General features: G+C 34.6%; 1 protein-coding gene across 1 annotated transcript; it reads right to left on the bottom strand.

The window, feature by feature from the left end:
- Positions 1-15,696: 15,696 nt before the first annotated feature.
- LOC143250961 (thyrotropin-releasing hormone receptor-like) lies at positions 15,697-115,051 on the bottom strand. Its single transcript, XM_076502198.1, has 5 exons — positions 114,821-115,051; positions 110,725-110,963; positions 31,838-33,229; positions 19,805-21,640; positions 15,697-15,817 (listed from the first exon to the last, which is right to left on the bottom strand). Exons 3-4 carry the CDS (start codon positions 32,681-32,683, stop codon positions 21,287-21,289), a joined length of 1,200 nt encoding a protein of 399 aa, XP_076358313.1. The 5' UTR covers positions 32,684-33,229; positions 110,725-110,963; positions 114,821-115,051; the 3' UTR covers positions 15,697-15,817; positions 19,805-21,286.
- Between the last annotated feature and the right edge of the window lie 6,845 nt (positions 115,052-121,896).

Genomic DNA, 121,896 nt, shown 5'->3' with positions numbered 1-121,896 from the left:
CATATCATTGTTAATTAGGTAATAAGTAAAAGAATAAATATAAAAACAAAAGACGAATTAGATTCGATTGAGAGAATAAATTGTTGTGTCACTCCTCACTGCTTAATTTATCTGACTTATTATCATAATACGATTTTTTTTATTGTTAAGAAATGCTAATAGATGAGAACTTAATTGTTATACAGAAATATTTCTGACTATAAATCCCAATTTAGGTAATGATATACTTCTGTCAGTAAGCGTTACTATAGGGTAAACTTTATATTAATTAGGTGTTGCCCCCTCCTTTGGTGGCACATAGTATGTCTGTGGACGTACAACGCTAAAACCCAGGCTTCGATACCTATGGTGAGAAGAGAACCGATAGCTCATTATGTAGTTTAGTGTTTAACTTCAAACAAACAAAGATTAGTTGTCATTATTTTAGGTTTAACTGATAAAAAGTAACAAGTAATTGCTTGTTAAACTTAACGACGCCTCTACTTACATTTGATTAAAGCAAAGCAGATTTATTAGACAATACCCCTCATAAAGTAACATATAAATTGTTTGGTCCGTCATGGCCAGGTGGTTAAGGCACTCGATTCGTAATCCGAGGATTGCGAGTTCGAATTCCCGTCACAGCAAACATGCTCCCCCTTTCAGGGGCGTTATTATATGACGGTCAATCCCACTATTCGTTGGCAAAGAGTAACCCAATAGTTCGTGGTTGGTGTTGATGACAAACAGCCTTCCCTCTAGTCTTACACTGCTAAATTAGGGATGACTAGAGGAGACAACCGTCGTGTAGCTTTGCACGAAATTCAAACCCAACATTTACTTTGATAAACTACTAGTGTGTCTTCCCACAATAAACTATTTGACTATTCCGCCCCGTTTATTTGTGTTTTCAACGGTGACTATGTAACCAACGTGTAATCTTTTGAGATAAATATAGATTACTTTATAATTGGCACCCTTGAAAAATATTACCATAACTTTTATCTCAGTCGTGAGGACCATACAATAACCTCTACTCTATCCACGTAAACCAATTAGATTATCACGTTGTATGAAATTTATGGAAAATTATGAGCTAATGAGTTAAAGTGTTCATTGGTGATATTCGGTTATTTCTGCCTCTTCAACACAGCGAAGTTTCCTTTTCATATTGAATTTCGCATCTCCTGCAACTACGGCATGTTCAGTGCCGCAGTGTTATCCCTGAAGACAGTGGTTAATTACACCAAACGTTTTTGGCAAACCTGAAGGAAGTAAACAAATCTTGTTTAACCAGGCGTTATCTGAGCTATAATTAACTTAATGTATTCCCTCTTCTATAAAACAGAAAAGCTGCATAAACAGTAATATTGTATTCTTGATCAAGAAGCAGAGCAGCAAGCTAGTCTTCTTGAACCAAAAGCGGGTCAGCAAGCTAGTCTTCTTGAACCAAAAGTGGGTCAGCAAAATAGTCTTCTTGAACCAAAAGCGGGTCAGCAAAATAGTCTTCTTGAATCAAAAGAGGGTCAGCAAGCTAATCTTCTTGAACCAGAAGCGGGTCAGCAAGCTAATCTTTTTGAACCAGAAGTGGGTCAGCAAGCTAGTCTTTTTGAACCAGAAGTGGGTCAGCAAGCTAGTCTTTTTGAACCAAAAGCGAGTCAGTAAGCTAGTCTTCTTGAACTAGAAGCGGATCGTGCGACCAAGAACACCAACAAGAGAATACACTTGAGTAATTTATATTAACTTACGATCAGATCAAAATTAAAAATCAACACAGTAGTATATATAGTTAATTAAATATTCTGTTCTTACTTTCTTACTATGAAGAAGGTCTGGCATGGCCAAGTGCGTTAAGGCGTGCGACTCGTAATCTGAGGGTCGCGGGTTCGCATCCCCGTCGCGCCAAACATGCTCGCCCTCCCAGCCGTGGGGGCGTTATAATGTGACGGTCAATCCCACTATTCGTTGGTAAAAGAGTAGCCCAAGAGTTGGCGGTGGGTGGTGATGACTAGCTGCCTTCCCTCTAGTCTTACACTGCTAAATTAGGGACGGCTAGCTTAGATAGCCCTCGAGTAGCTTTGTGCGAAATTCCAAAAACAAACAAACAAAACATACTTACTATGAAGATTAAAACGCATTGTCTTATCACCTCCTTTGGTAACTGTCAACGCAGAAATACAAAGAGTAAACTAAGTTTTTATGCAACATTTGATCGCCTACGGACTTGCAACGCTAAGATTCCCATGGAGGACACAGCAGACGGCCCTACGTGGTTTTGCTCTAAAACAAACAAACAATATGTGATGTAAGTAGCTCATTATTCGCTCCTTCCACTTATATAAAAGTTGGAGCTTTATTAGCGTATTTGTACAGCAAAGTTTGCACAAATAATGTCGCCGATGATTCAGCGATCAGCTTAAGAACTTATCCGATATAAGGGGTTCGATCAGTGTGCGAAAGTCTTCCAGCGGTACAGTCGCACGTTTGCGGAATTACAACGCTAAAAACCTGGTTTCGATACCAGTTGTGGGCAAAGCACATATAGCCCACTGTGTTGCTTTGGGCTTAATTACAAACAAGCAATAAACAAACAAATAAACCTCGTGTGAAAGTAACATGGCTAGCTAATTGTTCAGTTTTAAGACGTTTCATTCGCGGGTTCGAATCTCAGTCACATCAAACATGCTCTCCCTTTCAGCCGTTGGGGAGTGTGACAGTCAATCCCACTATTCGTTGGTAAAAAGAGTTGGCGGTGGTGGTGATGACGAACTGCCTTCCCTCTAATTAGGGACGGCTAGCGCAGATAGTCCTCGTGTAGCTTTGCACGAAATTAAAAAAAAAAACAAAAAACATCTTGAAATCATTAAAACGAATGTGCTCAATGTATCATATATAAACGGTCTGACTAAATTTCTCTACCCATTTCTAGTCATGGGGTTTGAAAAAAAATTAAACTTATCTTTAAAGATGTTATCAATAGATTGGAAACTACAGACCACTAAGTTCTGAATTTTAATTGTTAAGAGTAAGTTCATCAAATGATTTCCCACAAAAAATAATAAATTTCCTGCCTGCTCTTATATTGATTAGAATCAGCAGGGATCGATTTTGAATCAGCAACTGTAAGCCTTTAAACGTTTTTATTTTGTTTAATTTGCTTGTAAGTTGAATTTCTTTTCATACTCCAAGATATTATAAGACCAACGTGGTTTGTTTTATGCTTATAATGTAATAAAAGTGCAAATTTAAAATAGAAAGACAGATATGAGCGTAATGCAAATTAGAGTCAAAATATGTAAACTACCGGAATATCACATTCCTGAACACAACCAGACTAATGTAACTTTTCCAATAATTTAAAAAAAACTAAAGAATAACTTTCAAGTTGTGGTGTAACAGAAAGAAGACTAGACTTAGAAATGATGGAAATCTTTCTTATTTGGCATGACCAGATCGTTAAGGAGCTCGACTCATAAACTGAGGGTCGCAGGTTCGAATCACCGTCGCACCAAACATGCTCGCCCTTTCAGCCGTTATAATGTGAGGGTCAATCCCATTATTCGTTGGTAAAAGGGTAGCCCAAGAGTTAGCGGTGGGTGGCGATGACTAATTGCCTTCCCTCTAGCCTTACACTGCTAAATTAGGGCCGGCTAGCGCAGATAGCCCTCGTGTAGCTTTGCACGAAATTCAAAAAAAAAAAACACTCTTTCTTTGTTTTCCTCACTTCGCTGGAAATCCGGTTTGGTAACATGAGAAAAAACAAAACCTATCAGAGTTTGCTGTATCCATTCGTTATTCCTTATAACATATATTTAAAATGCGAGTTTTAATTATTTTGCTATACATACATATATCTATTACATTTAATATTTTAGGTACTTGTATACAAAAGCGATTATATTAAGGTTCGATTCCTGTTTACACTCTTATGTTCAGTCAATTTCAAAACTCAGCGATTCTCATAAGAACAAGTTTTTTCTTACCGTAGCGTTAATTCGTATTGTCCTATCACTGTATTTTTAGCCCAGGACCACATGCTGGTATCTGCGTTTCATGGGCAAATGCGTCTTCGATCACGCCAAAAAAAAAAACCAACAGCAGAATTAGCTCTAACATAGTTTAACACTAATTCTCGTTGACACTTAAGGACATTGTGCTTGACCCAAAAAAGTGCTGACGGTGTGGTTTTAACATCGCAGGAAAACTAGTCCTTCTTTTTATCGCTCTGCTCTAGGGAACATTGGAGTCCATCATTTGTCATTAGCTGTCTTAACTATTTTTATCGCGTGACAAAGAGAAACGAACACGATTTTAATTAGACTAAAGATATATCTGAACGGGAGTTATGACAGGATATGATTTTTCCTAACTTGGCTTACATTACTTTTGGCATATTTTCTTTTTATTCTGCCCCCCTCCCCCTCCCCGTGGCTCAGCGGTATGTATGCGGACTTCCAACGCTAAAACCCGGGTTTCGATACCCGTGGTGGGCAGAGAGATAGCCCACTGTGTAGCTTTGTCCTGAATTCAAAAGAACAACATCTTTTGATTCTTTCTAATTTTAAAGTTCATTCTAAAGTTTTAAAATAAACTGTTTTCAGTAACATTGGATTGTTACAAATGTACTTTAACTCCAGAAAGTATATTAGTACTGTTCTAATATAAGAAAGGTTTTCTTTCTCACTTTCTCATATGCACCGTCGGTGGACTCAGCAGATAGCCCAGTGTGGCTTTTCTATAAGAAAACACACATTGTCTCTTACATGCAACTTTTGCATATTATTCTTTCGTAGAATAACGTATTCGTATTTTTATACATACACGAAACCACACACTTTATCAAAAACGTTTTTGTCTGCTGTTTTACAATTAAGCATGGCTAATATAAACTAAAGAGAACTACTATGAAATAAGCAATATGTGTTCCATCACTTGCTTGAATATTATATTCACCATTTCTTAGCATCAGGAGTCTTTCGAGGAAACTTTCCGTCACCTTAAACACTTTTACTACGATATTAATAAATAATTAAAATCAACGTTTCATATTTACACAGTTTTAAAAACTTGTGTAATTCTCTAAGTACAAAATGCTTGTTTTAATTAGTTATTAAATTGTTTGTATATTTTCTGAATTTTGCGCCAAACTGCACGAGCGCTATCCGTCCCTAATTTAGTAGTGTAAGACTAGAGGGAAAGAAATTAGCCATCACCACTCACCACCAACTCAGGAGCTACTCTTTTGCCAACGAATAGTTACATTGATTGTAACATTATAACGCCCACACGGCTGAAAGGGCGAGCATGTTTGATGGAAGACGGATTCGAACGTACAATCCTTAGATAGCGAGTCAAGCGCTCTAACCACCTGGCTATGCTGGCACCCACATAAAAAGGATGTCTTACCTTTCGCAACAGGAATAGAGACACACAAAACTCATATTTCTTCAGTAATGAATAATCTAATCCTATTCCTCATACATCTCCGGATTCTCGAAAACACCAGAATATTTTTGTTTATTTTACCTCTCAATGAAAGATGTAATTTGACTCTGTTTGGAATGCGGAGTACTTATATAGGAACTACACCCTAGCAATTTAAAATTCACGCCCTTCGTTAAAATAAGTGATTTTACGTCCACGACAGAATTATGAAACATCAAAAAATAATATTTGAAATAAGACACACTCCACATAAATAAACACATATGTAGTTTTATAGATTGGTAGCGTTACTGACCATTAAAATGTTATGATCATAAAATGTTATAGCTTTAATAAAACTGCCACCCCGCGTTAGTACAGCGGTATGTCTCCGGCTTTATAACGCTAAAATCAGGCGTTCGATTCCCCTCGGTGGCTGAGCAGATAGCCCTTTGTAGCTTTGCTACACGAAAAACACACGCTTTAATAAAACTACCGTAACAAAAGTGATTTCACTTAACAGTGTTTGTTTTAAATATTATATACATGACTTTCATTAATGTTTATAACTCGTACATTTACATACGTAGCAGAAGTGTAAGCTGTTAATGTGATCTAAGTTTACATTTTTAAGGATGTGAATTCTCACCTTGTTAACAAATCGTTGTCACACCCCAACTACACCTCCGTATGTTTGTTTTATGAAGAACGAAACTCACTTAAGTGCGTTGTCTACTGATATTTTTTTCTTATACTTGCAATTTATCTATCCTTCTGTCTGTCCTCTTATTTAACCAATTTCATGTAACTCTCGCTTTAACTCAATGTGACTTGATTCTTATCATATTTTAGGTAATTTGATTGTTTTTGTAAATATGCTTATTTGACAGTTTATCCAAATAAGTGTGTACGAAGCATATGCTTCTAGCTTTCTTTGTTTTGACGTTAAGGACAAAGCTACGCGTATTCTAAAGTTGTAACTACACAGATATACCATTGTGCTATTTGTGTGCATACCTCTAATATCGCTGAAAGAGAGTGGGGTAGAGTTTTAGCAACTAAAAATCCTATATTGACATTTTCTCCTGAGTTAAAGTATGATAAATCAACCTATCTTTCTTACACGATGAAGCAAAACGACCAGTTCCTATTGTCACGGTAACGAGCAGTGTAACAAATAAAGGTAGCTGCGTATCGTATGCAATACTCGAGTACTGTAGTACTATGCCCTGTGAGTCACATGTGATGCACAGGACAGGGATAGATCTGAGAATTTTAGGCTTCCGTTTAAGATACTTGCTTATCATGATCTTCCTAAGCTTTAGTGTTAAAACCCTAATTACAAGTGCTGCTTGAAATAGAACCCTGTTTGACAATGAAACAAAAAAATAAGTGCTTGTCTGATGCTTGAGAGTCACTTTTGAATTTGAGATATCGTCCCGAAGTTCAACTTTCCACCATCAGTGTTCTAAGATCTACTTCGATGTTTCAAACGAGCGAGAAACCAAAAGTTATTCTCAGAAAAATTTCTATACTTGGCAAAATAATCTACCATTAGTAATTAAACTAAAGCATTTAGCAGCTCATCAGATTTGTTTTGAATTTCGCGCAAAACTACACGAGGGCTATCTGCGCTAGCCGTCCCTAATTTTGCAGTGTAAGACTAGAGGGAAGGCAGCTAGTCTTCACCACCCACCGCCAACTCTTGGGCTACTCTTTTACCAAGGAATAGTGGGACTGACTGTCACATTATAACGCTTCCATAGCTGAAAGAGCGAGCATGTTTGGTGCGACCGGGATTTCAACCCGCGACCCTCGGATTACGAGTCGAACGTCTTAACACCCTTGGCTATGCCGGGCCTAGCTTATTAGGAGCAGAATAATTTAAACAATGTAAATAAATGATCTTTTTAAAAATAATTTCTGTAAAGAAGGCTAAAATTTTATTTGAACAAGTTAATCTTTATGAACCATGGCTTGTATTCTAAACATTCCTACATAAATACAAAAATGAATTACTCGTATATTTGGTAAAATAATTGACCAAAATGTAGTGTGATTTAAAAAAAAATCGTACGTTATTCAAAAAAGATATAACAAAACAAAACAAAACAAGTTTATGATTGAATCATACCACTATTTTCTTCTATTGCTAGGATTTTATACATAAATAAATATATAAATATTATTAACATTGATAGTAATGAATTTCTGGTTTATGTGTTTAAATCTCTGTACATATCACTTATGAACAGGCTGCTCTGCTAAGTTCAAAGATGTTCTCTTTTTTAACACTTTGAGCAAAAAGTCATTTTTGTGAAGAAATTGTATTTCACATGGAATTTTGTATAAATTGACCGCAAAGTATGAAAACACCTCTGATGGTTTTGCACTAAAAGCTGAGTTTTGAAAGCTATTAATACTCAAGATACACAGAGCACAAACGTCATATTGGGTAGGTTTGCGCTTATCAACAGATCAAAAAACCTAGGGTACGTTTAAAAAAAAAACAACTTTATCAGGTCAGTAGCCTATAATATATTTACTTTCGAGGGATTAGGAGATTATAGGCATAAATGTATATGAATAACCATTTGTTATTTTTATCGAAAAAACTTTTAAAAAAATGACATAAAGCATAGCAAATGTTCTTTCAGCATATATTTTTGGTGTTACCAGAAGTGCATTAAGCACACCAAATCAAAGAGGATGCTCGTGACGTCAACACTGTATAATGTTATTACAAAGAACTTATATAAGGAAGTGTAGGACATCAAGAATGACACTTAAAAGCACTTCAAAAATACAAATGATGATTGAAACACTTCTGTAACTGTTTTACCTTTAGCGCCAGGCTTTTAACACATATTGCAACGAATGCGTTTATAGAAACCAATAGGCCTGGCATGGCCAGGTGAATTAAGGCGTTCGACTCGTAATTCGATGGTCGCGGGCTCGAATCGCGGTTGCACCAAACATGCTCTCCCTTTCAGCCGTGGGAGCGTTATAATGTTACGGTCAATCCCACTATTCGTTGGTAAAAGAGTAGCCCAAGAGTTGGTGGTGGGTGGTGATGACCAGCTGCCTTCCCTCTTGTCTAACACTGCTAAATTAGGGACGGCTAGCGCAGATAGCCCTCGAGTACCTTTTGGGCGAAATTCAAAACAAACAAACAAACATATCACAACTACTCAGAACCCGGAACAAGTTCTTGAAAATTATTTTTAAGCTATCTTATAATTTAGTATCACTCACCATAGTCTTATGGAAGTCATCTTAAAACGTAAAGAAGTTAATAACCAAGCACCTTACTGTTCCCAAATAATATCTTAATTGGATAAGTATTGATATTTGTAAATTCCAAGTGTCTTGTTTGAATTCTATGAAAGTTTATTTTCCGGGTACGTTTTTATAATGTATTTATTTCCGGGTACATTTTTATAATGTATTTATTTCCGGGTACGTTATTATAATGTAATCAATTAAATCACTTGAGACATGGCAAACGTTTCATAAACTCTATTCACCTAAATTTAACGATTCCTACTGCACATTACTAAGTTGTTTTTTTGCATTTGATATTTTGGAACTTGTTAACAACAGAAACAATTGTAAAAATGCTATGTAATAGACGTTACGAATTAGTTTGTTTTGAATTTCGCGCAAAGCTATTCGAGGGCTATCTGCGCCAGCCATCTCTAATTTAGCAGTGTAAGACTAGAGGGAAAGCAGCTAGTCATCACTACTCACCGCCAACTCTTGGGCTACTCCTTTACTAACGTATAGTGGGATTGAGCGTCACATTATAACCCCCCCCCCCACGGTTGAAAGGGCGAGCATATTTGGTGTGATGGAGATTCGAACCCGCGACCCTCAGATTAGGAGTCGAGTGCCTTATTCACCTGGCCATGATAGGCCAAATTCAAAGAGACTCACCGATGTCCTACAAGGGAACTTTTTTTTCCCAAATGAATTGACAGTAACTGTATACCAAAAATACTTACGGGCACGAACAAATACACAAACTGCTTTTTGTATCGTATCCTCCGATGTTATGTACAAACATAAGTTCTTATAGATACTGGAAACAACTTCGTTCCATCTTGTGGATTTTCAGACAAGAAAAGTCAGCTCTAGCAAGCTGTCTTATTGCAGCTTAAAATGTATTATTACCAGGCATGTTTTTCATAAGAAAATGTATATGCATTAGAATTATAAAATATTTTCTTAAATTACTTTCCACAAAAAAAAAAGAGTTGTTAATAACATATTTTGTCTTGTTAATTTTTGCTGCAATTTGTAATGTCCAAGTCTCAGCTTGATTACCTTTCTTCCTGAATAATTTCTAGCAACAGAATTTGTGCAACGTGAGGAAGATATAAGCTTGTTTGTACATTTGTAATAAATTTCCTTTCCTTACCCATTCAAGCCGTTTGTTTGTTTGTTTTGAATTTAGCACAAAGCTACTCGAGGGCTAACTGCGCTAGCCGTCCCTAATTTCGCAGTGTAAGACTAGAGGGAAGGCAGCTAGTCATCACCACTCACCGCCAACTCTTACCAACGAATAGTAGGATTGACCGTCACATTATAATGCCTGCACGGCCTCAAACTTCAACAAAAAATACTTTTCTGTTAAATGTAATCTATACCCATGGTCTTGGTTTGGCATGGCCGGGTAGTTAATGCACTAGACTCGTAATCTGAGGGTTGCGGGTTCAAATCCCGGTCGCACCAAACATGCTTGCCCTTTCAGTCGTGGGGGCGTTATACTGTGACGGTCAATCTCACTATTCATTGGTGAAAGAGTAGCCCAAGAACTGTCGGTGAGTGGTAACGACTAGCTGTCTTCCCTCTAGTCTTACACTGCTAAATTAGGAACAACTAGTGCAGATAGCCCTCGTGTAGCTTTGCGCGAAATTCAAAACAAAACAAACCAAATCTACAGTCTTAACTGAATACAAGCCCGCTTGTTCGATTCATTTCAAGCTGGGACTTCAAACTTTCCACTTGCATTTACGAGTAATCCAAACGTCTATGTAACATTTCTTTATATTATACGTCCCCGTAGTAACGAGACAAAATTTTGTGTCCACACTGGTGTAAATAAGCAGTTTTGTCTTTTATTTTATTGTAAGTCGTGATAAAGTACTACTGTTGAATCAGTAAAACATTCGTTTCCATTAAAACTAAAATATGGTGTAAAACTACTAGAAATTAATTATTTGGCATTGAAACAGAGATGTGGTGTAAAACTAACTGAAATTAATAATCTAGTATTAAAGAGACGTGCTGTAAAACTAACCGAAATTAATAATCTGGTATTAAAGAGATGTGTATGTTTGTTTGTTTTGGAATTTCGCACAAAGCTACTCGAGGGCTATCTGTGCTAGCCGTCCCTAATTTAGCAGTGTAAGACTAGAGGGAAGGCAGCTAGTCGTCACCACCCACCGCCAACTCTTGGGCTACTCTTTTACCAACGAATAGTGGGATTGACCGTCACATTATAACGCCCCCACGGCTGGGAGGGCGAGCATGTTTGGCGCGACTCGGGCGCGAACCCGCGACCCTCAGATTACGACGCGCTAGGCCATGCTGGGCATAAGAGATGTGCTGTAAAACTAACCGAAATTAATTATCTGGTATTAAAGAGTTGTGCTGTAAAACTAGCTGACATTAAGTGAATTTAATTATTTAGTATTAAAATGAAGGTTTGTGCCGCTCAATTAAACGTGGTACACAGATTGTAATCCAGCCCTTCGTGAAGTATGGATAAAACTATGCGGATCTACCGCTGAACAACATCGCTAACTGATGCATCTGACAAAAGCTCTTATTCGCTGTAATTCAGCAATTGTTTAACCCTATAATCTTCCTATATTCGTATAAATGGATTGATCTCCTGGTGATGACAAAATGCACGATTTCAATGGGTCAGCTGTTAATAAGACGTAAACAATGACACATACCCAAACGACAGTCATGGAAACTAAAGTGGTAAAATTTGGTTAAACCGTTATATGTTTTTCATCTAATTAACATTTATTGACGATGTAACTGTTCTACTTAGACCTTAATATCTTAATATTTGTTAATTGTTCTTTAGGCTTACTTTACGAATGTTTTAGTTTTTATGTTTCTTTTGATGATCTATTACTGATCTTACCACTTGCACTCTAACTTATTCATTAGATAAGTTTGTTTTGAATTTCGCGCAAAGCGGCACGAGAGCTATCTGCGCTAGCAGTCCGTAATTTAGCAGTGTAAGAGTAAAGGAAAAGCAGCTATTCATCACCGCCCACCGCTAACTCTTGAGCTACTCTTTTACCAACTAATAGTGGGATTGACCGTCACATTATAACTACCCCACCGCTGAAAGGGCATGTTTGATACGACGGGAACACGAACCCGCGACCCTCAGATTACGAGTTGAACGCCTCAACCCACCTGGCCATGCCGGGCCTACAGTTTCCTCATAAAATGATTTACTGTAGCTAGTATTTAATGTTTCGAAGAGAGTATAATTATAAGATGAAATCTCAGTAATTATAAAGAAACTAAACCAAATTCAATTATACCATGTTTCTGGTAAGTTAAAAAAAATTCCATTCCACTAATAGTATCAAATATCTAACCTTCAGAAATGTGTTCGTTTTTTAAGAATTACGCAAAAATCTCAGTTGATTTATGAACATTCACAAAAGGCTTACATTGGAATGGAATAAGTTTACATCTACATGTTTTACGATTAAGTTTTACAGTTATTAACCTGAGAGATTACTGTTACATCAATTTCTTTAACATTTGTTTCAGTCCGTTCCTAGAATTAATTGTATGTGTCCATATCTATACACCAGGCTGCTTATATTTTCGGTGATTTTCTTTGGTTACAGGACCCTCAAAAACACTTGAGCCACACCCAAGAAATGTAAGCAGAAATAACATCAGTTTTGCAGTTAACTCCATTAAATAGTTTTAGGTGCCCCTTTGTATTTTATATAAAAAATGTGGATTGCAAGCAATTTGTCTAGTAGTTCCTTGTTACGACAAGTTAAAAATAGGAAATTGGAGGAATATGCAGACCTCAGCTGTAGTGAAAAGTTTGAGAACACGTTTTAGTTTGAAGGTTAATAACTGTTTAGAAAACGATTCCTGAACCAATCTTTGAATAATTACAGCATTTTTATAATCAAATTAGTTGATTTTCGTTTATATAAACAGCATTTGACTAATCCTTAAAAAAATAAGCATATATACACACGTATATATTAGGGTAATTCAAGGCCTGGCATGGCCAAGCGCGTCAGGCGTGCGACTCGTAATCCGAGGGTCGCGGGTTCGCGCCCGCGTCGCGCTAAATATGCTCGCCCTCCCAGCCGTGGGGGCGTTATAATGTGACGGTCAATCCCACTATTCGTTGGTAAAAGAATAGCCCAAGAGTTGGCGGTGGGTGGTGATGACTAGCTGCCTTCCCTCTAGTCTTACACTGCTAAATTAGGGACGGCTAGCACAGATAGCCCTCGAGTAGCTTTGTGCGAAATTCCAAAACAAACAAACAAACAAAGGGTAATTCAAAAATTCAAAGTCTCGATTTTTCAGAGACGTACCCCCATTATTCTATTCTTCTTAATAAAAAAGTACTTTGAGTAAAATGTATTTAGGTCACACTTAAAGGTGGTTACCATAGAAACGTCTATTCATAAGACAGCAATTACGGATGCTCGAGCCAAAGTGTCAGCTTTTATCGAGTGAGGGCGTCCTTATCGAGTGAGGGCGTACTTCTGTCACTCTAATGTCGAGGTAGGTTGTGTTTCTTGCATTTCCAAGGTTATGGTTGTAATCCTTTCACACAACATGCTGACATTGCAAATGTAACAGCTACTCTGATACGATTGTACAAAACTTTATGTGAGACAATGTTTGTTTAGAGTTAGGTTTATTATTTGTAATATCAATTGTTACATAGTTTCGTTCAGCCTTATAAAGCCATCGTAAAATGTTTTTTGTGCGAAGCATCAATGAGGCCAGTTTTATAAATTCAAGCAACGTTTTGAGTTTTAACTTTAATTATTTCAGTAATGATGACAGTAGGATATTTTCCAAGAAAATAAAGATATGTTTGGCAAGTAAGTCAACCTTCAGACACTCTCACTTAAAAGTAAATGCATAAGTTTTCATACAACAGCATCTAACACTGACTAGCAAAATTGAAGATGAAAAAAAAAATTGATGTGGTTAACATGACGACACCTCATTCTACAGATGCTTGAATCTGTTGTATTTGATTCGCTATCAATTACACAACGTCCTGATATCCCGTTTTTAAGCGAATTCGAAGTAGATAGTCATGCCTTGTTCACAAACACTGCCATAAGGTAATAAGTGATGAATTTGCTGTGCGTAAAGTTGTTGACATTAAATATGGGGCCCGGCATGGCCAAGCGCGTTAAGGCGTGTGCTTCGTAATCCGAGGGTCGCGGGTTCGCGCCCGAGTCGTGCCAAACATGCTCGCCCTCTCAGCCGTGGGGGGCGTTATAATGTGACTGTCAATCCTACTATTCGTTGGTAAAAGAGAAGCCCAAGAGTTGGCGGTGGGTGGTGATGACTAGCTGCCTTCCCTCTAGTCTTACACTGCTAAATTAGAGACAGCTAGCACAGATAGCCCTCGAGCAGCTTTGTGCGAAATTCAAAAACAAAAACAAAACAAACAAGACATTAAATATGACATAATAGCGTTTGAATTTAATCAGTTAAAGAGTTTTGACCTAAAGACGATTAATAAGAACTGTTACAGCCTGCAGTTGTATTGGATGGAGGAATACCTTTAAAGGAATAACTATCCTTCAGCGCTCCAGCAGGTCTTCATCTTACCAGATGGATGGTCGAAGTCGTTTATTCCTTGTTGGATGTTCAGGAAGTAATTTAAACTAGCCATCATAGAGGAGAAATAATTGAAACATATTTGATTTTTTGTTCTTCGATAAAATGCAAGAAACTGACGCAGTCTCCATTACTCGGTAAGATCTTAAACTATTGAAAAACTTTGAGGAGTGTAAAAAATAGAAAGAGAAGATATCATCTCTTGCGATGAAAAAAATTTTGATCATCTGTGGCATTTATCAGAGGAGTTCATTGCACGTTCATTTATTGATGACAATATGTCCCTTTTGCCACAAATTTTAAGATGGTTGAAACGGTAGGGAAGCGAGAAAATAAGTATCCAGTGAAACGTACAAAGCTGGACTCTTCAGTGCCGATTAAGAGGAAAGATTTGGATGACTTTTATACCTATAACACATGCAAGTTTTTTTTTTTAATTACTGAGTTATCTACACTATTTCTTGAAAAAATATGTGAAAGAGTGGCCTAAAAGATACACATATAGTTCTGTTAAGTATTAAATGTGCTGCTTAGTGTATGAAGGTCGTAAATGACACTGTTGAACGAACAGTAACATTAATAGAAGATTATAACAAAATTCTGACAAATGATGACAAACAAAACAGTATCATCTGCTGGCACTCAAGCAAGTCCAAGAAAAATACCCGGATGGGTAGAAAGCTACACTAGCGAAATGATTAGTCTAAACCTTTTGTAGGATACACCTATCTACAATTTGTAAGAATTTTAAAAATAATGTTTGTTTTCAATTATTATTTCTTATTTGTCTTGGCCCAGCATAAAAGCGTGTTAAAACGTTCGACTCGTAAACCGAGGGTCGCGGGTTCGAATCCCGGTCGCACCAAACATGCTCTTCCTTTCAGCCGTGAGGGCGTTATAATGTGACAGTCAATCCCACTATTCGTTCGTAAAAGAGTAACCCAAGAGTTGGCGGTGGGTGATGATGACTAGCTGCCTTCCCTCTAGTCTTACACTACTAAATTAGGGACGGCTAGCACAGATAGCCCTCGAGTAGCTTTGCGCGAAAATTCAAAACAAACAAGCAAACAAACTTATTTGTGTTTTTGTAACATTAACAATCTAAACTGTCAAAGCTGTTATAGCAGCACAGGAACGAAAACGTAACAGCTGGTAACAACCTATAAAGTTTATTTTATTTCTTAAAAAATATTTTTTGTATCAAGATAAACAAATTTCTGAGGTTCCCCCAGTAAAAATTCATTTTGTTAAGAAATGACGCGATTCATCTTAATATATATATATGTATTTACATTACAGTACTTTTAATATTTTGTTTCAAAGCCTTCAAAGTTAAAAAGGTATATAATGAGTAATTTCATAGAAAAAAAATAGAAAAAAGAAAATTAGACTCCAAAACATAATCAACTCTAAATAGCTCGTTTATTGTTTAAAATTACCTTACACAGAATTTCTTTCCATATCATTACTTCAACGATTCTCCTCTTTACTGCCCCCTGGTGGTGTCCTTAGAGAAGTATACACACAGAGATTCAGCCTAGAGAAAGAATGGCTAATTAGAGCCAATACAGCTTTTTTCCAGTTCATTATAATGCAGAAAATGTATTTTATTATGTTGTTAGAATGCTTCTAAATTGGTTGATATCCACCGGCTAATTTATGAAGCTCTTAATGAAGGAAAATAAATTAAGAAAAAAAAAAGTTCAATATATATAGTTAAATATATATAAGATACGTTAGACAAATGTTCACTATTTCATTGTAAACACAAATTATCTCAAATAATTAAGATTGTACGACTCCATCTTGTTAGCCAAATGTCAAGCTGTCTTGCTTCCTGTTTGCACTGCAACGTGTGAACAAGTGCACGAAAAAATAGTACCCTTATGTCACTAATGATGTGTAGTCTTGAGCTATCTATATGAAAAAGCCAACAGATAGTAAAAATAGTTTAATAACTCGAAAGATGTTATGCCATAGTTAGTCGTGATGCACAGCGTAATGCGTTTAGACTCACTCCAATATAAACCGAATTTCGATAGCCGTGGTGGGCAGAGCAAAATAGTTTATTGCGTAGCTTTGTGCTGAATTCCAATCAACCAATATCCATTGTAATTACAGTGCTAAATTCCTGTGCAAATAGGGAAATGCCTAGAAAATTATATATACATATACGGAAGAGTTGGTACGGTGCTACCCTCACTGCTTTAAATACAATCTAAAATTTTAAATAACAATAACACTAAAGTCCTTTGTTCTTGAAAGATAATTAGTTTCTGCATGTAACATGATTCTATCGAGATTCCCATCCCTCTCTATAATTAGAAAAGTGATTCACGCATATAAATAAAGTATATCAACTTTGCAAAAAAGCAGTAATAAAACTACGATTGCTGATCTACATGTAACGTGTTCGCGACTTTGGGTTTAATGGTTTAAAAAATACATTAAAAGCCACTACAAAACACTCGGGTTAACTTCCTCACCGAGAGAATTTTAATTTCCACAGAGTTACATATGCATTCTCATATCGTAAGATGCTAAACTGTTCGCTATAATTCTTTAACTTCTAGGCAACTGTTTCTAATGCACTTATGAAATAATATTAGCATTAATGGAAATATATCGGTAGTAAATCAAACTTTTAGTGAGGGTCAAGTGTGTTAAGACACTCGACTCGTAATCCGAGGATCGCGGGTTCGAATCCCCGTCGCACCAAACATGCTCGCCCTTTCAGCCGTGGGGGCGTTATAATGTTACGGTCAATCCCACTATTCGTTGGTAAAAGAGCCTTACACTGCTAAATTAGAGACGGCTAGCGCAGATAGCCCTCGAGTACCTTTAATATTTATTACTAAAAGTTAGTTTTGGTTTTTGAATTTCACGCAATTTGTATTGAGAAGATCACAATACACAAACTAAACTCTAAGAGTATACTTTAAATCCATTTTAAACCATGACTGTTTGTATGTCATTAGCTAAATTTACTGGTTGAACAGAATCTTTGTAAATTCCGTTACAATAATGACGCAATCTAATCAAGCGAGACCTTCTGGTGCGATCACTGACAGAATGCACTGTCCACACTGTAGCTGAAATGTTAGATTCTTGTAAGCTTTGCTTTTCGAGGACCTCCCTTCGTCGTTTTGTATAATACGGATGTCACTTGCAATAAGCAGGTCTATTTACCCCAATGTACTGTTTTGTTAAGAGTTATTTTAGCTGTAAATTAAAGGAAGATAAATTACACGACTTTGTTCTAAACGTTAGCTTGACTGCAGCTAATCCCCGTTCCCGAGTAGTGAAGTATACAATAATCACTGCCTGACGACTGATTAATCATCTCTCGATTACCTAACCAAATAGTTACATCCATGGCATCGAAGAAAGAAACGTTCCTCAGCGTGTTTCAGAACCAGACGAATCGTTGCTACTTACGGTTGTTAGATAAGAACGTCTATAACATAACTACTACTTGTAGCCATCGGTGCGTGGTGAAATTTCATAATTACATATTTGGGGAATACAAAAGCAACTGTGCGTTTCACAAATATTTCGTTCGGTACCATCGTTTCTCTAGTATCTGATGGTGCATTTACTATGTTAACATTTTTATTATAAAGAATAACAAACGAGGGGAAATTAGAAGTATAATAAGCATTCACAGATAATGTTAAAATTTGATCAAAAATGTTTACTACAGACAAATACTAAATCCAATTTAGGCCTGGCATGGCGAGGTGGGTTAAGGCGTGCGACTTGTAATCCAAAGGTCGCGGGTTCGCGTCCCCGTCGCACCAAACATGCTCGCCCTTTCAGCTATGGAAGCGTTATAATGTTACAGTCAGTCCCACTATTCGTTGGTAAAAGAGTAGCCCAAGAGTTGGCGGTGGGTGGTGATGACTAGCTGCCTTCCCTCTAGTCTTACACTGCTAAATTAGGGACGGTTAGCGCAGATAGCCCTCGAGTAGCTTTGCGCGAAATTCTAAAAACAAAATCCAGTTTAAAAGCTTTTCTGCACCCTCCCAATAATTGCAAACGTCCCCCAAACGAGTTAAAATGCATTTCTTATTCCTTCAATCAGTTAAAAAGATTTTTCAAAGTCCGATGATATTTAAATACAAACGCTTTCCTTCGAACAGTTAAAATGTTTTTTCTAATCCTCCAAGCAACTAAAAAGTGGTTTTTAAGTTTCACTTATGCTTCCTCTCTCAAGTAAATGCGCTCCCTCACTTTGAGGCCGTGACGCGTTGTAAGGGTAACAGTCAAATCCCACTATTCTATCTGACAACAGAAGACCAAGAGTTAGCGGCGGATGGTATTGATTGCGTTTCCTCTAATCTATCACTTAAAAATTAGGGATGGATAGCGCAGATATCTTTCACATAAATTTACATGAAATCCAACGAAACAAGTAAACAAAAGTTCCCTTCCTCCAAAGAGGGGTAAAGACACATGTGAGTCTTTCATTATACGATACCCTTCCATAAACTTATGTTGAAACCAAGTTCTAATCTGTTGAATACCACAAAATATTCCACACACTTTACGATGAGCGAGCGTTGTAAGAACGATAACCAATCGCTTAGCGTTCTTTCTTCCTTCGGATTAGTAGTTCAGAATCAGGTATAGCGAAAAGTAGTCTTAGTAGCTTTGCCATAAATACCAGTACATAAATAGAAAATATGAATACCTTATAAAGTCCCAAAAAATCAATATTTTTAAGTTCTACGGTCAGTGAAAAAATTGTTTTTTTGAGTCGAATAACAGCTAACAGGCGGTTTAAAAGTTCCCCAGACCATTAAGAATGGACTTCTCTAAGTCCCCAAATATGAAAGCAAAACGTTTATAAGACTCCACATAGTTGTAAGACTATTTCTAAGTTCTCTAAACGTTAAATTGCATTGATATAATGATACTGGGAGCAAAAACTTTGAATCTGCAGTTTTTGTTCCGTTTTAAATTGTCAGTCAAATCTATAAGTTCCATGACATGAAAAGTATTTTTACACTTTCCCAGTTAGACTCATGAGCAACATCAGTTCAATTCGTTCGGAGAGTTCTTAAGATGCGATTAAAAATAATTGAGTTGCTAAGAGAATGATACTTTATCAGATTATAGCAAAGATACGGTTTGCACAGTGTAAAACAATAAACTACTTGTACAGTGTGAAGATTATCTTAAGATATATTATCTACTTCCTGTTAATCATCTAAAAACTTTTAGTCGCTCAGCAGGAAGTCAGTTGGTTTAAAATGCTAAAATACGGGTTTCGATACCTGCGGTAAGCCAAACAATGACAGCTTTACGCTTTACATCAAAAAAATAGTCAATTTAAATATTTTTTTTAATGTTTTCATAGTTTTCTTTACACGTTATAACAAATATAATGATACATCTATAACGGTCTAGACCAGCTCTAACGACAAAGTTACGAACTACTACACAGTACATGCGTTTGGCGCCCATTAAAATCTGAACCATATCTTACAAATAAAGTTAAAAATTTCAACACGGTACATACCCACTAGTGTCCCTTTCTGAACCTATGGAACGGAAGTTACCACAGAATCAATGCTGTTTATCCATGTCAACTTATTCAGTAGCAGTGTCCCTTTCTGAACCTATGGAACGGAAGTTACCACAGAATCAATGCTGTTTATCCATGTCAACTTATTCAGTAGCAGTGTCCCTTTCTAAACGTATGAAACGAGGGTTAGCAGTGACTCCATACTGTTCATCCACGGATTAGGCTTAAGCTTTAGTTTTTCACAGACTTGTAGAATATAATAACATTATACACAAATAATTACAATATCAATACTTTTAATATTTATGAACAATAAACGACAAACACGGCAAATATTAACTGCTTAAGCGTCAAACCTATATCTTCTACACTTCTGTATTCAGGTTTTTACATCAGTGGTACAAATAGTAAATGATTAATTATACTCTTATTATACTAAAACGGCATTTCGCGCACTTGTAAAACAACCACAAGACGGAAGCTTAAATTTAACTTTACCGACAAGTCTAGAAACAGTTATAATGTTCCAGATATAAGAAATCGTTTCCAGTTTCAAAGTATCATGGGGTTATGCTTTAAAAAGCAAGTTTTATAGGAAAAAATATATAGCTTGCAAAATCCAGTAACATAAAAGAGATCACGACAATGAAAGCCATATCTGTACGTATTCAAAGCTGATATTTCTTTCTCATTTATAGGATATGATTTTGGTCTCTCTTTTGTCCAACTATCCTCTCCATCTTTAGTAATCAAGACCCCCGCCAGGTTTTTCTTCTTACTTTACTATAAAGATCAGAATAGTTTTAAAATCCAAACTTCTTTCCACTTCGAGATTCAGAATACTATTAACTTTCAATCACTCAATGTTCAGTTTGTCTCGTTAGTTGGTTGTAATTCCATATTATCAATTTTACCATCACGATGCTTGTTAACCGTGATGTAATTCCCAGGATGACATTGAGAAGGTATTATGGCGTCTTTGTTGCTTATGTTTTAAAGAAAATTAGTGATGGTTCGCGCTTATCTTGTGTCTTCCGATGAGTAGTCTGATGATTCAACGCTTTTTTAGAGCTACTGGAACCTCAAGAATGTTAAGTTAGTTGGTGATTTTGTAAGGTTAACGGTCGAGAATACTATATTTATTGGTTCAGTGATCGACTTCTTTTGGTTTCCTGGAGTAGATATCTTCTTCCTATTTAACGTAATAAGTTGTTGCTTTTTTCGCTTTTCTAATTTATCTTGTGTTCATTTAAGTCAGTGTTTATTTCTGTGACTCGTATCGTAATGTCCATGTTGTTAGAGTAAAGTGGAATGAGTGATAATGTTTTAACCTGTATCTTTGTTTAACGAGACAGTGTTGATTCAAATAGGTTAAGATATATATGTTTCTGATTTGTATTTTAGTGTCCTTATTGTTACTGACACACGTGGAAGTTGATGTTTCATCTTGAATCTCAAAAAGAAGCAGGAGTTGATTTATGCTTGTTGTAATTTCTCTATCCTACAGGAAGCTGGCCTTGTTGTTGCAGTTGTTAGGGTACTCGGAAGATATCTGGTAGATCCGGGTACGCTTCCGTATGGCCCACGGCGACACTGTTGTTGCTTACGGCAAGACAAGGTCCTTCTGAAAGCACGCCGAAACTTGACCGACATGGCGTTGTACAGGATCGGGTTGATGGCACTGTTGATGAAAATCATTGTCTTACAGAACATCAGAAACCAGGCTTCCATGTAGCGGTGTTTTGCAAAGGAATTGTAGACAACAAGAGCTCGATATGGTAACCAGAGTGTTGCGAAAACAGCCACAACAACAGCAAGCATTTTCACCACCTCAAAGGAAATAAACACATAAAGAAATTATAGCCAACAAAACGTTTCCAATTGCAAAGTAATCAAATAATTTGTATCAAAAAGAGCTTATATATGTAATCCAAAATGTTTTTTTTATAGTTCGGCACAAAGCAATACAACAACACATCTTTATTGTGTCCAACATTTTTTTCGAAATTAGTTTTTTTAAAATGTTATAAGCCTTCACACTTACCGTTGTGCCACTAGTGTGCCATAGACTCCAAAATACAAAATACAGTTTGATAAAAATAGATTGTTTTGTTTTTCTAAATTTCGCGCAAAGCTACACGAGAACTTCTTTTTGCGCTAACCCTCGCTAATTTAGCAGTGTAAGACCAAAGGGAAGGCGGTTAATCATCACCACCCACCGCCAACAATTAGGCTACTCCTTTACCAACGAATAGTGCGACTTATCCTAACTTAATGAAGCCCCCACGGCTGAAAGGGCGACCATATTTGGTGTGATGTAGATTCGAACCAACGACCCTCAGATTACAAATCGAGCGCCCTAAAATAAAAAAAGAGACCAATAGAATTATTTCTAAAAACATAGCAGTCACAGCAATAGCTCTGAAGATCATTTTAAATGTTGGTTCCACTGCATAATACCAGTGTGAACTCTTTAACATGTAGGTTTTGTCTACCAGTGTAAACTCCTTAACATGTAGGTTTTGTCTACCAGTGTGAACTCTTTAACATGTAGGTTTTGTCTACCAGTGTAAACTCCTTAACATGTAGGTTTTGTCTACCAGTGTGAACTCTTTAACATGTAGGTTTTGTCTACCAGTGTGAACGCTTTAACATGTAGGTTTTGTCTACCAGTGTGAACTCTTTAACATGTAGGTTTTGTCTACCAGTGTGAACGCTTTAACATGTAGGTTTTGTCTACCAGTGTGAACTCTTTAACATGTAGGTTTTGTCTACCAGTGTGAACGCTTTAACATGTAGGTTTTATCTACCAGTGTAAACTCCTTAACATGTAGGTTTTGTCTACCAGTGTGAACGCTTTAACATGTAGGTTTTGTCTACCAGTGTGAACGCTTTAACATGTAGGTTTTGTCTACCAGTGTAAACGCTCTAACATATACGCCTTGTTTTTAAGCAGGTATGGTGCAAAATATACTTTGATTTATTCCATTAAAACCTTCTGTGTATTTAACAGAGAGATGTATTAAAACCTTCTGTGTAGTTAACAGAGAGATGTATTAAAACCTTCTGTGTAGTTAACAGAGAGATGTATTAAAACCTTCTGTGTAGTTAACAGAGAGATGTGTTAAAACCTTCTGTGTAGTTAACAGAGAGATGTGTTAAAACCTTCTGTGTAGTTAACAGAGAGATGTGTTAAAACCTTCTGTGTAGTTAACAGAGAGATGTATTAAAACTTTCTGTGTAGTTAATAGAGAGATGTATTAAAACCTTCTGTGTAGTTAACAGAGAGATGTATTAAAACCTTCTGTGTAGTTAACAGAGAGATGTATTAAAACCTTCTGTGTAGTTAACAGAGAGATGTATTAAAACCTTCTGTGTATTTAACAGAGAGATGTGTTAAAACCTTCTGTGTATTTAACAGAGAGAGGTGTTAAAACCTTCTGTGTAGTTAACAGAGAGAGGTGTTAAAACCTTCTGTGTAGTTAACAGAGAGATGTGTTAAAACCTTCTGTGTAGTTAACAGAGAGATGTATTAAAACTTTCTGTGTAGTTAACAGAGAGATGTATTAAAACCTTCTGTGTATTTAACAGAGAGATGTATTAAAACCTACTGTGTACTTAACAGAGAGATGTATTAAAACCTTCTGTGTAGTTAACAGAGAGATATATTAAAACCTTCTGTGTAGTTAACAGAGAGATGTATTAAAACCTTCTGTGTAGTTAACAGAGAGATGCTAAATATCAACTAATTCAACGCCTGGATGAACTAAACTGGAAACTCCAGCATCAAACACACTGAAACAGGTTTTTAAAATAAAAAAACAGGATTTTGGATAGCTTGCTAAACGAAAGCATGGTGTTTATAGTAATATATTGTATATTACTTAACACCTCTGTTTAGTCGTTGTTGGTGTTTTGAATTAAGCACAAAGCTACACAATGGGCTATCTGTGCTCTGCCCGCCACGGGCATCGAAACCCGGTTTTAACGTTGTAACTCCGCATACATACCGCTGAGCCAGTGAGAGGGGGGGCGTTTAATTGTATAAACATCCACATCACCTTTCAATTTAATATATATATAACATATTAATGATAAAAACACAAAATTTAATGATAAACATTCACAACAAAAACTCCAGTTTATCATATACTGAATATAAAACCAAAATTCGACAATAAACCATTGAATTCTTTTTTTTTCGCAATTCGCATGCAAAAAAAAAAAAGGTTTCTGGTTGATAATTACTTCAAAAATTACCGTATTGAACCAGATATTGACCCTTTCTTGTCATGTTGAGTTAAAGTGCAATGAATTAAAACGTATATCGTGAAACCAACTCTCTTGGACGGGCTTGTCATTCTTGGTTTCAAATTATTTCAAAAACGTCTCGAGAAAAGTTTACAGTAAGCCAAAAATTGACTATTTTATTCTACACTCTGATGATAAGATGATAAATTGATAGTAGGTCATGGAATTAGCTTCCTCGGATGACCTGTGTACGTGGTCGTTCGGTGAATCAGTCGGAAGTTTAAGGATTAAGAACCTTAAACTCCAGGGCTCGATTCCAGGCTGTGGAGAAAGCTCAGGTATAGCTTTACTCTTAAAGATAGAACAGTAATAGCATCATTTATCTAATTTGAAAGCAAAATGTATCCAATCTGAATGAATATTAGTTACGGGCCTCCCAGTAGTACAGCAGTATGTCTACACCCCCCTTCCGCTTGAAAACAGGTTTCAATACCAATGGTGGGCAGAGCACAGATAGCCCATTGTGTAACTCTGTGCTAAATTACACACAAATTAATTAGACGAAAACGTTGAAAGAGAAACACAACAAAAATATAACGATTTCGCTCCTGTCTGTTTAATCTCTACATAACCCGCACAAAATTAGACAACAAAATGCGATCTCACATCACATGGAAGTTAATTTGTTGAGAAAAGTAGTATACGAACTGGAAAAAAAATCAAAAGTCCTGTAAATATACCAGCTACGTAAAAGCCTAGTATCTTAAATTGCTTATGTTTGAAACCGCGCTCTTTCATTATTTTCAAGTTAATTCATCACGTTAAAAGCTTCGTATTGAAAGTATCATTATATAAATAATGAAAGAACCAATGAAATATCTGATTGTCATTTACAACGATTTCGTTGTATAATTTTCCTGTCTCAATACTCATAGTTTGACTTTTCAAAAGGCTTCGTCCGAAACGTTTCATAACAATGAATTAGTTTAATCTGCAGTAATTTTTTTAAGGGAACAATTTTCGTAAAAGCTCTTTTTCTTTCGCACACATAAAGTATCGGATGTAACACATTCCAGCCTTTGTTGATTGAACCTGGACATCGGCACATAAAACAATGTCTTAAAGTCACGCTGTGCCTGTCAACCAGATGTCGTGGTCATATTTGTTCTACACGAGTAATCTCCGAAAAAAACGAACACTTTTAAAAAGATTACACAAGTATTAAAACTATGAAATACTATTCACAAGTAATAGCTACAATCTTCATTGTGCAACGTAGCGTTGGAAAGTTGAGTACTGAATTACATGTATAGAAAAATAATCTTCTGGTTCCATTATAATTATACGTTTTACGTTTAACGTTGTGGGAAAATACTTGCATTGTTTCGCTTTGACAATGAATACCAAACGTACGTCCTCGTCATGAGCTCGAGCTAATTGTAAAGCCAACCGTGCTTATTTCATTACTATGGTTGTTTGAGCACTGTGTTCCCAAGTGGTACAGCAATATGTCTGCGAGCTTACAGCGGTCGAATCTGGGTTTCGTTACCCGTGGTGAGCAAAGCACAGATATTCCACTGTGTAGCTTTGTGCTTAACTACAAACAAATGGAAATTGAGCACTGTAAAAAGAAAAGGATTAACTAAATAAAATACTGTGCCAAAATGAGCTGCATTTTATATCTTAGGACCATCGATATTTTCTTGAGATAATGCATGTTAAAACTGGTAAAAAATATTGTGTATCAGTCTAGAAAAATAATTAATTATATATTAAAATATGTGAAGTGGAATGCTTATAAAACTTTCATTTTGTTACGCTACAAAAAGCAGTTCATGAGAGCATTTTTGTCTTTGAATAAATAGAATGTTTACTGACCCAAAAAAACAGGAATGAATCACAGAGCTAACAAAATTACGTCGAGACAGAAGATTGGATAACAGCGAGTTGGAGAATGTTCCAGAAAATAACAAAAATGTTGAATAAAAAAATTCTTTAGATTGCTATGAATTTCACGCAAAGCTACATGAGGACTATCTGCGCTAGCTGTTCCTAATTTAGCAGTGAAAGGCAGCTAGTCATCACCATTCCCCGCAATCTCTTGGGCTACTCTTTTAACAACGAATAGTGAGATTGATCATAAAAGGGCAATCATGTTTGGTGTAACGAGTATTCGAACACAAGCCCCTCGGATTGCGAGTCTCGCGTCCAATCCACCTGGTCAAACCAGTCATTGCTCCAAAAAAGTAATTCCTAACCCTACAAGGAATTATTCATCACCGTAAATAAAATCTTAGTTCTTGTTTTCATAGCGCAATCCCTTCTGTGGTTTATCTAGCGTAGAGAATCGAGCCTCGGATTTTAGCAGTTTAAGTCATTTAGCTTTCTGCTGACCCATCGAGTAACTTTGTGGATATATATTTGCTAACTAATTCCTGCAACATATAAATGTATATTACACACAACTTTAAAACCTTGTTTTTAAGATGAACCGAAAGAATAACAGCAGCCATTTGTCAAAACGAAATTTTAAAAGTATTAAAAATGAAATCAAATCGAGACATCATGCATTCAAATTTTGATGTTAAAGTGAATCGAAATAATTGCAAATGACAGTCATTTATTGAATACTGACTTCAAAGCTACAAAAATATTTCTGTTTTAGAAATTAATAAAGAACCTAATGAAGTATAGCTGTGGTTTAATGAAATGTTGCATCCAAAATTTCAAAGAGATCCGGTACATTGAGATCATATAGCCGGATACATCGAGATTGCAACTTCGAAAGAGCTTCCGTTAACCAAATAAACTAATTATCTCTCAGGAAGCTTTAAATTTTAGCATTCAACAGTTAAACAAATCTACCTTTAAGATAAGGTCACAAATCGTTTCTAGTGAAATTAATGAATTGCGTTTCATATGTAATAAGGTTTTGACTTTTCATAGTTCATATTACCTTAAGAATTCTCCCTAAATTGTGTTTCTTTTACGAGTGGTAACTTTTAGTAATAAATTTTCAATTCTATGTTCCTGAAAATCTGGTTTATTCAAACCAGCAAAAAACTCTCTCTCCATATATACGTACAATTAAAATGAATACAACGTTAAAATTACTACGTAGTAAGTTTTTATCAAGAGACTTGTCGCATGTATATAACTTTGAAGAAATTATTAAGATAATTCTTAAAAACTGTTCCAAAACAGTAGCCAAAATCAGAGAAAAAGGGATATGGAGAGAGTTGAATACAATGTAGTAAAATGATTTTGAATATACAAATCAGCAAGTCACGTGACAATCACAGCTAATATAAAATCACGATAGTACTGAATGTATAAGAACTACAAAAAAAAGACATCTGTGAACCCATCTATGTATTTTTGTGACATAAGATTGTATAAAAAGGTGCCGGCAAATGAAGGAACTCATACATTAAATGGATTATGAAAAGTTAGCAATGAGGTGTCGTAAGCTTTAAGACAGCAAGATCAAACTTGTAGCGATGTGGTGAGATATCAAAATCGTTTTTATGTAACATAAACAATCTCCATATAATAAATGTGTCTTGGTTGCTATTCTGTTACTACTTTTATAACCTGACGTTCATGAAAAATATAAGTAGGGGATAGATCATTGAAAAGGTGAGCTTCGAAAGAAAAATGATGAATGTGTGACTTAGGAGAAACTTAATTTCTTTTTAATCCATAGCTCCAAGATGCTCAATATTCTTTACGTAACTTCTGACAGGAAGAATAAGTCCTTATAAATATTCAAGCGCAAGAAGATATCCAGGCCGACATCAAACCGCACATTAACTAGAGGGGTACTTAAGACTCGCCAGCGTATTAAACAAGAAGTGAGGATAAATGTCTTCTTCACGTTTTACATCTACATTAAAATCCCTTTCTAGTAAGATCAGTTTTCCGCTAAAAACTAGAAAAGCTACAAGACACATTTTTAACCATATAAGTAGTTTTTTATTGTAAAAACAAAGCCTTGCATTCGTACCATATTCATAGGATTTTATAAAGTATTCCACACGCACACTGATTACAAAAAAAAAATAGTTTTGTTTTAACAACTCAAAATGTTCATTGAAACAAGAGTTAAATATTGTTCATTAAAGCGAACAATTTTGGAGCCTTCTCACTTTGATGGCCTCAGGTGATCAAGGAGCTAGGCACGCAATCTGAAGGTCACGAAGTCGAATCCCGTCCCACCAAAACATGCTCGCTCCTTCTACCGTGTAGGCGTTATAATATCACGGTTAATCTCACTATTCGTTGGTAAAAGAATGGTGCAAACGTTGGCGGTGGGTGGTGATGACTAGCTGCCTTCCCTCTTGTCTTTCACTCTTAAATAAGTTACGAATAGCGCAGATAGCCCTCGTTTAGCTTTGCGCGATATTCCAACAAAACCACGCTCACGTCCATACAGTCCAAGTCGCCACGTTCGGTCATGCTCTATATGAAAGCTGTACATTTTGACAAAACCAATACAACCTATTTTTTGTTGCAAATTGCTCCATCGTTAGGATTTCGTGTAAATATCAAAGTATTAGCCTTTATAACTCATAGGTGCTGCGTCAAGCGACTTGCAGAGTGTGTCTTTTTGTGAAACAGCATAAATGTGTGTGTTTTCTCATAGCAAAGCCACATCAGACTATCTGCTGAGTCCACCAAGGGGAACTGAGCCCCTGATTTTAGCATCGTACATCCGTACACTTAGCGCTGTACCAGCGAGTGACAACAGCATAAATACTCGTTTCATTCTCCAACTATTTGAGATATTGACGGTTGACTTGATGTGTCATGGAAGCAGTTTCTTTCTATGTACATGGCTTCTGTCGCTTTTCCAGACGGATATAACTCGTGAATATGTTGCGCATTATTGCCTTAGACATATGAACAACTGTTATCACTGACCTTTGTTACAAAATGCTGCACCTTTCATAACATAAACATGGTACGACTTGTTTCAGGTATCTTTTTAGATGGTCCAGGTACTTCAAGATAATAGGTATTCCTTCGTCTCCAATCCAAGTAAGTACAAAGTATATTTCTGTCTTGGAAATTCTAGGTCCACGTTATAAACACATCTATATGATCTTACTGTATAAATACATTTTTGCCGGAACTGGCTGTTATATGCCCTTCCCACCCCCACCCCAAAAATGGTCAATTACAGATAACATCGCACTACTTACGAACGATAATGTAGTTCTGATACATTCCATTCCACAGCGACATCAGTATATGAAGGTTCAAAATTGTTTAAGCATAACGTACTGAACCGCGTGTCATGCATGGCGTCAGTTTCATTTTTAATGTAATTGAATACATGAAATTGGGAAATAAAAAGCAAAAACCTAAACAAATCAAAACGTTTATTTTAACGTAGTTAAAACCGCTCGTATATTATTCAAAAAACTTACGTTCGTTAGTCAATTGTTGAAAAACAGACAATTTAATCAGCTGAAAACTACAATTTCAAGCATTATTTTCAATTAAACAGAAGATCCCCCTCACTAGTACAGCGGTAAGTCTATAGATTTACAGCGCTAAAATTAGGGGTTCGATTCCCCTCGGTGGACTCAGTCATAGCCCGATGTGGTTTTGCTTTAAGAAACACACACATAAACAGAAGATAGAAAAATATCCATTTATAAATCTATAGATATAGATGAATAAATGCCAGATGAGAAAAAGAAAAATAGAGAAAGAAATAACAAGATAAGAGTGGGGACATAAATATATATTTAACATTAAAACAAACAGAAACAGACATTGAAAGAAAGATAGATGTGTGTAGATATTTAAAAGAAAAGATAAGCATGAGATAAGAATAATCGTAAAGAGAAAGAGGAGAAGACAGACAGAAAAACATAGTGAATGAAAACGACTTATGAGAAACATGACAAGGTAAATAGGTGCTAAACACAGAAGTAAATAATGAAGGCAAAAGAGTAGAGAGCTAAACAGAAATGAAAATAAATAAATTTGGACAGCAAAGATTGTGCTCACGAAAGGCTTAACAACAAAGAGACTGAAAATAAAAAGAATTAGGAAGATATAGGCAGGTTCAAGAAAACAGATAAAACAATGAAAATAAAAACAGGACAAAATTGCTAAAAATAGTTACATTGTAAAGAAATGGAACGAAGAGTCCCCCCACTAGTACAGCGGTAAGTCTATAGATTTACAGCGCTATAATCAGGGGTTCGATTCCCCTCGGTGGGCTCAGTCATAGCCCGATGTGGTTTTGCTTTAAGAAACACACACATAAACAGAAGATAGAAAAATATCCATTCATAAATCTATAGATATAGATGAATAAATGCCAGATGAGAAAAAAAAACAGAGAAAGAAATAACAAGATAAGAGTGGGGACATAAATATATATTTAACATTAAAACAAACAGAAACAGACATTGAAAGAAAGATAGATGTGTGTAGATATTTAAAAGAAAAGATAAGCATGAGATAAGAATAATCGTAAAGAGAAAGAGGAGAAGATAGACAGAAAAACATAGTGAATGAAAACGACTTATGAGAAACATGACAAGGTAAATAGGTGCTAAACACAGAAGTAAATAATGAAGGCAAAAGAGTAGAGAGCTAAACAGAAATGAAAATAAATAAATTTGGACAGCAAAGATTGTGCTCACGAAAGGCTTAACAACAAAGAGACTGAAAATAAAAAGAATTAGGAAGATATAGGCAGGTGCAAGAAAACAGATAAAACAATGAAAATAAAAACAGAACAAAATTGCTAAAAATAGTTACATTGTAAAGAAATAGAACAAAGAGATACATACATACATCTACCTTTTAGATAGATACTAAAAAGGTACGTATAGTAAATACAAAAACAAATAGGCTTAAAAGGTGTATACATTAAATACTAAAGACAGAGTTTTAAAAGGTATATACTCTATACATTAAAGTCGAAGAGTTTTAAAAAGTAAATTTAATGATTAACGAAGAAAGAGAGAGAGAGGTAAAAAGACAAGTAAAATGAAAACAAATAAGAGACGTCTTTAAAAGTCTTTACGTGAAATACCAGAGACAGAGAAGTCTGAGTTGTATACACAATAAATATTGAAGACAGAGGCACAACAGATATATTAAAAGCACATAGGTTTAACAAGTAAAAATGTGACGGTCAATTCCACTATTCGTTGGTAAAAGAGTAGCCCAAGGGTTGACGGTTAGTAGTGATGACTAGCTGCCTTCCCTGTTGTCTTACACTACTAAATTAGGGACGGCTAGCGCAGACAGCTCTCGAGTAGCTTTGCGCGAAATTCAAAACAAACAAACTCTTCATTGTTTATATATCTCCTGAAGTGATATTATTGGATTTTAGGTAATCACGGTTATTATTTTACATAAATCTGTGATCTGTGGTCTTCTTTTCTCTAGTGATGTCGGGCCTCATCGCTTTTCAGAACTTTCTTCTTGGAGGGACAATGTATTTTTTTTCTGTATGGAGCTCAACACTCTTAAGTTTTGTGTTTCAGAAGTAATGCAGAAGTTAAGACATCAGATAAATTCTTATTTAAAGTATTGCGAATTAAAAAGGTTCCTGAGAAGAAACAAGTAAAACGAAACGTAATGATATAAAACAATTGTTAAGCCTAAATAACTTGTTTCGTTTTGCCAAGTTAGAAGTTCTAAGTGTTATTTTTGAAATTACACCATGCTTTATTGTTATAGCTTAAAATACCACATCAATATTTAATTAATAAATATACAAAAATACCACAGCGTATCTACTACCTGTACTCTAGCACTTGTGTTGGTGTTCTTCACTGAATCTCTTGGAGGGTTCCCTTCTTTAGCCATTTTTCTACGAATGTCACTTGTGAATAGGATTCTTGCTATTAGACTGTAAAGTACACAGGACAGTAGCAGTGGTAGGATGTAGAAGAGAACTAGGTCAGCGAAAAAATACCCCAAATAGTGCTCTCTGGAAAGAGCAAAGGTACAGGTCTCCATATCATCGTGGCCCCTGTAAAATATAGGAACGGTCTTGGTGAGGAAAAGCCAAGGGGAACAGTAGAGACAGGCGAACACCCAAACCCCAATGATAATCTTCTTGGCTCTATTGATGGTACAGACCATCTGGGCTCTCATAGGATGGCAGATGGCGATATACCGTTCTACTGTGAAAGCTGTAATGGACAGGGATGAGGCATTGATCCCTAGATACTGAAGAAATATGAAGAGGGCACAACCAACTCGGCCCCAGATCCATTCGTCTCCCAGCAAATAGTAGGATAAGACTTCGTTGGGCACAGAAGCTACTAAGACCATGAGATCAGCTAAGGATAAGTTGACAAGGTAGCAGTTGGTAGGAGTTAACATGCTACGGCTTTTAGTAACCACCATAACTACCATGATGTTACCAAGGATGCCAATCAGAAATATTAATCCTAGGAATGTGGTTCCAATGATTCTATAGTATATTGAATAGTACGATGGTTCTGGCAATGCAATAGTAGTGTTTACATTATCCGTTGTTAAGTTACAAACAGATGTAGTGCCATCAATAAAAGTGGTATTATTTGTTGGTTCACAAACAGGATTTTCAAAGATTGTTGGAGACATTGTGGATGTCGTCATCTTCTTGGATTATTTTCTAGCTAACAAGTTACTGATGAAATTTTCATTATCAATACGTTGTTTAGAAATTATTTTAAGGAAAATCAGATGTTAAAATTGTGCTTCTTTCAAGAATGTGGAATGGTGACATTTAAAACATCTTTCTTTAGAAATGTCTTTTCCAAAAAACAAAACAAAAAAAACAACACTTGTACAAAGTGCGAGCTACAGTTCCGTAACAAGCTTTGCGGGTAAAACGTCACTTGAACAGTACAGATTTTTAACAAATACTTTCAGTACCTGGTGTTCTCTTCTCGCAAGTGGAAATTGGAATCTGACCTGAGCAGTCAACTTCGTTTTGCCATCTGCGATTCGTGAAAACGTATTCGATAACCATGGCAACGTAATAATGTACAACACTGTGATTGGATAAAAGCTTATTGACGTAGTACTATGTAGTAAGTTGTTAGTTCAGGTGAACGGTTCGTCTCTAAAGAAAACAGTCAGTTTCATCGCATTTGTGCATTTCTCATGGCGCGATTAAATCCATTTTTCGTAAACAGGAACCTGTTGGAAGACAGATACATTAAAATTCCGATAATAATAATCTTCAAACTACATACTTCTGTTGATAAAATAATAAAAAAACACCGCGTATTTCTCAGAAACAAACTACAAATATTCTTTCTCGAAATATGCTTTCCCAGTTCGATGTTTGGCGACCCGATAAACAAAATTTACGTTTTTTGTGCATTTTGAATTTCGAGAACGATCGCTCTCTGTTCTTCAAAATTACGGTTTACTCGAAATTAAGGAGGATAAGCTTAGGGTTATCTGTAATCATTCATATAGATTTATTACTCAAATTGAGCATACAAACATTCGTAGATAATTTATATTTTCTATATAATTCCATGCAAAATGTTTTACCGCGGTTGTTTGTTTACGAAACGCATTAACTTGTCATATTTTATGATTTATCAAAGATGAAATACTAGGAACAGTATCTTAAGTGTAAACCGTGTGTTCAGTTACATGAAAAAAAATAAATCAGATGCTAACATGTTTGGCCAATAGCTTCTTTTGATCTCGTGTAAGATTTACGTGTGTTTCGAGTTGATAAAGTAAAGTGGAAGTATGCATGCGTAGTAAACGCATTAATATCTTTGGAAAATAATAATAACGTAATAGACATACAATAAGCTAATATATACGATATACAATAAACTAATATACAAATGTATTGGTTCTTTAGTACAGATTTCACTCTTCTTTAAAAGCGATGAAGGAAAACAAACGAAGCCTTAAAAACATCAACAAACAGAAGTGGCGGTCGAAGCCCTCTGTTCGCTCGGAAAAAAGTAGACCAAGAGTTGGCGGTGGGCACTAGTAAAGCTTCCTTGTATCTAACCTATCACTTCAAAATTAAAGTCACTTTGTGCAAATAGTCATTGTGTAATTTTGTAACAGAAATTTGTAAAAAAACAAAATAAATAGTCTCAAACAACACACACAATGAAACAATAATTTTAAAATTGTCATATACAATACATTTAACAAAAGTGAGGAAAGAACCGCGAATTTGAGGGTAAAGAAAAAAAAAGAATTCACTCTTCGATAGTTCGAGGAGCTCCTGGGTGAATCTTAATATTTCGAAGTCAAACTGTCAACAGCGTTTGTATCAGGGTTGTGTTTATAAGTACTTTGTTTTTGGAAAAACAACACTCTGAGGCAAAATGTCTACATTATCATGAAATCTGGAGCAAACATATTTCTGGCTAGGGAAATGAATTGTTAACGGAAATATTCAGGAGTTAATCAAAGTTAAAGTGTTTACCGAAACAAATGTTTTAGAAAGTAAACTTTGTCAAATTACCCAAGAGCTAATTAAGAAAAGGGCTACATCTTCTAACAAGTAATATTTCTGAAGCAGTAGGGGTTATGAGTAATCTTTGCATCAAAGTTGTAATGGTAATTGTAATATTGTCATAAATATTTTATTCCCAGAAGAGCAAATCATGACAACAGAGCAAACAGAAAACTTTTACCGTTTTAAAATGGTTAAAATAATACTTAAGTATTCACATTATATTATAATATATATAAAGACAAATCTTACAAAAGTTAATTTACTTTTCTTTCTAACCTCTTGTGACTTGTTTGTTTGTTTTACGTTAAGCACAAATATATACAACGGCTTACCTGTGCTCTGCCCACTGCGTGTATCGAAACCCGGTTTCTAGCGGGTTAAGTCTGCAGACATAAGACCAATGGAGGAGGTGGGTCCCTCTTGTGGCTGAGCGGTAAGATTGGAAGTTCATAATAATATAATTAATAGTTAGATCTAAATCGAATGAGAGCGCGGTTTGCACATTGTGCTGATTTCCGCAAAATGAACTTTTTTTTTCTTTAAAAATTTTAATTTCTTTTAAAAGCGCTTGAGTGATTGAGTTTCCTTTCTGATTTTTCCTCTGGTGGCTCAGCGGTAAATCAATTGGCTTTTTACAGATAAAAAGTGGTTTTCGATACCCACGATGGGTAGGGTACAGGTAGCACTTTGCGTAGCCTTACACTCAACAACCAAAAACCTGATTCTTAAACACCTGTTCCTAATCACTGTGGTAATAATTGATCCGAAGAAAAGTTCGTCCATTCAAAGAGTTCGATAAAGACTTATAGTTACATTCTTCATCTCTGAATAGTTCAGCAAAACCTTCTAGTAATTTTACTGTGGACTTTAATTCAAAAAATAATGGCTAAACATTTGCTAGACGCACTTGTAATTCGTGTCATGGAAGCTTTTTTGCTCGCATATTACCAAAAGTCAGACGGTACCGCAAGTGTAATTAGGCATATATATGTCTGTGTACTAAAGTCACTGTACGGCTTAATTGTTTTTAATTACTACTCATTTCGATTAACTTTATTTGATGAGATAAGGGCTAAAAACATGGATAACAGCAAGAATTCCAAGAGCCATGACAACAAAATTAGAAAATAAGTTAAAGTTAGCACATAGAACTGAAAAAACTGTTTGGTACATCAAAAGTCCTCAAATATCTGACCTTTACTGACCACCGTTTATCACACACACACACATATATGTATAAACACAAACACTTTTGAAATACGACATCTCAACAGCAGTATAGCATAAGATGGTGAAACAAATATTTGTTATATAAACTTGGAAAATCCCAAAGCATATATTACAGTATTTGCATATTAGGGTATTATTTACAGTTATTATACATAATACTGAATTTTATCTTATAAGCTAATGTAAATGTATACTGTGATGTTGTAATTTTATGACTGAATACAGTGAAAATAATTAAAACATACTATTTTAGTGGTTACATAAGCTAATGTAAATGTATTCTATGATGATGTAATTTTATGACTGAATACAGTGAAAATAATTAAAACATACTATTTTAGTGGTTCCATAAGCTAATGTAAATGTATTCTATGATGTTGTAATTTTATGACTGAATATACAGGGAACAACTAACACATGCTATATTAACAGCTGTAGGTACTACTAGTTACTCCTTACTAATTAATTTTTCTGTATCTTTGGAAGAAAATTGTTCTCACCAAACATCTGTTTCTTGTGCAGATGAAAAGATGTCATTATTGATGGTGACTGTCTTTCTGACAACCAGCAATAAATTCAGGAACCTTACCAGAAGAAGAAGATGTCATTAGGATGGTGACCGTCTTTCTGACAACCAGCAATAAATTCAGGAACCTTACCAGAAGACGAAGATGTTATCACGATGGTGACCGTCTTTCTGACAACCAGCAATAAATTCAGGAACCTTACCAGAAGACGAAGATGTCATTAGGATGGTGACTGTCTTTCTGACAACCAGCAATAAATTCAGGAACCTTACCAGAAGACGAAGATGTTATTACGATGGTGACCGTCTTTCTGACAACCAGCAATAAATTCAGGAACCTTACCAGAAGACGAAGATGTCATTAGGATAGTGACTGTCTTTCTGACAACCAGCAATAAATTCAGGAACCTTACCAGAAGACGAAGATGTCATTAGGATGGTGAGTGTCTTTCTGACAACCAGCAATAAATTCAGAAACCTTACCAGAAGACGAAGATGTTATTACGATGGTGATCGTCTTTCTGACAACCAGCAATAAATTCAGGAACCTTACCAGAAGACGAAGATGTCATTAGGATGGTGACTGTCTTTCTGACAACCAGCAATAAATTCAGGAACCTTACCAGGAGACAAAGATGTCATTAGGATGGTGACCGTCTTTCTGACAACCAGCAATAAATTCAGGAACCTTACCAGAAGACAAAGATGTTATTACGATGGTGACCGTCTTTCTGACAACCAGCAATAAATTCAGGAACCTTACCAGAAGACGAAGATGTCATTAGGATGGTGACTGTCTTTCTGAGAACCAGCAATAAATTCAGGAACCTTACCAGAAGACGAAGATGTCATTAGGATGGTGAGTGTCTTTCTGACAACCAGCAATAAATTCAGAAACCTTACCAGAAGACGAAGATGTTATTACGATGGTGACCGTCTTTCTGACAACCAGCAATAAATTCAGGAACCTTACCAGAAGACGAAGATGTTATTACGATGGTGACCGTCTTTCTGACAACCAGCAATAAATTCAGGAACCTTACCAGAAGACGAAGATGTCATTAGGATGGTGACTGTCTTTCTGACAGCCAGCAATAAATTCAGGAACCTTACCAGAAGACGAAGATGTCATTAGGATGGTGACCGTCTTTGTGACAACCAGCAATAAATTCAGGAACCTTACCAGAAGACGAAGATGTTATTACGATGGTGACCGTCTTTCTGACAACCAGCAATAAATTCAGGAACCTTACCAGAAGACGAAGATGTCATTAGGATGATGACCGTCTTTTTGACAACCAGCAATAAATTCAGGAACCTTACCAGAAGACGAAGATGTTATTACGATGGTGACCGTCTTTCTGACAACCAGCAATAAATTCAGGAACCTTACCAGAAGACGAAGATGTCATTAGGATGGTGACCGTCTTTCTGACAACCAGCAATAAATTCAGGAACCTTACCAGAAGACGAGCCTCTACATAAACAAACTGCAGAGGTACTCCCTTTTGCGACACCCACGGACATGTTTGCACCCTGTATTCCAGTTGGACGAAATCGAACTTGAAAACCTCTTCAGGCGTTTCCTGTGACATCTGTACATCAACATTAGCAGTTACCAAGCGGTCTTTCAGTCCTGTTATTATTTGCTTATTATTGGAAGTTCTTGTGAAGAAAGCGATTTGTATAGTTCTTATTTGGATACTATCATTGAAACGTATTTCATCTCAGGTTCGTTTGGCTGGTTTTCAATAATGGTTCGGTTATAAGGATAGTCATCGAACATACCTACAGTGGGACAATACATACGAAACGCAGTTATTAAAAGTTTCAATGTACTGGGCAGGTATTAGCCAAACAACACTTTGTAAGTTAAAAGCTGATTGAAAAGCAGGAACACAATATTAAAATAAAACATTATTATACAAAATAGTTGTGACAATTCGTATTACTTAAGCTGCGTATAGCCTTAAGGTGCACATATTACCTTATTAAATAACTGCTGAGGGTTAATTACGACAACTTGATCCCTTATTCATATCGGACGTTTTGATTTATATGAAATGTTTATTTGTTGTTAAGTACAAAACTACATAATCAGCTACCTGTGCTGTGCCCATCACGGATATCAAAACCCAGTATTTAGCGTTGTACTTTTATAGGCTTACCGCTGAACCACTGAGAAGGCCTATTAAGAAAATAGAAAACAATATATAGGAAAGTAATAATAATGAAAGCTTGAACATTTCTGATACCTCCATGTAAACGAAAGAGCCATAAACTAAACGTATTTTGATATCCTATTGTGTATACACAGTAAATATGTTTTGTTTTGTCATACTGTTCATTCATTACTAAGATACTGAGTTTCATAAAAACAAAACAAATATAAAACAGAATTCCTTCATTAGAAGGTTCAGGAAGGGGGGAGAATAGAAGGGTGTTAAGGGTCCGATTATCAGGGACTTATGACATCTGACATGTTTCATACTAGCGCCCCTAGTTGACACATTGATATATCTTCGGACGTAAAACGTTAAAATCCTGGTTTCGATACCGGTGGTGGGCTGAGCACAGATAGCCCATTGTGTTGCTTTTTGTTTAACTTCAAAGAAATAAAATCCATACTAGATTTGTATGCAACTTCAACTTTTCCTAATTTTATCCGGATCACCCCTTGAAATATCATTATTTCCTGGTTATAGAAGCTTTTTATGGTTTGCCCGTCACTCATGATAAGACTATTATTGCTAATTGATAGAAATTCCTACATAATAATACAGCCCGAAAGGTGCTGGTCAAAATACACTGTAGAAAAATAACAGATTATACAAATAATAACACTGTCACTTTGGATGTTGAATAAACTAAAAGTGGTGGACTACATCACCAGCTAGAGTGTATTACAAAATAAAATATGTTACATCACATATGCCTAATTAGACGTTGCACAAAATAGAAACGTATTAAATTATGTCATCAATTTGGTTATTACATAAAATGTATGACACCAGCTAATTAGGAGTTATATAAATAAGACAGTCTTGAAATAAAATATGTTATTTTCTTTTGATCAACGTAGATAGTTAAATATTTAGGTGCACCGTAGTGAAAGTCTTGCAAAGAGAAGGGAAATTACGGTTCTGGTCCAACTGCCTCTTACTGTATCTAATAAAATTTTTCCGATAGATTTTTGGCAGGTGTGAGGCAAAATAAACACCGCTACCCTGTGTGCTAAAAGCAAGGACAAAATCAGAATTTTGAGATTACAGCGGCTTTTGTTTCAAAATATCTTGAAGTTCATGAAAGTAAATCAAGACTGAAATATCAGACATCGGTAATAATACATGATTAATTTTGTTTGAATATATAGTGAAGGCTACCAGACTGCCATACACTTTCTGGCTTTGTATAAATCACATTATATTACAATACTAGAGTAGTGACAAATTTCAGTCATGAGACAAAAGAAGACAGAAAATATTTTACCTTTAACCGACTAAAACTTGACACGTGTGAAAATACCCAAAGAAAAAATAATTTTAAGAAGCTTTGACATGTAGGTTTATAAGACTCATTTTAAGAAGCTTTGACATGTAACTGAGTTAACTTATTCAAGAAACTCTGACTCGTAGTTTTAAGTAATTCATATGAAGAACTTTGACGTGCAGTGTTATGTAACTCATTTTAGGGAACTTTGATATGTTGTTTTATGTAAACCATTTCAGTAAACTAGTTTGTTGTTGTTTCTTTTACTTTGTCTTCTAGGCTTTTGTCTACAAAATTTAATAACCCAAACACAAAAAAAGCAAAACATGGTGGTATGTTACATCCGAAGAAACCTAAAGCAATTCTCAACTTACATTTAAGAACTGTTTCGAAATTGAAAAATATACCAACCTCAATGAAAGAAACAAACTCGTGCATACATATCAACACATATTTGGTTAGTCTACTCGGTTTTAGGGCGAGCATGATCTTATTGTTAGAGTTCTCAACTCACAGTCTGAGAGTTATGTCCCTTCACCAAACATGCTCACCCTTTTAGCCGCGTGAGTGTTACAATGTTGCAATCAATTCCAACTTGGAAAGAGTAGCATAAGAGCTGGCGGTAGGTGATGTTTACTAGTTTATTTTTCCTTGATATATCACTTTTCAAAGAGGGACGGTTAACGCAGATAACACCCCCAAAGTTTTGCGTGCGGGCCTGGCATGGCCAGGTGGTTAGGGCGCTAGACTCGTAATCTGAGGGTCGCCAGTTCGAATACCCGTCACACCTTTCAGCCGTGGGGGCATTGTAATGTAACGGTCAATCCCACAATCCGTCGGTGAAAGAGTAGCCCAAGAGTTAGCACTGGGTGATGATGGCTAGGTAGTTGTCGTCCCTCTAGCCTTACACTGATAAATTAGAGACGACTATCTGCGCTAGCCGTCGTGTAGCTTTGAGCGAAATTCAAAACAAACCGAACCAAATCTGTCCTTTTCAAACTGACTTAGCCTTCTACAGAATTTATAGGAATCTTGCTAGCTTCTCGCAATGCAGAGTAAAGTAGACGGAAATGTGAGTCATCTTCAACCATAATAAGGCCTCTTCCTGCTCTCTTTAAGGCTGTAATAATTCATTTGCTGGTCTTCTATATGGTTATTACACTTCGCTTAAAAATATAGATAAACAATTTGTGGAAAAACGGTTATAGCTCAGAAAATGTAGTGTGTAATTCTATGGCTTCAGAGAGCTGCCATTGTGAGGTGTTCTGATGTATTATATAAACAAATAGGGTGAATATTATTTAAGGAAGCGATCTGAATCCTATACATTGCACTTTGCTGCTTTAGAGAAGTGAATCCCTGTCATAATCTGCAAGCCAACATTATTCTATCTTTAAACTTAGAATGCTTACCATGAGTTGAAAGTTTAAAGCAAACTCTCACATGGAATTTGGTGGAAACCAGAGAAAACGAAGTAACGAGCCCACGTGGCAATCTAAAAATCTTCCGTTGACAACGCTAGTTATATGACAAACGAAAACTGGCTAAACGTTTTGTGATTTCTGGCATATTACAACTTATGGAAAGATTATTAGAATTACACGAAGCAAAGTGTTCTACGACGGTTAATTAAACTTGTAAACCTTCAACGTTCATATTTACCCTTGGTGCTATCAGAAACTATAAGAAAAGTAAATTATTAGCCAGAATTCACGAGTTCTTCATATAGATTTTTATGAAATATGCATATTGTTACTTAAAGGTACAGTAAACAATATTTTAAAGGAAATTTCCTATCCCTATAACCCCCCATTCTTTTAATCAATGTATCTTCACTTCCTCCATTATTTTACTATCATGATTTATCAGGGTTTTATTTATTTTCTAATATTTACTGTACGGTTTACTGGCAGGGTTGGCCCGGAATGGCTAAGTGTGTTAAGGCGTTTGACTGGTAATCCGAGGGTCGCGGTTTCGAATCCCGGTCGCACCAAACATGCTCGCCCTTTCAGCTGCGGGGGCGTTATAAAGTGACATTCAATCCCACTATTCGTTGATAAAAGAGTAACCCAAGAGTTGGCGGTGGGTGGTGATGACTAGCTGCCTTCCCTCTTGTCTATATTAGAAACGGCTAGCGCAGATAACCCTCGTGTAGCTTTGCGCGAAATTTAAAAACAAAACTAACAGGGCCTAATTAAAGTAATGCTAGAAAGGAGCCGCTCCCTTCCTCGCTCTTACAAAATAAAACCCCAAACCATCGTACTATGTAAGGGTACCCGAGCTACGTGAGGCATTATATATGGTTTCATATATTTTGTTACCGACCTTCTTGTTTCGTTCAACACTCGTTAACAGCAGTAAGGCGATAAAATATAAACGCGTATCAAATTCGAACCATTTGTTGGATTGCTTATCAACTAACATTCCACCTCCCTCTACTAAGAGGCCTGGCATGGCCAGGTGGGTTAAGGCGTGCGACTCGTAATCTGAGGGTTGCGTGTTCGCATCCCCGTCGCATCAAACATGCTCGCCTTTTCAGCCGTGGGGGGGGGGGTTAGAAAGTGATGGTCAATCCCACTATTCGTTCGTACAAGAGTTGGCGCTGGGTGGTGAAGACTAGCTGCCTTCCCTCTAGTCTTACACTGCTATATTAGGAACGGCTAGCGCAGATAGCCCTCGAGTAGTTTTGCGCGAAATTCAAAAACAAACAAACCCTCTGCTAAGTTTCGTCCTCTGCTGGAACAGCGGTAAGTCTACGGATTTACAATGCTAAAATGAGAGGTTCGATTCCCCCTCGGTGAATACAGCAGATAGCCTGAAGTGGCTTTGCTATAAAATACCCACACTACTAAATTTCATTGAAATTAGCTCAGCCGACAACTTGCCGCATGGAGTCAGTCGAACAACTTTGATTTACACGTAAAAATATCCTCCATCACTAAAATATTAGCTCAATGTTTTTTTATCCTCAATATTTAAGCTGATTACTTACGCCTTTCTACCTTTATTTCATGTTCTTGTCGTGCACTGGAAGGAATTTAAATGAAATTTGCTATTCCGGTTCATTCTGTTCTATGTAAAAAAAATTCCAACGTCTTTTTCTAACATTTATTTTGAGCGTTTGCTTAGATCAGTTAAGATAATGGGAAATACGAGAGAATGAGTCAAATGCCCAACAAAAACAATTTACTCCCACGGTTTCTATGAACAGATATTCTTCAATGCTTACTGGACGGTCTCTGTAAGTTCTTGTTATGAACTGTTTCTCGTGGCGAGTTAAGCCACCTGCTTTATTTTGAAGGAACGAACTCTGTAAGTTCTTGTTATGAACTGTTTCTCGTGGCGCCACCTGCTTTATTTTGAAGGAACGAACCTCGTAGTTAGGCACCCGTTCGTTATCGACCTCGAATACGTGTGGTTATAAACACCGCACGACTTGGGATTATGTTTGCTTCGTCAGTTGCAAAAATCGACGATTATGCAGCATATTTTTACGCGTAGTTCTGTACGTATCTCGCCGATAGCTCGGTCAGAATAAAAATCGCTGGTCATCAAGCCTCCCAGTTGCCCACATTATTAAATATACTAAAAACTGGAAGAGAGAGAGAAAAAGTGTCATCGTTTCTAAATTATATAGAAACACTATAACCTCAAGTTGTTACAAGCATATTATACGTTGTGTGGTATTTTCTAGTTATATTTGGACTGGAGAATCATAAGTTCTATACATTCCAGAAAGTTTTCCGTTGTCTTGCTTACTCCATTCATTGTTGCATAGACACCATATGTTCTACAGTTCAATAATATGACCGAAGTGTTCTTTCGAATTTTACGTAAAAATGTAAAATAACGTATACGTAAATAGACATATATTTAAATAGCGGCTAATCATATATACGTTATAAACATATAGTAGTCTATTGCAGTGGTTCCTAACCAGGGGTGCGAAATAACATTTGTTTTGGCCACCTTCAGCTTTATTCTCAAATAAATAATTACTGTGAGGGGTGCGAAAACATAATAAAATTTTTTATGGGTGCGGGGCATAAAAAAGGTTGGGAACCACTAGTCTATTGTGTAGCTTCAAGTCAACACGAATTTTTTTATCACATTTTCAAAACTCTAAGAATAACGTAAGAAAAATGCCTTATAAATCCCGATGAAAATGTTCGGATAAATAACAAACAGATAAGTGTTTATATTCACAATTTCTTACTAATAAACTGAATACAAATTTTAAATAAGAAGGTAAGTAGCTAGGCCTACTTAACATTACTCTTTGATCACAAAATATTTCCCTCTCAATAATTCTTAAATGTAAATTAATTACTAACGTGTAATTTAATCCACAGGACGGGGTGTGGTTTAATGCTTAGCGCTCTAGGCTACGGTTTAAAGAATTCAAGGTTCAAGATGCGATGTGTAGCTGCTCGAGTGCTCCGCATTTTCATTTGTAACAGTCAATTCTATTACCTGGCTAAGAATAGTCGAGTAGGCGGCGGGTGCTGCTAGTTGATTAAAAGTTCTCAATTAGAGATGCTTGAACTAAGGGACCATAGACTGAGCGCTTAACCCAAATGTCGCATAAAGTAAGAATCTTTCCGATTGAAAATACTGAATAACAAAAATATCCTGCTTCTTCCTCCTTATTGAAACACATTTTCAAAGTTAAGAAGATAAAATATAAGAATCAAACTGCTTCATATTTCACTAGCTTTTACGTTCACGTTAACCAACCTAGTTCTAATGGAGTGACTTTAGACTTCAATAAAAAAGTTATGTTCTTACTTGTATAAAGTTGTTTCTTGTATCATGCAAAATTCGTAACGTTACAGAAAAAGTTTGTTTGTTTTATTTTCTAAAACGACGATCTTTGAGAGTAATTACGAACACATATAAAGCTATATATAATATTACATAATATGATCGGTTGTATCTGAACTGCTATACCAAAACCCACTTATAATGTTAGGCATTTGTCACAACAATGGCGTGATTCACTTTGAACAGACCTGTCTTAACAGGAAAAATTCATCGGCATAATAGAGGCTCTAACCATCAAAGTGAGGACCATGTCTTGAGTGGACGCCTTGAGACGATTCGCATACTTTAAAGGATAGCTACTGATAAAGCTAGAATTCGTGTAGGTAATATACATTCAGCGAATAGTTCTTTATAATCCAGGTAAAAGAATAAACAGGTTTATGCATGCTGCTCTTCAAAGTGGTTTTTAATGGTTTACCTACGTTTTTTTTTATACAATATAATGATGTTTTAGGCTTAGATTTCCAACTGTGCATTGTGAGAATATACTTTTTACAAAAACCAACCAGTTAGTTTTAAAAATGTCTGTACTTACAGGCTGAAAGTTAAGATCTTTTGTTCCTTACTTTTCATGCTTTCTCTACCGTTTCCACGCAGTTTGATCCTTTTTGACATCACAAGATGTAAGAAAGTATGTCATTACGAGGGGCTGTACTAAAATAACAAACTGAAAAGAAGTTTCTCACAGGTATTCCTTGTATGAATATTGTAGAATATCAAAAGAATGAACAATGAGTCGAATGTTGTTCTCTAATGGTAGAGATATATATTACGCACAATATTATAGTCTTCAACATTCAACATATGATAAACAGCTCGGAAACTAAATTAAGAATAAGGAACTTCTCTGCAATAGCAAATATGGATTACGCGAGATGTTCAAAATGTAAACATTCAATAGAGACAAAATAATGAATCCGAATATTACGCAGTTTATTCATTCCTCAACTTTCAGCAGATAACATATTACTTCAGAAAAATTGTTGTTGTTGTTATTTTGAATTAAGCACAAACCTACACAATGTGCTATCTGTGATCTGTCCACCACGGGCATCAAAACCCGGTTTTTAGCGTTGTAAGTCTGCAGATATACCGCTGAGTCACCGGAAGGCATTTCCAGAACTTCTAACTCAATATTTATATAAATACTGAGGGGCTACTCGGAAAGAAAAGCGCTTCACGACTGAGAGAAATCACTGATATATATAAATAATATTTGTTTTTTCTCAGTACACTAACTCTCGTAGAGAGTGCTTTTTAATACAAGAAAAAATAGGATGAAATATGTTATTTTTCAACAGATTTATGTAAATAAATGTTGTTTTGTGTTCTGTTGTTGTTTTTAAATGACGCCTTCCTTCGAAGAAAGAAAAATATATTTGAAAGCTCTGATTCAGAAACTGGTGTAAATTTTTCACTGTACTTTTCACACATTGTCTCCCTTTCATGTATTATTGAAACGATTATGTACAATGACACTAATAATTCTGCAAGAGAAATTCATTCAAGGATACTTTAACAAAGAGCAGCGTTGAGCGGACGTCACCTAAAGTTGACGCAAAGTATTATCAATTCTATGAACCAGCCACTGGTCTGAAAACTAAAACGTTTCCTAATAATGAGTTTCCTGAATAAACGAAAGGAAGAAAGCAATATTACAATCGAACGTCTTTAAGTTGGCAACAAGATTAGAAACTACACAGTAAGAAGCTGTGTTTGTCACATTATGTCATGGTAACAAGATTAGAAACTACACAGTGAGAAGCTGTGTTTGTCATATTATGTCATGGTAACAAGATTAGAAACTACACAGTGAGAAGCTGTGTTTGTCATATTATGTCATGGTAACAAGATTAGTAACCACACAGTGAGAAGCTGTGTTTGTCATATTATGTTATGGTAACAAGATTAGAAACTACACAGTGAGAAGCTGTGTTTGTCATATTATGTAATGGTAACAAGATTAGAAACTACACAGTGAGAAGCTGTGTTTGTCATATTATGTTATGGTAACAAGATTAGAAACTACACAGTGAGAAGCTGTGTTTGTCATATTATGTCATGGTAACAAGATTAGAAACTACACAGTAAGAAGCTGTGTTTGTCATATTATGTCATGGTAACAAGATTAGAAACTACACAGTAAGAAGCTGTGTTTGTCATATTATGTCATGGTAACAAGATTAGAAACTACACAGTGAGAAGCTGTGTTTGTCATATTATGTCATGGTAACAAGATTAGAAACTACACAGTGAGAAGCTGTCTTTGTCATATTATGTCATGGTAACAAGATTAGAAACTACACAGTGAGAAGCTGTGTTTGTCATATTATGTAATGGTAACAAGATTAGAAACTACACAGTAAGAAGCTGTGTTTGTCATATTATGTCATGGTAACAAGATTAGAAACTACACAGTGAGAAGCTGTGTTTGTCATATTATGTCATGGTAACAAGATTAGAAACTACACAGTGAGAAGCTGTCTTTGTCATATTATGTTATGGTAACAAGATTAGAAACTACACAGTAAGAAGCTGTGTTTGTCGTATTATGTCATGGTAACAAGATTAGAAACTACACAGTGAGAAGCTGTGTTTGTCATATTATGTCATGGTAACAAGATTAGAAACTACACAGTGAGAAGCTGTGTTTGTCATATTATGTCATGGTAACAAGATTAGAAACTACACAGTGAGAAGCTGTCTTTGTCATATTATGTTATGGTAACAAGATTAGAAACTACACAGTGAGAAGCTGTGTTTGTCATATTATGTCATGGTAACAAGATTAGAAACTACACAGTGAGAAGCTGTCTTTGTCATATTATGTCATGGTAACAAGATTAGAAACTACACAGTGAGAAGCTGTGTTTGTCATATTATGTTATGGTAACAAGATTAGAAACTACACAGTGAGAAGCTGTGTTTGTCATATTATGTCATGGTAACAAGATTAGAAACTACACAGTGAGAAGCTGTGTTTGTCATATTATGTCATGGTAACAAGATTAGAAACTACACAGTGAGAAGCTGTGTTTGTCATATTATGTCATGGTAACAAGATTAGAAACTACACAGTGAGAAGCTGTGTTTGTCATATTATGTCATGGTAACAAGATTAGAAACTACACAGTGAGAAGCTGTGTTTGTCATATTATGTCATGGTAACAAGATTAGAAACTACACAGTGAGAAGCTGTCTTTGTCATATTATGTTATGGTAACAAGATTAGAAACTACACAGTGAGAAGCTGTGTTTGTCATATTATGTCATGGTAACAAGATTAGAAACTACACAGTGAGAAGCTGTCTTTGTCATATTATGTCATGGTAACAAGATTAGAAACTACACAGTGAGAAGCTGTGTTTGTCATATTATGTCATGGTAACAAGATTAGAAACTACACAGTGAGAAGCTGTGTTTGTCATATTATGTCATGGTAACAAGATTAGAAACTACACAGTGAGAAGCTGTCTTTGTCATATTATGTCATGGTAACAAGATTAGAAACTACACAGTGAGAAGCTGTGTTTGTCATATTATGTCATGGTAACAAGATTAGAAACTACACAGTGAGAAGCTGTGTTTGTCATATTATGTCATGGTAACAAGATTAGAAACTACACAGTGAGAAGCTGTCTTTGTCATATTATGTTATGGTAACAAGATTAGAAACTACACAGTGAGAAGCTGTGTTTGTCATATTATGTAATGGTAAAAAGATTAGAAACTACACAGTGAGAAACTGTGTTTGTCATATTATGTTATGGTAACAAGATTAGAAACTACACAGTGAGAAGCTGTGTTTGTCATATTATGTCATGGTAACAAGATTAGAAACTACACAGTGAGAAGCTGTGTTTGTCATATTATGTAATGGTAACAAGATTAGAAACTACACAGTGAGAAGCTGTGTTTGTCATATTATGTCATGGTAACAAGATTAGAAACTACACAGTGAGAAGCTGTGTTTGTCATATTATGTAATGGTAACAAGATTAGAAACTACACAGTGAGAAGCTGTGTTTGTCATATTATGTTATGGTAACAAGATTAGAAACTACACAGTGAGAAGCTGTGTTTGTCATATTATGTAATGGTAACAAGATTAGAAACTACACAGTGAGAAGCTGTGTTTGTCATATTATGTAATGGTAACAAGATTAGAAACTACACAGTGAGAAGCTGTGTTTGTCATATTATGTAATGGTAACAAGATTAGAAACTACACAGTGAGAAGCTGTGTTTGTCATAATATGTCATGGTAACAAGATTAGAAACTACACAGTGAGAAGCTGTGTTTGTCATATTATGTAATGGTAACAAGATTAGAAACTACACAGTGAGAAGCTGTGTTTGTCATAATATGTCATGGTAACAAGATTAGAAACTACACAGTGAGAAGCTGTGTTTGTCATATTATGTTATGGTAACAAGATTAGAAACTACACAGTGAGAAGCTGTGTTTGTCATATTATGTAATGGTAACAAGATTAGAAACTACACAGTGAGAAGCTGTGTTTGTCATATTATGTAATGGTAACAAGATTAGAAACTACACAGTGAGAAGCTGTGTTTGTCATATTATGTTATGGTAACAAGATTAGAAACTACACAGTGAGAAGCTGTGTTTGTCATATTATGTAATGGTAACAAGATTAGAAACTACACAGTGAGAAGCTGTGTTTGTCATATTATGTAATGGTAACAAGATTAGAAACTACACAGTGAGAAGCTGTGTTTGTCATATTATGTCATGGCAACAAGATTAAAACTACACAGTGAGAAGCTGTGTTTGTCATATTATGTCATGGTAACAAGATTAGAAACTACACAGTGAGAAGCTGTCTTTGTCATATTATGTTATGGTAACAAGATTAGAAACTACACAGTGAGAAGCTGTTTTGTCATATTATGTCATGGCAACAAGATTAGAAACTACACAGTGAGAAGCTGTGTTTGTCATATTATGTCATGGCAACAAGATTAAAACTACACAGTGAGAAGCTGTGTTTGTCATATTATGTTATGATAACAAGATTAAAACTACACAGTGAGAAGCTGTGTTTGTCATATTATGTTATGATAACAAGATTAAAACTACACAGTGAGAAGCTGTGTTTGTCATATTATGTTATGGTAACAAGATTAAAACTACACAGTGAGAAGCTGTGTTTGTCATATTATGTTATGATAACAAGATTAAAAACTACACAGTGAGAAGCTGTGTTTGTCATATTATGTTATGGTAACAAGATTAAAAACTACACAGTGAGAAGCTGTGTTTGTCATATTATGTTATGGTAACAAGATTAGAAACTACACAGTGAGAAGCTGTCTTTGTCATATTATGTTATGGTAACAAGATTAGAAACTACACAGTGAGAAGCTGTGTTTGTCATATTATGTCATGGCAACAAGATTAGAAACTACACAGTGAGAAGCTGTGTTTGTCATATTATGTCGTGGCAACAAGATTAAAAACTACACAGTGAGAAGCTGTGTTTGTCATATTATGTCATGGTAACAAGATTAGAAACTACACAGTGAGAAGCTGTGTTTGTCATATTATGTCATGGTAACAAGATTAGAAACTACACAGTGAGAAGCTGTGTTTGTCATATTATGTCATGGTAACAAGATTAGTAACCACACAGTGAGAAGCTGTGTTTGTCATATTATGTTATGGTAACAAGATTAGAAACTACACAGTGAGAAGCTGTGTTTGTCATATATATGTAATGGTAACAAGATTAGAAACTACACAGTGAGAAGCTGTGTTTGTCATATTATGTTATGGTAACAAGATTAGAAACTACACAGTGAGAAGCTGTGTTTGTCATATTATGTCATGGTAACAAGATTAGAAACTACACAGTGAGAAGCTGTGTTTGTCATATTATGTCATGGTAACAAGATTAGAAACTACACAGTGAGAAGCTGTGTTTGTCATATTATGTCATGGTAACAAGATTAGAAACTACACAGTGAGAAGCTGTGTTTGTCATATTATGTCATGGTAACAAGATTAGAAACTACACAGTGAGAAGCTGTCTTTGTCATATTATGTCATGGTAACAAGATTAGAAACTACACAGTGAGAAGCTGTGTTTGTCATATTATGTAATGGTAACAAGATTAGAAACTACACAGTGAGAAGCTGTGTTTGTCATATTATGTCATGGTAACAAGATTAGAAACTACACAGTGAGAAGCTGTGTTTGTCATATTATGTCATGGTAACAAGATTAGAAACTACACAGTGAGAAGCTGTGTTTGTCATATTATGTCATGGTAACAAGATTAGAAACTACACAGTGAGAAGCTGTGTTTGTCATATTATGTCATGGTAACAAGATTAGAAACTACACAGTGAGAAGCTGTGTTTGTCATATTATGTCATGGTAACAAGATTAGAAACTACACAGTGAGAAGCTGTGTTTGTCATATTATGTCATGGTAACAAGATTAGAAACTACACAGTGAGAAGCTGTGTTTGTCATATTATGTCATGGTAACAAGATTAGAAACTACACAGTGAGAAGCTGTGTTTGTCATATTATGTCATGGTAACAAGATTAGAAACTACACAGTGAGAAGCTGTGTTTGTCATATTATGTCATGGTAACAAGATTAGAAACTACACAGTGAGAAGCTGTGTTTGTCATATTATGTTATGGTAACAAGATTAGAAACTACACAGTGAGAAGCTGTGTTTGTCATATTATGTCATGGTAACAAGATTAGAAACTACACAGTGAGAAGCTGTGTTTGTCATATTATGTCATGGTAACAAGATTAGAAACTACACAGTGAGAAGCTGTGTTTGTCATATTATGTCATGGTAACAAGATTAGAAACTACACAGTGAGAAGCTGTGTTTGTCATATTATGTCATGGTAACAAGATTAGAAACTACACAGTGAGAAGCTGTGTTTGTCATATTATGTCATGGTAACAAGATTAGAAACTACACAGTGAGAAGCTGTGTTTGTCATATTATGTTATGGTAACAAGATTAGAAACTACACAGTGAGAAGCTGTGTTTGTCATATTATGTCATGGTAACAAGATTAGAAACTACACAGTGAGAAGCTGTGTTTGTCATATTATGTCATGGTAACAAGATTAGAAACTACACAGTGAGAAGCTGTGTTTGTCATATTATGTCATGGTAACAAGATTAGAAACTACACAGTGAGAAGCTGTGTTTGTCATATTATGTCATGGTAACAAGATTAGAAACTACACAGTGAGAAGCTGTGTTTGTCATATTATGTCATGGTAACAAGATTAGAAACTACACAGTGAGAAGCTGTGTTTGTCATATTATGTCATGGTAACAAGATTAGAAACTACACAGTGAGAAGCTGTGTTTGTCATATTATGTCATGGTAACAAGATTAGAAACTACACAGTGAGAAGCTGTGTTTGTCATATTATGTTATGGTAACAAGATTAGAAACTACACAGTGAGAAGCTGTGTTTGTCATATTATGTAATGGTAACAAGATTAGAAACTACACAGTGAGAAGCTGTGTTTGTCATATTATGTTATGGTAACAAGATTAGAAACTACACAGTGAGAAGCTGTGTTTGTCATATTATGTCATGGTAACAAGATTAGAAACTACACAGTGAGAAGCTGTGTTTGTCATATTATGTAACAAGATGGTAACAAGATTAGAAACTACACAGTGAGAAGCTGTGTTTGTCATATTATGTCATGGTAACAAGATTAGAAACTACACAGTGAGAAGCTGTGTTTGTCATATTATGTCATGGTAACAAGATTAGAAACTACACAGTGAGAAGCTGTGTTTGTCATATTATGTTATGGTAACAAGATTAGAAACTACACAGTGAGAAGCTGTGTTTGTCATATTATGTAATGGTAACAAGATTAGAAACTACACAGTGAGAAGCTGTGTTTGTCATATTATGTAATGGTAACAAGATTAGAAACTACACAGTGAGAAGCTGTGTTTGTCATATTATGTAATGGTAACAAGATTAGAAACTACACAGTGAGAAGCTGTGTTTGTCATATTATGTCATGGTAACAAGATTAGAAACTACACAGTGAGAAGCTGTGTTTGTCATATTATGTAATGGTAACAAGATTAGAAACTACACAGTGAGAAGCTGTGTTTGTCATATTATGTCATGGTAACAAGATTAGAAACTACACAGTGAGAAGCTGTGTTTGTCATATTATGTTATGGTAACAAGATTAGAAACTACACAGTGAGAAGCTGTGTTTGTCATATTATGTAATGGTAACAAGATTAGAAACTACACAGTGAGAAGCTGTGTTTGTCATATTATGTAATGGTAACAAGATTAGAAACTACACAGTGAGAAGCTGTGTTTGTCATATTATGTTATGGTAACAAGATTAGAAACTACACAGTGAGAAGCTGTGTTTGTCATATTATGTAATGGTAACAAGATTAGAAACTACACAGTGAGAAGCTGTGTTTGTCATATTATGTAATGGTAACAAGATTAGAAACTACACAGTGAGAAGCTGTGTTTGTCATATTATGTCATGGCAACAAGATTAAAACTACACAGTGAGAAGCTGTGTTTGTCATATTATGTCATGGTAACAAGATTAGAAACTACACAGTGAGAAGCTGTCTTTGTCATATTATGTTATGGTAACAAGATTAGAAACTACACAGTGAGAAGCTGTTTTTGTCATATTATGTCATGGCAACAAGATTAGAAACTACACAGTGAGAAGCTGTGTTTGTCATATTATGTCATGGCAACAAGATTAAAAACTACACAGTGAGAAGCTGTGTTTGTCATATTATGTTATGATAACAAGATTAAAAACTACACAGTGAGAAGCTGTGTTTGTCATATTATGTTATGATAACAAGATTAAAAACTACACAGTGAGAAGCTGTGTTTGTCATATTATGTTATGGTAACAAGATTAAAAACTACACAGTGAGAAGCTGTGTTTGTCATATTATGTTATGATAACAAGATTAAAAACTACACAGTGAGAAGCTGTGTTTGTCATATTATGTTATGGTAACAAGATTAAAAACTACACAGTGAGAAGCTGTGTTTGTCATATTATGTTATGGTAACAAGATTAGAAACTACACAGTGAGAAGCTGTCTTTGTCATATTATGTTATGGTAACAAGATTAGAAACTACACAGTGAGAAGCTGTTTTTGTCATATTATGTCATGGCAACAAGATTAGAAACTACACAGTGAGAAGCTGTGTTTGTCATATTATGTCGTGGCAACAAGATAAAAAACTACACAGTGAGAAGCTGTTTTTGTCATATTATGTCATGGCAACAAGATTAAAAACTACACAGTAAGAAGCTGTGTTTGTCATATTATGTTATGGTAACAAGATTAGAAACTACACAGTGAGAAGCTGTGTTTGTCATATTATGTAATGGTAACAAGATTAGAAACTACACAGTGAGAAGCTGTGTTTGTCATATTATGTAATGGTAACAAGATTAGAAACTACACAGTGAGAAGCTGTGTTTGTCATATTATGTTATGGTAACAAGATTAGAAACTACACAGTGAGAAGCTGTGTTTGTCATATTATGTAATGGTAACAAGATTAGAAACTACACAGTGAGAAGCTGTGTTTGTCATATTATGTAATGGTAACAAGATTAGAAACTACACAGTGAGAAGCTGTGTTTGTCATATTATGTCATGGCAACAAGATTAAAAACTACACAGTGAGAAGCTGTGTTTGTCATATTATGTCATGGTAACAAGATTAGAAACTACACAGTGAGAAGCTGTCTTTGTCATATTATGTTATGGTAACAAGATTAGAAACTACACAGTGAGAAGCTGTTTTTGTCATATTATGTCATGGCAACAAGATTAGAAACTACACAGTGAGAAGCTGTGTTTGTCATATTATGTCATGGCAACAAGATTAAAAACTACACAGTGAGAAGCTGTGTTTGTCATATTATGTTATGATAACAAGATTAAAAACTACACAGTGAGAAGCTGTGTTTGTCATATTATGTTATGATAACAAGATTAAAAACTACACAGTGAGAAGCTGTGTTTGTCATATTATGTTATGGTAACAAGATTAAAAACTACACAGTGAGAAGCTGTGTTTGTCATATTATGTTATGATAACAAGATTAAAAACTACACAGTGAGAAGCTGTGTTTGTCATATTATGTTATGGTAACAAGATTAAAAACTACACAGTGAGAAGCTGTGTTTGTCATATTATGTTATGGTAACAAGATTAGAAACTACACAGTGAGAAGCTGTCTTTGTCATATTATGTTATGGTAACAAGATTAGAAACTACACAGTGAGAAACTGTTTTTGTCATATTATGTCATGGCAACAAGATTAGAAACTACACAGTGAGAAGCTGTGTTTGTCATATTATGTCGTGGCAACAAGATAAAAACTACACAGTGAGAAGCTGTTTTTGTCATATTATGTCATGGCAACAAGATTAAAAACTACACAGTAAGAAGTTGTGTTTGTCATATTATGTCATGGCAACAAGATTAGAAACTACACAGTGAGAAGCTGAGTTTGTCATATTATGTTATGGTAACAAGATTAGAAACTACACAGTGAGAAGCTGTGTTTGTCATATTATGTTATGGTAACAAGATAAAAAACTACACAGTGAGAAGCTGTGTTTGTCATATTATGTCATGGCAACAAGATTAGAAACTACACAGTGAGAAGCTGAGTTTGTCATATTATGTTATGGCAACAAGATAAAAACTACACAGTGAGAAGCTGTGTTTGTCATATTATGTCATGGCAACAAGATAAAAAACTACACAGTAAGAAACTGTGTTTGTCATATTATGTTATGGTAACAAGATTAAAAACTACACAGTGAGAAGCTGTGTTTGTCATATTATGTTATGGTAACAAGATTAGAAACTACACAGTGAGAAGCTGTCTTTGTCATATTATGTTATGGTAACAAGATTAGAAACTACACAGTGAGAAGCTGTTTTTGTCATATTATGTCATGGCAACAAGATTAGAAACTACACAGTGAGAAGCTGTGTTTGTCATATTATGTCGTGGCAACAAGATAAAAAACTACACAGTGAGAAGCTGTTTTTGTCATATTATGTCATGGCAACAAGATTAAAAACTACACAGTAAGAAGTTGTGTTTGTCATATTATGTCATGGCAACAAGATTAGAAACTACACAGTGAGAAGGTGAGTTTGTCATATTATGTTATGGTAACAAGATTAGAAACTACACAGTGAGAAGCTGTGTTTGTCATATTATGTTATGGTAACAAGATAAAAAACTACACAGTGAGAAGCTGTGTTTGTCATATTATGTCATGGCAACAAGATTAGAAACTACACAGTGAGAAGCTGAGTTTGTCATATTATGTTATGGCAACAAGATAAAAACTACACAGTGAGAAGCTGTGTTTGTCATATTATGTCATGGCAACAAGATAAAAAACTACACAGTAAGAAACTGTGTTTATCATATTATGTTATGGCAACAAGATAAAAAACTACACAGTGAGAAGCTGTGTTTGTCATATTATGTCATGGCAACAAGATAAAAAACTACACAGTGAAAAGCTGTGTTTGTCATATTATGTTATGGCAACAAGATAAAAAACTACACAGTGAGAAGCTGTGTTTGTCGTATTATGTTATGGCAACAAGATAAAAACTACACAGTGAGAAGCTGTGTTTGTCATATTATGTCATGGCAACAAGATTAGAAACTACACAGTGAGAAGCTGTGTTTGTCATATTATGTTATGGCAACATGATTAGAAACTACACAATGAGAAGTTGTCTTCCTCATATTTTGTCATAGCAACAACAGCAATTAGCAAATGGTACAGCGATATGTCTGCAGACTTACAACACTAGAAAATGGGTTGTGACACCCTCGGTGGGCAAAGCACAGACAGCCCGACAGCCCATTGTGTAGCTTTGTACTTAATTCCAAAAAACAAACAAAAACTATTCGGAACATTAAAAGAAATTTTGATACAAAGTGTTAAAAATCAAGTCTGTGTGCACAAAATGGCTTCATATGCAGGATTTGAAATTTCTAGAGCATCTAGCATTATTTCAATAACAATGATGCTATGGCACGTCCATTTGGTTGTAATAATTCTCTAAAATCTATGATGTATCATACATAATAGCTAACAAATATGTAAAGACTAATTTATAAGTTTCAATAGGTTTTGAAGGCGTATTCCGTTTGTTTGATACATCCACTATTAACGACAAAATTACCCCCCCCCCATGCAGTTTCCTTTCTTATTTAAACTACAGGTTACATTGATACAAATACGAGTCTTGTCTTTTGACGGGTGTGTAAAGAGAAACACATTCCATTTCTGTTAATCATAGAAAGTTGTGTGAAGTGAATGTACGTGCGAGTGTGTATCAGTTTTACTAATACCTCTGCGAAAACTGTTCATCACATAATCACGTGCGAGTTTAAATTATCACAAATAATATCCACGATCCTGTTCAGTTAATCCTTTACGTTATAACAAAGTTTGAATAACATATTTTACGTGGCATAAATTCCTCTAATGGAGGTGTATACTTAGAACCGGTAACACACATGATTAATGTAGTGCCCATTAAAACAGTACGCATTTATTCTTACCTAGCACTTAAGTCTGGCTTCCATTGTGAAGTCACGCTTTGTATTACACTTTCGCTCCCTGAAAATTACTGGATCACCAGGGGACATAATGCTGAACCCCTTAATCCTTTGAAACGTCTGAGTTGTATATGTTTATTAAATTCTAGATTACTGCAAACAGCTATAGTATAACTTACTAGGTTACATCTATAAAGTTCTTCTGCACAGTTTACAAACATTAGTTTACGTACAGTATTTTCATATGTAATTTTATTAATATCTTAAAGTACTACTTTTTGTTGACTTATGAAATAATACAAATTTATCACGCAAAATTTACTTGTAATTGTTTTAACAGCTTGATTTGCTTTTCTTTCTTGCATCCAGTTTTCAGGATCCATCTTTTCTTTTTTTCTCTCTCTTTTCCCCTTGACGTCAAATCTACGACATTACTTAAAATTAACAACTGGCGTTTGTATGTGTACGGTAAGGTTTACTCGTATTATTTATTTACAGTATTGCGTTGAATGTTTAACAACTAGTTTTATTATTTTAGTTCCTTTTTTTGTTATATGTTTATTATAATAGATATTTTGCATTATTAACTTAGTAAGTGCATTTAGAACGAACCTAAATTTTCTAAGCGGACCGAACCTTGTGAGATATTATTGGGTTTACGGCCAGAAATACTGTTAGCAATGAGAGTACCAGCCGAAGAGACAAAGTATTATAAACTTTACACGTAATAATACAATAAAATTACTTATAATTACATATACTCATTACCAAATTGATTATTAGTTGAGGTCTAAGAAGATAACTTGCTCTGATCGAAAGTAAATATTAATTAAATTATCACGTGACCACTGTATGTCTGTGGAAAAGTTCAGTACAGTTCAATAAAGGGGGGAAAAAAATTCTTCACTGTGGAACGAATTAACATTTTTCCCTACTCTTCTTGCCTGAAGGTATTTAATACTTTAACTGGATAAAGAAACGAATTAAAAAGCTATGATATCTTCAGACCTTGTAGATTATTCTGAAACGAAAAACCTATTTGTCAATCTTTTTCACATTTCAAATAGCACCTCGTAAAGTTATTATATTCAGAAACAATTTGTAGTTTTAAATAAAATCAGGGATTGATCATATCTGTAATTCTGTTTTCATTTTAAAATCCTAGGCTGAAGTTCCTAAGTAAGCTTAAATATATTTTTTTAAAAATCAATGACTAATGGAATTAGACCCTTAATCCGTGAATAGATTAAGCGAACAAATTTTGTGTAATGGACTGGCTAAAAGACGTATCAAAAATACCTTGTGTAGTGTAGCTGTTTAAAAAGTGTCCAAAATACGTTGTGTAATGTAGTTGTTTAAAAAGTGTCCAAAATACGTTGTGTAATGTAGTTGTTTAAAAAGTGTCCAAAATACGTTGTGTAATGTAGCTGTTTAAAAAGTGTCCAAAATACGTTGTGTAATGTAGCTGTTTAAAAAGTGTCCAAAATACGTTGTGTAATGTAGTTGTTTAAAAAGTGTCCAAAATACGTTGTGTAATGTAGTTGTTTAAAAAGTGTCCAAAATACGTTGTGTAATGTAGTTGTTTAAAAAGTGTCCAAAATACGTTGTGTAGCAGACTGATTAAAATAAGCGTAAAAATACTTTGTATAAAATAACAGTTAAAATGAGTGTTGAAACTACATTGTGAAATACACTGATGAAGAGAGGTGTAGGAAGAGATTCATCTACAGCCGAACAAAGCGTTTCATCTTAGTTTTAGGTCTGTGTAACATCACTTCTTTCTGAAAAGACCCGATAATTATTTACAAAACATTGTTAGATTCTAATTCATTACTTACGATCTTATGGTTAAACTAAGTCGGAATATCATTTCAGATTTCGATCATTTTATCTTTAGATGGAAACGGTTTGTCTGTTCGGTTAATTATAAGCTTCACTAGGAAGAGCCTCAATTGTCGGAAACGCATGGTTAGAACTTGGTTGTGAAAGTTGTTCACAAATGTATAATTTGTTTGTTTGTATGTTGTAGAGCAAGCCAGCATTAGACTATCTGCTGTGTATAGCAGGGAATTAAACCTCGAATTTTAGCATTGTAAATGGGTAAACTTACAGTGTTATCACCAGCTAATGCCCCGCGTGGTTAAGTGGTTAAAGCACTTCACTCGTAATCTGAGGGTCGCGGGTTCGAATCCCCGTCACACCAATCATCTTCGCCCTTTCAGCCGTGGGGGTGTTATAAGTTTACGGTTATTCCCACTATTCGTTGGTAAATGTGTAGGCCAAGAGTTGGCGGTGGGTGGTGATGACTAGCTACCTTCATTCTATTCTTACACTACTAAATTAGAGAGGACTAGCGCAGATAACCCTCGAGTAGCTTTGTGCGAAATTCAAAAACAAAAAAACAAACAAGTTTCATTTCATCACCAAACATGAATATTATTAAAACCTAAAACAAACAAACTATACAACAGTGCGTACAGAGAAGCCAAGTGGTCAGTGTATCGGACTTCCAGCCCTATACTATCCCAAAAGCTTCGAACGTTCAGCTGTAGATTGATTATAAAAGTGACAGTCAATGCCATAAATCGGGTAAGAGGAGACGCTGCAGGTGACCGGTGTTGCCATCAGGTTCCTTTATCACAAACGAAAATTCGAGACGGCTGTGCCTAAATCACAGCAGGTCTCTAATCTACATGTTTATAGCCAAAAGTGTGCAAAAGTCATCGAACAGATAGACAAACAAACCAAGCAGTTTAGATGGTTTGATCCGCCTCAAGAGCAACTCTTACGAGTATTTTACTCCATTATTTTGTTCGTATCTATTTAAATTCCTATTTTTTCGTTAACTTTCTTTCTGTCTGTCTCTTTGTCCGTTATTCTCCATCCAAATAGATACACAGAAACAATCCAATAAAAATGATAAACACAAATCAAATGAGAATTAATTGATTGATTGCTTTCTTACGTACTGGATTTTATTAAACAGACTAGCAAAGCTAATCGATTTGAATATAAACCTACATACGTAAATTTACGAAATAATCTATGGAGAGAAACCGCCTGTCTGACTGTTCTGATTACGCTGGGATCGTCCAGCTGACATGAAGTGCCATTATCAGAGCATTCAGAGAAGCTACAAAGTAAGTTCATCATGAAACATTTAAACAGATGGAATCGGTAATAGCCTGCAACAGAAGCAGAAGATTAGCTAGTCAAGACAGTAATTTGTTGAATCAAGATGAATTACGCAAGTAATTTGTTAAGCCTAACTAACTGTCGCCACTAAATTACCTTTACGATTTCCCAGCAGATTGTGAAGAGAAAAAAAAAACAACGTGTCATGAAGTGTGATTGAAGTTTTAGGCTCAAGAGAGAGTAATAAAAAAAAAAGGCTCTGATTCTATAGGTCGCAAATTAGCCCTATGGTACATTTCGAAATTTCAGAATTGGTTAACCGGATTCGAATCCATGCGATATCACAGAATATTTCCTGCGCTTGAATAGGTCATGTAAGCCACAGTTAATCTCTGACTGTATATTTGGGAAGGTAGATAGATAGGTTACTGCTAAATGGATACCTTCTTGCTGGTCAGTTGTCAAAGCTGAATACGGCGGCAGATAGATTTGTCATAAATACAAATAACAGCTCTGAGAAGGTGCGTCATCAGAACCGCTGTCACCGAAACGTTTAATGTTACAACGTCCTGAAAACTGGTGTTTAAGCTTTACATGAATGTTATTGTAAGATAGAAGAGTGATCTAAATCGAATACCTTAGTCTGAACTAAATATTTATATGCAAAAACGGCTCGTTTGGGTTGAGAAAATATTTTACATAGAAGAGCGAACAACGTTTTTCACTACTAAATTAGGGACGGCTAACACAAGATACCCCTCGTGTAGCTTTGCGCGAAATTCAAAAGAAACAATTTTTAATATTCTACCCTTGGCAAAGATTACTTTCCGAGCTTTTGTTCGCTGTTGCTCTTACTGTTATACAACATTAATCTGAGTCTGTTCTTTTAAAAGACACACGGGAAAACGCTGGCAAAATTATTGTTTTCTTTTCTCCTTTTCATAGATTTGAAACTAGAGAAAAGGCAGCGAGCTAATCATTGTTAGCTCTTGAACTACGATGGACAGTATTATTTGACTGCTATTTTCATAACGCGCTTACATTTCCAATGTGCAAAATGCGTTTTGCGGTAGCGAGTCGCGAACCACGAACATTATCCACAAAGTTTGGGAGAAAACATTAATGTGAAGAAACATTAATTAGTTTTATTTTATTTATCAATAAAACTGGGTAATCATGTTTATATATGATAGAATAAACAAAAACTCGAGAATATCTCTTCTTTAAAGTACCTAGTTTGATATACAGGTTAGATTTTGGTAACTTGATAACATACTTTCGAGCTGTGTAAAACTTCCCTCGATATCTCGAAATTTTGAGACTACTTTATTGAATAAGGTATAAAAGAAACCGATAATTCGCATGGAAAGCTATAATATATTCAAGACTACCATTCCACTGCCACTTTGGTTGATATTGACGAAAACCATGTTTTGAGAAGACATTTATTGTCTGCATGATTCTCTCCTTTTCTAAAACAATCTTTGAAATTATACACACGCGAGTTCATTTACAAAAGCCAGAAATAATAAACAACAGGGAGCTCTCAATAGCTGCTGCACTTGAAATTCTTTCAGGCAGGATGAAAGTAAATTAATCCATGATACTTGTTTTCCATTCTATTAGTTACATATTTGTGGGCCAGGAATTGGGTATAAAATCCCAATTCGATTTTATTATTCATTAGGATCTCTACAAGCCTACCCTCAAATTAACTTGCTTTAGACAGGATTAGAGTAGATTAATCTATAGGACATTAAGCGTGGTCAAATACATCAATCGAAAGGTGTTGACCTCTTGAGTCCAACACTAATTAGATCTCAAATCGGTCAAGAGATGATGGAGCTATGAGTTTGTACTTCAAAAACCAAAACAACTTAGAGCCATTCTATGAGCCGCACTACACTTATACATTTTGTAAAGCGTCAAGCAGCTACAGTTGACAATAAAACGTTTTACAATAAAAATATTCTAACTTAACACATGTAACACAGATCTAAATAAAAGGTACATACAGTTGTACTTTTTAAAAGCTTTTTCTTTCAAATGAAATCTATTATTCCTTCCAGTGGCTCAGTGGCAAATCTACAGGCTTACTACGCTAAAATTCGGTTATATACTTGAGGTGTGCAGGCCATAGATAGTTTTGTGCTTGCGTAAACCAAGCCAAATCTCCCTGTTACTTGACGAAAATCGTCGACCAATATATCTTTGTGAAACACTTTCTAATCTTCTTCGTGTATAGTCTCTGAAATAAAACATTTCGTTGTTATGATAAACACACACATATACATGGGTATTATTCTTCAAAGACCCATGACAACCAACCGATATAGCCTGCGGATAAATACGGTTTCCCAGGTGCTAACCAGAGCCTGCCCCTCCAATCACTGCATCCTAAGATAGTAACATTTTATACGTAGTACTACAATTAATTGTTTTTCATCTAAAGTTTGGATATGCTGTGTAAAATTCACTCTGTTCTTTCTTATGATGTAATATTTTTTTTAATTATATAGATATGCATATATATATACATACACACACAAAACTACAAAACCTTAAAAGCGTCAATATCAAATCTAGGTCAGCTACTGGCCCGGCATGGCCAAGCGCGTTAAGGCGTGCGACTCGTAATATGAGAGTCGCGGGTTCGCATCCCCGTCGCGCCAAACATGCTCGCCCTTTCAGCCGTGGGGGCGTTATAATTTACGGTCAATTCCACTATTCGTTGGTAAAAGAGTAGCCCAAGAGTTGGCGGTGGGTGGTGATGACTAGCTACCTTCCCTCTAGTCTTACACTGCTAAATTAGGGACGGCTAGTACAGATAGCCCTCGAGTAGCTTTGTGCGAAATTCAAAAACAATCAAACAAACAAAACTAGGTCAGCTACAAATCTCACCAGCCTCAAGTAAACTACAGTAAAAAAAAAAAGTCATAATTAGAAGCTTATACGATCCACTAAGTCTACTTACCAATTAGTAACTTTTACACATAAAATATAGATAAAGAGTTAAGAGTTCTGTTATTCGTTTTGTCTGCTAATCTATTACTGTCTTGAAGGGTATCCTGAGAAAGGCTGTTTTTCCAGCGATGGTGACGGATTTGACCTTAGGTCTCCTTGATGGAAGTCTGACGTGTTACTAACACAGCTGTGGTCTCTCCCTTCCAGTTACAAGAAATTTAGTGGTGTAACAAAGAGATTGATGGTGTTTTAAATCGCATCATTCCTTATCAGCCATCTCCAGGTTTCCAGTATGGAGAATGTTAGATACAACATTCCAAATGTGCCCTCCTTACACGTAGACGCCAACTGATCACGGATCTTTAGACTAGTTAGTTTACAACGTAAGAACTATTCGTTTTACTCTACATTTCTTTTTGGTTCTTAAGATAAAAATATAATTTTAAAAAAATACAAAACTTCAATGATAAAATCATTTTGCATTCTAAAGTTTGTTGCCTCACAAATACCTTAAAAAAAGTGTCTTAACATTCTGAGATGTGTCTCAGAAAAACCTGATAAAGATGTTTTACATCCTGATACATGTTGTCTCATAAACAACTGATAGAGGTTTGTACACCTTAACAATTCTTTATACAGTGTTATCATTTTATTCATGCAAGTTTTTGTCACTATTTCGAAAATATTTTAGTCTACCAATTTTATTGTAACTATTCGTCAGTCTTTAGCAGATATCCAGGAAAACAGAAACAGGAATGTGGTTTTTTAGATTAGATATTTCTTCTTTATATTGGGTATTATACTTTCAACCTGAGCAAAACTTGAAGTGCGGCATGATATAAGCGGCCAAGTAAAAAGAAACAAACAAACTCATGTATAACCATCTCTAATTTTGAACTAACCAGCTAGCTACCACCATCCGCCGCCACAAGGGCTTTGTCCAGTTAAAATATGTTCAGTGACATCGAGCTATAAAACCATAGCATTTCACAATCGTAGCCCAACACCCTAATCTAGGCCACTCCTGGACCCAAACTACATATATATATGAAGAGTATTTGATATTCAAAATGCTTATCTAGTACAAACATATTAGTTACGTGTGTTCATTTATTTATATTTTACAAAATATACAATAATCCAAAATAAGCTATATTGTGATAACTTATACACAACCGCAACTGTATGCACCTCACTTCTGTCAGCTAACAAGGCCCGGCATGGCCAGGTGGTTAAGGCACTCGACTCGTAATCTGAGGGTCGCGGGTTCGAATCCCCGTCCCACCAAACATGCTCGCCTTTCAGCTGTGGGGGCGTTAATCCCACTATTCATTGGTAAAAGAGAAGCCCAAGAGTTGGTGGTGGGTGGTAATAACTAGCTGCCTTCCCTCTAGTCTTACACTGCTAAATTAGGGACGGCTAGCGAAGATAGCTCTCATTACATTTGTTAGTTGTTTGTTTGTTTTGAATTTCCCGCTAAGCTGTACAGAAGAGCTAGCCGTCCCTAATTTAGCAGTGTAAGACTAGAGGGAAGGCTAGCGAAGATAGCTCTCGTTTGTTAGTTTTGAATTTCCCGCTAAGCTGTACAGAAGAGCTAGCCGTCCCTAATTTAGCAGTGTAAGACTAGAGGGAAGGCTAGCGAAGATAGCTCTCGTACAGCTTAGCGGGAAATTCCAAACAAACAAACAAACAACTAACAAATGTAATGCTGGTGTGTTCACTCATCAGCGTAGTAAATCATCAATTTAAAAATCTACTGAATATTACATAGAAAATCTCTGTGTTGAATGCTATCACATCCTGCATTCTGTTACTAAACTTCTCGAGCGATATTTTGTTTAGTTTTTGTAGCTTGCTAAGAAAATATTAAGAATATATATGTGATTTATTAATTTATTTATTATCTTTTCACGCTAATACTTTTAAAAGGGGAACATTAACGTAAAAGATGTTTATAATGTTTGGCTTTACTGAAAAAAGTAATATTGTTTGAAACAACACTCCAAAGTAGCTTCCCTGTCACGGTATATTCAACGTTTTAAACTTTGAAATTCTAATGGAATTATCCGTGGATTTAACATACTGGGCATTTTTCTTTTAAAAAAGTGACAAGGAGGTAGAGAACTGCGACGTTAAATAATAAGTCTGTCTTTCATAAAATTTCGCACAAAGTTAGTTGAGAGCTATCTGCGCTAATTACGGCATTTAATTATAAGTTTGTTTTTATACAAAAAATTCCCGCAAAGCTACTTGAAGAATATTTGTGCGAACCGTCTTTAATTTTGATGTAACTGACTGTGGAAAAGGTAGACAGTTAACATCACCCAACGCTAATTCTTTGGTTACTTTTTAACAAAGAATAATAAAATTTTAACATCACATTGTAACCTCCCCCCAAGGATCAAAGGGAGAGCATGTTCGACAAAGGGTTTCTATCCCATGATCCATATACTGCTAACCACACGCACCAACCTCAAAGTCATGCCAGACACCATCACTAATAAAAGTAAATATAAAACAATTACAAATGATCATATGAAATGCGTTCTGAAAATTTTACTGTGATAACTATCTAAATCGGCAACTATCGCTTAGAATCAACTAATATAAACTCTTTCATTAAAGAAGTAGTGTAACGGTCTTAACATTATGACAACACATCTCCAGATCCCTGAACGTAACTTTGTCCACATTTTAAACTGAAGTTCAGATTATGGCTCCTTCTATATGTGAGACCGTCATCAAAGAAGTATAAAACTGCTTTCCTAGAATACGTTTTCAGATCTTAAGGTACACATCATTATGTGTTATTTATCCACTCAGTCCTGAGTGCTTCACAACCTGCCAGTGTTCGTAACTGTGCTTAAAGCAAACGATGTGCGCAGAAACTTATACACCAATGTCTGGACGACGTATTTATGTCCCGTATCAGTTTTTATTCAGCCTGGCAAAGATTGCTTTTAAGAAACGATTATGGTTTGATAAGCTTAAATATACTTATCCCTTTGTCATCTCTCCACTGCGTACTGTCTAACTCAAGCAGGTTAATCCAGATGCGACTGTAAATAAAAGTTGCAATTCTATTAACATGGAAGACCTCAGTGAGAGTGAACTAATTTCTTTTATCTTGGTCCGGCATGACCAGGTGGGTTAAGGCGTTCAACTCGTAATCTGAGGGTCGCGGGTTCGAATCTCCGTCGCTTCAAATATGCTCGCCCTTTCAACCGTGGGGGCGTTATAATGAGAGAGTTAATCCTACTATTCGTTGGTAAGAGAGTAGCCCAAGAGTTGGCAGTGGGTGGTGATGACTAGCTGCCTTCCCTCTAGTCTTACACTGCTAAATTAGGGACGGCTAGCGCAGATAACCCTCGAGTAGCTTTGCGCGAAATTAAAAACAAAACCAAATCTTTTCTCTTTTTTATTAATTTGCTTGTATTTGCTATTCTGAAAGTTCAGTCGTGATCTAGATTGCTGGTATTCCAACCAGTGAGGTAAAATTAGATTACAAGAAACAAAGCTAATTTTATTGCAAACTATAGCGACACAAAAACTAGTGTTAAAAATAACACTTGTTGACGTAAGTAAAGACTGGTTCTAAGGTTTGGTTTGTTTTGAATTTCGCGCAAAGCTACACGAGGACTACCTACGCTAGTCGTCTCTAATTTAACATTAGAAGAGTATAGGGAAGGCAGCTAGTCATCACCACTCACCGCCAACTCTTGGGCTACTCTTTTACCAATGAATAGTAGGACTGACCGTCACATTATAATGCCCCCACGGCTAAAAGGTCGAGCATATTTGATGCGACGGTGATTCGAACCCGCGACCCTCAAATTACAAGTCGAGTGCCTTAACCATCTGGCCATGCCAGGACGAAGTGTTAATGATGTACCATGAATAAATGTATCGATATTGCCAAACTCCTTGATCGACAGATTTAGTATATTAAATGTAAACAGTTTCCCATGGTTGGTAACGGTGCAAAAAATTGATAATTTGAGCATTATTGGTCTATTACTTTCCAAAGAGGCTCGGCATGGCCGAGTAGTGAAAGCGATCGACTTGAAATGTGAGGGTCGCGGGTTCGAATCCCTGTAACACTAAACATGCATGCCCTTTCAGTCATGGGGGCGTTATAACATTATGGTCAATCCCTCTATTCGTTCGTAAAAAAGTAGCCCATGTGTTTGCGGTTGGTGGTTTGACTAGCTTCCTTTGCGCGAAATTAAAAAAAAAAAAAAAAAAAATGTTACAAAGACCTCGCAGGTTTATTGAAACTTCTTCAATGCCAATGAAAGCTTAACGACTTTGACCAATTTGTTTGATTTGGTTTATTTTAGTAAAAACTGTGTGCGAAAATAGAAAATAACATTTCCTTGTAACATACAAGAAGAAGCAAGATTACACAATGTGTCGGTGGCGCGTACTCCTCGTGCATATTTTTTTTTTTATCTGGATCGTAAAGCAGTAACTTGATACCCTTTAAATGCCCTTTCTTCGCATTGTATAATGAAGTTCACATTCTGTTTTTAAACTACTTCATCGTACTTCGTATTTTCTACATGGTTCTATTATTCTTACTATTCATGTTTCACCCCATGGATCATTCTTTGCATCATTAAATCGCCTATTGCAAGTAAATTCTCATATTCCATTTTAACTCGTCCCGTATACATCAAAAGTAAGGCACGTATATAATTACACAGGACAAATCAAGACAGATTAGGCTGCGTTTTTTTGACGAAGTAGTTTAGTTGACAGAAATGCATATAACTCGCACTATAAAAGACCATGTCGTGTTATAATAACCAACGTTTGCGAACTCCCTCAACAACAGAACAGGTAAACTGATTAAAACGAGTAATAATACACATTCACAAAAACGAATGAAAATGTTTTAAATCTAGTACAGTTATTTGTTTTTGTGCCAATAGCCCGTATATATTATACACCAATGGCATAAAATCGTAATGAGCAAACAGCAATCGAACTATTCTACAGGGTGGTCCGTAAGTCTCTACCCATCCATATGTTGTTATGTTATATTCATTTACGCATGTATTATAAATCTGTTTCTTTCTTTTTTTTTCAGAGAAATGTGGCCGATGTAAGGAAAATGTCTCACAGATCATGGCGTCGCATAATATTATGCAGCGAGAATGAGGGACAGCACACAGATACACTGGATACATAAGATATACGGATGGGTAGGGACTTACGGGCCACCCTGTACAATGATAAATATATTTTGGCTTTTATGATTCCCCTTATTCTATGAAATTAAACGTGGCGTAACGTGACACACACTGGCTTTTATATGGGCTAGATACTATCTATTTCAAAGTAACTTGCTAGTCTTGGTTCTTTAGAATATAAAACACATAAGTAGGTTTGTTTCGATATAGCGAGTAAGTGAGTGTTAAATATGGGCGTGGTTTCGATATACCGAGTAAGTGAGTGTTAAATATAGGCGTGAATCATGCAGTACTCCAACACGTGCTTCACCGATCCATCTCGTTAAAATACTCTCAAAAACTAAAACTAGCATTCCTCTATTTTTATTCGCAAGAAGTAAGAAAAGTAAATTAAATTTTCAACCTGAACGACACCTTAAGTGCACGTGAATGAAACGATCAGGTCAAAGATCCCTGAGGATTCAGGTCTAACTCTCTCTTACCAGAGAGAAAGCAGCCAGCCAGAAGACGTCTTAAGGAATGTGTTGGTTATTTCAGCTGATTAACAAGATTTACTCTTATTTTTGTAACTAGTCAAAAGAAGGGAGTTCAGGGGGCTCTCGAACCCCGGATCTATCGATCTAGGACCCAAAATGCTAACCACTAGAGTACGCTTGGCCCTTAATTGCAAGAAACAACTATATTCGATCTGTTTCGGAGAATGCAATGGTCTTTTCAAAACTCTGTGCGTGTATACTTAAATTAAAGACTTTTCACAATACGAACAGAATGGATAAAATGTCTATCCGTACTTATTTTACAACAATGTTTATATAGAACTTTAGAGTGTAAGAGATTCTTATCTTGTCACGTTATTCTAAACAGATCAACTTCATAACTGGAACTGAAACAAATACTTAGCTGAACGTCTAATTTCTGCCAGTTGCTCCCAAATCAGGCAGGAAAGAAGCCCAAATATTAATGCAAAAGGCCTGTCGAAAAATATACTGTTTCAGTGAGCGAAACTTATCGTCCAGTTGCCATGTCTTCAAAGTCATCAACATCTGATCAAAAGTACGTTTATTTGTTTTTGAATTTCGTCCTAATTTAGCAGTGTAAACCTAACAGGAAGTCAGCTAGTCATCATCACCCACCACTAACTCTTCTTGGACTACTCTTTTACTAACAAATAGTGGGATTAACCGTCACATTAAAACATCCTCACGACTAAAAAGGGGCGAACATGTCTGATTGAATGGGAATTCGAACCCCCAACCTTCAATTCGCGAGTCGAGCACCCACCTGGCCACGCCGGGCCTCAAAAGTAAGCTATCTCTGTCGATCAAAGCTTTAAAAAAATGTTTTAAGTTATTAAATCTCATGAATAAGCTTGAATAATGTCATAACTCTATACAGAAGAAAAATTAAACACCATATTGATCCTAATGTTCTGATTCCTCACTTTGATATCCTACAGTCTTATGACACTTTTAACCACAGCAATTCATAATGACATATGTTTGCCACTTTCTCATTGGATGAACAAAAGAATTATAAGTACGGAAAGAATAAAAAACAAAACAAAAAATACTTTTCTGAAAACATTGCAACCATTTATTGAAATAATAAAATGATTTGTATGTGTCGTATATTTATTGTTATACACTAAGTATACGAAATGCATGTTAAGCTGTGACGCACCATGAATAAAAACTCGTATGAGGTATCGTTTACCCTTTTCAGTGCCGTAGACGAGATAACTTTCGTCTAAGCCGAGTTCAGTGCCACGGACGAGTTAATTCGTTCTCTATAATACCTAACGTCAACGCTAGATGTCAGCACTATACATACATTTGACCTACTTGCATATTGTTTCACTTTCGATCCAAAATGGCGTCACGAAAAAGGTTACAAAATGAAGAAGCATTAGAGTTGTATTTCGAACTTCGTTCGGAGTTGCCGTAGCAACTGAAATACTTGGCAGTCAACAGGTTAAACCCACAGCGTGGTCTGATGATTAGCGATCCCAGACTGTAAATGCGATGATTCATGGTTCGCATGTCTTTGAAAAAAACCACTCTACACTTTGGGTCATGGCTGCATTATAAAAGCGACGGCTAAATTCTGTTATTCTATTACACAAGAGTAGCCTAAGAGTTGGCGGTGTGCGGTTGAATAGTTTCCCATGAAATACGTAAGTTAATATTACCATAAATAACCTTTGTATAGCTTTGCGCAAAATTGTGAAACAGGCAAATAAATTTAAAATTTAGCAACGATTATGAGGGACAAGTTATACTAGCTTTAAGAACATTACTAAATTTCTCAGAATATTTACTGATACAGGAATACTTAGTCATGTGAACAAAAAATATCCACACATGAACTTTTACGAACTAGATTCAGGTTTGTGTCTCCAGAATTCATCTGATTTGTTTGAAGCAATTATTGATGAAGAGAAACACATTTCAAATAAAGATGAATCTCAGAACGGCTGGTATGTGTATTAACACTTTTAACAAAATAAAGCAGAGAACAACGTTTCTACTTTTCTAGATCATCTTCAGGTCAAGAAAGAGATAGAATGAATGTGACCGTTGCTGGACGCATCTCTTAGCGACTAGAATATAAAAGGGCGTGGGACTATAGGGGGCGTTGCAGTTGCAATGGAAATCCACATTCAAAGAACACAATAAAACACCTTCACACGTTTTTGAGCGCTGCCAGTCAAATAAACACAACACAACCATAGAAAACACACGCATAATATGTAGGGAAGCAAATATAAGCAAATGCGAAATCAAAGCACAATTAAAAAAATATAAAGAAACGTCTTTACTAATTAATACTATACTATACTAATTAATAACCTAACATCCAACTGCAATATACATATACTCTTGTATATTCGATACATTTATTCCATTTATAAACCTAACTGTATATCTCTGCATTTGTTTTATTAACATCATCCATGGCCCGACATGACCAGGGAAGTTAAGGCGTTCGGCTCGTAATTTGAGGGTCGCGGGTTCGAATACCTGTCGCACCAAACATGCTTGCCCTTTCAGCCGTGGGGCGAGAGTAGCCCAAGCATTGGCGGTGGGTGGTGATGACTAGCTGCCTTCCCTCTAGTCTTGCACTGTTAATTTAGAGATGGCTAGCGCAGATATTCCTCGTGTAGCTTTGCGCGAAATTTCAAAACAAACAAGCAACGCCTCCTACAGTATCGTACCCGTTTACACTCTTGTCCCTAAGACATGTGCCCGGCAACGGTCAACTGCAAACTCTCTCTTTCTTAGCCTGAAGATGACCTAGGAAGGTCAAAACGTTGTTCTCTGCTTATCAATAAAAGGGTTAATACCCAAACCAGCCGTTCTGAGATACATGTTTGAAGCAATGTTTCAATCAAACGGAGCACACAAAAAAATAAATATTTAATACTTTTTTTGTCACTATGATCACTGAAAATGTTCTGCAAATAAGGTTTAATAATATGAAAGTAAGTAACAATGACATGTTAATCGTAGAAAGTGTGCAAGTGTGTCCAGATGTAATACTTTGAACGTATTCTTAAAAAATATTTGTTTCAATGCCAATCTGGTATATATTTTTGAGACATTAGCGGAAGGTTTATCACATTCGTTTATTACAATATAAACGAATGTTGGGAGAGAAGAAACAGTTGAAATAGTTTTGTTTTTCTTTTGAAAAATCATAAAACAACCAAATAGAAGTTTCGAACGATGTTCACCCTGGCAAAGAAACTACATCGTAAAGAATATAATCCACTTTTTCTCACAGCTCGGCTAAGTTTGTATGTTTTTTCGCTGTGTTTATTACCAATAGAAGAGCCGTAAGACCTTATAATTCATTTCTACCAAGTCTTTTATGGAAACATTAAGTTTGTTTTCCTCATCAACTGCTTCATAATTTATATTATGTGTTCTATCTTTTATAGATTCTACTTTAATATATAAATAAATCTCTGAAAAAATAAAATAAAATGGTTTTGGATATATGTGTGTACCCAGCTTTCTATAGCTATTTATCAGATGTTTTATGTTTTGAAGATACGTGGTATTTGTTTGGCTTGTTTTGAATTTCGCGCAAAGCTACATGAGAGCTATCTGCGCTAGCCGTCGCTAATTTAGCAGTGTAAAGCTAAAGAGAAGGTAGCTAGTCATCACCACCCACCGCTATCTCTTTGGCTACTCTTTTACCAACAGTGAGATTGTCCGTATCATTATAACGCCCCCAGGGCTGAAAGGGCGAGCATGTTTGCTGTGACGGGACCGATATGTGGTTTTAATTTTTAGTATAATATTTTTAATTAGATGTCACTTAAATTTTTCCAAAACTGTAATTGATAAAATTTTAAACTTTCAAATTCGAGGTGCCACTTTCAATTTTTTTTAAACTATTGAATTCATTTATTATTGTTCTCCAGTGGCTCAGAGGTATGTCTGCGGGTCGTACAACGTTTGAATCCTGTTTTAAATACCTGTGTTATGCAGAGCACACATAGCCCATTGTGTAGGTTTGTGCTTGACTGTAAACAAACAACCACTACTTTATGTAATATCCATAGTTGTTTTTTTTATCTACTCCTTTATGATAGTTGAGATTTGATGAGATTCAGAACCAAAGGTAATGTTGCTGGACGTTTTAAAGTTCTACCTCCCATTTATTTGACTGTTTATCCTCTGTTTAATTAATTTTGTTATATTAGTTTTAAAAGGTTTTTCATAAGTTTCTCCCTTTATTTTTTGTAAAGTTGTTACTTTATATGTGAAAGTTTGTTTTCGAATTTCGCTTGGACCTTTTTCTTCCTTCGCTTGGCTTCCTCGTGGCACAATGATAATTCCTAATCACTTATATCGCTAGAAATCCGATTTCGATACTCGTGTAAAGCACAGCACAAGTAGCTCACTGTGTATCTTTGTACTTAACAACAAATACATCCGCTGCTTGCTTTTCTCTTAGTCCGCTCATTAATGCTCTTTTTTAAATGTTCTTATTTAGTTCATGCCTTTTATGTTTTACTAGCAAATGTACCGAACTTCACTCAGATTATTAGGTTTATATATTCTAAATGACTATGTCAGTGTGTGTATTTGAACCAATTTTAATGTAAGAGTATAACCTATATACCTTTATTGTTAAGACACATGACTTAAAAGTCATTGTTGGAAAGCATTGTTACCAAAACGCATTGGTTTTTCTATATATTAAAAGTTGTTATATAAGGAATTACTTCTTTTCTACGTGTTTTTTCGGTTTACCTCATTAAAATGATGCACACACGAATGTGCGTAGGCACGTAGATAAGTAATACCCAGATGCACACCCTCAGGGTACTCTTGGTACGGATGCAAAATTCCACGTTTCTAGGTTCTTTCCTGTTGGAGCTATAGCAATCATACACACAGGCACTCACATGCGTGCCTGTCTGTGATTTCTATTTATAAAATTCGTACCACCTTTTATCTATGTGGTTAATTGCTACCTTGCCTCACTCGAGATTTTTGCTCTTTGAGCTATGGCAGTCACTTATTCTCTTCTATGTGGGTTTTTCGCAAGCTTTCCTCATAAAAAAAAATGCAAACGCGCATGGGCGCAAGCACTTGCTTGTGTAATAATATCCAGTTCCACACCCTCATTATCCACTTAGTATGGGTGCAAAATTTCATATTTCTAGGTTCCTTCCTCTTGAAGCTATGGAAGTTATAGACATGCAAATGCAAGCGTCTGTCTGTCTGTATGTATGTGATTTCTATGCGTAATATAAGGAACCACATGAAAACATATGGTTCATCGCTAGCTTGACTCATTAAAACGATATGTACGAAGGTAAATAATAATACTCAAGCGCACACCCTAAATATCCCCTTAGTACGGGTGAAATATTTCAGGTGTCTAGGTATTTTTCCTCTTGGATTTATGGCGATAACTCAGACAGGCTGACCCACAGACCCGCCCTTTTAATGTGATGGATTTTTATTTTGTGAGTATTTTTAACCTTTCTTGTGTTCTATTATATAACCTTATAGTTCACTATTTTGTGTTTTTATCCTTTCTTGTGTACTATTATATGACCTTATAGTTCACTATTTTGTATTTTTAACCTTTCTTGTGTACTATTATATGACCTTATAGTTCACTATTTTGTGTTTTTATCCTTTCTTGTGTACTATTATATGACCTTATAGTTCACTATTTTGTATTTTTAACCTTTCTTGTGTACTATTATATAACCTTATAGTTCACTATTTTGTATTTTTAACCTTTCTTGTGTACTATTATATAACCTTATAGTTCACTATTTTGTATTTTTAACCTTTCTTGTGTACTATTATATAACCTTATAGTTCACTATTTTGTATTTTTAACCTTTCTTGTGTACTATTATATAACCTTATAGTTCACTATTTTGTATTTTTAACCTTTCTTGTGTACTATTATATAACCTTATAGTTCACTATTTTCCTGTTTTTCCAGTTTTTCTTATTCTTTTACCAGCTGGACATTCATGACTTTTGTCATTTTCTCTCTCTATTGATTTACATTTGTCTGTGTGTGTTTTCTTATAGCAAGGCCACATCAGGTTATTTGCCGAGTCCACCGAGGGGGATTGACCCCCTGATTCGACATTTGTCTGCATTTCCTCTTTTCTTATTAGCTCTTATTTTTATCTTCATCTTCATTTTTCATCACTTTCATTTCGCACCTTCATGTATTAAACGAAAATTAACAGCTTAATGGTTGAATAACACATTTTACTGGAATCAGAAGTCTTTTCACGACGTATTTCGCAGGAATTATTTCAATAATGATATTTTTGTATTACTTCGCGTTTTGTTGTTTGTAATTTCGTTTTCACGAAATTAAAGAAAGCTTTCACATTAGCTAAATAACAAATACTTTCTTTGCTCGGCATGGATCTATAGTTTCCTATTTTTCACTCATTCACATAATATAAAAGTTTTGGTACCACTTTAAACTGTTTAACTTACTTAGAACCAATGTCCTGTTATTCCACATCAAGTAAATTTTATCTTACTTATAAGGATGTGTGTACAGTGGCCTAATAACAAACAGTACGGTTTATATGTTGTAACTATATGCATAAGTGGTAGCTCCAGTTGCAATGCGTGATCTCACTGCGCAAAAAAATGAAATTAAAAATTGCGATACATGATTGAGATATATGACTGAAAACAGCCAATAGGGCGTTAATAACTAATGTTTCTGTTTTTGAATTTAGCAGTGTAAGCCTGGAGTGAAGGCAGCTAGTCATCACCACCCACCGCCAACTCTAGGGCCACTCTTTTACCAAAGAATAGTGGGATTGACCGTCACTTATAACGCCCGCACGGCTGAAAGGGGCGAGCATGTTTGGTGCGACCGGGATTCGAACCCGCGACCCTCGGCGTACGAGTCGAAAGCCTTAACACGCTTAGCCATGCCGGGTCCTGACGTTTCTGAAATTTTTTTTTATATTTATTCTGTTAATGTCAGGCTAATACTTTGGTATTGCGACATCTGTTAAGAAAATCTGTGCATGTTTTTATTCATATGTGATGGGTTTATTACACAATTTTCTTAACACGTGTTTAATTTTCATTTTTTAAAATGTTAACATGACTCTCAAAAGCTCCGCCACTAACATTTATAGTAAAAACACGTACATCTGAAATTAAATAAATTGTTTTTCTAATCATGTAATCCACCAAAAGCTAGGCGCGTACATTATATACACTATGGTAAACATTAATAAAGAAGTTCACGAACTTAACGTTTCACTAACTTTCATCAGTTCCATACTGAAACAGTTACAAAAACAAACTCAAACATTCCATAAAACAAAGAAAATATAATTAATTGCACCATCGCATATGTAGAAAATATTAGCATACTTCTATCAACAATTTTGAAAACACAAGCACATAACTACGACCTTAACATAATGGTTATATTCATTTTTCAACAGTGGAAAGAAAATTGAACACATTATAGGAAAATTATATAACGAACCTCCCCAACGAGGAAACATTTACAAAATATAATATACTAGTTGTCCAGCCTTTTTTACATGGATGGAAGGGGTACAACTTGAAGACGAGATTAATAAAACACCAAAACCCCGTTCCCAAGTCCATGAATATACATGAATAAACACAAACACCGTTTTCATACTAAAACGTGAACTTAACATTAACAGAAGAAAACATGGAGTAATTATCTCTTAAATTACTTTCAGAAAAGTAAAAATTAAAAGACACCGTAACGAAAATGTGTAAAAATTAAGAAGTAATAAATGGATTGATAAATAAATTATACAATACATTTGGCTTTTACCACGAGCTAATGACAACTTGTGTATTTTACAACCAACGTCACAAATCAACAAGTAATTTGGTGCGTAAATAAATTAGATTCATCGACTTTTCAATTACATAAACTCCACGTGCGATATATTAGTCGTCTCTAATCTCGGACTGAGATACAGAAGGAAGACAGCTAGGCTAGAAGTGTATGTCTGCTGAAATATGAAAATACAGTTTTATTGAATACACTATTCCAATATTCTTGATGCTACAAAGAATCCTCCCCTCCCAAAAAACGTATTTCACTAAAACGTGTATTAATAGTTTAAGTTTGTTTTTTTGTGACAGTTACAATTCACTAGAATATGCTACTCACTGCTTTCCGTAAACTTAAATATTATCATCACGTGATTATACTAGTTTGTTGCATTTTCAGGAAACGAGTCTTAGCATTAAGTGGACTTTTAACGCTCAACGAACGTTTCGCAAAAACTATAAAAACAGCACGTTCTTCACGGTTTTAGATATCTTCAATACCATAAGACAAGTAATTGGTAGAACCAAAAAACAAGTCAGATGAAGTAAGAAACAAGATCATCATTGAAGAAGAGAATCACGCCCGAAAATAACATAAATAATAAAGTATTAGTTCACAAATGGACTACGTTCACTTTAATCTAGACACTAAACTTGAAAAATTGAGGTACTGTTCTTGATAGGACTTTTTGTTCCAGATGAACACCAATAAACGTGGTTTTCTTTGGGAAAACGATAGTAGGCTGAGATAACTGATTATTGTGTTTGTGCTGAGAGAAAGAATAGACTTACTATTGGAACGTGACATTTGGCAAGATAAACGGGAAATCGTATTATATTGGGCTTAACAGATATAGTTAGAAGATATAACCAATTAAATGAATGTGCAACTTGAACAACAATTTTTGAGCAGTAAATTGCATATCCAGCTCTGCCCTTGGTGAAAGCCAAGAGAGCCGGTGAAAGTCTACATACAACTGACGTAAATTCTATACCAGACACTTTTGCAGAACGTGATAGCATCCGCATTGTGGCTGTGTGTCTTAACACCGCATATTTTAGTTATTATGAGAAACAAGCGAAAACACTCACCATGTTATTTAGCCTTTGGGTTGGAGAATTTTGTGGCTGCGTGAGTTCTGATCAAAGTCGGATATTTACAATGCAGTAACGATGTATGGGTTATTCTCACACTTATTTGTATTTTCACTATATGGAAAAGTTTAACTTAAATTTGTTTTGCTTCTGGACTATTAAGCTAGCATGTCAAAGTTTAAGCTAGATCGGTCATCTTGTTGAGGAGATGATGCGTCCACAGATGTAACAGATGGTTTTCCTTGATACTTGATAGTTCTGGCACAGGTGCGGTTTAATATATGTCGCACGTATCTCAACAGCGCTTGTACCTCAGTTTTTATACTCAGCTTTACCGAACGAAGTGACAAGAGTTGGATAATCTTAAACAAAAGAATAAATGTGAAATTTGCATCGGTAAATAAGGAACTGTACGTATTAAAGGATTGAGTTAAATGTATAACACGTTATTGGACTGGATTAAACGGATAACGTATTAATGAATTGTGCTAAACGAATAACGTGTTACTGGACAAGGCTAAACGGATAACGTGGTATTAGACTAGTCTATACAGGCAAGGTGGAAGTGAACTGGGCTAAGCGGATAGCGTGTTATTCAACTTGGCTAAAATGATAAATAAGTTAATGTAATTTTCAGTTAGGATAAATGTTCTAGTTTATTCGCTTAAACAATTAAATCTGTTATCGGATAAATGGATAAACGTGTCATTAGACTAGAATAGGAGAAAAACTGCTAATCAGACTAGGCTAAATGGACATATAATTTAAATGAAGGGTAATCTGTTCAGACGAAATTTCAGATTACCTAAAATAATGCTATTGTAAAGTAAGCTGTTCAGACGACACGTCAACAGTCTAAATTAATGTTACTGTACAGAATAAACTGTACAATTGAAACTTCATTTAGATACAATAGTTGTTGAGAGTAGACTGGTTTGTTTGTGTGTTTTGAATTTCGCGCAAATCTACTCAAGGGCTGTCTGCACTAGCCGTCCCTAATTTAGCAGTAAGACCAGAGGGAAGGCAGCTAGTCATCACCACCCACCGCCAACTGTTGGGTTACTCTTTTAATAACGAATAATGGGATTGACCTTCACATCATAACGCCCCCACGGCTGAAAGGGCGAGCATGTTTCGTTATGAGGAGGATTCAAACCCGCGACCCTCAGATTACCCTGAATTACCTAGAGTGATTTCACTATAGAGCAACATATCAGTGGCCGAACTGTCAGGTCTCTAGAACGATTGTTGTAGAACAACTTAATCACCTGAAAGATTCAGTTACTTCAAATAATACCGTTGCAACCTCTTTACGTTCATGAAAATCATTTCAGATATTCGCCAAGTTTTGTCAATTATTTTTACTATCAAATTTTACCTTTAAGAATACAGATACTCTTATAACATAAACTTTAATGTCTCACATTCTTAAGTTTATCTGTTTTTACTTTTCAATTTTTTTTTTTTCTGAATTCTATGGTTCGATCAAACCGCTGTTCAAAGGGACAGTCGGAAAATTACTTTATTTAGAAATGGATTTCAGGCTAAAGTGTCTTCAATACGAAAAAGTAACATTTCAAGCTATCTTCAAACGACATTAACCATTTATAAGCCTCTTATATTTGCCTTGAAGAACTTGTTCCTTGAATTCCTTTAGGCATTCCATTTCAAAAGAATTTCAACTGCTCAACACTCCACGCCATCTTGCCCAGGTATTACTTCAATAGCACTATTAGATTCAGTAATTTATACTTTGAGACTCCGCAAACGTTAAAGATACGTATACAACAAAATCCTGGAAAAAGGACTTCTGGAATTCTTGTTTCATTTTCTAAATATGATATTGACTAAATGGTGAAGTATAGCACGTGACTTTTTTTTTCAATAATTATGCTTTATAGAGAGAGACACGTACACACATACACGTGTGTGTATATGTATGTGTGATTATAAATGCATTTTTTCTAAAGATGAGTTTTCTGGCTCAGCGAAAATCAAAGAAGAAAATACTGGCCCCGCCCCTGTAGTATGAAACCATTTTAATATTACATTTCAACCTTAGAAGACCACAAACATTATTGTCCACAAACATAAAAATCTAATAAAGCTTTTATTTTGCAGTAAATGTAAAAAGATTCTCTCTCCCACTCGTTACGAGGCAGTCCAGTCAATAACGAATGCCCTAATTCTATATGTTGCAGGTAAAGTAAAAAAAAAAAAAATCTTTCTCTACAAAACAACTCAGTAAAGAAGGCTTTACTTTTATATATTTTATACGTTAAAAGTAAAAGTAAAAACGCCCCATCTCTATGAAGGGATTTAGTCATTAAAGAACTCTCCTATTTTATGTTACAAACGAAGTAAATAATTCTCCTTATGTGTGTGGGATTTTGGTTTGTTTGGAATTAAGCACAAAGTTACAGTACCACCACGGGTACTGAAACCCGATTTTTAGCGTTGTGAGTCCGTAGACATGCTGCTGTGCCATTGAGGGGTCTCTGCGAAGGAACTCAGTCAATAAAGAAAGACCTCCTTAAGCGTCAACCGTTAGTAGTTCGTTACAAGATATGATTTATGGGTTTTCGTTTTATCTACAGAAATATCAAGAAGTGAAATATATATGTGGATAATACGCAAGTCTACGTGTCGAAATTAGTTGAAAAGCAAATACATTCTAATCGTTCTAGATTTCAGTTTTCTCGTGAGTTGAATTCTTGAAATTTATTTACAGCTCCCGACAGACTTTCCCAATCAAATATAATAATTAATTGTTGTTTTAATTCACATCTTGACGATACATTTAGATGTTCAAGAAAAAAAATTCACCTCATTTTATTGAACTTATTAGATGGTTCCTGATGGGTAAAAAATACCCAACGACAACTTTTATATTCTTTCACAAACGTGACGAACAATTTTGTGTTTAATCTAACTCTTGTTTTACTTTTGTTGCAAACGTGTCAAAGCCAATCCTATAACCATTATTTTTAAAACTAGGTGGCACTCTCGTCCTGCTCGACCACCTGGTTACAATTGCTAAATCATGTAAACATCGACTTTTAAACAATAAAACCCGCCCTTGAATAATTATCAACCTAATTTATCAAAGAGTTTCACAGGATTCTCATTAACGATAATTATTCAAGATGTGCATTTACCGTTAATTTTTACTTTAACATTACTTGTATAATTCCTTTCTGTTGGTGGGTTGTTGTTTTTTTTTGAACGAGAAAATAGCGTTCTAGTGAAAAATGGATAAAAAAATGATAGTGATTTGACCAATAGTAAAAAAAAAGTTAGACTCGTCCGTTGTTTCGTACATGACCGTTGAAACACGTTTCTTAAAGTCAAAATTGAAACCTGAATTATCTTGTAAGTAAACGCGACAGTACAATAAATCGAATATATTTGTGCTTATTATGCACTGCTAAGTAGGCAAAAATATTGTCTGTGAACGTTGTTTGTTTGTTTGTGTGTGTGTGTGTGTGTGTGTGTATATGATATCCCTGTCATTAAGATTTCTTTTATATTTACATATTGTTTATAATTGTTTATCGAAAATGAAACAAATCAATTAAAATTAGTGCGCTGTAAACTTAGGTAAGGAAATTTCAAGAACAAGTCTCTCTCTCTCTCTGTATGGGTATTTTGGTATTGATGTTTATCTACCCAGGAGGGTCAGGTTTCGTTAACCTCTTCCTCCTGAGAATAAGTCCGGTGGTTTGTTTTGTTTGTTTTTGAATCTCGCGCAAAGCTACACGAGGGCTATCTGCGCTAGCCGTCCCTAATTTAGCAGTGTAAGACTAGACGGAAGACAGCTAGTCATCACCATCCAGCGCCAACTGTTGGGCTACTTTTTTTACCAACGAATAGTGGGATTGACCGTCACATTATAACGCCCCAAGGCTGAAAGGGCGAGCATGTTTAGTGAAACGGGGATTCGAACCCGCGACCCTCAAGATTACGAGTCGAACGCCCTAACCTACCTGGTCATGCCGGGCCACAAGTCTGCTGGAAGCATAAATCGAAAGACATAAAAACACACGGTAAAAACATAAGAATAGTTCAGTCTTTTTTGAACTTGTGCAAAAATGTGTAAATTATTGTTTGTACTAGATGGAGTACCTGTCCGTTGAACGACAAAAACCCATTTGTAATATAGGATATAAAATTGAGCTCCGACTTTGTTTCTTAATCTAATAAACTTAAAAAGTGTAATAAATACAAATAAAGGTACCAATACTAAAAACAACGGCATACTGTTTTCAATAATTGTATCAATATGAAATTAAAGGGGGATAAACTCCCTCATTCCATCCTGTACCAATCCTGTCAAGTAGCGATGATTTGTTAAATTTTTTTCAAAATTAGATGGGGGTCGAAAATACCTTTCATGACCAACCTCACGTCATCCTGTATCACTGTGTCAAGTTTCATGCTGACTGGTCAAGAAATGTGGAAACGTATAATGAACAGATACACACACAGCTATTGACGTTTATAGATAAAAGCAGAGCTGTAATGTTTTCAATATACTCACGAATTTTAAAACAGAAATCATTTGCAATATTTCACATTAAACTTAATGATCAAAACTGACCATAACAAATCACATTAAATGGATTAATTTAATAAATTCTTCTGAATAAAACTAAAGAACACAAGTTAATCTTTGTCGTGTTATTTATTATGCTCAGTTTTGATTATTAAATTTATTTTGCAATAATTTATGGTTGAATTATGCTGCGAACTGTATTCAGTTGGTAAAGGGTATTTTCGCAATTCACCAGAATGCTAGCCAACAAAGTACCGAACACACACGAAATTCGGTACATAAATAAAATAGATTGAATCGTTTTCGAACATTCGCTCGGCCTGGCATGGCTTAGCGCGTAAGGCGTGTGACTCGTAGTCCGAGGGTCGCGGGTTCGCGCCCGCGTCGCGCCAAACATGCTTGCCCTCCCAGCCGTGGGGGCGTTATAATGTGACGGTCAATCCCACTATTCGTTGGTGAAAGAGTAGCCCAAGAGTTGGCGGTGGGTGGTGATGACTAGCTGCCTTCCCTCTAGTCTTACACTGCTAAATTAGGGACAGATAGCCCTCGAGTAGCTTTGTGCGAAATTCCAAAAAACCAAACCAAACCAATCGAACATTCGCGTAATGCTTAACAAATATTAACTGTTTTAACTATGTAGTTTTAAAACGGCAGACAGAAGGAAGGCAGCTAGGCTGGTTAACAATATTCACTGCTAAGGGTTGGGATACTTCAAGTAATAGGAATTGACTGTCACTATTATCTCCCATGACAACATCAAAGTAAGGATCACAAATTATTATTTGTAATAATGGGTTGCAAGACTTGAATCCTCAACTCTAAAGCTTGATACGGTAAAAACTATGTTACGCCAAGCGCATAAATAGTTTAAATAAAAGTGCCTTGCGAATTTGATGAGATCCGTGTACCGGGACGTTAATTTTAGAGTTATAGCCAGTAAGATATAAAGTGGTTATTACACTAGAACTAAAATTTGTGACAGAAATCAGGGAAGAACAACAGATACACCAATGTCATCCTCACATCCGTTCTCCTTAGTGAACAGATGTCCAACAAATTCTACACACGGGTTTAATTTATTCAAAAGTGTAAAATCTACGATGGTATAATTTGTTACTAGAAGATCAAAGACATTTTCTTTGTGATAGACATACTTAGTTGAGCATGATAAAGGACTAAAATAAATTTGTGTTGACTAAAATATGATCATATCAACTTCGTTCTGCGAGGCAACGTGCATTACTCTAGTATCAGTGATGCTACCAAGATAGAAAAAATATTTCGCTAAGATATGTTGTAGAATTTTTGTTTCTTTGTTTTAGTGACATTTTATGCGAGATTTATCATTAACTGCTTTTCGTAACGTTGGATATTAAGTGTTTGTTCTTTTTTAAAGAACCCATATTTATCTCGCAATTATACTAGTTTGGTCATTTTGAAGTATACATTAAGAAATGAGGTTTGTTCTAATTGGGTATTTTAGGTTCAATGAATATTCGACGAAAGCCATAAAAACAGCACGTTCTCCACACTTTTTAACAATCTCAATACCATAAGACAAGTAATTAGTAGAACCATGAAATAAATCAGAAGGTATATGTAGCAAGATCTTTGTAAGAATAAAAAGTAGATTCACGCCAGAAAATATCATAAATACTAATGTATTATTTTACAAACAAAATATGTTCGGTTTCATAAATTCACTAAATTTAAATATAAGGATAGAGATTTCTGTGGGGTAAACAATACTTGCTGGGATGAGTGAGTGTTTCTCCCTGGGAAACGGAATACAACTTGTTAATGAAACGTGACATTTGACAAGATAATAAATTTCCTATTGAAACATGACATTTCACAACAGAATAAACTTGCTATTGGAACGTGACATTTGACAAGATAATAAAGTTGCTATTGGAACGTAACATTTAACGAGATAATAAACTTGCTATTGGAACGTAACATTTAACGAGATAATAAACTTGCTGTTGGAACGTGATGCATGACGAGATAATAAACTTGCTGTTGGAACGTGATGCATGACGAGATAATAAACTTGCTGTTGGAACGTGATGCATGACGAGATAATAAACTTGCTATTGGAACGTGATGCATGACGAGATAATAAACTTGCTGTTGGAACGTGACATTTGACAAGATAATAAACTTGCTATTGAAACGTGATATATGACGAGATAATAAACTTTGTATCTGAGGAAGATGACGAGATGAACAGAAGAACATGTTTTATGATGAGCTAAACGAATAAAAATATTAGTAAGAATAATTTGTTTGTTTGTTGTACGTTGAGACAAATCTACAGAATGGGCTATCTCTACTTTGCCCACCACAAGTATCGAAACTCGGCTTCATAGCATGGTAAATCTGCAGACATACTGCTTTAACACTGAGGGCGGGAACAGCAAAAAAAAAATATCAATATTTCTGAACAAATGTATAAATGTGAAAGTTTTCTAGATAATAAATGAAAGTCTTAGCGGTTTAGGCTAAATGGATACGGGTGTTATTGATAAAGCCAAACGGTTAAACGTGTTATTAGGTTGCACTAAAAGGATAAACATTTTATTCACCTGAAATCAGTTAATTGTGTATTTCAAATAGGAAAAAACGTATTACTGAGCTGTATTAAAAGGATTAACCAGTTACTGGACTGAATAAACAAACACGTTAATAGACTGGAGCAAACAAACAAACAAACACGTTAATAGAATGAAGTAGACATACAAACACGTTAATAGACTGGAGTAGACATACAAACACGTTAATAGACTGGAGTAGACATACAAACACGTTAAGAGACTGGAGTAAACATACAAACACGTTAAGAGACTGGAGTAAACATACAAACACGTTAAGAGACTGGAGTAAACATACAAACACGTTAATAGACTGGAGTATACATACAAACACGTTAATAGACTGGAGTATACATACAAACACGTTAATAGACTGGAGTAAACATATAAACACGTTAATAGACTGAAGTAAACAAATAAATACATTATTAATTTTTTCATAATTTTCACGTCATTACAGTTGAACTGATGGACTAAAATTAAAAGGGCTTAGTCAACGGCACCCATCATGAGACAGCTCTGCCTGACCAATAGCGAGATTTGACTGTCACAAAGTACGGAGCGCATTTTCGCGGCATTGAATCGCGAAATATTAATTGAGATGAGCGAATAAACGTGTTACTATGCTGTGATTAGCAGATTCATGAGTTACTAACGGAGCTGAAACAACAATTTGTTTTGATATTATTTTGTACAGACTTAAAGGGCTATCTCTGCTAACATTAAACGTGTTATCGAAGTGTGTTATTGTTCTAGAAAAACAGATAAATATGATAGTTTGCTGGATAAACAGATAGCATTGAAATAAACGCTTCTGTTATTATTCATGAAATATATCTCGAATAGTATTAAAAATCTGTACGAACCTAATCACTCGTTACCGAGCTGCATCGGTTTCGGAAGTAGCTCTGACAAAGAAAACCCTAAATAGCAATGATTACTAACGAGGCCTAGAATTCCACGAAACTGCTCCAACTCTGTGAAAAATAACGAATCTCATAATATAAACTTACTTTTAATATTTTAAACAGCCATCTGGAAAGTTCAACAGAACAAACTAATAATATCAATGCCATATGTACTTTTTAAATCACTGTGGTGAGTGAAGGGCAACTTAAAATGACGTACATATAATTATCTTGAAAAAGTTCCATACTTTCGAAAACCATTTTCGTTTTTTTTCTTCTTAACATCACACAAATGCACTAGTTGTATTAAACCTATTCCAATATAAGATATTGCATAAACAAAGAGAGATTAAGTAGGTAAAGAAATCCCAAACTTTAAAAATAAAAATCCCAACAATCAAAAAGAAGGGAGAACAAGGAATGAAACGTTTATCACCAACGTTTCACTGAATCAGTGCGCCATCATTAGACTATTTTACTGTGGTACGTTTAAGTAGCAAAATTATCAGTCCGAGATTTGTTTTCAGAGATATTAACGAAACACAAAGAATATTAAAGAATTCACAAATCATCTCTATGGACAACATCTCGTGATGCAGTCCGTAATGAAAGTAGAAAAACACAATAAATTATCGTTCCTTGAAGTTATGGCTACAGAAAAATATAACTTACTTGTGCACAGGAGTTTACGGGAAAACCCTCAGATGCGGGTAAGTACTTCAACTATAATCAAACCATCCTAGAAGTATAAAGACAAGCATCATAGACTGCCTAGTCTTCAGAACGGACAAGATTTGTAATACTGACGAAACTGACAAAAAGAAGTGAAAGGAGGGAAGAAGACATATCACTACAAAATTCCTCCACAATGAAAACCCAGAACCCTTGATAAAGAAGAAAGTATGTGCCAAAACTAACACATACAAAACGTTACAGACATACAACCATATCTACATTTCCTTTTATCAGAGGTCTCTTTGAGACGTAAAGAAAACATGTAAACAGCACAAAGTAAGAACAGTACTGAAAAACCACAACACAATGCCATCGTCATCTTGTACACACCAAACTACTTAGATAACATTTGCAATATAAACTGTTGATTCCAATAAATTCGAGAGAAAAAAAACATCAATAAAAGATTTAGAATTCAGGTAGGTAATAGATACAAAAGACTCGATGATACCGACCTATCTGCAATAGTCCGTCAAGTCATGGAAGACCATACAATGAATTGGAATATTACCAAAACGATAGTATATGAACCACACGTGAGAATAATAAAGACTGAAAATACATTCTTCATCCACCAAACTGATAAAACACAAAGCCATCCTAGCACAGAAGCAAAAAAACAAACCTTATAACTGCATTGAAAGCATTCATCTATTTCGTTGATTCAAATCCTAATGAGGAAAGATTCCATTGGAGAGCATATCTCACCAAACATCCAATAAGAAAATCCAGAATCGAGTACCGGCCATTACCAATACAGAAATGTTCATTTTCAGGACTTCCCTGTAACGTAAGATGAAACGAGTTTTTCAGTTAGTTATTCAGTTGTTGATAACGTGGCCAAGGTGATCTGATCTGATCGTCACCGTTTTATTCTAAGTACAGTCGGCTTCACAATGCAACATTAACATAGAAAATCATATTTGTATAGAAATTACATGTTTACAACTCTGTTTTGTTTAACATCATTCAGTCTTGTGCAATGACAATTTTAATAATTTATATTACTGAATTAACTAGAAACGGTCAATAAATGTATATTAACAAAAAATAAAGATTCGTTACATCTCAACTGAAATAACCTAATCTGAAACTAATGCTAACTTTTACAGTCAAAGTGCAGTTCTGGGAAACAGTAAGTTTTCGTTTCGTTGGGTCGTGAAACAAATGAACACTTGAAAACACGTAACACAGCTATTATAACGCACGCTAGCCCTGAAGATACAACACTTGAGAAATTACACCATTTCCAAGTGCGTGTTTACTCATGCGTTTCCTTAAAAAAAACAAAAAACTGCTTTTAAAAGATTGGAGCTGCCTGTGGATAAAGTTAATTTCTAACAACCAACTTAATAAATAATAATAAAAAAAAACAATACGTTTAATTGCCCATGCAACTTCTCCCAAGCACTCTCTAGCTTTTAGGAAATGAGCTAAAATACACAAACTGTTATCTCTGGTTGCCTCCCTCCCTCATGAGCGTGTTTTATCCTACAATCAAGCCCTTTTCGCCGCGGAAATTAAAATTACTTTGAAGAAAGTAATGGATCCTAAAAAATGAGTGCCTATCAGCACAACGAATAATCATAAAATTATGGATAACATCTTATATTTAACGAAGAAAGAAATACTTTCTACATTTCGTTCAAAACAATAATAACGTATCAGCATAATGATAATGGACATAAGATTAAAGAACTAGGAAAACAAATATAGTTTCGACTGACTAAGCTGAAACTACACCAAATAAATGGAAAAAGTTTTTACTGTTGTTGGTGGTGGACATTGACCATTCTTAACCGGTTTAAACCTAAATATAAATGCTGTGGTCATAGGTATCTTATCAATACAAATTAACCTTTAGAAGTTCATTTACAATAATAATATTGAATTTTCGAAATTATTTGTTCCCTTAAAATGACAAACTTGACCTGTCTAAATTAGTCGTCCCTTTACAATAATAAGCTTCACCTATCTAGATTAGTCGTCCTTTTACAATAACAAGCTTCATCTGTCCAAATTCGTCGTATCGTTCTAATAAGCTTGACCTATATATATGTAAAAACGGCTGGTATGGGTAGAGAAAGTTCTATGTAGAGGAGCGAACAACGCTTCGACCTTCATTGGTGAACCTGACGATGACCGAAGAATATATATGTACATAAACATATATATTTTTCTCTACAAGTGGGTTTTCTCGTCATCACGGGTAAGCTTGACCTGTCTAAATTAGTCGTCCCTTTTTAAGCTTGGCCTATCTAAATTAGTCGTCACGTGGAGGGCTGCGGATCGCAAAGCTCAAGAGTTGACATGTGATTTTGCAGAACACACTCTGCAGTTTCAACTACTGTCGATTTATAAAAGTGATAACCAATCCTTCGGTGATTCAAAGAGTGATGATCAAAGTCTTTATAGTAGTGGTTTAAAATTAGAAACGGCTATACCTAAACCTTAAAGTTCTTTCGTCTAACCATTTCAATTTCTTCATAAAAGGCCAGCTGTTATGCAAACACACATATATATAGATACATACATATACATACGAAACTGTTTACCTGATTAAACCAGTATGTTGACCCATTAGACTTTAAACGCCAAGCAAGTTTAATAATGCATAAGCTCATGACCTTTACAATAAATTATAAAAATGACCTGTTTAACTCACAGAGGATGCCTCTATAATGTGCATATTATATTTATGGGTGTTTATGTATGTGTAATATTTCTGGCTGGATATACTTGTGTATAATATTTGCGCATATGTGTGATGTTTGTGGTTGGTTGTATATGCGTGTGTGATACTTGTAGGTGGTAGTTTGTTCATTAATATTACCATGAGAGACAGTTAATGCATAATAACATTTGACAATGAAGCATAGTTAGTCGCGTATGTGTTTGTGTTGACTTAATTGTGAAGACTACGTTAGGTCATTGTATACTCGAATGTACTGTGGTCACGTGACTAGTGGTATGTTTTTTTATCAGCAAATTTTGCCTCCTTATCCCGGAGCTACCTTATCCCGGAACAAATTCAGATCATCTACAACTAGTCTTCATTTATTATATCTTATTATTATTAAATATTCATAGACACGCCTTTTTCACCTAGTTTGTAAACATTCGGACATATAGGAAGTAAATATTTTACCTTGCGAACACCTTCAGTTCTGTGCCTAAATAAATACCAAGTGTTTCTTATTGTTGTACGAGCTTAATGTAGATCAATGTATGTGTAACATCTGTTTGTTTGTGATACACATATATCCTCAAACACCCCACACGTGTGTGTGTGTGTGATATACATATCAATGGTTGCGTGTGTGTGTGTGTGTGTATATATGTCTGATAATATTTCGATGGTTCCATGCAGAGGCGGGGAGTTGCGTGTGCGTGTGTGTATGATATTATAGGTGCTTATATATTTGTGATATTTGTGGTTCGTTGCGTGTGTGTGATATTTATGGGTGTTTATGTGTAAGTAATATTTCCGGCTGGGTATGTGTGTGTATAATATTTGTGGGTTCTTGCGTGTGTGCGTGTGTGATATTTGTGGCTGGTTGTACGTATGTGTGTAACATTTGTAGGTGCTTGCGTAACTGTGCCATTTATGGTTGGTTGTAGGTGTTTATGTATATGTATAATATTTGTAGATGGCCGCAAACACGCGTGTGCACGTGCGTGTTTCTATAAAGTATTCGTCCTACTTTTATCCATTTCAGATAAAGTTTATCGTTAAAACTTATCATTCACGTAGAGCTGATATATCTAACTTTATCCATCAGTTTCTATCTAAGCAAAAAAACTATCTTTAAAGTTTAGGTATAAAACAGTTAAGCGAGAAAACATGTTTCCTGTTTTACTGTATAATTTTACAATGCAATCATATTTCGACATTCTTTTAGACTCACTTTCAGCATATTATCTAGGACTAAGAAACTTATAATATTGCCCGTATACCCAAGCAGTGAAACATACACAAGAAATACTGACAGTTCTTGCATCTTTTGAGTGGCCACACCCATTTTATGTTTACGATGCATGAACCAAATGTCCCCACTATAAGGGTATTTTTTTTGTTCCATACATGTGGTGGCCCGGCATTGCCGGATGGGTTAAGGCGTGCGATTCGTAATTTGAGGGTCGCGGGTTCCCATCCTGGTCGCGCCAAACATGCTCGCCCTTTCAGCCGTGGGGGCGTTATAATGTGACGGTCAATCCCACTATTCGTTGGTAAAAGAGTAGCCCAAGAATTGGCGGTGGGTGGTGATGACTAGTTGCCTTCCCTTTAGTGTTACACTGCTAAATTAGGGACGGCTAGCACAGATAGCCCTCGAGTAGCTTTGTGCGAAATTCCAAAACAAACAAACAATCCATACATGTGCGTGTGTAGGTATAACAGTGCACTAAGATGTGACTGGGAACTGTCGTGAATACGAGATATTTTGTTGACTAGTATCCTCCATTACTCCCGATTATTTCTATAGCTACCTCACAGAAAATACAATAAAACACGTTATCAACTCCCAACGGGTACCTGATCATTCGTCCCAAATTTGGTTTCGTTACTTATGAACCGGAGGGAGTAACACAATTTCAAACATAACGCCCAAGAAATCCAGATGGAGGATCAGGAACACAAATTCAGACGCCACATGTAAATTCAGCGACCTCGAAAACATAATTTTAGGCCCACGTCATGCCTTGATGACCTTCTGTGGGCGTTTAGTTCCCCTTAGTATCTCTTGGTACTGAGACTACCGCCACATGGATGAATACACTCCCCCGAGTTGCCCTGAGTTAGCTTACCAATTTTGATTCTGTTAGCTCCAGAAGTGTGGGAGAAGTTAACTGGACATACGTACAAAGTGAAAGCTGATTTAATATACAACAGAAGTAGAACATATTGAGAATACTTTTCGGATGCCATGACATCACTGTAACACTTACTTAAACTAAGTGTGCCAGGCAGCCCCTGAAAACTACATTGCACCAGATAATTGACACTAAACCAACTCAACTTAATTGGATGGAGCTAAACTTTCGCTGACAGATGTCGTCATGAATACCCTCTCTGGCTCTAGGGCGATTCCTCGACGCCAATTAACCGAGTGGAATGCTGTCCTCGCTGAAGAACGTGACATGTACATAAACATGAGCACGGGTCAATAAACAGAGTGTAAGCTTGAAATTTCGAAGTTTTAAGAAAAATATAAAGGAATTAACATTGACGGAAATAACAAGGTTGTCCACGACAACCATTATCATAAGAGTCGACAGTGCTGTCAGATAATGTCTTTAAATGTGAACCCTTGGCCTAAGATTTGTATAGAATATAATGTAGTTCTTCAGTTTTCTTACAGGTTAATATTTTACCATCAAACCCGACCTCGTAACTTAATATAACATATGTCAATTTCTGTTAATAATATCACACTTTTCTTCATATTCCGTAAAATATATATATATATATATATATATATACATACACACACATATATAGTTATTGACTATACCTGTCACATAATCAACAAAAGATAATTTAATGTTACTACAAGAAAGAGGGTTAGATTTTTTTACGTGAAATTACTCTATATCTAATACTTTATAAAATGAAAGGGCAAAGTGTAACCTCATCTAACCTATATGTGTGTGTCACGTCACGCTTGATTTCTCGAAATATAGAGAAGTCACAGAAGCGGTGAAAGTTGATATAACAAGCCTTAAGTAAAGATGTAGCCTGGCCGAGAACTTAGTGCATAAAATTTGTCACGAAATTAAAAATATCGATTTAATGTTATACTTATATTTTTTTCCTAAATTAAGCTATTTTTATTATATCACCAAAGTCTTTAATTTGTAAAAAATATTTTTAATGAACAGAGACTTTAAATTAAGAAATCGACATATATTTTTCCAGTTTTGTTATCTATACATTTCATAGACTAACAACATTAATTATATTTTTGTTGCTAAAGAACATGACATAAAAGCTATTGTTGGAACGTAATGTTACCAAAACGCAATGGATTTTCTATGTGTTAGAATTTGTTAATCTAACTGATTTTTACCAATAATTATTGTATTAATACACCACAAATAATCTTAATTTTGATTGATTCGCAAAGGAATTTACCAAAGTTTTATTGCCTCGACTGCACTTTTCCGCCTCTTTATTGGATAAGCTTGACTTCGCAAAATTTATTAATTTCAGTTAGTTATTATATGTGAAGCTAGGGTATACTATGGTGTGGGTGTATTAGTACTTGCCCAGTCATTTTTGATGGGCTATACGGTAGTTTTCACTTGTATCTGACAGTTCTGTTAAACCTTTCGCGATTCATTTGACGCGTGGTATCCAGAGCGAACAGCAAGAGTCCAGAGTCCAAATCATATCGCAAGTCCGTTTAAGGAAACCATAACGCATGGATAAACTTTTTCTCTGCTATCATAATGGATACAAAACGTTAGGTTTCTGTAGTCTCGCGAAATTACTCCTATCAGTGGAAGCTCAGAATATCACAAAAATATCTTTTACAGTACCAAGAGAGACAGTTAATGCATAATAACATCTGTTGAATCTGTTTTACATCTTGGTACATTTCTGGCCACTCGGAAATAATGTGTTCATCCTACTGGTAAACTAAGAGTCATGTAAGCTGTAAATAAACTATTACTTCTACTAGTTTAAAACCCTCCTATATCATTATTACACTAAGTAAATTTGACGCCATTATAGTGAATTTTTAATCTGTTACGAACCATTTAAGATCCAGCATAGCCAGGTGTTTTGAGCATCGATTTTTAATTTGAGGGTTAAGGGTTCGAATCCACTTTAAGTCGTAAAGGCATTATAATGTACGGTCAATCTCACTATTCGTTAGTAAAAGAATAGCCCAAGAATTGATGGTGGGTGATGGTAGATAGTTCTGGAGTAGCTTTGCGTGAAATTCAAAAAACTAAGAAATAAAATAATGTAAACTGGTGAAAGGTCGCATCATAGTACCTTCTGTACATACACACATGCATAGATATAGATTTAACCGCAGTTAACTGAAATTCGTGTAAATGTTGTATGTTGTCACGTAAACATTCAATCAACATAGTCTGGTTAACAACTGAACAACAACACATCTGCCACCACACGTTAAGTAAAGTGTGTTGTATAAATAAATATATCTTTGTTGTGTGTATTCTTCCTTCATATTTTCATGTACAATCATAAATTTCTTTCTAAACAATTGTCTCCCACAGAAGATAGTCAAATGTGACTGTTATAAAACAAACGTACCTTAATCGTTAAGTACTGTAGTTTGTAACATACATATTTCATACCCTTTTGTGATATCCTTACCTTCTCTATGTTTGTCCAATCAAATACGAATGCATAGAGGTTGAAAAATATCTTAAATTATTTGAACAAAAACCGAAACACAACTTTAAACATTTTAAGTAATTAGCTCAAGTTTATGCATAAGTGCTGTTTAATCTCATTTATGTATATAATATGCGTAATTGTTGCAATAACTGCGTTTGCACTTCGAGGCCGTTGCGACTTTTTATGCTTGCAAATAACTCAGTGATGTTATACACGAATTAGAACAGCATTAGCGAAAGTTCAACACTGCGTAAAGTTGGCTTGTAGCCTAATTATGTCAGATGCAGACTCAAATATTTTACCAATCTCTCAGTTTTGTTTTATGACGCAAAGCAACCAGACTATCTGCGCCCTTCAGAGAAAAGAAAACGTCTTCCTTTAACAACAAATTCATACGATGTTTACTTCAGTTGGACACATAGGACAAGACAAATAAGTATATTACTTGCTTCAACAAAACGTGTTTTCATGTAGTTAGGCTAAGATTTCAATTCAACCAAAAAGTTCCAAATTGCGTTTATTCTCAAATAAATTCACAGTCGACTTATTTACACCAAGAAACGGGTGGCTACTATTTATGAGAGAAGCAGATTCGGTGTCACATCGTTTCAAAATATACTAAACCTATTTCAATACTTTATAAATAGTACGAATAAAACTGTTCACTACATGACAAAGTCCATCGATTTTCTTAACCAATAAAAATTTAGACTACAACTGTAAAAGCCCTTTCTTTCAATGTCAAGCGATTTTCAAGAACAAAAGAAACAGCTTCTTCAATCAACTTTACTTTCAGTCAGTGATTTTATTAGCAGAAGAAATAGGAAAACTTCGTAGAGGTATTAACTATTCTTAAGAGATTCCTACCAAATGCTACATAAGCTGCTGCAGACATTTTAACAACAGGAGACAAAAAAATACGCTTTTTTTCCAAAGAAAAAAACTTAGGAACTCTGACATTTTTAATCTCATTTGGCACTAATTTTTACTTTAAAAAACAAAGGTTTCAGGACTGTGAATTTCAGATGAAATAAAAAAAGACCTCTCATAATTATTATTTTTTAATAATTTGTATACTAAATAACAAAGTAAAGAACAAATGTTTCCATTAGTGTATATTTCAATAATCTTTATACTAAATAACAAAGTAAAGAACAAATGTTTCCATTAGTGTATATTTCAATAATCTTTATACTAAATAACAAAGTAAAGAACAAATGTTTCCATTAGTGTATATTTTAATATTTTTATACTAAATAACAAAGTAAAGAACAAATGTTTCCATTAGTGTATATTTTAATAATCTTTATACTAAATAACAAAGTAAAGAACAAATGTTTCCATTAGTGTATATTTCAATAATCTTTATACTAAATAACAAAGTAAAGAACAAATGTTTCCATTAGTGTATATTTTAATAATTTTTATACTAAATAACAAAGTAAAGAACAAATGTTTCCATTAGTGTATATTTTAATAATCTTTTATACTAAATAACAAAGAAAAGAACAAATGTTTCCATTAGTGTATATTTTAATAATCTTTTATACTAAATAACAAAGAAAAGAACAAATGTTTCCATTAGTGTATATTTTAATAATCTTTTATACTAAATAACAAAGAAAAGAACAAATGTTTCCATTAGTGTATATTTTAATAATCTTTATACTAAATAACAAAGAAAAGAACAAATGTTTCCATTAGTGTATATTTTAATAATCTTTATACTAAATAACAAAGAAAAGAACAAATGTTTCCATTAGTGTATATTTTAATAATCTTTTATACTAAATAACAAAGAAAAGAACAAATGTTTCCATTAGTGTATATTTTAATAATCTTTTATACTAAATAACAAAGTAAAGAACAAATGTTTCCATTAGTGTATATTTTAATAATCTTTATACTAAATAACAAAGTAAAGAACAAATGTTTCCATTAGTGTATATTTTAATAATCTTTTATACTAAATAACAAAGTAAAGAACAAATGTTTCCATTAGTGTATATTTTAATAATCTTTATACTAAATAACAAAGTAAAGAACAAATGTTTCCATTAGTGTATATTTTAATAATCTTTATACTAAATAACAAAGAAAAGAACAAATGTTTCCATTAGTGCATATTTTAATAATCTTTATACTAAATAACAAAGTAAAGAACAAATGTTTCCATCAATGTATATTTTAATAATATTTATACTAAATAACAAAGAAAAAAACAAATGTTTCCATTAGTGTATATTTTAATGCTTTTATACTAAATAACAAAGAAAAAAACAAATGTTTCCATTAGTGTATATTTTAATGCTTTTATACTAAATAACAAAGTAAAGAACAAATGTTTCCATTAGTGTATATTTTAATGCTTTATACTAAATAACAAAGTAAAGAACAAATGTTTCCATTAGTGTATATTTTAATGCTTTTATACTAAATAACAAAGTAAAGAACAAATGTTTCCATTAGTGTATATTTTAATGCTTTTATACTAAATAACAAAGTAAAGAACAAATGTTTCCATTAGTGTATATTTTAATGCTTTTATACTAAATAACAAAGTAAAGAACAAATGTTTCCATTAGTGTATATTTTAATGCTTTTTATACTAAATAACAAAGTAAAGAACAAATGTTTCCATTAGTGTATATTTTAATGCTTTTATACTAAATAACAAAGTAAAGAACAAATGTTTCCATTAGTGTATATTTTAATGCTTTTATACTAAATAACAAAGTAAAGAACAAATGTTTCCATTAGTGTATATTTTAATGCTTTTATACTAAATAACAAAGTAAAGAACAAATGTTTCCATTAGTGTATATTTTAATGCTTTTTATACTAAATAACAAAGTAAAGAACAAATGTTTCCATTAGTGTATATTTTAATGCTTTCATACTAAATAACAAAGTAAAGAACAAATGTTTCCATTAGTGTATATTTTAATGCTTTTATACTAAATAACAAAGTAAAGAACAAATGTTTCCATTAGTGTGTATTTTAATAATCTTTATACTAAATAACAAAGTAAAGAACAAATGTTTCCATTAGTGTGTATTTTAATAATCTTTATACTAAATAACAAAGTAAAGAACAAATGTTTCCATTAGTGTATATTTTAATAATCTTTATACTAAATAAGAACAAATGTTTCCATTAGTGTATATTTTAATAATCTTTATACTAAATAACAAAGTAAAGAACAAATGTTTCCATTAGTGTATATTTTAATAATCTTTATACTAAATAACAAAGAAAAGAACAAATGTTTCCATTAGTGTATATTTTAATAATCTTTATACTAAATAACAAAGAAAAGAACAAATGTTTCCATTAGTGTATATTTTAATAATCTTTATACTAAATAACAAAGAAAAGAACAAATGTTTCCATTAGCGTATATTTTAATAATCTTTATACTAAATAACAAAGTAAAGAACAAATGTTTCCATTAGTGTATATTTTAATAATCTTTATACTAAATAACAAAGTAAAGAACAAATGTTTCCATTAGTGTATATTTTAATAATCTTTATACTAAATAACAAAGTAAAGAACAAATGTTTCCATTAGTGTATATTTTAATAATCTTTATACTAAATAACAAAGAAAAGAACAAATGTTTCCATTAGTGTATATTTTAATAATCTTTATACTAAATAACAAAGTAAAGAACAAATGTTTCCATTAGTGTATATTTTAATGCTTTTATACTAAATAACAAAGAAAAGAACAAATGTTTCCATTAGTGTATATTTTAATAATCTTTATACTAAATAACAAAGAAAAGAACAAATGTTTCCATTAGTGTATATTTTAATAATCTTTATACTAAATAACAAAGAAAAGAACAAATGTTTCCATTAGTGTATATTTTAATAATCTTTATACTAAATAACAAAGAAAAGAACAAATGTTTCCATTAGTGTATATTTTAATAATCTTTATACTAAATAACAAAGAAAAGAACAAATGTTTCCATTAGTGTATATTTTAATAATCTTTATACTAAATAACAAAGAAAAGAACAAATGTTTCCATTAGTGTATATTTTAATAATCTTTATACTAAATAACAAAGAAAAGAACAAATGTTTCCATTAGTGTATATTTTAATAATCTTTATACTAAATAACAAAGTAAAGAACAAATGTTTCCATTAGTGTATATTTTAATAATCTTTATACTAAATAACAAAGTAAAGAACAAATGTTTCCATCAGTGTATATTTTAATAATCTTTATACTAAATAACAAAGTAAAGAACAAATGTTTCCATTAGTGTATATTTTAATGCTTTTATACTAAATAACAAAGAACAAATGTTTCCAAAAAACAAATGTTTCCATTAGTGTATATTTTAATAAAGAACAAATTTTATACTAAATAACAAAGTAAAGAACAAATGTTTCCATTAGTGTATATTTTAATGCTTTTATACTAAATAACAAAGTAAAGAACAAATGTTTCCATTAGTGTATATTTTAATGCTTTTATACTAAATAACAAAGTAAAGAACAAATGTTTCCATTAGTGTATATTTTAATGCTTTTATACTAAATAACAAAGTAAAGAACAAATGTTTCCATTAGTGTATATTTTAATGCTTTTATACTAAATAACAAAGTAAAGAACAAATGTTTCCATTAGTGTATATTTTAATAATTTTTATACTAAATAACAAAGTAAAGAACAAATGTTTCCATTAGTGTATATTTTAATAATTTTTATACTAAATAACAAAGTAAAGAACAAATGTTTCCATTAGTGTATATTTTAATAATTTTTATACTAAATAACAAAGTAAAGAACAAATGTTTCCATTAGTGTATATTTTAATAATTTTTATACTAAATAACAAAGTAAAGAACAAATGTTTCCATTAGTGTTTATTTTAATATTTTTATACTAAATAACAAAGTAAAGAACAAATGTTTCCATTAGTGTATATTTTAATATTTTTATACTAAATAACAAAGTAAAGAACAAATGTTTCCATTAGTGTATATTTTAATATTTTTATACTAAATAACAAAGTAAAGAACAAATGTTTCCATTAGTGTATATTTTAATAATCTTTATACTAAATAACAAAGTAAAGAACAAATCATTCCATTAGTGTATATTTTAATATTTTTATACTAAATAACAAAGAAAAGAACAAATGTTTCCATTAGTGTATATTTTAATAATCTTTATACTAAATAACAAAATAAAGAACAAATGTTTCCATTAGTGTATATTTTAATATTTTTATACTAAATAACAAAGTAAAGAACAAATGTTTCCATTAGTGTATATTTTAATAATCTTTATACTAAAAAACAAAGTAAAGAACAAATGTTTCCATTAGTGTATATTTTAATATTTTTATACTAAATAACAAAGTAAAGAACAAATGTTTCCATTAGTGTATATTTTAATATTTTTATACTAAATAACAAAGTAAAGAACAAATGTTTCCATTAGTGTATATTTTAATAATTTTTATACTAAATAACAAAGTAAAGAACAAATGTTTCCATTAGTGTATATTTTAATAATTTTTATACTAAATAACAAAGTAAAAAAAAAATGTTTCCATTGTATATTTTAATATTTTTATACTAAATAACAAAGTAAAGAAAAAATGTTTCCATTGTATATTTTAATATTTTTACTTCTCTTTTATTTCTAAAATTCAAATAAGTTTTTACGTAAACTAGCGCAAATTATTTTAATTCCACTAATTTAATGATAATTTAATTTAATCACATAATTTAAATTAAAAATTATCTAGTTAAGGAAAGAATAAGAAATGATTGGTGAATGTATATGGTATAATATAATTTAACCACTGTTTATAAATTTTACAAACCTAAATTGTTTTTTTGATTGTTCTATTTGGTTTTTGCATCTAAATTTAGGGTGTAAAATAAAAGTAATTTTGTTTGTTTTGAATTTCGCGCACAGCTACACTGCACTAGCCGTCCCTAATTTAGCAGTCAAGAGTCAAGCAGTCATTATCATCGCCACCTTTTGGACAACTCTCTTACCAATAAATAGTGGGATTGACTGTTACATTATAACGCTCTCACAGCTGAAAAGGCGAGCATGTTTCATAGAACAGTGATTCGAATTCGAAACTCTTAGACTGCACGTCGGGCTCCCTAACCACTTAACCATGAATAAAAATGAAATCCCATTAAATAAACTAAATAAACACTCTAATACTAGCATTTATACTAGATAATTTGAAATTAATAATATAATTATAACGATAAACATCGTCATTTCTTAGCTAACGAAACGTATTTAATTAATTACACTTGTCTTAAGACATTTGTATTACACCTGTCATGATTTTTGCCCTACATTCTTTGCTTAGTCACTTAGTATTTTTTTTTTCAAAAGAAGAAGAGGTTACAATATTTTAATTGTCCGTCATATCCGTTGTAGACGACGCGTTTCACAGAATTCATCAGGCTAGCTGGGGCATAAACACTAAGATATTTGTTAAAATGACATTTGTAATGGCATGAACACTTTTCTTCAGCTGACAAAGCATGATTTTGATTAAATACACTTATAATAAGACACTGCTATTAGGCCTATTGTACTTTTAACATCACATATGTAAAAAAGAATTTCCTCCTACCAATTTTAAACCAGGTCAAAAAGTTTGGATTTCATATACTGAGCTCAAGTTCACTTCTTCGTTTGTTCAATCTTTTCAAATCACTTTACACGTTTAATTCAAAGTTTGTTCCTTTTCCTAAAGTGAAATCACATGTATTTACCAATTTGAGAAGAATTATTTGATTTGTTTTCAGGTTTGGTTTCTGAATTTCACGCAAAGCTACACGAGGTTTATCTGAGCTAGCCGTCCCTAAGTTAGCAGTGTAAGACTAGACGGAAGGCGGCTAGTCATCATCACCCACAGCCAATTCTCGGGCTACACTCTTACCAACGAGCAGTGGGATTAACCGTAACATATAACGCCTCCACGGCTGAAAGGGCGAGCATGTTTAGTGTGACAGGGATTTTAACTCGCAACCATCGGATTACGACTGGATCGCCCTAACAACCTGGCCATGCCAAACCTAAGTGATGATTTAACTGTGTCAAAACCATTCACACATTTATAATTTGTTTGTTTGTTTGTTTCAGAATTTTGGGCAAAAGTTCTGAAAGGCCACCTATGCATCGCCGTCCCCAATTACGATCTGATAGACTAGAGGAAAAGCAGCTAACTAATCATCACCCAACTACCAATTAGTAAGCTATTCTTGCCATATAGAGTCGTGGGATCTGCCTGTCACCTCATAGAACACCCAGAATCCAAAACGATGGAACATTTCTTTCTTTTATTTTTCACACCAACGGATCACGAACTGTAATTTTCGGATTCAGCATCTGAGAGTATTAACATAGGCTAAACCGTTCCTGATCTAGGCTATATTTTAAATGAGTTAAAACCATTATGCACAAAAACCATTTTCTCAGCACAGCCACCATTCAGGATAACTTTGCACAGTAAAGCGAGCAAATGTAATTAAAATTAATTTGTCTAAATTGCGATTAAAAGTTCAATAGCGTTTAGTTGGTTGTTTAAAATCGGTTTCTATGGAAATGTTAAAAGTGTTTCCATATGGTCTCGTTTCAAGCTAAATACCGATTAGTTTTAACATAGTGGACTGGGACCACATCTGATTCACTAATGAATGCCAAATCATGCTTGAATCTTAAAACTTGTATCCAAATTTATCTACAGTCATTTTATTGCTCAACGTCGTGTCAGAAGACGAAGAGATTATTTAGAGAGCCCTCTAATCCTAGGTTCAATGGTAGCTCGACCGTTTTTTGGCATGTAGTACCACCCTCACGCCACCTAGTAGCGTACAAAATAATCGGTAAACCCCGATACGAGACTACCAGGATTGGAAGAGATTCTAGTTCTTCAAACCGAAATTAAACAATCATGGAGGCTGTACTAAACTTTTATGCGCATAATTATATTATAACTTTGTTACATGGTCTCAGTAGAAACAGATAATAATCCACCTACGTAGTGCACACTTGGAAAAACTTCACCTAGTTTGGATCAGTTTACGTTATGTGCATATCTGTCGAAAACTTTTGTTTGTTAATAGTATAAACTTTATTGTAGTTTATAAACAAAGTACACTTAATCAACCCTCAGAAAAATGTTTTCAGAACGTTTCAAAATTAAACACGAGTTCCGTTTCGGAGGTAATTAGAAGAGCAGTCAGTAAAGCAGATACCTCCACCACGTAACATTGGTCATATCCGGTTCTCAGAAAATACGAAAATGTGTCCATATATCCGTCGTTATCAACGGATGTGAACATTTTTTTTGGCAGAATAATGAGGAATACTATTCTATACATGTCCATCAAGTTTCATCAAAGTTTGAACATTTGTGACTGAGTTATAAATCTGAGTGTGAAAAATCGGTCCCTTGTTATCCAAAAAGTTTGTGTGTGTGTGTGTGTGTGTGTGTGTATGCGTGACCTTGCTGTGACCTTTATCCTCCAAATACAAATAACATATAAGTTGGGTCATAGTCTAAAAAATGTACTAGCTTTCGTGTAAATCCATTCAGCCTTACATGCTCGAGAAATCTTGCACATACACAAGGGTAAAGACATAACATCCGTAATTCATATCTACATCTATAGTTAATTAGAAGTTTTAGTAACATTACTTCCATGCATTTAATAAACAAGGTAACTTAAGTATACTTCCTCTTACAGGGATTCGATTCCCCTTGGTGGACTCAGCAGTTAGCCTGATGTGGCTTTGCTGTAAGAAAACACACACAAAGAGACGCTTCCTGTTATTAGTAAAATCATATTTAATATTGATTATAAGCTAAGGAAACTTGAGTTGTAATTTAATCACAAGTTGTTTTTTCGTAAAAGGCAGGTGAAAACACAAGCCTCATAATAAGAAGTGAAATAATAACATTAACAGCACTAGAAGGTTCCTTCACGTTTTCTCACGTAATAAAATAAAAGTTTTAGTTTGAAAACTGTCATAATAAATATAGACGGCACTATAATAGATACGCAATCAGTGTAAATTTACAGTACGTAAAGTACAAAAGAAAAAGCAAATATTATAATAAGTTACATAAAAGAAACTGACTTTTCGGTATCGGAAACTTTAGCTTTTGAAACCTATTCCAGGCGAACATTATTTTAACTATTTCTTATTTACCCTTTAAAACAAAGATCTATCCTTCAGTAGAAATGATGTTTAAACTCTTAGAAGCTTCGACGGAAGCAGTTTTCCATTAGCAGCGATTTATTTCTGGATTGTTTCTACGCTGTGTGTTAAATCACTGCTGAAAATTTACCAGCTTATAAGTATTGATGTTACTGGAGTCCGAAGCACTAAAACTCTGAAGCTGATAAAATATCTATATATGTATAGAATGTGTGGGTAACATTAATAAGAAATGTATTAGCAGCAATTTTCTACCTGTTTTCTGTGGTTCATGTGTAAAATGATGCATCAAACTAATAACAAAAAAAATTACCAACACCACCACTAACTTAAAATCTGACAACTTAATCCGACAACAGTTCAAAAACAACAGCTTCTGTTACCGCCTTAATCCCTACCCAATACATGCTACAGGGTAAGACCAAGTGCTGTTACTATTTTTTTTATTCTTTTCTCACTATAAATATCCTTCTTTTGAAAATGATTACAATTTTTTTATCATTTTAACCTCACTGTGCTTTTAAAATATTCAAATTGTACACCACAATAACACTATAAACCAAACGAATTTTAACGTAGCTTTACTACAATTATTTTAATGTTTAATCTTACAAGCGTTATGTACATGGGAGTTAAGTATTTATAGGGTATACATGTGCTTGTAGTGTGTGTATATATATAGGGATGGTTGTGTATACATGATGTAGAAGTGAATAGTGTACGTGTAATAAATAAATATTTAAATCTTTGAGTCTATCTGTGTTGTAAATGTTTTTCCTCTTACTTTATAACTGTCACATATTTTCAGGACAGACAGAAACAAGAGTATCATTGTAACAAATGATATATCACGTATTACGAAAAAATGTATGAACAAGCAAACTGTTAGTCTCAAAAAACTGACAGGCAAAAACACAAGAGAATCCACGGAAAACATTATTAAAATTTATAAGCAATTTATCAGACCACTAATAGAATATGTATGCCCACCATCGTTAAATGTAGCAAAAACAAATTTTATAAACTGCAAATAATACAAAATTCAATAGTCACCACAACTTTCAGAGAACCAAAAACCACAAACTCAACATTTCTACATAATTATGCAAACCTATTTTCACTAAATGACAGATTGATAGATTGCTTGTTCGGCTGCTTTAATACAAATGTATACAAGAATGACATGTTAACAGAAATAGATCGCTATATGACACATGATACTGATAGGGCTAGTGTCTCTCACCATTAAATGTCTACGTAAGAAAAAAAGACCACCTACATCAGACATTTAAAATTATTTTACTAAGAGTTGGATACCATCATTGCATTTAATAAATGTATTTTAAGTTCAAATACGGTATGGCATAGCCAGGTGGTTAAGGTACCAGACTCGCAGGTTCGAATCCCCCTCACACCAAACATGCTCGCCCTTTCAGCCGTGGGGGCATTATAATGTGACAGTCAATTCCACTATTCGTTGGTAAAAGAGTAGTCCCAGAGTTGGCGGTGAGTGGTGATGACTAGCTGCCTTCCTTCTAGTCTTACACTGCTAAATTACGGACGGCTAGCGCAGATAGCCCTCGTACAGCTTTACACGAAATCCAAAACAAACAAAGACATATAAATGCGTGAATAAGCGTAATTTGATTTCGGAGTTGTTTATGATTTTACACAACCAAAGAAAGCGAAATATTACGGTAAGAACTGTTTGTGACCAAATAAAGAAAATAATTTAAAATTACATTAAATATTACTAACACAATATTCGAGAACACATTCCTCAAACACTGATGAAGTTAAATCAGTGTTTATGTCAGAATATTATCAGTAGCATTTGACAGTCCTTCAATTTCGTTTTATTTTTCAAATAGGGTGGTTGGCCTATGGAATTGGCTGCCTTTAGATGTTGTGGAGGCAGTAAGTTTAGTTATTTATATGCAAAAACGGCTCGTTTGGGTTGAGAAAATATTTTACATAGAAGAGCGAACAACGTTTCGACCTTCTTCGGTCATCGTCGAAGAAGGTCGAAACGTTGTGCGCTCTTCTATGTAAAATATTTTCTCAACCCAAACGAGCCTTTTTTGCATATAAATTTCTCAACAAGTGGGTTTCTCGACATCACTGAGTAAGTTTAGTTAGTTTTTATAAAAAAGATTGATAGATATTTAAATGATAAGGGCTGGCTTGGCATTTTATTTAATAATTTTCGTTTGTCTTGGAAGACGACACAGCCAAGATGGACCAACAGGTCCCTTTTTGTCCCTAAAAATTATGTTAAATCATTAATTGTGTTTGTTTGTGTTTTCTTATAGCAAAGCCACATCACGCTATTTGCTGAGCCCACCGAGAGGAATCGAACCCCTGATTTTAGTGTTCTAAATGCGTAGACTTACCGCTGTACTAGCGGGGGGAAGGAAACAACTCATTAATTGAGGAGAAATGAAGAGGTCGAAAATGTACCTGACCCTCCAACGTCCTCAACGACCTAAAAACCTCGTGCTGAACATGAGATATATGTATGAAATGAGGTCTTTGTAACATAACCATATTTGGTTATGTGAATGTTAAACTTCACAAATAAAATTGTTTTTCCATAACACATGTTCACAAGCAGTAAATGTTTTAACAGGAATTCCATATGTGTACAGATACAAAGTTCCTTCAGTTTATTATAGTGGTGAATAACACGAGGTGATGGTGACACTTTTTAAATGTTTTTTTTTCAGTAATATTAATTTGTAAAAACATTTATTTCGATTTATTCTCTAAAACTTGATTTAAAAATCTGTATCTATTAAAACTGTCTCCAAATACAATGAGATTAATTTTTCAGTTAACTAGTCTAAGAGCTGTGAACCTTTTTTTTAAAAAGCATACAGTAAAAATAAATATCTTTACACCTTTATAAAAAAAGAAAAGAAAAACGCGTTACAGTGTGAACTTGTAAAAAAAGCACTTAATATTATTATATAATAAATACCCTCTTTCTTTTTGCTATGTTTTCACACTACGGGGTTAGACGCTGTGTGGAAAGATTTTGTTTGCTTTTGAATTTTGCGCAAAGTTACACGAGAGCTATCTGCGCTAGCCGTCCCCAATTTAGCAGTGTAAGACTAGAGTGAAGGCAGCTAGTCATCCCTACCCACCGCCAACTCTTGGGTAACTCTTTATCAACAAATAATGTGATTCGTCGTAACATTATAACGCCACCGTAATAACTAAAGATTCACTGGAGGATTCAGACCTGCAACCCGCAAACTGCGAGATGACTGCTACAACAACCAGGCCATCATGGAAGAAACAATAATTTTACACTTCATTAGTCCTAAAATATGTTTTCCAGCCCATAGCACTTTTCATTATAGCCTCCAACCTACACTGTTGTGAACTGACAAGTAAAAAAAAAAAAAAGAGAGAGAAAAAAAATGTTCCAAGTAGTAACGCATGCAGGTGACCAGTATATGAACATGTACAGAAATTATTTCATGAGACAAGGTAATGTAAAATAGTAAAATACGTTCATATACATGAGATAAATAAATAAATGAAAAATTCCGTTTCTCACTTTCTTGGGGCCGAACATTTACATATCGGCCGTCCAAAATTTAACGTGTGAAACTATATGATTCAACATCATATAACAATTATAAGTTTGCAAACAGCTATGTCAATACTGAATCATGCATGAATATTGATTGTTACACTTTCCTGTTGCAACTTTAGAAGTAGCTACGCGAGTATTGATTGTTACGCTTTTTACTGTTGCAACTTTAAAAGTAGCTGCGCGAGTATTGATTGTTACGCTTTTTACTGTTGCAACTTTAGAAGTAGCTGCGCGAGTATTGATTGTTACGCTTTTTACTGTTGCAACTTTAGAAGTTGCTGCGCGAGTATTGATTGTTACGCTTTTTACTGTTGCAACTTTAGAAGTAGCTGCGCGAGTATTGATTGCTACGCTTTTACTGTTGCAACTTTAGAGTAGCTGCGCGAGTATTGATTGTTACGCTTTTACTGTTGCAACTTTAAAGTAGCTGCGCGAGTATTGATTGTTACGCTTTTACTGTTGCAACTTTAAAGTAGCTGCGCGAGTATTGATTGTTACGCTTTTTACTGTTGCAACTTTAGAAGTAGCTGCGCGAGTATTGATTGTTACGCTTTTTACTGTTGCAACTTTAGAAGTTGCTGCGCGAGTATTGATTGTTACGCTTTTTACTGTTGCAACTTTAGAAGTAGCTGCGCGAGTATTGATTGCTACGCTTTTTACTGTTGCAACTTTAGAAGTAGCTGCGCGAGTATTGATTGTTACGCTTTTTACTGTTGCAACTTTAGAAGTAGCTGCGCGAGTATTGATTGTTACGCTTTTTACTGTTGCAACTTTAGAAGTAGCTACGTGGGTATTGCTAATAGCCATTTTTGACATAAATGCACACGACATATAAATAATTTATACATTAACATAACAACACATTAACATTGTGTATTGGGAGAAAATTGTACACAGTTCAATAGAATACTTATCAGGATAAAATATATCTGTATGAGAAATGTGATCAGGAAACGAAGTGCCTTATTTACATATAAAGTGCGTGTTCAAAACACGTTTAAGAAGACGTAGACAATTTCTTCCATACCCATTTAAAAACGTTTGTTTTAGGCGCAAGGTGGTTATTAGTTTTACGTTTTCAAACTACATATAGAAAGGTGTAGATAATTTCTTCCATTCCCTTTCAAACACGTTTGTTTCAGCTTCTAGGTGGTTATTTGTTTTGCGTAGACAGTTTTTCATACGCTTTTAAACACGTTCGTTGCAGGCGCTAAGTGGTTATTAATTTTGAGTAACAAAACTGAGATTCTTCCTTGGTAGAGTGCGCTTTGAACTGGGTTAAAGTCTACTTTAGCATTTTAAAACATCATCTCTAAACCATTTGGCGGAATGAGCTGGTTATGAAATGATTGTTTGCTACGTATCTAGTAAGTTCGTGGCTTCCTGCAGTTTATGCATGAGGAGTGATTTAAATGATTTTTGAAAAACTAAAAAGTACGAATCGCTGCTGTCAGGATGAAGTTTTGGTAAAATTTCTTTTTTTTTTTCTTTTCTACGTAAGCTTCAAGAAGTGTTGTTCGATAACAAATAAAAAATAAAAAAATTTGTTTTTTTATTCTAAATCTAAAAGAAACTTCAGAGGGCGTCATACGTTAATCTCAGTTTAAAATATATAATTTTATGAAAGGAATTATCAAGGTGAAAGTGAATTTGTGACAGAGTGAGCATTCCATAGACAAAATTAATATACATATATGGATATATAATTAGTTGAAATAACCGTTTTATTCTTTTTTACTTGCTTTATTAAATACACAATTAAAAATATATCGTGTTATTTTATGTATAAAAGTTATATAAACTCAGTGCATATAGTTTTTGTTTGTTTGTTTTGGAATTTCGCACAAAGCTACTCGAGGGCTGTCTGTGCTAGACGTCCCTAATTTAGCAGTGTAAGACTAGAGGGAAGGCAGCTAGTCATCACCACCCACCGCCAACTCTTGGGCTACTCTTTACCAACGAATAGTGGGATTGACCGTCACATTATACACCCCCACGGCTGGGAGGGCGAGCATGTTTAGCGCGACGCGGGCGCAGTGCATATAGATATAATATTAAAAACTCATCACTGCTTAGAAAATTACTAAACAACTAATATCATTGTTTAATTTTAAAACACCAGGCTAGAAACATGAATTGAAGTACTCGATGCACTTTCATTTTTTGTTAGGCTTACCGCCGTTAAGTTTACAGTCTTGAAAATGAAGACACAAAAGAGAAGCTCAACAATAATCGTAAACTAACTCAGTTAGGCTTAAGGCCCTTTAACGACGTAGAGTTATGTTGCTTTATCCGTTTCTCCCAAATATAAGACCTTCTTATATATGACAAAATCTTTAATAAACGTTTTACATAAATTCAGTAGTTCAGTTAATTTCAAACTCACTTGGTTGACCATTTGTCAAAAGGCTTATATTTTTACAGTTCTTCACTTCTTACTGAGAAGCCTCGCCTTAGTATAATAATGCCAGTTCTCTTTAATTAAGTAACGCATCACTTCAACGAAGGTTTATGATAAAAGGTTCAGAGTTAAAGGCATTTTGAATTACAATCACCTTCATAAATATTACATGAGCTATTTTTGGAAAGTATCTCACCTTATACTGATGTATACGATGTGGTCGACTGACAGTAATTACACTTTGTTACCAGCCAGACAGTTTTCTCTTGAAACACTTTTAAATATTTTTGTTCTGACGTGAAAAAAAAGAGTTCATGTTATCTTACATTGTATGAGACTGCGAAGTCGTAAATGCTAAGTTTCCTAGTGTGTTTTTCCGTTGATGTAATTTTCATATAAGGCAGTGTTACCCAACACAAGAGAAAATTTAAATGTTCCAAATTAACAGTTTCAACGATTTGCATATCACTGATATATTAAACTAAAAGGAAACTGTTTCTCTTTTAATCTTACGCTTGTTTGTTTTGAATTTCTCGCAAAGCTACACGAGGGCTATCTGCACTAACCGTCCCTAATTTAGCAGTGTAAGACTCTTAGGCTACTCTCTTACCAATGAATAGTGGGATTGACTGTTTAGTATTTTCGTGCAAAGCTACACAAAAGCTGTCTATGAATATTTGTAACTAATTTTGCAACGGAAGACTAGAAGGAAGGTTGTAGATTGTCAACAGCATCCAACGTCATCTCTTGAGCTACTATAATCGAAGAGTGAAATTTGACCATTACTGTAATGTAACCGCGGCACCAGGGTATGGAGCTCGATTTTGCAACGAGAGAGTACGAATTTATTAGCCTATACCAAGGTAACCAATTATTCTGTATATTAATATCTTAATCCAGTTGTATAATGCATGAGTCGTGTGTTTCTTAAAAACAAATCGGTAATTACTTAGGAAACTAATTACAGAAAACATATGCCTTATATTTTTCTCACAAATAAACCAATAATTATTTAGTAACCCAATTATCGAGTTCATACGAATTATAAGTTTCTTTTATAAAATTTTGTATGGTTAACGACCAATTCGTTTAAATTTTTTGAATATTATTAGATATTTGTCATTAAAAAATATGATAATTATTTGATTAACGTAAATTTTTAATTAGTTAGAGAACTAACTACTTTACAAAACTGAAATTTTCAGCTTATTTATACCTTGTGACAGATTACAATTTAAATTAAAAGTCTTCAACGTTTCGACACTGCTTAGTCTAGACCTTTTACTTCGACCAATGGCTACGAAAATACTATAGAACACTAACTAACCTTTAACTGGTTAGTCTTAAGTCTTCTCAAGGAAAGTCATGGTTTGAGCTGGTCGGCTGTTTGACGACGTTCTTGAAGTTGAATAGCAGCTGGCTGGTTTGTTGGAACAATCGCAAATCTAATAACAAAATAAAGTTCGGTGGCGCTCGGTACGTTCGATTGTCAAAGAGAAACGGGAGTGTTCAATAACAGCAAGGCGTTGGTAATTTACCATTCTCCGTTCCTACTACTGGTGTCACCTATATAACAATAAAGTTGACGTTTTTTGTTGTTTTTTTTTGGTATATAAACAGTAAATATGAAAACCATTCGCATAGAATTAGCTGTTTTGTTGCGCTATGTCTTCCATGAGATGGACCTCAGATATCTAAAATAATTATTTGTGTTTGAAAATCGAAGCTCAAAGAAGTTCATTAATAAAGCTGCACCAAATCGTGAAACAAGTATGCTATAAAATAAAGATATATAAAGAATTCTGTGAAACTCCTACAAAAATCTCAGAAGATACATGTAAATGAACTTGTTTTTTGGTGTTTTTTTTCATTTTTAGTTGCCTTATTTTCAAATTAAAATATATCTAAAGGTTTAGAAGAAAGAAAATTTTGATTTTGAAGCGATTTGTATAATAAAATATTACAAAAATTATATTGTAAACCATGGACAATCACACTGCAGTGAAGATCAAGTTAAATAATCTTATAATAAAATACGGGGTTTTATCAAACGTATCATGATTTTGGATTACAAAAGGTTGCCCAGTTGCTACTCTGTGCCTCTACTGAAACTATTAAAAGCAATCAAACGTGAGAACTAACACAACTTACTCTTTGCTATTTACTGGGATTTCATCTTATGTGTCACAAATATGTTAAACAATAAAAAAATTATTTATTTTTATCCTATTGTAACAAAAGGTCGTTTTGGTAAAATATGACTACAATTTATTACTGCAAGTATGTATCAAAGACTTAAAAATAATCTGTTCTTTCACCTCATCCTTACAACGAGATATTTCTTTCCACAAATACTATGCTTTTATAGGTAGGGTTTATAGCAAGACGTGATTTAGGGGGACATCTGTAGCTTTTGTGAAATGTAACAGCAAAAGCTTTTCTTTTTGTATATATTCTTAGGACACATTTTGAGGTCGGTGGTAAGGTTACGGATTTAAAATCCTGGATTCGATTCCCCACGATGGACGTAGCTGATAGCCCAATACGGCTTTGCTTTAAAAAAAAAAAAAGAAACAAATTAACAACTTATACATCACGCCCTTTTTCCCACTCTGCACGTGGAGAGTAACTGACACTTTCCTAATAAAATCAAGAGGCTTTTAAGTTTAGAATTTATATTAGTTTCCACAATACTTACTGTCAGCCTCTGAGATTTTGTAATTATAGCTGAAGCATTTACAACAACTGGGAAAACTAGCACACTTATGAGGTAATAAAATGGTACCCCATTTTTGTTTTTTGTCGTTTGTTTTTTATTGGGGGGGAGTGGAAGAAATGAATTTCTATTGACCACAAATAGTTCTTACGCTAAAGCGAAAAAACTTTCTATTAAAATCAGTTGATTGAAAGAATTCGTTGCGAAAGATAGAGTATGAAGTTATTATAAGTTAATATAAATTCCCTAATGTAATACTGTCAGAAACAAGCGCAAGCTATCTGTAATAGAGTCTATGCTACAAGCCTCAGAACTATTTATTGGAAAACCAATACCTTACCCGTCTTATTAGACAGCGGGTTTTGGTAAATTTGAACACTGGTAATGTTTTGCGACGATAACAGGTTGAATGTAATAATTGCTATACATTATCGTGTTGATCTATGTTTCTTATCTCTCTGTCATTACTAATGTTCTAACAAACATAGCAGTTACTCCTTCAGGGCAGACGCTTCAATAAGCAAAGTGCATTTTGGGATTATTTAATAATGCAAATCCAGAACACAGAACACCAAATGAAAACTCACAATTTTAAATTTCTAAATGTAAACGCGTGTGGGTGTATTTATGTACAAATAAGGCGGACATAAGACCCACTCTGTGAAGATTTTCCTTATTTATTCTGTTTTGTTTTAGCGCAAAAATACAAAAGAAAAAAAATCTGTACTCTGGCCACCGTGAGGTATCAAGCCTTGGATTTTTACATTATAAGTCAATAGTAACTTTACCGTTGACCCACTAAGGAACATCTTCAAAACTGCATTGTATAAAAAACTACAGAGTTAGAGCGTAGAATAACAACATACTAATTAGTAGACCTAAAAGATTAGCAGGCAATAACAGTTAGTAAGAAGTATACCAGTTTAGAGTTTTAGTTGATAAACATACTGTCAGTATATTCGTTAAAATTCTTACTACAACTAAGTTCCAACTCAGATTGATTGGGCTCGTAAACAAATTCAATCATTTCTTGTAAACTTGCTTTCGGTCCAATTAAAAAAATAGCAAAAAAAAACTTACTTGTAACTATGCCAGACTTTAATAGGGAAAATATTTCACGTGCTTCAAGAGGATGCTTGGCTGAAGAAAGTTATATTTCATAAGCGTGTAACAGAAACATTTCTTACTTTAATTACACTGCTAAATTAGGGACAGCTAGCGCAGATATCCCTTGTGTAGCTTCGCACGAAATTCAAAAACAAATAAACCATCCAGTGTATAGTACTATACGTAGCTTTTATCCATATAATTATTTCTAGAATAATCTACGTGTTTCAACTATTTGAAAGAACTGCATGCTAAATGGAAACATCATGAAGTCCCTAATATCGGCTCACGTATTTCTCACCAAATTATTGATTAATGAGAAGTAACCTATTGAAAAGACATTTAAAGACAAAAAGACATTTATTAGCTTCTAAACAGTTAGTGGTTAACCAACAAGACCATACGCCAAAGTCCCAGTTGCTCTAGTGTAACTACGTTTTTCAGCTTTTTTCTATTTCCTGCTTTCACTTCCCATATGCCTAAGTTTGACTTCTTAAAAATGTTTCCTAATTGTATTTTCCAGTGTATTTCCAAGCTATGATTCGAATGCACCGTCCTGTGTTTTCAGGTATTGGTTGATCATCAAGGGAAGTTCGTGTCCGTCTTATGTGCCAGTGCAAACATTAACATACAGTTATTATCTCACTGGGATATACAATAACGATTTGTGCAATTTACTTGTTTATATCCCTATTTCGCTCAAATTAAAGAGAAAAATTGCACTACTTTACCGTACTTTTATACCATATTGTGCTGCCCTCTTTTTGAAGTAAATCGAAATTTGACCGACTCAGGAGTTACGTCTGTACCATAAGGAAATATTTTCCAAAATATGAGATGTCTCCATTGGGTGGCATGTACTGATAGCGGGATGCGGTCGTTTGGCAGGTGAGCCCAGAAATAACGATAGAAAAAACGGAACAATTTAAAAACAGCGTTAACATCACAAAACTATCACTTTGCTGCCAAAGTTTTGTTTCTTATGGTTGTAGTTCTCACATTTACATTCTCCTTACATGTAATTTCTTCATTTTAAAAAAATTATGAAAAATGGGCAAAATGCATTCTCAATTAAAACTTCAATCAAAATAAAATACAGAACAACGTTTCGTTAGTGTCATCTTCAGGTTAATCTACGTAGGTCGAAACGTTGTTCTGTACTTCACCTTAATTAAAGTTTTAATACCCATACCTGCCGTCTTGAGAATACATTTTTACTTCAAGTTGGTTCCTAGACATCACGATTAACCAAAATGTTTACTTTGCTGTCATCATATGCGAAAACTGTTTCAATGTGAGGGAGATGATGCAACTTTGCTGAGATAGAGGGCGCTGTTGTTTAAAAACTGTAAAAAAACAAAACAAAAACAGTCCAACAATAATATACGTATCAGTAAAATTTATGTTGTTTTCTGTACATGCTTAAAAAAATAATATGGACAGTTAATATGGATAGAATTAACTTCTACAGGATAATTTATTAAGTATAGTTTGAGATTCACAACATTACAAAAAGTCCAACACATGAATTCCCGAAAGCAAGAATAAGTTTCTACTGGCGTGTACTTAACCAACTTTCAGTCGATCTTAGGTTACTCACGAGTTCTTTGAGATAACATAGAACTTCTTCCCAAGTTGAGGCCGAGCAGAGGCAGGTGGTTAAGGCGTCTTGACTCGTAACTTAAGGGTTCTGGGTTCGAATCACCGTCACGCCAAACATGCTCGTCCTTTCAGCCGTGGAGGCGTTATAAAATGACAGTCAATTTCACCATTCGTTGGTGAAAGTGTAGCTTAAAAATTGGGAGTGAGTGTTGCTAGCCAGCTGCCTTCCCTCTAGCTTTACACTGCTAAATTAGGGACGGCTAGCTCAGATAGCTCTCGTGTAACCTTGCGCGAGATTAAAAAAAACAACAACAACAATTCTCTCGAGTTCAATCCGTTTTTACCACACAGTTAATTACTGTTGCTAACTAGCTGCCAATAATATTGGAATTTTTGAATCTTAATTAATATTTATATTCACAGTTAGATCTCTTAATATGCTCTTTCTTACTGTCACTTTCAACTGTATTTCTGTCGTAATCCAGTAAGTCTGTAGATGTTGTTTTATCATGAACTATGCAGTTCTAGTTTAGAGGAGTGCATATCAAACGTAGCAATAGACATTCATATGATTCTAGATTTACAATCAATAATTACTGTTATAGCTCTCAAAACGCTCAACAAAATTTAATTTAGATAAGAAATGGGCCCGGTATGGCTAAGCGTGATAAAGCGTTCGACTCGCACTCCGAGGGTCACGGGTTCGAATCCCCGTTGTACCAAACATGTTCACCCTCTCAGCCGTGGGGGCGTTATATGCGACGGCCAATCCCACTATTCGTTGGTAAAAGAGTAGCCCAAGAGTTGGAGGTGGGTGGTGATGACTAGCTGCTTTCCCTCTAGTCTTAAACTGCTAAATTAGGGACGGCTAGCGCAGATAGTCCTCGTGTGGCTTTGCGCGAAATTCAGAAACAAACAAACAAGACAAGAAATGATACAAGTAGGTTTCGTTATTTTTTTAAAAGCTAAACTTAATACTAAAAAGGTGACATTTCAAACTGAATGACACCTTATGCAACAAATGATTTAAACGGCTAGGTCATATAATTATACCAGTAACTAATTTAGAGCTGCTAACTCGTGTAGCGTTGCGCAAAAAAATTCAAAACAAACAAACAGCCAAAGCCTTCTCAGAGACATCTGATGGTTCAAACCTTCAGTCTTCTAATCATCAGCTCAGAGTGCTGAGCAACTGCACAAATTTTATTAGTCTCAAAAGTCACAACCACTTGCAAAATTATGAACATTTTATAAAATTATTTCAGTGAGATAAAGGCACTACAAAATTTGTAATTTATATTTTATGTTGCTTCTGAGGTGATACAGTATTATTTGTTGGCTGACTTGAATATAACACCTGGTGGATATTTTACCAAGTTGCTTTCTTTTAGTCATTTTCGTGACACTGATAAGTCGATGTAACTTTCACTTTCTGTTTACAGTATTAACTTTGTGATAATTTGTCAGTGACATTTCTGGTAACTGAAAAGTAACCATTGTTAATCAATGCAACTGAGTGGTTCCACTGTAATACTGTAGAAACCTTCATTTATTCATTAATGTTTTCTAACAAGTTGTGACTCTCTCTTGAGTTTCCTTTAACACTTAATCACACGCTCTAAGTTAACCTAATGTAATGAGTTATTACGGAAAAATGTCGAAATCACTTCGGAAATAATAATAACAAATAAAAAAGCAAGATATTTACAGCAAAATATATTTTCAATAAGTAAACGTTCAGGGTTAACATCCTTTTTCAGATTTCTGTCAGCTTAAAGTATAAGATTTTTGTACAAACAACTAAGATTATAATAGAACTTGTACTAATTGTTAATATAATACCAGACAGTGTACTAGTAACTGAAATTATAATATACTCTTCAAAAAAAGAAACGCAAAAGGCAAAATATGAGACAAATTGTTAACAAGTTTATTCCGGGTAGTTCTGTATGACATGTGTGAAACTTTGCACATTCACTGCTGAACATCCAAAGTCTGCAAAGGCGAAGTCCACGCTCACTAGGTGAAGTTTAACGTCACTTAACGTCAATAACGATAATGGCCCCCGTGAGCATCAATAACTGCTTGGCATCTCCTGCCCATGGAAGCGATGAGATGACGAATCACATCCTGTGGAATGGCTGTCCATTAAGCCTGCAAAGCTGCTGCAAGCTGAGGTAGAGTCTGCGGTTGAGGTTGTCGCCGTCGCAGACGGCGGTTCAACTCGTCCCAAAGATGTTCGATGGGGTTTAAATCTGGTGATCTGGAGGGCCAGGGAAGAATGTTAATGTTGTGGTGTGTCAAGAAGACAGTGGTGAGTCGGGCTGTGTGAGGACGGGCGTTGTCATGTTGAAAACCGTTGTTGACGTTCACCATGATTTGCATGGGTTGCACATCAGGCCTAAGAATCTTGTCGACGTATCGACGGTCTGATCGGAAATCCTACGCAGTCCTGGTATGGTTGAGGCAGTAGACGTCGCAGTGGTGGTCCTATCTCGAAGGTGACGTAACCGTATGTTGCGATCTTGTGCGGGCGTGGTCACATGAGGTCTGCCAGATCGTGGACAGTCACAATTTGATCCATGTTGTTGGTGACGATTCCATAGCCTTGTGATGGTGCTTGGGTGGACATTCACAGCTCTGGCAACATCTGATCGAGATTCGCCTGCTTCCAATCGACCAACGGCGTTGTTGCGTTGTGCTTCAGTCAGTCTTGGCGTAACTGTATTGCGTGTCGGTGCCTTAACACTGAGCTTTGGAAACCGAGAACAGGTCACTTTTATAGGGATTTTGCGCATGTTGCACTTGCAGAGCATGCAGATCTCTCAAACAAATTTATTGGACACGCATGCGTTTTGGCGAAAAATCCGATGTTTTCCTCCGTTTTTAAAATGCACAACTTTTATTGTCATTTTGGTCTCACAATCAGTGCCTTAACACGTGTAACATCACATACTCTGAGCTTGTAACGTCATTACATATATTTCTCTTTAAAATAACAAAAATATCGCTTTTGCGTTTCTTGTTTTGAAGAGTATAGATTATATACAAATAGTTAATATCATAAATACTAGTAACTGAAATTATAATAGATTGTATACTAATAGTTAATATCATAACAGACAGGGTACTAGTAACTGGAATTATAATAGATTATATACTAATTGTTAATATCATAACAGACAGAGTACTAGTAACTGAAATTATAATAGATTATATACTAATTGTTAATATCATAACAGACAGAGTACTAGTAACTGAAATTATAATAGATTGTATACTAACAGTTAATATCATAACAGACAGGGTACTAGTAACTGGAATTATAATAGATTATATACTAATAGTTAATATCATAACAGACAGAGTACTAGTAACTGAAATTATAATTGATTATATACTAATAGTTAATGTCATAACAGATAGTGTACTAGTAACTGAAATTATAATAGATTATATACTAATAGTTAATATCATAACAGACAGAGTACTAGTAGCTGAACTTATAATAGATTATATACTAATTGTTAATATCATAACAGACAGAGTACTAGTAACTGAAATTATAATAGATTATATACTAATAGTTAATATCATAACAGACAGAGTACTAGTAACTGAAATTATAATTGATTATATACTAATTGTTAATGTCATAACAGACAGAGTACTAGTAACTGAAATTATAATAGATTATATACTAATTGTTAATATCATAACAGAAGAGTACTAGTAACTGAAATTATAATAGATTATATACTAATAGTTAATGTCATAACAGACAGAGTACTAGTAACTGAAATTATAATAGGTTGCATACTAATTGTTAATATCATAACAGAAGAGTACTAGTAACTGAAATTATAATAGATTATATACTAATAGTTAATATCATAACAGACAGAGTACTAGTAACTGAAATTATAATAGGTTGCATACTAATAGTTAATATCAGAATCGTTGGTGTACCAGTAAATGAGACTATAATACATCTTGTATTTAATATCATAACAGATAGTGTACCAGCAACTAAGGTTATAACAGAACTTGTACTAATAGTTAAGAACTACTATAAATATTTGTTCTTGTAACAGGAACCTTTATAGATATTTTTTTGGTTTGAATTTCGGGCAAAACGACACGAGGGCTATCTGCGCTAGCCGTCCCTAATTTAGCAGTGTAAGACTAAAGGGAATGCAGCTAATTATCACTACCCACAACCAAATCTTGGGCTACTCTTTTACCGACGAATAGTGGGATTGACCGTCACATTATAAAGCCCCCACGGCTGAAAGAACAAGCATGCTTGGTGCAAGAAGGGTTCGAACCCTAGACTCTCAGATTACGAGTCGAGTGCTTTAACCACCTGGCCATGGCGGGCCGAGGTATTTGTTTTAGTAAGAAGAACCACTACAGATATTTCTATTAGTACATGAACCACTAGATATTTGTACCAGTAACAAGAACCACTATAGATTTTTGTATTATTAAATGCAGTCACGGCAGGTTTTCATATATTAGTAATATAATAACATGTACAGAATTTGTTGTTTAGGTGGAAGTTTCAAGTCTCACTGCTGGTTCAGTGTTTACTTTTATAGACAAGTTTCAATGAACACGTCAATGCTCCCTCTGTAAGAAGTTAATGGTGATTAATTCGAATAGTATATTGAACTGACTCCATATGTTTCCGCCCATTCTTATCAAGAGTTATGAATATACGATATAAAAGATGCAAGGATATCTTCATTTATGGATTTTCTGTTGTGGCTAAGCAGTCAAATGTAATGTAAACACGCCGTCATCTAAATGAAGTGTTTTCCTGTATTATTTTAAATAATGTAAATGAACCAGTAAAGTGAACCTGTGGTATTATCACTCATCTAATGCTTTTCTCTGGTATTTCCTGTGGACACTTTTTAAAACTTGTAATATTTCATATTATAATGTGTTTATATAGAACATCTCCACATATTGTAGTTGTTTTTTCCTTTGCGCCTCTTTCTACAGCAACGATGCAGAAAATAGTTCGTCTAACTTATATATAAAAAAATGTAATATAAGCATGTACTTTGATAAGAACTGAGATTTTCTTCCGCTAGAAGCCTTCCAATAATAACTATGTAGTGTAGCTAAAGAACATTTCGCGTTTCAGAATACAAAATTTTAACTCAGCATAGCAGATAAAATTATTGGGATGTCGTCAACGACGAAATTTCTTAAAAGAACATCGAACAGAATGAAAATAACTAACTTGAAAATAAACAGAAGTCAGACATAAAGTCACAAGTCTGATATAATGGAGAAATTGGTCTACACTTTTTGCTGTCTGTGTCTTTATGGTTTGTTTGTTTCCATTTCTGCAGTATTTCTGAGAAAACAAACCTTTCTTAAGAAAATGAAAACAGAATAAAGTGATAATAAGGTAAAATATAATGCATTAGCAAGCTTTAAATTGTTAATGTAACAATAAAATAGATATATATATATAATTTTTTTAAAACTACTTTTAACTTATAACAATGTTTGGGTAATAATAACAACAGAATACTGATAATAGTGAGAGTAAACTCTTATGGTAAGAAATTACTTTTAAGTCATTTAAGTTGCCTTCGATCTGGAAAAAAAAAATCATTTACGCCAAACATAAAGCGTGGTACACATGTGATTTCCTATTTATTTTCTTTCAGTTCACTCTAAGGTTCTGTTTATTCTAGGTTCATGGGTTCGTCTGGAACAGAGACAAGAAATCCACGTGATTAATTTTAGTTGTGAAAAACAAACGCTTTGTTTAGTATTGTTCTCTGTGTGCGTCCGTATAAATGGAATGTATTCCAAACACCAGTGTTCGCGTTCACTGAAATGACATATTTTAAGGGCACGTCAGAGCGGACGATGCTAATGTAGATAGCGGTAGTCTATATCAAAGACTTATCAGCTGATGAAAGATGTCATTACAGTTCGTGTCAGCTTCTGCAAATCCTTTCGGCGAAAGGACACGTCAACTAAACAAAGTATATATTTGTTATTTCCTTCCCGCTCTTTGGCCCTCGGGCTGTCAGTATCCTGTTTTATTTTTTTGTTCATTAATAAAAGCTATTCCTAAGGTTAATCGGCAATTCCAAGAGTACTTTCTGCAAAAATTACCGCCGCTGAATGACAAATGACAATTATATAACGTAAAAATAATGGTGAATTATAACCGACTGACATACTTATATAACACAATCATAAAGAAATAAACATTTTATGAGATGAGTAAATAACATTGAAATAAAAAGTCCGTCCACACTTTGAGCTGGGAAGTAACGAGACACAAGCATCTATATCAAACAGAAATAATCAACTGTGATGCTATAGATGTATAAAATAAAAACAGACTCGAAACTGAAAACATATAATAGATTAAAGTTTGTTTGTTTGTTTTTCATTTCGCGCAAAGCTACACGAGGGGTGTCTGCGTTAACCGTCCCTAATTTAGCAGTGTAAGATTAGAGGGAAGGCAGCTAGTCATCACCACTCACCGCCAACTCTTGGGCTACTCTTTTACCAACGAATGGTGGGATTGACTCTCACATTGTAAAGCACTCACGGCTAAAAGGACGACCATGTTTGGTGTGATGGGGATTTGAACCCGCGACCCTCAGATTATGAGTCGAGTGCTTTAACCATTTGGCCATGCCGGGTCAATAGATTAAGAAAAGAGAGAAAAAAAACCCCTCTTACTTCGAATGTTTTTAATACTAGATTATATATATGGGATTAAATACATGTATTAGATGTACTTACACAACTGTACATACATGTATCCAAACATCCTTACACGACTGTCTGTAGACGCGTCCAAATACATGTACAAAGGTGTGTTTAGAGTATTGTACATAGATGTATCTACACAACAATACTTGGTATATTTAAATACATGCATGTAGATGCGCTTACACTTCTGTTATTTAAGTAACAATTGTACTTCAACAAATATGTATAGTTGTACTTAAATACATATGTGTATATGTTTCAAACCGTATACGGACGTGCTTAAATACATGTATATATATTTTTTCACACAACAGT

This window comes from Tachypleus tridentatus, chromosome 5 (genome assembly GCF_004210375.1).
Source record: "Tachypleus tridentatus isolate NWPU-2018 chromosome 5, ASM421037v1, whole genome shotgun sequence".
Lineage (NCBI taxonomy): Eukaryota > Metazoa > Arthropoda > Merostomata > Xiphosura > Limulidae > Tachypleus > Tachypleus tridentatus.
This window is presented reverse-complemented; position numbering and strand designations above follow the sequence as displayed.

Coding starts and splice junctions, on each gene's coding strand:
- LOC143250961 (XM_076502198.1), bottom strand. CDS start 32,683: ATGACGACATCCACAATGTCTCCAACAATCTTTGAAAATCCTGTTTGT. Junction 21,641..31,837: donor ACACAAGTGCTAGAGTACAG/GTAGTAGATACG, acceptor ATTTCCTTTGAG/GTGGTGAAAATGCTTGCTGT.